The sequence below is a fragment of the Tachypleus tridentatus genome, chromosome 8 (assembly GCF_004210375.1).
Source record: "Tachypleus tridentatus isolate NWPU-2018 chromosome 8, ASM421037v1, whole genome shotgun sequence".
Taxonomy (NCBI): domain Eukaryota; kingdom Metazoa; phylum Arthropoda; class Merostomata; order Xiphosura; family Limulidae; genus Tachypleus; species Tachypleus tridentatus.
In genome coordinates, this window is record NC_134832.1 from 65,372,680 (window position 1) to 65,516,858 (window position 144,179).

Genomic DNA, 144,179 nt, shown 5'->3' on the forward strand with positions numbered 1-144,179 from the left:
TTTAACATATAATGATTTCAATAAAGTCAATATAATAATCAGGCATACCTAAGCAAAGAAAATTCAATTATATTTATATTTTTTTATAATCTGTTCAAAACTACAGATGGGCTGTTTGTACTCTTCTCATAACGGATATCGAAACCCGGTTTCGAGCGTTGTAAGTCACAGGTATACCGTAGTGCCATTTGTCAATCAATAATGTTTACCTAACAGTCAATTATGCTTGAGTAAATAAAAATACAGTTGATACATTATTTTCAGTTTATATATAACATTCACACAGAAAAATTTATATAGATCTGTTGTTCGTTTACATATGTAAGTAATGCTTTTAACCTATAATGATTTTAATATTTCTAATACTACATTTTAACCGTGCATCTTTGATAGTAAAAAATAGTATCGCTACAATTGCAGCTTATTTTAATCACAAAAAGTATAGAAACGGTGCTCTAGCTTCGCCACACCGATGAATAAATGTGTGAAAGAACTTATTCTACAAGAAGTCACAGTTATATTGTAATGTGTTATATTTAATGAACAAAGAATGTCTAAAGTTAATGTTATGTGTTCAAGGTAAGATAGATTAATTGTTACATATAAATATTTTCTGTACTGCCTGTCATAATTTTTTTTTATATATTAAATACTTACACTGCTCCTATGTTAAATTCTGAGAGTACCACTATGGGTTATCCAACTAATTTCAAGTCTAATTTTTGCCTCGATTGCAGGCAAACTTTGTCCACCTTCAATGATTATTTCTAATGTTGATAAATTCCGCTCTTCCTTAAAAACACTGGGATGATCAAACGAACAAAACAAGTCTGGTCAGGATTGTAATCAAACGTAATAGGATCTGACTTTAAATGTGCGTTTGATATCATATTTACGATCTTGTGTGAGCTCAATAACCTAAGATTTTTGTCAGAGCAGGAAATTAGAAACTTTTCTTGTGATATCTGATCACAACTGTACTCAGCGTGACTTTTGTTTGTGGTTTGAATGTGACTTTCAAGGACATGCTTTGCAGGTGTTGTTTAGTGCTCATTTAGCTTTATATGACCATTAACGTTTTGTCACACGTACACGCAATAATTTTACTTAGCTACCTTTCAAAACATAGCTTTAATATGCTTTCTTTTCAGTTTGTCAAATATGTTATTCTCCCAACATTTAAGGAAACATCACATTTTTAATGTTGTATTAATAATAAATCAGGAGAAAAATTCATTAATAATAACCCAATACATTTTTGTAGAATATTAATTTGGTCGGGTGGTTAAGGCACTCAAATCATAATCTGAGGGTCGTGGGTTCGATTCCTCGTCATGCCAAACATGCTCGCCCTTTCAGCCGTAAGGGCGTTATAATGGAACGGTCAGTCCCACTATTCGTTGGTAAAAGAGTAGCCCAAGACTCGGCGGTGAGTGATGATGACTAACTGCCTTCCCTCTAGTCTTACACTGCTAAATTAGGGACGGCTAGCTCAGATAGCCCTCGTGTAGCTTTGCGCGAAATTCAAAACCAGAATATTAATTAATAGCATAAGGAGTAGCTTTCCTGGGATAACCAAATGTGGCTTTATTCTAAAACAAACAAACAAACAAATTATGTGTTTGAAGACCAAATAAATCTACACTCCTGCACTTGGATCTCCTTTTTTTTTTTTGTATTTTCTTAAAATTCTTATTATATCTATTAATATGGCAGCCCAAAATTGTGTGTTAACTCAGTATTCCAAATATCTTAATTCATAATTTATCTGATGTTATCAACCGCTCTATATTTGAATGAAACTAGCAGGGTACCATGCACTGCTCAGATGAAAATGACTTTAACTATCCTGAATTGTTCTGATTAAATCTACCATATTAACCGTGATATTTTGCGAAAAAAAAAAAAGCCAAAACGATTTAATTTTCAATCTAAATATTTTGATTAAAACCAATAACAATGTGCGAAAAAATAAAAATTTGCTAAAGCTATTTTAATCAAAGCAAAACCGAATACACTGCTGGCCAAAATCTTAAGACCAATAAACATAAAGAAAAACATGCATTTTGCGTTGTTTGACTAAACCACTTATTTGAGTAGAGTTTCGAAAGATTAAAATAAGAAAAAGGAAAATAAAAATAAAAAACTTTTTTTAGGCATTTAATAGGGAAAATGTGAACACTATGAAATTAGCCTAAATACTAGCTGGTCAACAACGCAAAGAGCATATTTGTTCTTTATATTCATTGGCCTTAAGATTTTGGCCAGCAGTGTTTGCTCCTGTCTCTTGCATGTGTTTGGCACGAGATTTGAAGTTCACAAAAAAAAAATCACTGCTTTTTGAAAACCTTGATTTCTGCTGTGTGGTCAAGTATCGTTTGAAGCTTTGTTTTACTTTATTAATGTTCCATGTAATGAATAATTGATTTGTTCTGTTATTATTGCAACATAACATAAATGAAAATTTGCCTGTAACAGGCTTTTTTATAAAGCTTCGTGTATCCAGTTTTTGCGAGTACAAACAAGCAAAGAGAAAGATCGTTTAAAGCAAGCCTGTTTAGTTGAGAGGACATATGTGCATGTTCGAAAGAACCCACCAGCCACTCTCAGTTAAAGGAAGTTGGAGAGTCGGCACGTGTGCATAAAAAGAGAGAGAGTGAAAGAGCATAAATGAAGGCTCCAAGATGTTTAATTGTTTTAACATATAATGATTAGTAGAAGTCCTCACACTGAGAAAAAAAGTAAAAAATAGCCCCCTTTATCACACATTACCTAACAAATTAGGTCTTTTAAATCTGCGACCAATTGTTTGTCAAAAATTGCTGTATTGGTCACTTTGACTTCAACTTGTGAACCCAGCTTTGTGTTTCTAGCTTTAAAGATGTGGCGGTACATAAGGAACAGACGTACAGAGACATAGAGAGCGGCATTCGAGCTCATATATAATATATATAGATTTAAAATGTGCGCCTTCTGTTATTAACTTCTGAATGTTTAAGGTTAGTGACACAACTTTAACACCTGAATGACACATCGTGAGTTACATTGTTTATCGAATTATCACGTAATGTTTTTAAATAAAGATATCTTAAAATGAGTGCGATCGAAAAACAAAATCGTATAATGATGGCATCCACCTGTAATTCTGGGATGAACAACGAAAGACTATAAACACATTTCCTTGTCATGGTCATTAATGTTAATACATTTATAAATTCTGACGCTGAGCATTAGAATTATTCGTTTAGTGATACACTTAAACGATGGGTGAAGGAGAACCACGAGTGCTAGCTGTTTTTCAAACTATCGTCTGTAACTGACTAACACGTTTCTGCACATAATACTGTCTTTCAAATAAAGCAAACCATTCATTATTTCATTTAGTTTAGAACCCGACCTATAATTACATCCTCTCCTTCCTCGAGGCTTTACATCGAGTTATACAACGGAACAAGAAGAGGTATAGACAACGGGCATCCGAGATTCGTGAGCAAGAGCCGAGGGCTAGAGTAGTTGTTTATTGGCGAGGAACGTGTTAGACTCACCGGGCGGTCTTTATGATAGCTGGGAAGCTCTGTCTCGCTTCACCAGCCTGGAGCTGTGTCAGAGATTTTTGTCCTGTCTGCTAAAACACGGTTGTAATCGTTCTAACGTTATGTTCAGCAAAGAAGTATCGTAGTCGGCAAATGTAATCAGTTTTAGTTGCTTAGGCCCATCCATGTTGCTAAAAGAAAATAGATTGTATCTACTTGTGGCTTCTAAAGATGCTGTTCGTGTATGAATGAGGAAAACGATCGATGCCAAACGCAAGACATGAAATCCGTCATTTTCAACTTGCTTTGACATATTCGTGGCGTTATGTGAAGGTCTGATTCAGTCCTTAGAAAATGACAAAGTATCACCAAGGTTTATCAAATGTTTGTAAAATAAACCATTTATTATTAAGTACTTAAGCAGTAAGAACAAGTATACTGAGAAACCACACCTCACAGATAGAAGCCAGGATTGAGATATGCTGACCTCTACAACTGTGAAACAGAGGCCGTGGATCACGGGTTTGCAGCTACTTTGCAGAATAACACAACCACATGTGGACCAGGTATGTGGATGTACTCTTATCAGATTCTGTTTTCTGACTATGTTTAGTTAGTTAGTGTATGTCATGTCTGATATTTATTAGCGTAATTAACCTCAAAGGATCAGAAAATAAACTTTTACTGTTTTTTTTTTTTCCTTTGTCTGAATGATTCAATTTTATTATGGTCTGATACTCTAACAAGCTGGAGAATACTTTTTGTCATGTTAGACATGTTCACAGTTAAAAGGTAAAATTAAGCAATGTAGATAATTCTTTGTGAACAAAGAAATTATATGAATTATTTTTCTACGTCTTTTCTTCAAAACCTTCAATCAATGTTGTGGCTTCGGATATTTTTTAAATGCACTTTTGATTTCCGTAGCTTGTTTATGAAACAAACAGAAAAATGCTCTTGTTAAATACTTCAAAATCTACAATGATTTGTTTCTTTTTAAATACTCAATACCAAATGTAACTTCAAGTTTCATCTTTTTGCTTCCATAAAACTAACAGTTCAACCATCGGTGAATTTTAAAAATATTTATTGGTAAATCAACCATCAATGATTTCAAACTTGAGCATTTCATTTCATAATGTATTGATCATTAGTAACTTCTAAAACGTTTCATAATAAATCATTCATAAATGACTTCTAAAACATTTCATAAAATCAACCATCAGTGACTTCTAAAATATTTCATAAATATCAACCATCAGTGACTTCTAAAATATTTCATAATAAACTTTTACTTTTCATCATTTTTGTTTAATTGCTCTTATTAATGTTTTTATTCCTGTTTGCACATAACTATTAGTTTCTAGAATATTTGCACAAATCTTCACAAGAGTTCGTTTATAGACGCAACAATTAAATAATCAAAGTATAATATGCAGGCACCTGCCAACAGTGGCTTCAGCGGTCTTGTTTTGTACTGTACCATATCAGATGTTTTCATCAGTTTGCGACAAATTGCCCCTCTCTACAGTTCGTAAACCAGGGTGATGCGTCCACAAATGATAACCGCTAAGTTTTTGTAACTTTGCAGTCTTATTTCTTAATTGTTTTGGAAATTACGTCTCCTTATTATATGTCAGTAATGTATCTATAAATATTGCTCTTTGTATAGAAATACTTAAATTTATGGGCATAATATATTAACTAAACTATGAATTGACGAGTCTTATTTAGACATAGCAGAGAAGTCTAATGGAAAGTCTATTACATATTTATTTTATATCTGTTTGTTTGAGTTTGATATATATTTAGAAATGCATGTAACTTGTATTGTTAAATGTGTATTGCGAAAGTCCTGCCTATTTTTAAATTTGTAGAAGCTTCGTTAGCATAAGAATCAACAATGTACTAAGTGTACATGTAATACTAATGTTTACCAGTATTGTTGCCAAGCGAACTTTCGAGAATCGCCTTAAAGCTTGTAAATCGCCACAACAAGAGATAGTTTACTATTGTTAGGTTGCTACAGTCAGTATACGAGGGCTGTTCAAAAAATACGCGGACTGACGTCATAAAACAAAATGTACTTTATTTAGAAGTTACAGGTCTGGGACCCCTTCAAAGTTCTCTCCTCCCCAACGCACACACTTATCCCAACGGTGTTTCCACTTGTTGAAACAGTCCTGGTACGCTTCTTTTATAATGTCCTCCAGCTCCTTCGTCGCATTTGCCTTAATCTCTGGAATTGTCTCAAATCTTCTTCCTTTCAAGGGTCTTTTGAGTTTGGGGAACAAGAAAAAATCGCAAGGAGCAAGGTCAGGTGAGTAGGGTGGGGTGGGGAAGAACAGTGATCGAGTGTTTGGCCAAAAACTCACGAGTTCTGAGGCACAAATTTCGCAGCAACGCGGTGCATCTTCAATTTTTCGGTCAAAATCTCGTAACAAGATCCAACTGATATCCCACACTCTTCAGCAAGCTCCCTGACAGTCAGACGTCGATTTGCCCGCACCAGGGTGTTGATTTCGTCGACGTGTGGGTCGTCAGTTAACGTGGAAGGACGTCCAGGACGCTCATCATCTTCAATGGACTGTCGACCATCCTTAAAACGTTCATGCCACCTGAAACATGCCGTACGCTTCATAGCAACATCACCGTAAGCCGTGTTAAGCATAGCAAAAGTTTCAGTTGCAGTTTTCCAAGTTTAACACAAAATTTCACAGCAAGTCGTTGCTCCTTCAGGTCATTCATTCTGAAATCCGCCAAACGAAGAAATCGCACTTCACTTAAAACCGCGTAGCTAATACACAAATGAAGATATCTGCAATCGGGAAATGGCGTCGTAATCAGCTGATCTGTGCGAACCTAGCGACACCAAGTGGATTCCCCTGGAACCAACTGGAGCCGCGCAATTCCAACAGTCCGCGTATTTTTTTAACAGACCTCGTACTATAAACCGCAGAAGTTATAATTGTGACAAACACTTATTAATTAATCGGAAAACTACAGATATTTGACCAGAAACGTTTATAGACTTCGAACATTTCGAACCTCTAACTTCAACGGATTACCATTGACGTTAATACTTCTACACAAACATTGTATAACTTCAGCTGTGAAAAACTTACGTAAGACCAGACAAGAACAGAGCTATCTAACATTCCCGCCAAGTGCATTGTACCTGTTAATCAACCTAAAATTAATTCGCTCTCTGTGAACCGTCGACCAGATAAAAGGCTCAGTTTTGTTTATAAATTTGTAAAATAATTGAATATAAACCATTATTTATAATAACCATTATTATACACTGTATTGTTGTGTGTATATTAAGATATATTTGTGTTAAGAAAGAAAATTGTGTGTGTGTCAATCTTGCTGGCTAGTGTCATAAAAAAAAATTCATCATAATCATCGAGGCCTAAAACCCATTTTTGTAAAAAACCTGGTCAGGTTTTATTTAATTGTAGAAGTTTGAAACAAGAAAATGAAGCAACACTCAATGCATTCGTGTCTTTCTCACTTGTATGATTATTGATTGTATTAAGCTTAAAAGATAACATAATAAATCGGGGAATGTGTATTGCCAAATACCGGCCTACTCTTTTAATTTGTAGAAGATTCTCGAATGTAGGAATCAACAATGTACTAGGTGTGTATGTAATTATAGTAATTTCCAGTACTTTTGGCAAGTGAACTTTCGAGAACGTTGCCTTAAATATGATAAATCAACACTTGTATAGGCAGTTCACTGTTGTTATAGGCCTGGCATGGCCGAGCGCGTAAGGCGTGCGACTCGTAATCCGAGGGTCGCGGGTTCGCGCCCGCGTCGCGCTAAACATGCTCGCCCTCTCAGCCGTGGGGGTGTATAATGTGACGGTCAATCCCACTATTCGTTAGTAAAAGAGTAGCCCAAGAGTTGGCGGTGGGTGGTGATGACTAGCTGCCTTCCCTCTAGTCTTACATTGCTAAATTAGGGACGGCTAGTGCAGATCGCCCTCGAGTAGCTTTGTGCGAAATTCCAAAACAAACAAACAAACTGTTGTTATTTTAATATACAAATAGCAATACAATGTACGATAACGGTTGTAACTAATAGTTATTACAAATAATGATTTGCATGCAAGAGTTCTACAAACTTACAAACATAACCGAGTCTTTTGTTTGGTCTGAAATTGAATATTTTATCGACGGTTCATGGAGAGCGAATCAATTCTATATTCACAGGTACACTGCCCTTGGCGGGAATGCTAACTAGTTCTATTATTGTTTGGTCTCATGTAAGTTTTCCCAGCTGAACTTATACAATGTCTTCGTAAAAATACTAACGTCTGATGGTAATCCGTTGAAGCTGAATGGTCCGTAATGTTCGGAAGGTATAAACGTCCTGGTTCAATATCTGTAGTTTACCGAGTATCACAATTATAGCTTCCGAGGTTTATAGTAGTAAACTGTGTGTATCCATCTTGTTGGTAAGTATAATAAATTTGACACATATCGACATTCAGTTGACTTCTAAATTAAAATTAAAATTTCCAGCTATTTTAAATCTCAATACGTAACATAATAAATCGGATACTGGTCCGAGATAAATTATAACACGTAACAGAAGGTGTTGAAATTTGGATTATAGAACCACTATAATCATACATACACACGCATAATACATATTTTATGTGTACAGATATATAAAGAAATTTAAAGTATGTACATGTATATAGAAATAAGTAAACAGTACTAATGGTATGAATTACATCAAAAATGTATAAACGATACAATCAGTTTTCAACATTGATGAAAGTTAGTATAAAAACCAAAACGAAGATATCTATTATGAGATTAAAAGAGAAACAAACAAGTGTCCATTATCATTTCCTTTCATTATCCCTCAACTCATAATGGAAGATGGCCGTAGTCACACCACCCAAAGACGTTAGGGATATTCCACTTACCAAACATGATACAAATGTCAAACTAGTTAGACATTAAAAAAGACCAAGCCAGGGGTTAGGACCAGTTCCTCGACAGACATCCAGAGATTGAAATCCGATTACATTATATTTCTTTATTGGTATAGCGTGTTTCATGATGGAACAACATGACAACAAGTCACTGCATTGTTTTAAATTAGTGAGTGAAACTAGATACAAACAGGTGCATGAGTCATGTAAACGTTTATTAGTTAAGAGAGCAAGCCTCTCATTAGATAAACATGAGTGTACGTGTATTATTGGTTTGTTTTTAATTTCATGCAAAACCACAAGAGGGCTATCTGCGCTAGCCGTTTCTAATTTAACAGTGTAAGACTAGAGGGAAGACAGCTAGTCATCACTACCCACCGCCAACTCTTGGGTTACTCTTTTACCAGCGAATAGTGGGATTGGCCGTAACATTGTAACACTTCTACGGATGAAAGGGCGAGCATATTTGGTGTGATGAGGATTCGAACTCACAACCCTCAGATTACGAGTTAAACGCCTTTACCACCTGGCCTTGCCAGGCCTTTGCGCGAGTAATTGACTCCAGATATTTTTCATGGTTTGCATGTATATGAATGAATATACATACAGCTGCATTAAATATACGTACTCTATCTGGAATTACAGATACAGTATTGGAGTAATGTTACTTGTAATGAACGTCGTGAAGAGTTCCGTGACACAGATTTGACGTCAGAAGAGTTTCGTGATTTCAAAAATGTTAAGAACCATTGAACCATGACATCTGAACTCCTACTGCCTACATTAGCTTGTGGGATGAAGTTATTAATGGATCATTTCCCCTATAGTACACTCAATTTAAAGTTAACAGTACCATGTTCGAGGTAAACATTTTGTCATTTCACAGTTTCAATTTCGTTTTGAAAACTTCATTAAAATATACACAATATTTTGCCTCACTCGTTGGACCTGGCATGGCCTAGCGCGTTAAGGTGTGTGCTTCGTAATCTGCGGGTCGCGGGTTCGCGCCCGAGTCGTGCCAAACATGCTAGCCGTGGGGGTGTTATAATGTTACGGTCAATCCCACTTTTCGTTGGTAAAAGAGTAGCCCAAGAGTTGGCGGTGGGTGGTGATGACTAGCTGCCTTCCCTCTAGTCTTACACTGCTAAATTAGGGACGGCTAGCACAGATAGCCCTCGAGTAGCTTTGTGCGAAATTCCAAAACAAACAAACAAAAGCCTCACTCGTTATTTATATTATCAAATTCATTGAAATACAAAGTAATTTATACATGTAGCTAATCTAAAAGACTCACCCGTACAGATGTAATGTGTAGATTATCGAAACCGTTTATTTTTATCAAAGGTTCTGGTACTCAAAGAATTACCTTAACGTATAAATCTTACAGAAGTGTGATAAATTTCTTGAAATATAAATTATTACAGAACCATAACACTTAAAGTGTTCGCTGTCAACTGATAGGATGTACATATTCATACTAGAAAATGCACATTTGCACTAGAAGGTGAATATAATCCTAGAAAATGCATATTTATAAGCTACAATAGTACTAAGCTACGAAGTGTGTGTGTGTGTGCGTGCGTTTTGTGCCTTTACTTTTTCACTCAGAGTTTCATCTTTTGCTTCCACATTGTGTATAACAACTTCAGGTACATGTTAATATTATTAAAAGAAACATTAATAAAAAAAATTGTGTCCTTTTTTTTCATTACTACTGGGACAAAGTTCCAGTGTACTTATTAAAGCCTGAATATCAGAAAATTCATGTTTTCACAGTGTTTAGCTGGTTTGCATAGACAAACCTACATACGCCTAACCGTTGTAATTTATACAGGTCAGTTTTTGAAGGATAGCAGCTGAACTTTATGCATTCCAACTGATAGAGATCTTAAACTATGTTTGAGTTTTCTGTGTAGTAGCGGTCCTGATCTCTTTTGATGTGGGTTCGGGGCTTTTACGTTTTGTGGGGCCTTTTTAGGCATATTTAATTTCTAAGTTTACTAATTTATCACCCACTTGCCCAAATTTAAACACTGTTTCGATTTGAAATTAAAATTTTTTTACATTATATACAAACATGCTCTTTCAACATGCGTATATCGTTAAAACTGCTATGTATTCATTTGGAATATACCTTCATAGGTGATTTACAGAGTTTCCAAACACCAAATGTATACAGTGCTCCACATCTTTAACATTACAGTATAACAAGCCGTGTAATCCACACAGACTTGGAAAATGTAGTAACACGACAAACATAGTGCAAATAGACAGACAACAATATCCTGAAAGCTCAGAGAAGTCTCCCACAACATAAGAGAAAAGAAAGAAAAATACACGTCGCGTGACTTGACTACAAATCAATTATGATCAGCTAATAGCTGCTTTAATAAAAGATGTTGATAAAACAGACGTACTCTGACCTGCTAATTCATAATATTACACATATTTATATGTTGTGTAGTATATTATAACCTATATTTTCAGCCCCTCCTTCTAAATGTGGAACCCCGGGTCGCAGCCCCTAAAACACCTTTGTTAATCGGGTTCTGTGTATACTGCTTTGTGTCGTCATCACACAAGTATATAAGTTTAGTCCAGAAAAGTATACGGCAGGAAGTGACGCCGTAATGTATGGGATGGCTTTACAGAGAAAAACTAAACATAAAATTTGACATTTTCAGTTTAATTTTAACGCTAACACATACCAACATAACTCTCATAATTCTTTCACTCAGGCACACCTAGGTGACTCATCATTACGCTTGGTGACTTATAACGCTAAAAATCGAATTTCGATACCTGCTAAGAGCGAAGTACTGATAGCCTATTGCGTAAATTCACCCTTTATAGCAAAAAAAAAAAGAATTTATCTTTTTTTTTTCTCGAACTTTACGAAATGGTTATTTTAAAGCTATTTATTACCCAAGTTTAAGTCGTATCTTGATTGTATGTTCTCTATACTTTACATATGATATGATAACACTACGATAATAGATTTATCAACTTTGTTTACTGAATAACTTGTATCTTTGTTTATTGGTTTGTTTGTATTATCCTTAATTTGCGTTATCTCAGAATATTCAGCAGATTGCCAATGGCATAAACCTTCTAATTTAACTAAATTTTTCATATTTAACTGTTACTGCGGTTTAAGATATGTTTACATAAGTCTTTGTGTACAATACATTATACACTATAGTATAGTTCAATATGCACAAGAAATATATAGCTTCTCTGTAACATTGTTTTTGTTCGATAACATTAGAAGTGATACATGAGATTTGTTAGCTAAAAAGCACATGACGATAAAATAAAAAAATTAATAATATAGGCTTAGAAAGTTCTAAACATTTTGACTTCGGATTTTCTAGTAAATACTAGGACTAGATTAAATATACAAGAGGCAGTGAAGCAAAGGAAACTAGTTTTTGCTTGAATAAGTGCAGTTATTTCTAATCAGCAGAATGAATTAGTCAGTGCTTTTTTCAATTACTTGATTGATCACCCGTGAAATTGTACAAGTAAGTTTATTTTTACGTTAGGAAAATTCGGCCTACATTTTACCGCAGTGTTTAAGTTTATTGAAACATTAAAGAAGGAAATAAACTCTTTTGTCATCACTATGTAGACTGAATGTTAAATTATTTTCATTTAAAGGATAATTTAAAGGATCCGTAAACAAAGAACAGCATTACAACAGCACGTCAGGAAAAGACTGAAAGCAAAACAAATGAAACTGGTTTGTTTGTTTTTTTCATAAACTTTATGTCTTATATTATTTATTATAGTTTTGCTACATTCAGTTATGGACACCACGCAAACGTTCCTAGATGATATTCGATTTCATGTATGTTGGAATATAAAAATGTGTAGTATTTAAAGCGTGTTATATGCTTTGTAAGCATTTGGTCATGTTGGGTATGTAACGGATTTACTATTACATATTTATTTCAATATCGATGTTTCTTTAAGCTAGACATATATTTAGAAATTTATGTAACTTGTATTGTTAAATGTATATTGTGAAATTCCCACTTGGTTTCTAAATTTGTAAAAGATTCTCGACCGTAAAAATCAACAATATATGTTTTACGGAAGCACAAGCGTATTGCCAGTATTTTTGCCTTAATTGGCAGTTTTAGAAAATCTCCTTTCAAGCTTACAAAAAGTAACCAACCAAACATGGAGAGACAGTTGCATATTGTTGGTTTGTTACAGTTAGTATACCATAAGTCTCAGAAGCTATAACTGTGATAAACTCTCTCATTCAGGAAACTGCAAATATTTGACCAGGAATAGTTATAGTATTCGAACATTATAAACCATTTAACTTCAAAGAACTAACTTCAGATGTTACAAGGACATTGGATATCTTCGTTTGTGAAAAGTCAGGTTGTAAACGTCGTGAGACCAGTCAAGAATAGAGCTTGTCCCGTTGAGTGTACTGTACTGATATCAACTAGAAACAACTTCGCTCATCGTGAACAGTCAATAAAATATTCAGTTCCAGACCAGATAGAAGACTAAATATTATATGTAAGGTTGTAAAAGTTTTGTACATAAATCATTATTTGTAATAACTGTTTCTAACAACTGTTATTATTGTTTGTATATTAAAATATATTTGTGTTAAGAAAGAAAACTGTGTGTATCAATCTTGTTGGCAAATATAAATTTAATACATATCGACATTTAATAAACTTCGAAATCCAAATTACAATGTAACTCCGTTTCACGCTGTTTGAAATCGCAATACGTAACATACAAATCGGTGGCTTCTCCAAGATAAATTACAATTCGTAACAAACTACTTTTTTCCTGTAAACGATTTAACCTTATACGTTTATTTTGACAGATGGTGTATTTCTATGCATATTGGCAACAGTTTCAGCAAATTAAGATATTTAGGAATTTAAACGTTGTACAAGTGACGACCTCAAAACTTATTTGGGTGAAAAGAAAGCTGAAACACTACAGGAATCAGCTTCTCTTTCCCACAATTACACTTTACCTCATAAAATCACTTTTCATAAAAAGAAACTCTTGCTATCTCAACCTGTACTTGTTGAGGGTTTTTAAAGAAAATTCAGCTCTTCTAGTTCGAAATCATATTGCAAATGGGATACAACTTCGTCAGGGCCTGTCTGCCATTTTTGTAAAACACCTGGTTATGTTATGTCCAATTATTGACGTTTGAAAACAAGGAAAGAAAAGAAAGCAACACCCAATACGTTCGTGTCCACAGATGGACGTAGTTTCACCAGATCGCCTAAGATTTAGCTACTGATAAAAAGGCTGATCAGGAATTTAGACCTGTCTGTTGGTACTGTGTCTTTGATAAATTACACTTCTAATCCCAAACCCACAAGACTTTTACGTAATACTGGGATGGGTCAATCCTTGTTGTTAAAAGGTGTATTGCCTTTAAGTTTGAGCTATGTCATTGGTAAGACTGTTATTGATCAGGGTATTGAGGATGGCTTTGTTAATGTTCCTCTTCATAACATTTATTTAATATCAGATCTGGTTTCGGAATCATTTATGGTTGGAGCAAGACGTACTCTGCCAAATTAGGGGTGTATCATTATTGTTGGGAAACAATTTGGCTAGGAAAAAGTTGTTACCGAACATAAAATGGGTAGCGAGCCAGTCAGTCACTGTTTCATCTAAGGATGATGTTGTTGAGGAGAATTCGGACGTGTTTCCTTTATGTGATATGACTCGAGCTCTGGTTAAAAACTAAGCCAAAAACAAATGATAAAAACATGTTCAGAGGATGATATTATGGACTTGTCTCACGTACTATTGTTTTATTGACAAGTCTTTGATGAATGGCAATGATGGACGTGATGGATCTGCTTCAACTGGTGAAGTTCCGTTTGCTAGAAAAGGATCTACAAATTTCGTCACTATTTAAATATGTACCCCCAAAGAATGAACTGGAGAAACTTCCAAATTGTTACTTTTGCAAATATGGTGTGCTCATGAGAAAAATGGAGACCACCAAATATACCAGCTTCAGAGGACGGGGTTGTAGTTTGTAAAATTATTGTTCCAAAAGAATATCATTCTAAAATATTGAAGGTTACCTATGAACTTCCCATGGGAGGTCATTAGGAGTCAACTCTACGTGTGACAAAATTATGAAACATTTCTTTTGGCCCAACATCAGGCAAAATGTTTCTCACTTTTGTAAAACTTGTCAGTTATATCAAATGACTAGAAAACCTAATAAGCAATTTTCTTTTACTACTTTAAAACGTATCTCAGCTCTCGAAGAGCGCCTCAGTCTTGTGATTATTGATTTTAGTATAGTTTTCTTTTTTGCCTGTGAAATGTACTCTTGACTGTGTATTACACAAGTTTCGCCTGTTCTTGAAATTTGTAAAGACCCTTAAAAGTAAGAATCAACAATATTTCTTTTACAAAAACACTAGCGTGCCCAAACATTGTTGAAACTTTTAGAAACTGGCGTGAGTTGTATAAAAGCTGTTATCATTGGACAGCTACAGTCAGTGTGCTATAGGCCTCGGAACTACGACTGTGATCAACGCCTATTGGATCGTCGATAAAATATTCTGTTCTAGACCGGATATAAGAATCAGCGTTGTCTATTTTGTAAAAACTCTTGTATATAAACCATAATTTGTAGTAACTATTCGTAATAACTGTTATTATAAATTATATTGTTTTTGTGCGTGTTTGTTATGTTAGTTATGTTTAAAAAAATTGTGTGTATCAATCTTGTTGGCAAATACCATATATTTGATACATATTAAAATTTAATTATCTTCTCAGCTCAAATTTCAGGCTATTTGAAATAGTAACGTTAATTTACGTAACATAATAAATCGGAGACTCATATGGGATAAAAGGGCCCGGGATGGCCAGGTGGTTAAGGCACTCTACTCGTGATCCGAGGGTCGCGGGTTCAAATCCCCGTCATACCAAACATGCTCGCTCTTTCAGCCGTGGGGGCGTTATAATGTGACGGTCAATCCCACTATTCGTTGGCAAAAGAGTAGTCCAAGAGTTGGCGGTGGGTGGTGATGACTAGTTGCCTTCCCTCTTGTCTTACACTTAGGAACGGCTAGCGCAAATAGTCCTCGCGTCGCTTTGCGCGAAATTCAAAACAAACCAAACGAAACCGGGATAAAATATGATAAATAACATTCCAATTAAACACCAGATGATTGTTGTTTTCTAGAACTTTTTAAAGAATTACTTGCTCGCTTATTTGGTTCTCCTTTGAATAAACTGCTCTGAAATACATGTATTTATTTGTTTAAACGTACCTCACAGTGACAGCGTTTGGTGTTCCAATGGACTGTTTTCATTGGGTTGAAAGATTTGCTTACATTTTAGTTTCGTAACTACGCCTCGGACAATTGCAGCGACAATCACAAGTAATTCCATCGAGTGCAAAAGAGCTCTTGACTGTTAGATTTACGTACAGCATCGTCACCCAATCAACACAGGATTGATATCTTGTATGCTTTCATGGAGCCCAAGGCTTAATTATTATAATAATTATGCATTGTATTTTTCTTATAAAGGTATCTGGCAAATACCTTCATGCAGATGTACTAACTTCGAACAGTTCTTAATCTGATTGGGCGTATCTTAGTTTATTTCTTACTAATATATACACATGTGTGTGAATATATTTTACCTGGATAATAAAACATGGTTTTTGATATGTATCAGATGCAGCTTCATCTACTCGTGATCGTGACCCGTATCTCAATCTGCCTCCCCTCAGCCACAATTAATCAAACTCGACAGACAGGTAAAGAGCGTGTATAGGCGCAACTCCACAGACTGACGGTTACTCGACGTTCACATATATATATATATAAGTATAAGGAAGAAAAGGTTGCGTGATATGGTATCCAGTACTTTGGAAATGTGGTTCCTTTTTCTATTTTTTTTGTACAAACTATATGGAACTTGGGTGTACGCTAGGATAACTAGCAGTTATATTATATTGAACTTCTGGTATGTAGTAACTATCAAGAAACAGAAAAGAGCTTCAATAGACGTCAACATTGCAACAGTAGAAATTCTGTACGTTTAAGCAATATATAGAGCAATCATGTGTCACATCACCGTCTTCTAATTAATTTCAAACGATGGGCGAATCATTAAATCTGAGATCAGCACGGATGTCCAAACTGAATGTGTGATAAAATCTTCAAACGTCTCTTTACACTGAGATTCCCAGCTCGACTGTCTTTTTCCAGGGCTTTACACAAAACCTTAACCGTAATAACGAAAACAAGAATAAATGGAGTCGCTTTATACAACATAGAAACTCGACCACAGTAATGAAAAAAGAGATGGAGTCGTTTTACGTAACACAGAAACTCGACCATGGTATTCAAAAGAAAGAAATGGAATTACTTTAAACAACACAGAAACTCGATCATACTAATGAAAAGAAGTAAAAGAAGTCGTTTCATACAATACGGAAGCACGACCATAGTAATGAAAAGGTCTCCCGCTGGTACAGCGGTAAGTCTACGGATTTACAACGCTAAAATCAAGGGTTCAGTTCCCCTCGGCGTACTCAGCAGATAGCCTGATGTAGCTTTGCCATAAGAAAACACACATACATAGTAATGAAAAGAAGTAAATGAAATCGTTTTACACAACACAGAAACTCGACCATGAAAACAAAGACACGGAGTCACTTTATGTAACACAGAAACTCAACCATGAAAACAAAGACACGGAGTCGCTTTATATAACACAGAAACTCGACCATGAAAACAAAGACACGGAGTCGCTTTATGTAACACAGAAACTCGACCATGGTATTGAAAAGAAGGAGATAAAATCACTTTATACAACACATAAACTCCACCATAATAATGAAAAGGAGGTGAAGAAGCTTTGCTTAACCTAGATACTGGACATTGGTAATGAAGTCTACAACATAGCTCTTCGTACATGTGTATCTTTAAATACAGACATATATTTAGAATGTTTCTAACATCGTTTAACCTACCAGGTCGAGGAAATACGCTCCACTAAGTAGCCATAACAAGAAAGTAACTTAAGATGTGTTGAACATGAGATTCGAGAAAACCCGTTTTATATACGTTATTCCAAAGTACATACTCATTCTTATATAGAGACTGTAGCGGAAGCTTGGTTTGGTTTGAATTTCGTACAAAGCTACACAAGGGGTATCTGCGCTAACCGTCCCTAATTTTGCATTGTAAGGCTAGAGGGAATGCAGCTAGTCATCACCACCCACCGCCAACACTTGGGCTACTCTTTTACTAACGAATAATAGGAGTGACTGTCACATTATAACGGCTGAAAGGGTGAGCATGTTTGGTGTGACGGGGATTCGAGCCCACGACCCTTGGATTACGAGTCGAGTGCCTTAACCACCTGGCCATGCCGAGCCAGTTGTGGAAGTACAAACTCACTACCAGCTAGCTACTTTACAGAGACTAACGTTTATTGTTAAACGATCATATGAAATATTCGAGTGTGATTTCATTTTTTGAATTGTCGAATTATCTAAATCACAAAAAATATTACTTTCTAGCTCGTTCGCTAATATGAAAAGGTTAAAAACCTATTTACTGCTGAGAACTTATTAAGTTTTACAATAATTTACTCATTAGAGATTATGAAAACTAAAACATGAACTCTTTTTTGATCTTTAGCCATACTGTGAACTTACTGAACCATTTCAACAAGTTGTTATAAAACGCATTATTAAACCTACATAAATAGGCTTATATTGTTTCTATCTATGAATAGATTTTATTGATTTATTAAATGTAAGCCTTTCTTATATATGTACTGCAGAGCTACAAAAGCCTGGATTTTCTAGTCATTTAGTTGAATTGAAAAATTATGTTTCTTTGTCGTTTTCATGAACTTTAATAACAGTAACAGTCACTTCACAATCTACCACCACTTCGTTTCAATATTAACTCCATTTTCTTTGTTCAATAATAGAATAACACATGAAAACAACAGCTTTTCAATAATATGAAACCGTATTTTGAGGTGAAAGGTAAGAAAGACATCACTTGTAAATATAACAAGGTGCTTACTTAAAAACGTACAATTCAATGACTTTTAACCAACATAATTCGTCAACTATACCACTTCTTAAAATCAACGATCCCAGTATTATTATCAAACACAACTACTGAAAAATGTGAAAACAAATCTTTCAGAAACGCTACTTCTGATATTGCTACCGTACACATTAAAGGCAAGGGCATCTATAGGCACTTGCACACGGGTCCCATTTCCCGAATATCTGGTTGATGTCTTGAAAAACCAGAAGAGGAAGCTTGATCAATATCATATTGAATCGTCTAAAATTCTTACGCTTATGGGGCCCAAGAATCTTTTAATCACCAAGCACCATGTCTGATCGAAGGTTTCTTGACGTCATCACTATTAAATAAAACTCATCAAGCTTTCAATAAACTGTTCACATACTGTATAAAATTCCAGAATGAGTATAGAAAGCACATTGTTTAAACTAATACAACTGATATCTTTATAACTGAGAATTTAATGCTTTAAATACCATTTAATGATTGAAGTTATGATATTTACTCAAAGCATTATATAACGTTCAAAATGATGTTTCGTTATAAACACTTAGAATAAAAAAGCCAGATTTTTTTATTTTCACTTTCATTATCGTGCTTCGAAATTTAATGTTTACAAAACTGTCGTCCATAAAAATATTTGTTTTGATTTCCATCACTAGATAGCAGCACACTAGTTCAACGAATTTGGCATTGTATCCGTTTTTAAATTTATCCCACTTTATGAATATCATTTAGAAATGTTCAACTGAATTTTAGATATTATTTTTTCCAAACCAAATCAGTCAACTAATTCTTTATGTGTTAAAAACTGGTCATTTTTATATTTTAAGTTTTGAAATTTTTGTATTCTCTTCCCGTTATATTCTCTTGGTTCACGGTAAAAAAAACCGTCTACATAACTTATGAATAATGTACAGTTTTCCTCTTTTCATATTGTTAAGTGTTCCCTTTAGTGACGTTGTTCTGTCTTCTTTGTTGTTGTTTTTTGGGGTTTATGTGATTTAAGAGCAAATATGGACATGAGGTGCAGATAAAGCTGTTTGTGTGTCTAAACCAAGAGGTATACTTTTGGTTGAGAAATAACGAAAGACTGTCGACGTCCTGTTCTATAGAAACTGCAGCTGCAAACGTTTTACATGGGTTGGAGGCGCGAAATGCGACGCCCTCCTGCAAAGCGGTTCAAGGTTAGATTGTTATTACAGAGGCGCGTCAAGGTGTGATAGTTTATTAGTTCTCACCGTTGGTTGTGGCGTCGTCTTGGCTTCAAAAGGTGCTCTTCTCTACTCAAGCTTGGTTTCTTGTGGTTCTGCCTCTTGAAATCTGGTTAAACCTCCTTAGTTCGTTAGGCTACATCTTGTACTTAGATGGCGCCTCTTTTTTTCACTTTTTGGTCCCTCACATTCGTAAAGAGCCCGCAGTAAGTTAATCTCCGAACCTCTTTCCTGTCTGTAAGGGCTTAGAACTAGTTGCGCCTTTCTTATTTTATCTTCGTCGAGTACGATGATATGTATGAGTATATAATTTTGAACAAAATTATTTTTTAAACTGTAGTTAGTTTTTCTTATCATCTAACGTTCGTGAAGGCAAATAGCATTAATTGTTTGTGTCGATGGATAGACAAAAACTATAATAAATAAATACAACATCTACACCTTAACTCGCCCTTTCTAGTTTAATTCCTTTTCAAAACGTAATGCAAAGCGAAGTTCTTCAGTTCTCAATCTTGACAAACGTTTCTACTCCCCAGACGTTACCCCTATTCTAAATATTTGTATTCATTTTACCATTAAAATGAATGTTATTTTCAAAATATACAAAAAGGTATTTTTCAAACATGGCGTATATGTGTTTTCTAATAATTTTATCAATAGATACAGCTCTATGGTGACTTTCAGATTTATTCATTATTTTGTGGATTTTGCTAAAATGTTACAGAATATACCTCAAATCGTCACATCTATTAGTTTCAGAATCAGCATAAATATTGCATACTTTTCATTATTTTTATAAATTTTAAGAATGTTTCTGTGCTGTGAGAAATATGTCGTTTACGTTTTTAAACGGCAAAAAGTGGTATTTATCTACTACTCTAATTTAATTATCAGTTGACAGTAACGAATTTAAATACTTATCTTTTAATTTTTTCTTTGTTTATAAGACAGAGAAAAAGCAATATTTTGAAATGAAAAGTTTACTTACTGTGTCTGCAGGAAAAGACGGTATTTCCGGTCTATTTGCTGTGATTTTCACAATAGCACCTACTAGTTTTAACAATAGGTAACAGTGCAGTCGAAAAGGAAATAACACTAGGATTTGAAGCTAAAAACGGGATGAATGGATAACAAAGAAAACAATACTCTTCGTTTTTAGCTGTCTCTAAACTTTATTATACATCAATCCTTCTATATATGCCTTCCACAAAGCATATTTGTAGTAGTTTTTATTTATTGTTTTCGCTGAAATTTCAAATCTCAACTACTTTAAAACACTATCTTATTTATATAACAGTTTCATGCTATTATTCGCAAAATACAGTACATCTCCTTAGATCGATACCTTTAATGTGGAATAAAATGACTTTTTGCCAGTTTTGATAAGTGATAACTTCACAAAACATTTTAATAAAACTTGCCGCGTTTAGTTTAATATGTATAAATTAAATTTTGCAATATCTTACTCAGTCATAATACATAAAAACTTGTTTTTGATTGTTGTTAAGCACAAAACCATACAAATAGCTGGCTATCTGTGCTTTACCCATTATGGGTATCGAAATCTGGTTTTTAGTGTTATAAGTCCTCAGACATATCACATCGTCACTGGTGGGAGTCTTTAATTAATACAGTTGTACTAAACTGCATGAAGACATAATGTTACGTTTACTACGGGCCCGGCATGGCCAGGTGATTAAAGCACTCGATTCGTAATCTAAGGGTCGCGGGTTCGAATCCCCGTCACACCAAACATGCTTGCCATTTCAGCTGTGGGGGCGTTATAATATCTGGTCAATCCCACTATTCGTTGGTAAAAGAATAGCCCAATAGTTGGCGATGGGTGGTGATGATTAGCTGCCTTCCCTCTTGTCTTACACTGCTAAATTATGGACGGCTATCGCAGATAGCCCTCGTGTAGCTTTGCGCGAATTTCACAAAAACAACCGTTCACTGTACACGGATACGAGTTTGGGAAACGATACATAAAACCAAATAGTATCCTATGAAACCATGTAAATAAAAGTAAGAAAAATAATAAATTAATTGTTTTTGTTCATCATTTACTTATCATTCACCGTTAAGTTGTTCTAAAACTCTTACTAGTAATATTCTTGTTTAGATTTAAGGGAACAATTTATAATTTATTACATTTTATTATGAAATTAAATAATAAGTCTCTTGAGGATTTGAATAACACTGTCCTTCAACATTTAAAACCTTACTAAAACTGAGTTTAAAACAAGTCAAATACATATACAAATGTTTGTTAGACAGTTATTCACCATAGTTGTATCCAGAGCTAAATAAATAATCGTCTCTTTGCAGCAAAGTCCACAGAGACTGGTTCAGTTACTTTAGAACACATTATTATTCTCTGCTCTGTTATTACAATACAATTAGTGATAAGTTCATTTATGTTATACTGTTGTTTACCACATTTGTATCCAGAGCTTTATTTTTTTTCTTTTCGTGAAAATTCCATACAGGTTTGTTCAGTTACTTTAGAACACAACTGACAGAAAATTATTCTTATATATTCAATTGTTAAAATAGTGTGTAATAATTTCACTGTAGCGTACAAAACACACAAACACCCAGATTATATCTATCTAAATATATATTTCTCACTATCTTAACTTGAGCTACATTTTTGAAGTGTATTTATAAATGGCCCAACTGTAATAACTGACACAATAATACAAACATTAAATCACAACAATGGAACTACACAATGTATAATTTGTACACTGATACACAAACAAACCTGTGATAAAGTATCGCTTCTAAACAAAACTGAACACTCGCATTAAACAGTTGTATATAAAGCTAATAGACTGCATATGCTAAGGAGAGACTCACATTACCTTCAAATATACAAGTAATAATTCGTGGTGTACTGCACATGAAGTTAAGAACACTGTTGCTGTGTAACATGTTAATGGAATGGGTGAATAAAGTGTACTGTTTCTTGTTCAGAAAGCAAACACATTAACTTAAACATTTATCTCTTTGAGAGGTAACAAAATTCCATAATATCTTTATAATTATGAAGACCCAGGTGTTAAATTTTCTGTTGGAATGATCATAGACGAGATAAGAAAAATGGAAGTAACCATTAGTTACTGAAGTAGTCATACCACAAGTGTTGCTTCTGTCACATCATGTCCATGATTGAATGCACAGTTATCAGCACAAATGAAGTTGTTAGTTGATGATTGTGCAAGAAATCTAAATTCAAGCCAGTGACTAAAGCTCGGTGAGTTGTTGGTTGCTAATGTATTCTAGAGACAAGATAGCTAATTCGGTTGAACTAGTGTATCTCATCACATAGTAATGCATATCATGAAGACTTTCCTTGAATATTAGATACAGCCACCACTGAAATATTGTGGATTTTAAAAGATAGAACTGTATGGCTTTTACAAAGTGTAATTTTCTCTAGTAGTTCATGTCTAGAAAAAGAAGAGCACTCCAAGTTCTATGCTGATTTTACATTAATGCATTGATTCCTTTTTGCTCTAACAAAGAGTAGAATGTCTGAATATATTGGAAGACACCCATTCATTAAGCACTTTAACCTGGCTTCCAAATGCTGACATGTGAAACTGGATGAAAGAGAGCAGACCTAAAACTGTTTTTGTAGTCTAGTTAGTGCATATTAGTTCGTCATAATACCATTAGATCTGTGTAACATGCCCACTACGTTCGAAAGGCTGATGGAGCTTACACTGAGAAAACTGTAATAAGAAGGCGTCTGGCCTATTTTGATGGTGTATTGTGTTTGGCTACTCATTCTAGTCTGCTGTTAAGAATCAGAATATGGTACTTCAGTGAATGCTAAAGACAGGCCTGAAGCTGAAAGCAGGAAAATATGCATTTGTATGTATGCAGATGGAACTCCTATCATGGATAAGGGTAGACTGGGCTCAACCTAGTCCCAAATGAGAGATATAAAGCTTCATTGGCCTTGCATCGTATTACGAATTTTAGTGGCCAACTTTTCCATTATTATGCATTGCTTTCAATAAACCTGATTTACTTTCCAGATGAACTGGATTCTGTGATCAAGCATTCCATTTGTGAAAATGTACTTTAAAAAAATCTGGTGCTAACATATCCCTTACAAAATTATCAATTTTTACTGATGCCAATGATAGTGGCATTGGATCATTATTGTTACAACTGGAAGAGAATGTAACACATAATCATGTACGCTAGTCGTAAGCTGAAGGCTCCTGGACACAGATTTTGCACAACAAAGAAATTATTGCAGCTCTAATAGTTGTTACATATTACTGGTAGAAATATCACCAGTTGCATCTACAAAACATCACTGAAGTGGCCCATGAATGTCAAAAATACACACTAAATTACAACACTGCATGAGTACAAGTTTTTGTACATCATTAACAAAGCACGTAAGATGTAAATTGTGATAGGTTATCCCTTAACCGGTGAAATTCTGTTCATTTATTGAATATCCTGACTATGAATACTGTATGGATGTCAGAGTCATTACAGAACGCACAATGTCAGAAGGTGATTTTAATAGTCATGTATTCCATGAATTATGCTTCACACTATCCAGGAAAAAAACTGAAACAAGTACTTTTCCACACATATTCGTATCTACCAGATTCATATTCTGTAGCTACTCGGCAGAAACTCTGCTACTACTGAACTAGTGAGTGTGAGTGACTCTCACAAGATGACATAAAGACATTTCAACACTGAAATTATCCTTTACAACTTAGAAAGTAAGGATTGCAATGTGTTCTCAGCCACATTAATTTTGCAATCATCAAACATCCTGTAATAATTATGTGGCAATTACACAATGTAGTTCCTCAGTTTCACCATGAAACGCTATTTCATATATGGGAAAGGAAGGAATACCATTTACTTTAGGCCACTGATCTTACAGTCAAGTGACTCTCCTAACTGATGGTCTGGCAGTCATTCTTAGCTTTATCAATCAAGAATTCCTTGTCAGCATCTTAACCAATCATTGAAGCCATCACGTGCCTTTACAGGTTCTTTCTCTGATTCCTCTAAGATAATCAGGTGAGCACTTTTTCGTTCTCATTAGCTAAGTTGATACAAAACAAAATAACATTCTTATTTATTTTTGACTCATCAATCAACTTCTGATTCATGGTCTAGCCGGTGCACCATAGGTTCATCAGTGACATATTCCCTTAACTTGTAATTATATGTTCAACGTGTTTATGCACACAACACATGATCACTGCTGTTTAAAGTTTGGTAAGTCAACCTACTAAAGAATGAGATAAGGACCTGTCCAACTGGAAGCAAGCTATTTTCATTCCACTGGCACGTATCAAAACGACGCCCAATCTTCACACTCAATTTGTTTTCTTAATTGTTTTATCAAAACACCTCTTCTCCCTTCTGAAAGCTTTTCCTAACTGATTACAGAAAGCCATGTCTCAAGTCCTAAATCAATGGGTGTCTTCTAATGTGCTCATTAAGATATTTTGTTGGAGCAGAAAGGCATTAATATATACCATCATTCACCCATTTAAAATCAACAGAAACTTTGTTGTGGCTTTCTTTTTCCTTATAAGCACTACTGAAGATGACCACGCTCTTTCTGAAAACTATATGATTTCTGTCTTTAAAAATCCAAATTGTTTAATGTATCCAATATATAGAAGAATTAAGTTAATTTAATCTAGAATGTTATATTTACCTGTATTGGTCTGAATTTTGCTGATGTATGTTGTAGTAGATATTATTGACACAAATCCTGGCTAAAGGGATTTTTAGCTGAAAATTGTGGTTTGGCTCAAGCTGAATACATAGCTACCACTTATGTATTTCTTGAAACCAAGAAAACAAATTTGGTTTATTGACTCGTATTACAGTTTTGGAAACATATAAAGCTGCTGAAGTTAGCTCGTTTTGGTTACCATTATAATGGCATGCAAATTTTGTACAGTTCATCAAATGCTACAAGCATATATGACAATACGTAAATCTGAGATATACGTATATAAATATGCGTGTGGGGGGGTATTATGCTGCACTCATACGTAGACGTTAAAATATGAGTGTTTTACGATATCAGTTAATAGTTACTCAACACAGCACTCAACCAAAATACGTATAAAAATAAAGGATTTTTATATGGATGTTAAGGCATCGAGATATGAAGCAAAATGTTATTACTTACCTATGAAGTATTACTGAAATATGTGGTGAACCTACTATTTTTCATAAATGATGTTGTGAGAATGTTTTGAATTGTTTACAGTGAGATATTTGGTAGGTTGTAGATCTTGTGACCACAAGTTTTCATTCTAGCTATATAAGATAAGGTGTTTAATTCTTTTAGTTATCTTGTCCACTCAACTTGTTCATTAGATTTTCCTCTTACTTGACTTCTGTGCTTTTCTTTACTCCCAATTATAGAAAATAAAAGTCTAATTTAAGTAAACTGGATGTTCATCCTGCAGCAGCCAAATCTCTGTTATTCTATCTGGCATATGTCACAAATGTGTTGGCCTTTGGGGACTACGTAATACCCTTTCACTGAGACTTCCCATCAGGATCCATACTGCTTATAGAAGTGTCATGTGTAGCTAGACAGTCTGCAACAACAAACGCATCTTTGGAGTTCAACCTTTCAAGCCATGAAACTGTTATAGCTGACACTTACCTCAAAGATGATACCACCACCTGTGAAGGTTGAGCTGAAAGAATCAAAGCACAGTTTCAGGAGGTTCTTTAAATATTCAATTAGAGAATATACAGTATCCAAATATAAGCAACATCTACCATGTACATCTCTGGGGAAACTATTACATAATGCATCCAAGATCACCCTTCCAGAGATGAGATAAAATAAGAAAATTTTCAAGTTTCCAGTTTGTATGGAGCAGAATCTGTTATAGCATTTCTACCAGTATCGCAAAAATTCAGCACCAGTGTCAATGGTATTATAATCAATAGAGTATTGACATTGTAAACAAATGATTTTTCCGTTGGACAACTACACTTACATCCATCCTCACCTATTATATTTTTTGCAAGTCATCACTGTAAAGGTTACTGCTTAGGTCAAGTAGCAAGATGGACTGCAGATTGAATCTTATGCAACCAGAATTACTACAAACCAGATGAGGAGAATCACCATCCAGGGAAAGTGATAAACTACAGATAGCCACGGCTGAATTAACCTACACCCAGAAAGCCCTATTTAAATCAAATAAGATGACTTGGAAAAACCATCACTGCCCTCAAAAATACACTAACAGGTCTCTAATGAGCAAAATGAGTGTGTATTCTGTCCATTTTCTTTTATTTTTCATTAAACACTTTGTAGTTATCAATTTCAAAACTCAACTTTCCACCAGATAATGTTCAAAATTATTGTCACTTTTTCATCACCTTGCAAGTTTATACATGAGCATTAACAGTAATAGAAGTGTTTCCTTTCTTTTTAAAAGAAATCACAAATTAACATCCTTTCCTCTTCGTCTTGTCATTTTGTGCATGAGTGTTTCATGTAAAAGAATAGTTAATTATCCTTTCTGTCAATGACTTGTGTATTATCTCCAGATGTTTTGTATTTAAAATACTTTACTCTTCTTCAGTAACTTAGTCATTATGATATGGTTTGGTGGTTAGAATGATTGACTCACAATCTGTGTGTTGCAGTTATATATTTCCTTACTAAACATTCTCGCTCCTTCAGCCATATGAGCATTATAATGTAACAATAAATTCCACTCTTCATTGAGAAAAAGTAGTCGAAGTGTTGGCAGTGGATGTTGTTGACTAGCTGTCTTCCTTCTAGCATATCATTTTTAAATTAGGGATGAATAATGCAGATAGTCCTCGAGTATCTTTAAATAAAATTGCAAAAGCAAACTTATCAAGTTTTTTTTTTCTTTCTCACTGTGCACATAACTCATGATTGTATCCTTATATAATCCTAACTTGATGTTTATAATGTACTTCAGTCTCAATTGTGACATAAATCTAACCATTTATTTTAAATAGCCTTTTAATGTCTATCATCAAATGAGATTTTTAAAGGATATTTGACTTGCATTTGAATATAGAATTTCATCTTTGTTAAAGTACTGTGTTAGATTTTGTGTCAATGAGCAATGCTTGGATTATGACAGATGTTAAAAGTTAAAGTTAGAGATAACTATGAAAACCTTAAGGTGGGAAACGGAGAAAATATGTGACGTTTAAATAATATTTCGTGTTTAATCTCTCCTTTAGTTTAGTGAGGCGAATATTTTCCAAATCTTCTGTAAATATACAGATAGCTGTTAAAACATCAGAAGTAATGTATCCAAAACACAAGCTGAAGAATCGGCACATTAAAAACGTATACAATAAAACAGTTGGTCAAGAAATGTGGCTATGTCCCTTTGACTCTACTACCTATTGTTCTCGGTCATTTCCTCATGATATCACTTGTGATTTTTCTAATGAGAAATTGCTGCATATTAAAAACATTACGTAAAAGAGGGCAAAGATCCTTTTCACTGGCCCAAAAGGTGATATATTGAGGAAATATACACTTTTGTTTAGCTACTGGAATCATCAGTAGTCACGTGAGCAATGGAAATCCATTGAGAGAGATTGAAATATACAAAACTACATATTTTGTAACATTATATATAATATTGCTCTGAAGTTTGAAACAAGTAATGTTTTTCACTTATAAGTTATCAGTGTACAAGTGAAGACGATATCCAGCAGACGTGCTGTCTATAATTCAATGTATGCATTTGTTTGTCATTATTTGTGTTAATAAAGAATACTTTTAGGTTGTTTATTGACCTCTTTCTTCAAACCAGTAAGTGTGTGAAATTCAGATTCATCTCTACAATGCAATAACTGGCATTCCTTAAGTTATTGACATACTACTCATAACTCTTAAGATATTCAACACACATGAGAATACATACCACAATGGTAAGAAGGCTACTTTATTTGTGTTTGTAAATATAATAAAAGCTGTTTGCTCCCTTACTCGCGTTATTTAGTTATTTAGTGTGAGTTCACTATTTGTACTCAAGTGACACATATCCTGGTTACAATAAATTCTGATGTTAATAATTTTAGTAAAAATGATGGTTGAAAATTTAAAATTTTCATCAAAATAGTGCAGTAGCACTCGAAGCGTAATTGATGGAGTTAAAATTTATTTATTGTTGTTGTTGTTTTCACCAAAATGTGAATTTAAATGAAAAAACTATCATATTTACACGCCTTGTTTCGCCGAATTCACAGCTTTTCAGTGATACTTGAAAGAGCAAAGCAAATAAGTAAGGCCGAGCTAATATTTGTCATCAGTTTTTATCTTTGTATAATTTCAATTTTATCCTGTAAATTTTGATAGTAAAATTTTTATACCCTACTTTTAAACACGTTGTTATGATTAACATGGATCAGCCTACTAATATGAGTTTAGAAAATGTGGGGCTAAGTGGTGATTGGAGGAATTTATAAATATCAAAAGAAACAAATTTGACATTTTCTCGTACAAGAGATTATATAATATAATTCTAATTCTAATACGAGAGACTTTTGAACCATATGTTATAGATGTACTAGATGAAAACAAAAGTTTATTGCTGGTACAACAATATATGTGACAGTATTGTTGTAGCGTGTTCTATCGTTTGGCAAATCTTTTGGAATGTCTGATAAAACTAATGCCAAGTACATTCCACGTACCAATAAACGGTTTATTTTTCTATAAAGTTTTTGTAGATTACGTTCACATTGCCTCAAATCTTATGTCTAACTTCACATGTACCATTTCTGTAGAAGTCCTTCCATAATGATACTGCACCTAACTGACAGAAATAAACTGATTTCTACAATTGCACAGGTAATTGATTGAGTAACTTAATGCATGTGATAACTTTCAGTGAATAACTTCTCTGAACCGAACTGAACTTTTGCATTAAACATAACATAGAATTCACACTGAGTTCACCAACTGACTACTCGTTTTTATAAATAATGTACTCTCGTCTCTAAATATTATAATTAAAAAGGGAGTTGGTTATTGTTAGCAGCTCCTCCAGCAAATAACTAAATCATAACATTAAAATTTAGCTTAAAACAATGTTTATACATGTATAATAAATATTAAGACGAAAGTTACGTAAATTCATGAATAATAAAAGGTTATATTAAGACATGAAAAGCTGCTTACCTTATATTTAATTGTAAAAATTGCAAAGACACCCACAAAAACCGCAAAACCGAACATTTGTCTGTACCCCCGTATTCACCTAATGAATCTTCATATCCTACGAAGTAGTTACGTGAATATACAACAGATTCTAAACAATACTGTTATATTTTATAAAGATATAGATGTTTTCTGAGTGTCAAAAGTGAACTAGATAACATACATCATATCAAGTCGCTAAAAATCAAATGTTAATATCTTTTGGTGATTATTTTTTTCTTTTAAATTGATATCTTGGTTGAGTGCAATGAAATAGTCAAGTGATTAACAGTAGGAAGTAATGACTTAATATAGCTTATGGTTTCGTATCGTAATATTTGATTTTGTCTATCGTGTTCAAAACTCGTATCTGTGTACAATGAACACAGCATTGTGTCTTCAAGCAGTTTGGTACAACTGTATCAATTAAATGCTGCCATGTATGTCTACGGACTTGTACTCCTAGAAATCGGGTTTGGATACTAGTGGTAGGACGAGTGAAGACAGACCTTTGTGTCGCTTTGCGCTTAACAAGCAAAATATATAATTGTGGGGGAGAGTGGACTGTAGTCTTCCAAATTACGGTTGTATTTTTAACAAATAAAATTGGTTTCAAAATAACTTGACTTTAATAATATATCAGTTTCATTCGTATAGTTTAAATTTATTTTATCACAAGATAATAAGTTTCATTCCTCGTGAGCTGTGATTTAATCAAATTTTAAATTAGGAAACATAGCACTTTCATTTTTGACCTTTCACATCTGAAAATCTGGAGAACTTTAATATAGAAAGTACATTCTACAATGGTGGGATTGTGAGCCTGAGCTCTAAGTAAGACCTGTCTAACCTGAGGCCAGTGTCGAGTTTTAAGCTTCCGACATCCCTGATCGGCTTGTGGGTGTGGACTCGATGGAGTGCGCAGCCGCAGTATTGAGGCCAGAAAAGTGCGTAACTTTATCTAAACCAAAAGACTAAGTTGTATTGCAGTACGTGGAAAAGAAAGTTCGAGATAAATCGTATGTCTCAACTTATTTATATACGCTTTGGCAACTAGTGATTTATGTTGTTTGATAATATTAATAAGATGCTTTTGAGTATTTGGTATGATGCCACATAATCATAGTGAGTTGTCTGATTTCTCCATGGTAATAGCGAGAACAATCAGAAGAGTGCTGGCACAAGAGACGCAGCTCTCGGCTGCCGTAAACCCGCTCCATGGGTTGTGATGGGGCCGCGGCCTCACAGTGGCTGCCCTTTCCATGGTATCGTTTCACTCACGGCTCTCTTTTTTCTACTTTTGGCAAGCACCATTCATAGTGCAGGTTAGTAATTATTTATGTTTATAATATAATTTTAACGAAATACTCCAGATTTGTTTTTGTACGCCATAAAGACATTTGTTACAATTTATTATTTTTTAACCAATTCTTGCACGTTTCGTGCTATAGGGGTTTCTAATGAGAACGTATCCCTCCCTATCTCGCACCTTGTTTGTTACACGCTGCTACCATCGAAGCCTGTGGCAGAATATTTTAAACAAAAGATTTAACTATTCATTGGTTGCATAAGTTATAAATTTATTACATGATAAAGAAATATTAAGACGTATGTATTTAAAACTTCCAGCATTCACTTTTTGTTTCTCGGCAATTTAATTTCATATGTAGTAACTTAATATTTTTTATTAATTTAATTTGTAGCATTTTTAACAATAAAATTTGAATATAAATGTAATTTCAGATTCGCATACAAGAAAAAAAATAAAACATTATAATCATCAGTTGATTTCTAACTAGTAATAGGCTTCTGTTGTTGACGTGTCGTTTTTTGTTTTTTTTATATACAAATATTATTTTAGCAATAGGATAGTGAAATATAGCCCAATATTACTGCAATGTAGCCCTACTACTGCTAATAAAACTAATTGAAATTTTCTCTGTCAGCATTGTATTGTATTTTGGTACTGTTTTGTATACTGATGTAGTGAAAGTTGTGCAGTAAATATCCTAACATTATATCAAAAGCATTAACAATACCTTCCTATCCTCATTTTATAGCCGCGGTACAGTAGCTTGTAGAATGGATCAGAATGTTTGTTCAAAGTACAGATTTTTAGTTCATAACTCCGTTTTCTCTTGACCGACTTGAGAGGTCAAACCCTATCGACTGATATATTTGACCACGACTATGATCTCGTTGATTAATTTATTCTAATCCTGTCTAAAACTAATAGGCTCGTAGAGATATTGACGAGTAATAAAACCGAATCGGTGGTACACATGCCCTATGCTTGGTATTCCTGGCGCAGAAAAGTAGTAGCTAATAAAGTTTCGTAGATTACTTTTACTCTAATCCTGCTAAAACGCGGCTATTGAAGATTCCCACTTGTTTTCTACTTAACAAAATATGTATTAATTAGAATGTTCAAGAAATTAAAAGATATTAGTGTTAAGGTGCGTTTTAATAGGTAATTTCGTCCTTGTAAATTTACCTGTCTTGTGCTACTTCTAGTATTTATACTATAAATAGAAGACTCCTCTAATGTAGAAGGAAGCGACCCATTTTGTAATTAAGCATATACAATTGCTCATTTATCAGCTGCAGTAGGTTTTAAAGTTATGCAGAGATTTTTTTTCCTTTTTTTAACCTTGTAATCCGTACACTTATCCAACCAAATTTTTAGTGGAAGCATTCCTTGTATAATCTAGTGCCGTAGGGATGTTTGATGGTGCCCCGTGCGATATATAAATATCTTCCCGACCTGACTCATTAGTTCACATTGTTAGTCAATTGGTGGTGTTCGAGTTGGCACCCTGTACCAACGTACCGCTTGCACTACCCACGATACAGCTCTGATATAATTGCATGCTTCTAATATACGCTGAATGGTAAAATGTCGGTGAATAATTTAGGCCTGATAATTAAGCCTTATTTAGTCGTGTTTTTGAAATTCATTAACCTACAATTACTGTATAGTTAGTTGTAGTAATTTAAAGGCTATGAGAATGTTTTGTATTACAGATAATGAAATGATAACAGTTACATCAATTATTATAAATATTTGATAGTATGATGATATTTAATAATTTTAATACAAAACCCATTGTGACCTCCTTGGAAAGATAGATGGAAAGACAACTAGCCAAGAAACTGTGGATGGGAGTCTTTTTACCTTTAGTAATGGCCTCGTAATTAGTATCATGTGATACTGTATTAAGTTATCATTTGGAACGTGAATACATACCGAAATTCTCACATGAATTACTAACACTTGGTTTGCATAAACAGTGATTAAGAGTAGGAAACCCTCAGTATAAAGACCCATTATTAGAAATAGATTTCAATGAAAATTCAGTGCAAGTTGAATAACTTAAGTCCCATCATCATTAGATTCCAGTACAGTTTGTACTGCAAGCTACTGTTGTTCTCTTAAATGCAGCAGTGGAATAGGTGGGGCTTGTTGCTTATCTTGTGCATCCTTAAAATAATCTTATAACAGTGTTTATACTCTATCTGATCATTTTGTATGTATCAAATTACCATTTCACAAAGCTTTAAATTTTTATCAGTAGTACTTTATAGGTAGTAAACTACTTCCCAACCAACATAATGATGGGATTAGTATTCTAGAATACAGTATTATTCACATAGTTGGGAAAATGTATCATTTAATAATTTGTTACTGTAATATTGCTTTTTGCATTATATTTCTAATAGGAATAATAATATTACATATCATTTCTCCAGAAAAGACAATTTTATCTGATTACCATCCTTCTGTTGTTTACATAAATTAGTGCTATTTTCATTTTTAATACCAAGTAAATTTCAGTTTCTAAATTCAAAGCAAAGAAAATATCTGAACAATTGTTGAGACCAGTTCCAGAAAGCTCACCAAATAACAATCTGAGATTTATTAACCAGAATATTTATTTATTTTGTTTTTAGCTGCCAAATTGTATAAGTGTCTACTTTGTAGTAAGATTGACATATATTTAATAAATTATTTTTAAGGGATATACTTATAGTAAGGAACAGTCACAGTAATAAAATAGTGTAAAGAATAATCAAATATGCTATTTTACATGTAACTGTGTTTTTTTTGTTTCAAATGGATGACTAAAATATTTCATTTTATAGCTTTGAACTAATGATATTAAATAATTTGTTTCAGATGGTTCCCACTGCAAGGTAGAACTATGTTCAGCACAGTATCAAAGAGCTACACATTCTCACATAGAGTTTATTCGACCAGGTCCAAGCTATCATTACTGTACAGTGTTACGTAGTTATGCTGACTGTATCAGAGCAACTGCACGAAGTTGTCGTGGGAATCTCAACTACCATAGCATTTCATCTCTTGTAATGCAGTGGTTCAATGAATACAACTGCACAAATGTCATTCTAAATGGCATGGCCACAGAGCAGCCACCTTTGACACTAAGACCACATTCATCTGTTCCAAAAGCATGTTCTTTTCGAGGAAGTCATCCAGGGCCAGTACATTTTGCCCACTGTGGACTGTTTGGGGATCCACACCTTAGGACTTTTTATGATGCATTTCAAACCTGTCAGGTTCAAGGAGCTTGGCCTCTTATTGACAATCCATATCTAGCAGTTCAAGTTACAAATGAGCCAGTACAGGATGGATCTAAAGCTACTGCCATTGGCAAGGTAAGTATCTGTGTGCTTTTCTAGAAGAATAGATATACATAAAAAAACACTGATGTATGGCTGTGTCACATGTAAATACTGAAATAAAAACACCAAGAGTACAATTTGTTTTTTAAAGTGATTAAGTCAGAAAAAAATGTCATGATTTGGCTTATGTCATACACATCACAAATCATCACTCTCAACCTGATGAAGACCTTTCTTAGGATAATACAAATATTTAGAAAACATTGAACAGAAAATAGAACCCACTTCTAAAAAGTGTAGGGTAGTCGTGGTAAATTACCAATATATTCCACTAGCTAGCACTAAGCATTCATGTATTATTGACTTGCCATTAAGTTATTTATTTTGCTTTACATTTTTACTATAAACCACTCATAATTTGTTGTTTTATTTTTATATATATAAATATAAAACTTGCATCTGGCTGGTGTAACATAGCATACAAAGGTTGGAATCAGTGGTCCAAACATAAAACTGTATAGTTTTGTTTTTATATATTTAATGTATTTTTGAGATCATTTTTTATTTGGATAATATGTATATTTAATCAAATCTAGTGTTCTTCAGTAGATATAGAAATACCTCCCTCTTAACGTCCATACCTGGTTTAGGAAATAAACTGTGTTGCATTACACAGAGAGGTTTAGAATAGGGTGTTTTGTGTGGTAGTGGCTTGACTTGCACTTAACATTACATCATAACTTGGCACCTTTTCTCAAAGACAAGGGTGTGTGCTACTTTAAAGTTTAGGTGCACCTGCTAGAGTTCCAGACCTACTTCCTACATATTAATAGCAACTGTTGTGAAAGAAAGGAAAAGAACATATCTCCTATTTGGCAATGTGCCTGAAATGGTTTTTCCCACTTCTGTTTTATTTATTTTGTGTAATGGAAGTGAAGGGAAACTAAAACCATGGGAGTAACCTGCTAAGTTATAAATCCACAACTTTTGTAGGCTGTTTTTCATGATAATTCTACATGTACATTATTTAATCAATGCATAATATTAAGATATTTTTAATGTAATAATTTTCTATGAATGGGTACATTTACTAGTGTGTGTGTATGAAAGAGAGAGAGAGAGATTGTGTGTGTGTGTGTTATATATCCATACACTTTATTGTAAAATAACTTTCTGACAAGAGTATCTCAAAAATGTGAAGCTTCATAATAAAAAGGAGGGGGAATAAATTACAATGTGTGATGGGTAGAATGTTATTAAAAATCTATCTACAGAAATGGAATCTACAAAGTGGTAAAAAAATAAACCATCCATCAGATTTAACTTTTGCTGCAAACCTTGCACATGGAGGGAAAAGAAAAATTGTAAGTTAGTAGCACATATAGGTGCTTAAGCATACAATGCCTTGTATTTAAATCTATCATTTATTGTATGTAGACAATTGTGGAAAGGTAATTGCTCTTATTAAACAAAAACACATACTACAACACTGTTACTACAGTAATTAGTAAAATGTTTCCTATAAGGATCTATTAATTAAATAGTATTTGGTGAAACGTGTCTTGCAATGGTCAGATAGTTGTTTGAACATTGTTTAGACAATGTATTCTATTATGGTCTGATATTTATATTAACAGCATAATAAAAATTTGTTTAGGCTAAAATTTATTATTGTTGTATTAGTTATTTTTCAAGTACAGTCATTTGAAGTCATAATTATGCCACCAATAACAGAATTTTTTTTTCTAAACCTCTTAACCATCTTGCAGAATTTGTATTGCATGTCATGTAGCTCGGAGAAACTGTATTCTTTCTGATTTTGTGTAGGCTAAACTATTAAATGTAAACATTTTCATGCATTCATCCATTTTATATTTAGAATGCAACAAATGATAATTTTAAGATTCTTCCTCCCTCCCCATTTTTTCTGCATAAAGTTATGCTGTCATTTTACAATAGTTCATTCCTTATCATGTTTTGGGTCAGCAATGTTTAATCATAAAACATTAAGCTCTGAAAATCTCCGATATACATTTAATCATCTGTGGAGTGAAAACTACCTTGAGTTTTCTTGGTATTATTCATATGGAACGTACAAAACATGTTGGTATTTAACACTCAAATAATTTTTACTGTAGTATAAACCCTCCAGTAAAAGAGTGAAATAGGAATTAACTAGCATTTGTTACTGAGCAATCTTAATTTTATAATATATTTATTATTACTTACTATTAACTATAAATGCATGTTAATTTTTACTTTGAAAATGTAACCTTAATATATTTTTTTGTACATTATCCTCATATTTTAAATTGTTTTTACAATATTCCTCCTTTTTTTAATGTCCATTTCTACATTTTTCAGTAAATTAACATGATAGAACTTGTAGGAGGCAGGGAATCTATCATTGAATCTTTATGAATAATAGATATTTTGTAAACGTTTTCTTTGAAATTGTTATCCTGTTTATTATAAAACTAATTTTATACATCAAAATGTTAAATTGGCTTTAGTTTATTATTAAAAGTACTTTTATGGTACAATGTTTCATTCTGATATAATATTACAGATTTAAAGTTTATAGATTTATTATCTTGTTTCAAATTATCTTTACATTTGAAAAACAGATTTTAAAAGTATTAAAATAAGCAGCCGTTTTAGAAAGCTTTAACTCAGACTTACACTGATATAATTGTATAAGGGAACATTATGAAATAATGTTTAGTTTGTCTTTTTACAGAAGTAGTAGTTTTTTTTTCCTATTGTACCTCAAAGTCTTTGAATGTCTTCATTGTACGTTGTTGAAATCTGAATATCCAGAAAAACGAGTAATCACACACACAATTATGTGAAGACAGTAAAAAGGAAAATTAAATGTTGGCATGTGTAAACTATTGGAAGTGAGTCCTTTGTTCAAAATTGAACTTCTTTCAACTACATAGACACACACACACACACACACACACACACACGTTAGTGTTTCAAAGTGATAGGAAAAGATCGAAGCTTTCAGCACTGATTTTGATTGAGAACTGCGCGATTATTAATGTTATACAACAGCTAGCATTGAAAATTAACCATCAATAAAAGTAGTATGGTATCATTAACACGAATATCTTATGTAACAGTATCATGCGTTTCAAATGTTGTAATCGCGATGGTTGCACTAATGAATAAACTATGCTCTGTAGTTTGTTTTTTTAATTGTACATTTCGAGAATGCTGTATTATTAGATCAGTGCTCAATGGTTCTCTGTAGTATCTAATCAAGTTATAATTCAGGAATACTGTAGCTAACTTCCTAGGTTAGGTGCAGTTATAGCTAATTTTGTTGTTATGAAATAATTGTTTAATTCACCTATAACTTATTTCTCTTTCAGTCTCAAGATGTTTCTTAACCGTATTTTCTATAGTACTAGCATAAAGTCCGTCTAAAATAGAGGAACAAGTATCCCATAATATATCGTAACCTCATATTTCACAACTAAATTAAATAGATTTTTGCGAATTTAAACTTTATAAGCAAAGATGGGTGTATTCGACGAGTCATCAAAATTGAGATAATTCATGAAAGGAATTCGTGGCGTATTCACAGAATAATTACTGCTTAAGCTAACAGCTAATGTATACAGAAAAGTTAGCACGTTTTGGTAACACTACCTTTCAAGAACGGCTTTTATCCAACGTCGATCAGCGAAAAAGTATACTATTTTCCTTAGACTATGTAGTGAAAGTATAACATGAAATGTATAAAAACAAAATTAAATTAACTGTTGATTTCATTTATTTGTTTTATTTAAAACGTTGGTTATACCACAGAAAATAGCTTAATTCGGAAAGTATTTAACTAAAGTTGAATCTGTATTTTTGCTTTCGTAATATATTTTATGCATTTGACTCTAGACTAAGTGATCTCGCACTTCGTCTTTATTTTACCAATACTCTTTATACTTACAAGGTTTCACACACACACAGCCCCCTTGCACCTCCTTCGCTAAAATCATAATTAACAGTCGGTAATAGAACTGATTTATCTGAATAAATGCATTTTGACTTTTATAAATCTTCCTATTTCGAGAAATGAAGCGTGACGTGACACACTGGCTTTTATACGGGTTAAAAAATAAGATGTAAAATTATTCGCATTTGGTTTTAATATGATTGATTGTCAGATTATATTCGAAATATTAGTGGAACGCTTAGACATGTCTAGAAAATGTAATTATAATGATAAATAATATACATATACAAAATATTGTTCCTTATGAAATAACATAATTAGCTTAGCTTTATAACAGAAGTGTTTGTTTATTTGTCGTAAAAAGGTAAATGCAACGTTTAAATTATTATTGATATCGCTGTAAAGTGTTCTAGCATTGGTCGAGTTCCTTTCGATAATAAATGATGCAAATCTCATCCCACGTAACCGATATATTTTTGTTCTTTAACGTTTTATGCAGGCTATATTCGCTCATGTACTTTCACAACGTTTCAACAGAAATTTCGAAATTAATTTTTGTGTCTATTTACTTGCTAATCGATTGTTAAATAAACAAATTTTCCAACTCTGTCACTGACGAACATACTCCAACTCTTCAAAAATCTTTAAATAACGTTGAATTGAGTAATTTTCTCTCAATCTCGGCGTTTAATATTGTCTGTATTTTACGAACATTCTACATTTCATGACTATTTAAACTTCTTTGTAGCTTCTAGACTTCAAATAATTATTATATGATATAAAAGGCTACCTCTAGTGAACAAATCTTTAAAAAATGTTGCTTGCAACAAGTTAATTACAACTACTGAACTTCTGCACGACAGTTAAATTGGTATGTGCATAGTATAAAATGAATGGAAGCCTGAAACAATTATCGTAGTATACTTTCCTTCCAAAACTTATAAAGATTTGACGTTTTACACAAAGGGTAGATATTATGCACGTATGTAACTAGAATTAGTAACTTTCGACAATTTTTTAAATATGCAAATTTTCACTAAGGCACTGTTTTCTTCCACAAAAACTATGGCATGTGCTTCTGGTCTATTTTACCAAAAATTATATTTGTTTGTGATATTTGCCTTGCATAAGTTCGAATCGAGTGTATATGACCAAATAACTTTTTTTTTGCACATTTCGAATTTTTACAATTGTTTGGATGCTAGTCAGGTAAAATTCTTATTTAAATGAAGATAAAGTCTGCGTTTTAACTTTTCTAATGATGACATTTAAATATTTGTAATTAGTTGATTTCCTGTGTATATATTATTAATGAACTAATTTACTATTGGATGAGTCATGATTTAAGATTTTTTTCCCTGTTTATTAATATCGGATTATATTTGACCTCCACAAGGGATTTTATATATAACGACCAACGAAAATATTCGTTTGTTTCTTCATGGTAAAACACGTTTAATATGTTACATGAAGAATTTTCAATTGGCTGTACAGTGAAAACGGCGTCACTGTCTAGCTAGTACAGTAGACCAATATATTTATATATATACGAATTTTAAGGAGTAAAATAGTCTTAGTAAAAAGAAACCTCTCTATACTTCTCCCCCAGTGCCTCGGTGTCAATTGTTATGGCTTATAACACAAACGTTTACATTTAGTCCCTTGGGTGGGCACAGTGCAATTTCTCTCTTAGCAACAAGTATGTTTTTGGTCGAGCATAATTTATTGGTTAGCATCTTTTAGTTATTTTTTTCGAAGGTTTATGGTTCGTAGCCTTTTTCCGCAAAAATGCACTGTGCACTTTTGGGCCATGGATATGGCCCATTCGCTGTTGAACAAACATTGACTGGTTATGAGGACGGTCTCACTCCCGAGTGTAACAAATGATCTGTTGCCTGAAATCGTCAGTCAATAATTGTTTTAATCCACCAATCCACCCTTCTGTGTTTAGTTTTACTAATTTCTGATTAATTTGTGTTGTCACACAGACAGAATACCTACATTCCCCGGCGTACTTGTAAACATCTTCACTGAAGATTTTGATCTCATGTGAAGAATTAATAATAAATCGGTAATCTTTACAAATTTTGTAATTTTCAAAATATAACAACCCATCATAACGTCATCATACGAATAAATGTATAAATTACAAATCTGTATGACTTTAGCATGAAATTTGACTAGAATGCTTGCGTTGTTTGTAAATTAGGCCTAAATAGTGTTTTCAAAAAAATTGTCGACTGCGAAATTCTGTTTCCTAAAGGACTATGCATCTCTTTATCTGTGAGTAACTGAAATATTGTGCCATAAGCAAGGCAGGATTAAGGGTTTTATTGGTCATAGGTTTTTCAACTTAAAGACCCTTTCGAAACAGTACCTCTACGTACAATACATTTATAGCCACAGCTTGAGGCCCTCTAATTACTGTGTGGCCCTGGGCTTCAGCCCGGTTAGTCCATGTCTTAACCCGAGGTTGGTCTTGTATCCACATTAATTTTACTGATTTTTAGCAAATTGTAAGCAGGCCTAAATTAATCGGCGTGTTTTCACAGTGATTCTAAAACTGTTTTTCCACTACGTTGAACGATGTTATGCATACATGACAACGCCCTGAACAAACAACCAGGCAACATTGATTCGATTTGTTGCCCTACTTTCAACGCAAAAGTGGAAATGTTTCGAAATATTTAATGCACTCTCGGCTAATCATGAAAGAGGATTCGTTTCTCACTGTTGAGCAGTGGGTGTTGTTCACTAGCTACTAACGTAAAAAAATTCTATGACCACTTCATTAATGACTTCATGTATAGGCAGTGTTATGTTCAAGTTTTCAATAACTAAACTAGTTTACTGATTACACTTTTTTATTTACACTGAAGAAGGACGTTGAAATGCATGCATAGGGTGAAACATTGAGATCATGAAAGGAAGTTTAACATGGCAGTTGTGTAAAACATTTTGATGGGCTAATAAAAGAATGCCGTGTGATTTATAGCTGAGGATTAACTTATCGTTTTTCATTCGGTCCGTCGTGACCAGAGGGTTAGGGCGCTCGACTCGCAATCTGATGGTTGCGGGTTCGAATTCCCTTGCCCTATCATCTGTAGAAGCGTTATAATAGTACGGTCAATCTCGCTATTTGTTGGTAAAATAGTAGCCCAATAGTTGGTGATGGGTAGTGATGACTAGCTGCCTTCCCTTTAGTCTCATACTGCCAAATCATGGACAGCTAGTGCAGATTGTCCTCGTATAGCTTTCCACGATATTCAAAACCAAACCTTTTGTTTGTTTATTCTGAATGAGTATTTGGATTTTATTTTTCATTGTCATAACTTGTTGTGACAAGTGTTTCTGGAAGTATGCTTTGGATGCCTAAGTGATTATGAAGTCAAAGAAACAGTAGCAAAACTAGTATTTACAAACTTGGAGTTTGAGAAACGGTTTCTTATCTTCACTGCACAAGTCATGACTTTTCTCCCATTCCTCTTTTCTGAAAAGCGTTTGAAGTAACCATTGTAAAGAAGTTAAAATTATTCTGTAGAAGAAATTATGTTTTCATGAGTAACTGTAACGGTATTGATAAACATAATTTGTTATATCGGGTACTTCAAGCTTCTTACATTAATTGAGTCGTTCATTTAGTTACAAATATCAGTGGTAGTCCCAGTATTGTGTAATTTAAAGAAACAACTCCGGAATAAATGCATTTTGTCTCATTTGTTGAGATGTTATAATGATTAAATGAATTTATTGCATTATTGAAAGAAATGGTTTATTTTAATATTTGTGTTTAGAGCATTGCTCAGGTAGCTAATTGTGAACTTTTGAACGTAATTTCCAACAATAGTAAAAAAGACAAAAAATGTTAGGCTTTTGCATTGAATGAAACATTGTTTCCTTCTAGATATTTCGTGAGTTTTGTTTTCTCGTTATCTTGTATAAATATAAAATCTATATTTTCCCTTTTATTTTTAATACTGAAACGTTTTAGCTATGTTGAACCTAGCTATAATTTCAGATAGAACTTGGCTGCTATATGCAATACTAGGTGTGATGGCAAACATTCCTATCACAAGAGCGATTTATTTGCAAAGTTGACAGTAAGCTAGTAAAGTGTGGCGTCACTTTTGCACTTGAAATGGACCAACACATGTTATTCGTAAGTAATATATTGTTTAAGGAACTTATTGTTTTAACCTGACATGTTAATGGATTCACATTGAATGGAACGCTTTAGAAGCAACGATATACAAAAGACCGAATGAAATCGGTGTTTCGTTCGAGGACGGACTGCCCAATCATAGTTTTGTGACATACGCTATTTTTCTTTGTTACTTTAGCAGTCTAACCCTAGTTTAAATGTTATCGTATTCCTTCTGAAAATCCTTATTAGCTTAATATCATTGAATTGTTAAGAATCACAGTAATTAATGTATCATTGTAACATGTAATGTGTTATGCGATAATGTATCAACACTACATAGTATCCCATACTAGAAGCATAATGTTGAAGTAGTGGAATTAATAACTGTCGCACATTGCGAAAGTACTACACGTGTTAAAGCTATAGCAATACATAATTGCCATTCGTTAGCTGAGTATATTTCTGTGTTAATGTCCTAAGACCTGAGGATATCCACAGAACAGAAGAAGGTTGTCCCGTTTTCACCCAACATGATATACAGGGAGAGAGATATAGATAGAAAGACTCGTTAGTTCATATAAGCGCTTTGTTGTCAGGATGGAGTCCTGTCTGGCCCAAACAGCCTGCCAACAGCCGTGGAAGATAAATGACTTTGTTTTCTCAAGTCCGTGCGGCCCATTTCATTAAATCTGTGGGGCCTAAGCTGTGAAAAACCTGACCTTAAATATAGATATATTCCCCCTCTCCCGTTTTGTGGGAAGCTTCGTTAAGAGAGGTCGCATAGAGAGAAACACTCAAGTACGTGTGTATTTTATTTTAAACTATATGAACAGTAAACCATGCTAGACAAACAAATGTTTCGTGTAAGCATTAATATTTTATTTGAGAAACTTTCTAAGAGTTGTACGAAAGTTGTGTGAAAGTGTAACCGGAGAATTATCGACGATGTTTGTTTTAAGTTGTTGTTTCAAATTATTTATGCACAGAATTACAGAATTGAGGAAAAAATGAGACATTTTATATATTAAGTTTTATTTATGCTGCCATGGTATCTCTACTAAAGGCATCGACAATTAGAAATCCGCGAAACCTTGGTGGTAATAAATGATATTCTTGCGAAACGTAGTTATATTTATTTTCCTCATTTCCGTAGTAATGGAGTTTTACCAAGTAACGACAGTTTCAAATATTGTATATATATTTACCAAATTGTGGGTCTACGACTTTGGCTACAAAACCTCTAATAACATACATATGGAAACAAATGAATACAATTATTGATTTTACTGTTGAAATTTCTAATTTTCTTTTGTAGCGAAAGTGAGTGATTTCATTCCCCCACTTTCCTTCCTACTTTCAGCTATTTTGATTGGAGCATTTCATTTTACAAATAGGTTGCGTTATAGACTACTCGTAAGTAAACTTGATCTTATACTCCAGTGTGAACTTTCTTACCAGTGACGCATTGTTTAGACGTTTCTTTAGTTGTTATTTTTTATGTATTGTCAAATGATGAACAGTACTGTTAGAAGCGGAGTTAGGAATGCCTACATACAATATGACATTATAAAAGTGGTGTTTGGAAATGCTAAAAAATTTAAGAAAATAATAAATGTGTGTTATGTAAAGATAAATTAGAGCACTCTTCCGATTACCATCGGAACCTAAGTATATAATGTCGTTGGTTTTATACACAACTCGCAGAACTTTATCTAAAGTTTGTGTTTGATCAATATCGTATCGTTGAAATAACATTGACAAACAATGTGCATAACACCTTGTAATATTTGAAAGGAATAAAACATTTTAAAGAAGTGAGTTAAAACGAAATTCTTTTTCAGGCTTGACTAATGGTCACCATCCACACGTCGTAACTTGGCGACAACGTTTCGAAGTGTGAAAATATTTTATACGTTCCTTATGAAATCCAGTACTATCAGTCCGAAACATCCACTCCAAAATATTGCAAATGTAGAATATAACATACTCACCATTTACAGTATTCTAAGTAAAACAAACAAACAAAATTATAATTCTTAATGTATATGTATTTTCCTCATTTGAAGGCTTTCAGTACTAGGTAATGTAGAAGAAAATAAATTATTACATTTATGTTATTGACACGAAATAAAAAGGTTCTATTAATAATCCAAAATGGCTGGCCTTCATTTTCCTGACATGGGATAATGCATTTCCACGTGCGATGCGACATCCTCCTTAACATATTAGGGGTGACCTTCGCAAAATTACCAATAATATCTTGTTTCAAAGCGTTAGGTGTTTGATGTCGTTCTTTTGCAACAATCTCTGATAAAGCCACATTAAAACGTAAAAAACTAAATTAACATGAGCTTTAATTAAGGGGCGTCCCAGACTTTTCCCCAACCTTTGGTATAGTTCATACGTAAACAAAGCAACCACGAAAACCAAATATCGTTAATTTGACCAACGGGTTGCTTTGCAATTTCGTCGGAAAGAAAACTGTTATGGATAATCGGTATTTTGAACATAAAATGGTATCTGAGAAACTTAAAACGCATACAAAAAGTTTTACAAGAGTTGATTTCATATATTTAACATTAATTTTTTGCTGTTAATATCATTATAAAAGCAGTTTTGCTAAAACTTTTAACGAAATTAGATGTTCTAAACTTCAATAGCAGTTTTGAAAGAAAAAATTTGTATCGCATTATGCGAAACGGACAAATTGTAATGTACAAAATTATCTTTCTGATTTCATAATATTACGTAATACTGTACACCTGTTTCCGAAATTGATCCTACTTGTGGTGACGATGTGTCTAGCTGCACGTATTAAGCTCGCTTATAAGAACAAAACTAGTCTCGCGCTTCTTCACAAGGTCACAAAACGTACAGTTGTTTAGACCAGGTTTATTGGTGGTCGCTTGGCAACGCTGCCGAGTCATGTTGATAATTCTTCAAGACTTTTGCACAACACAGTATATTGAAAGGTCATGTGTTAGCATAATTTTATTGGTGTTTCATAGAAAGCATCTGAAAGCGTGCCATTTTTCGTTACAACGAATATATAAAGCTTCTTATGACTGTATTCTAACTTTTTGTAATATACAAAAAGTAGTCTTCAAATAAATTCAAACCTCTTTTAAATCGTGGTGTCTTTCGTCGTAAATAGAGTATTGTTTGATATACAATAATGTTCAGTCATTTCTTATTTAGTGATTTAATATTTAGTGATTATTTAGTTTTCATAAAAAACGTGTTAAAAATTAATTATTTTGAAAGCGATAGTAATGAAAAGTTTCGTTACGTAATTCTACCAATAGTAAGTTTTTAATGTAGTGTAGTTGTATTACACTATTGTAATGTTGTTGACATTATCTTACTGGAAACTTCCAAGTTTTCTGGTGTGAAATATTGTTATTAGAGGGCTAGATTTTTCTGTCGCTTGTTATATATATGTAAGTTAGAGAAGGTAAAAGTGACGTTGTAATACAGCTCCCGACTGTTTAGAGTTTTAGCTTATTTTTCCTACCTCCATTGATTGTGTAACTTGTATAAATTACAGTACTTAGTTTATTTCGTATTATATTGCATATCATCAACGAAACGAATCGTAGTTCTGCAATATTTCCAATGCCAGTAGCACTTTTCAAGCCAATTTGTAACTTATTATTTTGGTACGTGCACACTATCGCAATATTAATTTATATTTCGTCATTGTTGTTTGATTTCGGCTTTTAGATTTGCTTAAATTGCCATAACTGATTAGGATAAGTTGATATTCGAATGATAACTTTTATTAACTTTAATCGAGCGATTTGAAGGAATTTTTCACGAATCTTAACCTCGTAGGGTACCGACTTGTTTCTTTCAATTTATTACTGTAACGTTGTTCTTTCGTTAAGCGGGATATTTTAAATTATTGTATTTCTTTATTGTTTCTGTTAGCTTTAAAAAAAGATTTACAAACGGAAATTCCTCGCTAATGGTACACACTCAATTAAAAATACAGTTACTTGTAAAATGGCGCAGCTAATCGATCGAGTAACTGATTTCGCACAATAAACTGACGCTGATCCAAATACGTCACCGAAACAATTACACTGCTGACTCTCCTGTTAATGTATCCAGTGGTGTTTGTCTCGCTTCTAGACGTACATCAGTTATTAGATTTTCGTGATTTCAGCTAGCACATATTTAACCTTAATTATGATACGCCGTCTAACAAACATTTAAATTAAAACATTCAAAATATAGCCAACAATGCAATAAAATCTGTCATGAATTGTAACACCTGATCTTTCAAAATTATTTATGAAAAAAATTTTCCCACAGTTTTTTTAACTTGAATTATGTCAGAAATTCGAAAATGTTAAAGCTGTGACAGTGTGAGCGTATATTATTTAAAATGTAATACTAATACCAACAGATCGAAAAGCATTATGAACAATATGATGACTTTTTTTCAGGTAACTGTGATCGTGCGAGACCATAAGCCGTGCACTCGTGAGAAAACTTTTGAAGCTCAATCCAATGTTCTACCCGGTGTATTTATAGATGGATCTAAAGGGAAGCCCGATGCTGGATCCGTATTCATCTGGGAAGTCGATCCTGGTAGTCACATAGAAATTCACATCGGCCATATCTCCACTCGGATTGTAATTCGTCGAATTGGAAGATACCTCACGTTCGCTATAAAAATTCCAAAAGAAGTTGCAACCCTTGGTGTTAATGTAGACACTTTACAACTATGTCTTAAGGGTTGCCCACGTCGGGAGCGTATTGACTATTTGCAGTTTCTGGCTAACCCTAACTATTGGGTTAGAAAAGTGACCCATAATTCTCGCCCCGCCGTTCCATTGCAGCAAGCAGTTGAGCTGTGTAGACAACGTAAAGTTGCTAATTTTTATTTCGATGCGTGTGTTTTTGATATTTTGACTACAGGGGATAGTAGCTTTAGTAAGGCAGCAGAAAGAGCCTTAGAAGATGCACCAGTTTTCGGCAGTGGTGAGAACAGAACCTATTTGTCCTCTGATAAGAATCTTTCAGTGCAGGGAACACCAGAAAATAGCGCCCCAGGGCGGCCGTTCAACTTATTGTTAACAAGAACATGGTTTTTGGTTTTAACTATAAAGTTTTATGTTTAAGTGACTTCGTTAAGTGATGAGATAGAACCCAGTTGTATATTGTAAATGTAGGTAAGTATAAATATGTCCTAGAAAATGAATCTCAGGAACGTGTAGCTACAGTTTCATTACTTCGCCTGTACAGGTAGCATAGTTTAATAAAGGAGAATTTTAGAATATATGTACGTATATGTATCCACATATATTCTAATACACAAACAACAGATATTTCCATCTAAAAAAAATTGTGCAATTTTTAAACATAGCATACAGCGGGAAGGTAAAGGGAAGTCAGAAGCATCAGATGTCTGTGCTTGCTGCGGTAATGCTGAGAATGAGTCTTGTATCGTCTAATATATGGTGCATATCCCACTCAATTGACGGCGAGTGTTTTAATGTCTGCCTAATATGAATTTTGATTAGTTTTGGAAGATAAGGTTTTGGTATTAGTTTAGTAACGTGAAATTTGTATTTGTTGCCAAAAGGCTGCTCTGATATTTTAAAAATTACGCCTCACATTATAACACTGCGTTGTATTCTGGTGTCACAACCGCTTTTTTTTGTAAAAGATCGATTTACAACATAATTTAAAGCAAAATTATTCGTATTTTTAAAACATCGTAAATAATGACACTTTTTTTATTTGTTTACGAAATGTAAAGGGGTTAGATAATATATAACATGTGAAATGTTAATAATATTACTATTGTGGTTATTACGTTCTGCCAGGTTAGTGTACACTATAGGATTCGACAGATAATGTTATGTTATTTCATTATAAACCGTAAGCTTTTATTTCTTTCTAATCACAAAAGTAGCTTAGTTTTAAAACGTAAATAAATTAATTTTATTTAATTTGTTTAATTTTTACAAATTTCAGAACTAAGTATTGTTTTTGGTCCCGTTTGTAGTAATTCCTGATATTTTTGTAAATTTATGTACGACCCCTTAATGTGGTCCCTTCCTCATCTCATGTCAAGGTTTTTCAAAATAAGAGAACACCTCTCCCTCTTATTTCTGAGCTTCTCTATGCATTTCCGCTGTCCCGCTACTGAACGGTGAAGTCTGCTAAATTCTCTCATACCCTGGTTTTTGTTGTTTTTCTTTGTGAAGTTAAGGTTAATAGCTTCTTTCTTTGATGTTCATCCCGTCAGTCCAGCTCCTTTCCTTCGTTCAATATTTTTTCATCAAATTGGTTATTAATTCTGTATATTGTGATGTACTATTTATATATGTACAACAAAATTTTAAAATTGTTTCACGGTATCCAGATGGTGTTGGTCTTGTGCTATGAACAGGTGTGTTATGAATGGGTATATGTCGTCTGTAACCAAACCTGCCATGATTGAAACAGCTTGATGTTATTATATTCCTAAAAACGTTTATCCACTGGTAGACTACCTTTGTAACATTAGTGGGACGTTAAAACCCCCCTTTCCGTTCCCCTTTGAAACATTAGATGGGAGCCCTCACAGCTGGGACCCGTTTGTAAGGAGGGCGGCAATGCCTGAAGGAGACGCCGCATGGCGGCGCATGAATCATGGCTGACATGGGTCATGCCCTAACAAAAATGCCAGCATATAATCTATATGCGACTAACTCTGCTCAGAGTACAGTGTAGTGAACTTGCCTGCCTTCCCGCTAGCGCTGGAAGAGTTCATTCATATAGTAGGGGCGTTGTAAACTTCATGAAATGGGATAATTTTTTACATAATTTTTCTTTTTTACGCCAAGTAAGACTTTAAAAAAAAAAGGTAACGTTATAATAAATTTGAAAACGCTGTGACTCCTTAAAATACCATGAAAATAAATGCCAACATTCGAAGAATACAGTTTTACATGAAACGTTTGAAACGTCACTTCACCTTAAAACAACGCATTTCATTAAAGAGACTTCCAAAGAATGCTCAGTTTGTTCTCTGTGTATTTAAATTGTTAGATATTGCTATATCCGAAGATGATTTAAGTTAATAGGTTCTTGCTTTTGTGCGTGTAGTGAATCGACCAAAAAAAACTAAAGCTATCTTATGTCAGTGTAAATTTAGTGTTCAGTAACTTTCTTATCTCAACTTGTGACCCGACAACAGGGAAACAGGACTACCTCACGCGTAGTCAATCTAGGCTGATATTGTGCCATTAGAACCGCAGAAGTCAACTTTAGGTACCTGCAACAGTTGAGTAACTTGTATATTTGTTGTTCGTGTCTGAGCTTTCAGTTACTAATAGATTTTCAGAAATTTCGGCTACCAGTGCTGAAAGTTAAACATGTATATAATTGTTGTCTTAATAATACCAATTATTTAGAATTTGTATGCTGAAATACTTGTATATATTCATGTGTGCCATTAACAGATACAAAAAGAATCTTGTATAACTGTTTGGCTATCTTAAATTATATAGGTGACAGTAAAATAAATTGTGCCTGTTTATGATGTACGATTATAGATTAAGAATATATAAATAAATAAATGTATACTCGTTCCATTCAGATTTTCTTGTAACAGCTTTTTTATATTTCGTTAAATGATTGACAAAGTTGCTTACGTTACACATACAAAAATCGTAAAATGTTGTTTTTTCATTAATATCTTACGAGGTCACAATAATTGAAATTTATACAACTTGTTGACTTTTGTAATTGTAAGTTACGCAATAATGTGAATATCTTTGGGTAGTATTATGTTATGTTCGAAGCTTATTCAAGTTAAAAATATTAAATTTATTATATTAAAAAAATAAAACTAATGCAGTGTTTCAGCAAACAATAATTGTTAAGAGAAGTACAGTTGTGATTATCTCAGTCTTGAAATTATCCAGAGATGGCGTCACTTTCGCATAATACCAAATATGTAAAGTATGAGTGTTTATTTTTTTTTATTTCGTCTAAAGCTACTCGAGGGCTAACTGCGCTAAAGTATGAGTAAGGCAATAAAATGTCGCACTGATTTCAAGAGACACTGATATTATTGGTAAACAAAGGAATTATAGCAACTACAAGTGAAATGCATTTCAGAATACTTAGTTTTAGATTGTTTTGTTTATTATGAGTAGCACATTAATCATAATGACAGAAATTGTACAGAAAAATTAAAATTGGGATCAGCTTGGATTCCAAATTGATTCTGTTTACCTACCATTTGTTTTTAACAAGTTACTAGGTTTATTGACATTGAGAACGCGTGTTTACTAATCAGTTAATTAAAACGGGGACTTGTATCATAGAGACCTCATAGCTTACTTGCTTGAAGTATCTGCCAAGTCCAAGGCTCTCTGTATTGGAGAATATAATGTTTGAAAGCTGTTCTTAACAAACGAGCACACTTTTATAATAATAATAATAAAAGCAGTTTATTCGCTGTTTCAATGATATGAATTTCAGGTCTGAACTTATAAATTAGCGAATTACTTTTTATTCAAAGGTTCTATTCATCACTGGCCCCTTGATAAGATCCTAAACCAATATGAATTAATAACGTCACATTTTCCTGGGCGTATTCAAATGTACTTGACTTAGCAGTGGATCTTAGGATAGCACGGTATTTTAATCGTGTTGATAATTTTCTTTTAGGAGAAACCATATAACCTGTCCTTGCCGTCAGCTTGAACATGGTCTTTGCTGTGTTTACGCCATAGATTGAAGTGTGTAAAGAATCAATGTTTCAAAAGTGTCAACTGTGTGAAAACTTGCTACTATACAAAGGAGTTGAGATGACTACATGGAAAGCCTTTTATAAGTATATTACCCGCGAATTATGAAGTTCTCATCAACAAATGTATAGAGATTGCTGTGCAGATCCACATAGATCGTATGGGTCTTTTGACAGAGTATGTTTTTGTGGTAACAATGTTCTAGATAGTCACACTGAGTCATATAGGAGGAAAGAAATAAAAAAAACTTACTGCAGTGACAGATTTGTTGTCATTAAAATCAACAAAGTTAAACATTTTTAGTAGTTTTATTTTTAAAAAATCGTTGAACTTTAGATGCTGCGAGTTCGTACAAATGTAGTAGCTTACAGACTAAAAACGCTAGAAACCGGACAGAGCGCAGATGTGTTTTTTTGCTTAACTACAAACAAATAAATATATAAAAATGTGGTATTTTATTTTCAGAAGCTATATAGATAGATTACCAGAAGTTTCAGATTATTTCATGTAGTGGTTCGTTTTTGCATTGCAATAAAACGAAAACGATATTAATCTTATTGCGGTATAATGCCCCACAAATTATCAGTAAAAAGAACATGCTTATCCAGTTTATATGGTGTACACCACAAGACTTCAAAACTGTATTTAACTTGAATTTATTTATGCCTCACTGAAAAAAAATACCAGAACCCCGCGAGGGTTATGTCAACATTTATTAAATAATTATAATTTTATCTTGAAGCGTATTAAGAATTATAATCTGAATTTTTAAAAAAATGTACTGTCTGTCTGAAGTCAAGTACAAAGATGCAGAATAAGGTATCCGTGATCTGCCCACCACGGGTATCGAAACCCGGTTTCTATGGATCGCTGTAAGATAACCCTGACATCATGTTTACTTAACACATTATTATTAGATAATGTTGTTAAAATTACAGTTTGAAGTAACAATTTATTTACTCATTTAACTGGTAGGAAATTACATTTATCTAAACACAAGCAAAATCATGTTTAATTTTACGTGATGCACATTAGTGAAAATGTGATAGTCCGTTGCTGAAATGGACAAAGAGCATATTGAATACTTGATTTGCATTCATACCACTGTATTCTTTAGATATAACTAGGTCTTAAGCATGTTTGGCATGTATTTTTAGACCACTGTACAACTGGGAAAATCTGTAAGCTCTTCCCCCCCCTCCCCTCGCCACCTGTGAGCTGTACTTGTATTACAAATTTATTTTGTTCCAACCCTATGTATGTGTATGGAGAGAGGGCGGGGAGAGTTAAGAATAGGTCGTAAACACGAGATATTTAAGTGGCTTGTTTAACAACCCATCTAATAAATAGCCCATATCATTTTATGAACGAAACACATTGTGGAGAAAAATTACTCTCAGCAGATAAAAACTGCTTTTTTTTTCTTCGTATTGTCACACATGGTCGCTCGCACATTTACGGGAGGTGTTCGAGTGGTGTGTGGAACTCTTAATAACGGTGATTTTATCTCATAATGGCATGGGACGCATGTCTTCAAGTTACAGTTCTCATTTTGAAAGTAAACTAAACTGTATAGAGCTACACTATGTTTTTCTGGTGGATAGAAAAGATAATAAAGGTTCTTTTGCCCTAGAGATAAATGATAAAAATGACCTGCATTCTTCTGTTATCTGGACTTGGTTACTATCAAAATTAATGTCGTTGTTCAATTGGCTTTTGCTTCGTTACTCTTTCAACAGGTTGAGGCGTTAACGTTGCACTTTGTTCCACCACCAGTAAGTTGAGAGAAATCCACGTGCACACGTATTCTCAAGCAGCTTGACAGTTACGAATAATTATAAGACGATAATTTTCTCTTAAATCTTAAACATTATTTATTTATTTTTTTACACAAACATTTGCTAAACTCCAGCTTCTCTGGTGTTGTAATAACTCGAATTTTTTAATTGTGCAACTGGTAAATTATTCAGATGAAATTAAACAGGTGCAGCTCAACTAGCTTCCCCACGTAAAGCCTAAAAATAATTTGCTTTGCTCTAAAACATGGAGAAAATTGTATGTTTGTGCATGAGAATTTTAGTGAAAATATGAGATATTGGAGTTAAACAAAAGTATTTTACAGCCTCTGAGAGATACGGTGGTATTCCAGTGTGTGGGGGAGGGCCAGTACCAAAGAGATGAAAATTCTTATTACAAGTTTCATTCAGTTAAGATAAAATATTTTACCATGAAAAATTTTGAGATCTTATTAATTTCTAAAGTGTAGTATTTCTATACCATCTATAATAATAATAAATATTGTAAAAATAAGATTTAAACTGTATGAAAGCATTAAACAAAAACATTACACTTATGTTCTAAGTGAAGCTTTGGCAACAGGAGAGAAGGTAAACAAAGCTACAGCAGCGCCATCAAGTTACGAGAATTTTACTTTGGAAATATTGAAATTTCCTCTTACAAGAGCTTTCCAAATACGAAAATATCGGAAAACAAAGCTTTTACTGTACTACTAAATTACTTATCCAGCTAGTTAAACCGATTTTTATTTACCATCCTCAACTTCGCTGTCTCCCAATTTTATTTCTAATTTCTTGTTTCGCCATTTGAATCCACCAAAAGAAACTACAAAGCTGTAAATGTTTGTTGAGTTTAATACAGCAACTTTTGAACGACAGTTAATGTTTTAAATGTTATGAACTAAAACGCACAAATGTCAATTTTTATTCTAGAAAAATACCAAGTTTTATGAGGAAAGGGAAAACGCGTGTTACAACACAATTTTTTCACTATTATAAGTATGATTATAAAGTAAAATTATCGTTTCCATGTTAGAACAGAATTGTTTACATTTATATTAATATGTGTTGTAGTAATGAACATTTTAAAAAATAAGGGTTACTTAAAAGAAAGACAAGTTGAATAAAACAGTTGTTTTGTACACCACTAGGTAACGTTGTGGTTATGGTGGCTACTTCGAATGTGACATCTCTTCAAAATGACACAGTTCAAGATTCCCATGTAAATCGACATTAACACACTAAATGACGCAAAGATACATTACTTCACTCGCTATCTCAATTTGAATGTTGAGTCCTGGTAATAAACTACATATCTGTGTTTGAGCTTAAATAAACTACATATCTGTGTTTGAGCTTCCGTGATATTGTCAACAATTTTAATCGGAACATAAATAAAATACTTGGTATTATAATTTGTTGTAAATAATATTGTGTAAAGTTGTTACAAATATCAGAAATAGTAATAGGTCTATTCCAAAGATGGCTGTTGAGATCAGCGAAACCAGTCTAATACTTACTTAATATATACCAATTACTGTATTATAATATTTACCAATTAAGCAGTACTTTGTTTTCATTTTCAGTGATCCCGAAGTTCTTTAGAACCTCCTTAATGCATTGGTTTCCGAGTAGAATTGACAAGAGGTACATGAAAAATGTCGTTGAAGCAACGACACATGACTGTTTGTAACCATGGTCTAATATAGGTTAGCAGAATCGGAATTAGGTGCTAATATAACAGATTCAGAGGTTCATGTTTCAAAATGTTTCCGGTATGCCAAGCTCGAATGGGCAAACATCCTTGACTTTACTTCCAAGTGGACTATTTCAGGAAAATATCTTTTGTATATATCTTCTGTATGTTCTTAAGAGCCAATACAAGGAGCGAGGAAGAATTTTCTGTTATTTTTGTCGTAGCACGTGAGCTTCTGACTAAACTCGACACATCTATTGTAGTCTCAAAGGTAGTTCAGAGGCAGATTCTTTGAAATAATACTCCTATATTCGACGCCTGAAAAAATACTTCAGATGTGAAATATTTATTCAAATACTAGACTTATCCATTAGCGACTTGAAAACGCGATTTTTCTGACAAACTCAGACCTCTATTCAGTTTAAAGCATTAATAACTTTGAACGCGATAAATGTCAGCGAAGAAACACTCAAGCTGGCTGTGAAAGAAATCTCAAGTGGTTCACTTCTTGGGTTGTCCCTGACTTTCCCTTTTGCTTTCGAGAACGGATTCTAGCTGAAGCCAAAGTTTGGATAACACGATAGCTGTGAATAAAAAAAGATGAGAAAAAGGAAAGCACAATTCCTTCTTCACTTGATTATGTTCTTGAGAAATGTGGCCAAGACACATTTTCAAACGTTCTTGCACTCGTATCATTAATGTTCAGCATGGTCTTTGTTGAGCGAAGCTTTTTCATTTTGAGCGATTTAAAACTCGGCTTCAAACACAAACGGGTCAAAACAAACTCAATGAGAGACTTTAAATGTTTTTGGGGTGCTTCGGTTCTTGACGAGAGTCAGTTCCGGTTTTCCTTAAACAAATCTCCTCTCCCCAACTTATGACATAAGAGCTCCATCAGACGTTGGTGTTGCATTATTTTAAAGAAACATTGGCATGACGTTTATATAGTACAAAATTGAATAAAAAATGTGTTTCGAAGCTCCAGTTTCTGCACCTACTTGACGTCAGCAATTCTCGATTAGAGAATTATTTTTCGCTTACTGTTATTAATTGTAATGATGTGTCAGTTTTATGGGCCGAATTCTTTACAGCAAGTGTTTGTGACTTGTTTGCGATAAATTCGAACAGTAAAAAGACAACACACAATCCACTTGTTTTAAAATAATATATTCAAAATGCGTTGAATGTATGTACAAAAATTCTTTACATTATATGATATCAGAGTAGCATCTAAAAACTCTACATAATTTTCTTTTCCTGTCAAAAGGTCACACAGGATAGTTCAATTACTTTAAGACCCAATTGCAAAGACGAAATACTTTTCTCTGTGCTGTTAACAATCTGCGTTAAATCCATTTACGTTGCCCTGTGGATTACCACAGCTGCATTCAGAACTTTAAATAATTATTTCCTTTTTTGTCAAAGTCTATACAGGCAGGTTCAATTACTTTAGATCATTGTTTGACAAGACAAATTATTCTCCTTTATCTTTGCTAAACTGTGAAATTCGCTTCAGATTTTGCTCGTTACGGTTAAACTAACAATCACGCAGTCTTAACTTCACTTTCACTAATTCGCGTTCCGCATCCGCACGTGCGTATAAAAGGAGTCAGAATAATTTTAAAATTTCTAGCTCTCTAGTAGCAACAATATTACATATAACTAGAAAACTTTGAAAGATTCGAATAAATTGGCGTCAACGATACCACTAAAGCCTCGTACAATAATCAAACTGCATGTTAGAATGAACAACTCGTACTGAGTTATGTAACGAAACTTCTCGTTTTTAAAACATTTGTTTTAAAAAGTAAATAACCATTAAATATTAAATCATTTAATAAACTAAATAATAACTCTTTAAACTAAATAGTCTTGTATTTCCAACATGATGCACGATTCATTATGAATATTAAAAAATAAATAAATGGTTTATGCGTTAATCTAGTGGAAAGAGTTTACTTCGCTTTGAATTTCGCACAAAGTCACATGAGAGCTATCTGGCGGACTTATACTGCTAGAAACCGTGTTTCGAAATTTGTGGTGGGTAGAACTGAATATCCCTTTGTGTAGCTTTATGCTTAATAATAAACAACAGCTATCTGCGCTGTCCTTCTCTAATTTATCAGTGAAAGACTAGAGGGAAAGTAGCTACTCATCTTCACCCACCACCAACTCTACTCTTTTACCAACGAATAGTGGGATTGACCGTCACATTATGCTGCTCTCACGACTGAAAAGGCGAGCATGTTTGATGAGATGTTTAGTTGAAATGGATAACTATTGGATGAGAAAGCTAGTTACTATTTTCCAATAAAGAGGCTTAAAAATAAAGTTAAAAATCAAGGTAGATATTTCTCAGTTCTCCCAATTTTTAAATAATTCATATTTTTCTCCATCACCTGCACGTTGGCCACGTAGTCGTAGGTGTAAACACAGAACAAACTGAACAGAGATAAAACACAAGATAGTTTATTAGATACCTTCTAGGAGTCTGTCAGAGATTGGTACACTATTTTGTAAAAGCTGTTAGTTAATGAGCTTACATGTGTTCAATTGAACATAAATACAAGTGTCATTAAGTTTAATGTAGACTAGCTATTATTTGCTGTTTTTCATCCCGTAAATATAAAACATCAACAGCAATAAATGTAAAATAAAGTTTACGTTGTAGTTCCATTTATTGAAAAAAGTTTAGAAAAACTAAATTATAATATATAGTTGAGATACTTCGATAGATCAGTTGTTACCTAAAATTTGCGAAATTGAATATCTAGCTACTAATTATTATTGTAAGACTATAGTGAGTGACATATTTAAGTATAATAAAGTGTTACAGAACATAACCATTGAGGAGTTACACAACATTTTATCTTCTAAATGCAATTACAATTAATTTCCTTGTCATTGACAGTGAGGATACCAACTTATTAAAAGATTTGTTCAAAACTTTATTAGTATGAACCTAAGAAGCGTATGTTTAATTGGGTTTAATGATTGCTGGATTGATTTTTAGCTTAGCTGTAAGAATACGTAATTGCGTTTATTCTTCCATCGGCCATATTGCTTCTGATAATCTTGGTATTGTGGCCAACGAAGAGATACGGCTGCTAATAAGTAAAATCACTAAATTTCAGGTATGTCCAAAACTTGATTGGAAACACAACAAACAAGTAATTAGCAAATAATTTGGTAAAATATTGTTTGAGTGAAGCGGAAAAGAATAGTTAAAAGTAAACTTATCTATAAAATTGGTAAATAAAATTAGACATAATCAATGAATGCATAGCATGCGTAAAGAAATTCGCTATTAACAACAATAACATGTTATGGATAGGAAAAGCGTTATTGAAAATTTACATTATTTACATAGTAAATATGTCAACAGTACCGCAGATAAAGTGGATGACGAGTCTATTACGATTTCTTTATGTAAAGAACTAACGATACAAATACACTAACACCGATGTAGAACGTGTACATAAATACGTCACAGTTCTGTCAGACTTATGTGTGTATTATTAATCTGGTTTAGTTTCTTTTGTCATTATGCACAAAACTTCATAAAGAGCCATCTATGCTCTGCCCACCACGACTATCGAAACCCGGTTTCTAATAGTATAAGTCCGCAGTATAAGGTGTTTCTTTATACTGGTTTAACTTTGGTTTTATTTGTTGTATAATAGGGCTTCTTTGATTTTGAGTTTGTTTACACCTATACTATCTATATTAATTAATAACCTAATATCTAGCTGCAACGCCCTCTACAATCGCGTAACCGTTTGTACTCTCGTCCCTAAGACATGTGCCTGGAAACGGTCAGTTGTAAACTCTCTCTTTGTTAACCTGAAGATGACTTAAAAAAGGTCAAAACATTGTTCTTTGTCTTATTAGTAAAAGTGTTAATACCCATTCCAGCCGTCCTGACATCTGGATTCAGATAACAACATTAGTAATCAAGTTTAAAGTTTCCAGTAAGACGGGCGCTTTCAGTTTTGCAGTTATCAGCTTTCTATTTCGAAATATGAATATTCCAAACAAAATATATTACAATATTTTCCACTCACAGCTAATTACAAAAACAATAGAAATTATTCAATACTACGAGACTGTGGAGTCATCTTACAATCAGTGGTGCACAAAGTCCGGCCCGCGACGAGTCACCAAGTGGCCCGCGATGTCCAACGGGAAAGTCAAACATAGAGAGTTCGCGCTTGCGCGAAGATTAAGCGCTATAGAAGAATATGCATTAGATTAGATACTGGATGGTTCCATATTTGTGTCGAGCAATAAAGAAAATTTAATAAGCAAATTTTGTTAATGCATAGGTATTTAATCATTGGCGCAATGACGTAATATTTCCGTAATTACGAAATCTCACGCGTTCCAATTGTTCTTCGAGGTTATTACTTACGAGCCCTATTTTTGATATTATTTCGTTACAAAAATGGCAGCTAATCGTAAAAGACAAGTTGACGACGAAAACCGGCAGTTTCATGATGATTGGACTGCGCAATACTGTTTTGTTCAACAACAGAAGAACGTGATTTGTCTGCTGTGTCATTCGACAGTAGCAGTGGCGAAGGTATCCAATATAAAGCGTCATTATGAGTCGAAGCATAAAGATTTCCACAACGTTATCGATGATGAACGAACAGCTCGAATTGAATCTCTGCGGCGGTCACTGAATCACCAGCAGAACGTTTTCTCAAAGCAGTCAGCAGATTTAGGTGAAGCATGTGAGGTCAGTTACGATATTTCGTTGATGATAGCAAAATCTGGCCGATCGTTCAATGATGGTGATTTTGTGAAGCAATGTATGATTACTGCATCGGAAAAGTTGTGTCCGGAAGCAGTTCGCAAGCTACAGACGGTAGCTTTGAATCGTATGACAGTTCAACGAAGAATTTCACACCTCTAAGCAGACGTGACAAGGCAGCTTACAAATAAAGCAGCCAACTTTGTCTACTTCTCTTTGGCAGCAGACGAGTTGATTGACATCAGTTCAACAGCACAGCTACTAGTTTTTGTTCGTGGTGTGTCGTCATCGTTTGATATCACAGAGGAACTAATCGGTATGGGTTCCATGAAGGGTCAGACAACTGGGTCTGCTCTATTTGAGGAGACAGTACGACTGTGTAGTAGTGTTTCATTGGATTTCACGAAACTTGTAAGTGTGACAACTTATGGAGCACCAACCATGACCGGAGAAAGTAGCGGGCTGGTAGCACTGTTGATGAAGCGTCGAGGAGAGCAGAACAGACAGTTGGTGAAGTTGCACTGTATTATTCACCAACAGAACCTGTGCAGTAAAGAACTTGGTTTTCAGGCACTGATGGCATTAGTGACGAAAACCATTAATTTCATCATATCACGAGGGCTCAATCACAGTCAGTTTCGAAGTCTTCTTGAAGAAATTGATTCAGACTATGGTGACCTTGTGTATCACTGTAATATCCGCTAGCTGAGTCGAGGGAAGATGCTCAGAAGATTCTGGGAGTTGATTGATGAGGTGATAGAATTCCTCAGAAGCAAGAACAAAGACACAGAAGTGATTTCCATAACTGATCCAGCATGGCAAGCTGATTTGACCTTTCTGGTCGACATGACACAACACTTGAATGATCTGAATTTGAAGTTGCAAGGCAAAAAACAGCTTGTATGTCAGCTTGCAAATCACGTCTCAGCTTTCAGGACAAAGTTACAGTTGTTCCGGCAGCAAGTAGCATCAGAAAACTTCGTGCACTTTCCCACTTTTCAGTCACAGATACAGAAGAATAACGACATTGACACACAAGTTTATGTTGGGAAGCTAGATACCTTGATTCAATCCTTTAACTCACGGTTTCATGACTTTGACCAATGCAGATTGTTGATGAAACTTTTTGCTGATCCATTCAGTGTGTCAGTGGATGACTTGTCAGCAGAATATCAGCTCGAACTTACTGATCTCCAGGCATGTGATGAACTGCGTGCTCTTTACCGAGAAAACAGTTTGCTTGACTTCTACAAATCGTTGCTTGATACATTTGCTAATCTGAAAGAGAACGCACTTGTCCACACCAGCATGTTTGGCAGCACATATTGCTAAGAACAAGCTTTCTCGCATATGAAACTGAACAAAAACAGCACTCGCAATCAGCTGACTGATAATCATCTGGAAGCAGTTTTGCGTCTTTCAACGTCAAACATCAAGCTGGACATTTCTAAGCTCGTAGGTGACATGCAGCACCATCCATCGCATTGACTTTGTGACAGTTGACGTATCATAACATTTCTTAGAATAATGTGCAAACTCTTTGATGTAATAGTTATTTGTGTGTTCTTAAATGTGATGTCCATTTTGTGTGAAACAACTGTGGGACGATTTTAATCTTCACTTTTTTGTGGCCCCCAACGGTTACGAGAAGTCTGTTTGTGGCCCCTGACTCAAAAAGTTTGTGCACCACTGTTTTAGATAAACGACATTTAACATTGCGCATTTTAAACGCAAAATTCATTCAATCCAGTATGAATTTCAACAGTACTTTTACGACAGCTTATGGGTTTAGAAGTTTTACAGGATATCACAATATTTTCAAAGCCTTCATATGTACATTTTACATCTTTTTGGTGTTGTTTATGGCAATAGCGAACTATTTAGCGTAACGATTTTATTTGTAAATTATATATACAGTTAATCCTAGCTATAATAGTTCCATATATAGTATAGCATTACGTCATTACTTTCGTTAAGTAGGTTTTTGATAATTACTTTCTTTGTCATAATTTAACGAGCGTTATAACTTTCAAACTTTTATTATTATTATTGAACTTTCTAGTGGTTTATCGTGTTTCCTTTTCGGCTTTTACAGAAGATTTAACGTTATTTATTACTTTCTATAGTTAGCTCTAATTGCTCGTTTAGTGTCAGAGATTGGTTAAATTTCTGATAGTATGTTTAGCATGTTGTTTTCTTTGTATTACTTTTCACAATGTTTTAATTTCATAGACGATTCCTGTATTCTTTTAATTTTTTGTTTATTACTTTGTGAATGGAAATTTTTATTATACTATAAGCAAATTAATTCTACTAACTCGACAGCATTTAAACGATAACATATGTCTTCTTAAGTTCGTCCTGCCCCCAGCTAGTACAGCGGTATGTTTCCGGATTTATAACGCTAAAATCAGGGATTCGATTCCCCTCGGTGGGCTGAGCAGATAGCCCTTTGTGGCTTTGCTATACGAAAAACACACGCACAAGTTCATCCTCTAAAGTTACACTGCAGAGTGACTCTTAATGATGTTTCATTGGTCAAAATGTGTGTTGGAGAGAAATGGAGACAAATTATGCACTTTATATTGGTGTTACGTTTTACAAAATAAATATATTCTCGACAACAGTGTTCTTGGAAACAGCTATTGTTTCTGCTATGTAAGGTATACTGTATGTATTTATTATTACATTAGTTAACAGTATTGGTTAGATTGTTTGATATATTTATTTATTATTATATCTTTATTAAAGAGTTATTTGGCCTCGCTAACTCAATATACGTATTTAGAACTAACTTAAGTATCCTAGGCTCGTCGAATATCGAAAGATATTACAATTATGGCAGAAAATATTGTTAGCAGTGAGGATACCCAACTAATGAAACAATGCATTCTAATAATCATAAATAGTAACGTAAATAGTGTACTTAATTAATTATAGTGGTTGCTAGCTTCGCTTTAAGTAGGGACTTCTCTGATCAAAATTTAATATTAATTATTAATGAAGAAGGAAGATTCGATGAAGCAGACATTTTATTGCGAAAAAAAAATTCTTAAAATTTGCATGTTATCCTGTTATTACACTCTTCATATGTTGCATTTTACTTGTCATTTCTCATTTTCTCGGATAATTATTAAATGCACCTGAAATTCTTTTCAGCCCATAATGTGACATCAGACAAGCTACAACACTGACAGTTCTAAGTTGTTTCTTGTGTTTATTTTTGTGTATTTCGACAGGCAGAAAGGCCTTTCGGCTACCACATGGTAGAAGGTGAGTAATAGAACTATTTTCCTTAGACTGTCAAATCTGTAACTGTCAGTATAATTTCTTTTTGAAAGAACAAATATTCAGGCAACTGGAAACTGTAACATTTCATTAAATGACAATACTAGGCGCCCAAAAGAATCTATTTCTGTTGTGTTTTTATGTCAAATATTTGAAAAAAATACAAAATCACTATATTTTCTAAAAAACTGACAAGAAAACTGGAAGCACTGAAGTTAGGTGACTTTCTTTGCATTGGAACTTTTTATTTCAGCGACTTTCAAGTTAATCTAAGAATAAGTGCCTTCACTGAAGCTCGTAGACTTATAGATTGTAGGGTTAATATAACAGTATGCAGTAGAGAATTTGGAAAAAGACGCTAAAATTTTGATTTTGTAGAAAATAAATATAATTGACCCTATGTAAGTTTAATATTGACCCCTTAAGTGACTAATTTTGCCCTCAAACGCTCTCCATAATTGAAATATGAACTTCCTTACTGCCTCAGCCTAACCTAATTATTGTTATGAGTTACGAAGTAATAATACAATCGAATAAGCTGAACAGAATCTGTGAAGTAGACGTGGCCAACTTTTCCATCTTTCATGCTTTAGTTATTTCTTTATTTCTGATCTCATTAAAAATAAATACGATTTGAGCTTCGGATTTGAATGAGAAAATACTTCGCTAATTACTCATTACCGTCAAACATCCATTAATCATTCCATCCCGGCACGGCCAGGTGGATAAGGTAATCGACTCGTAATTTGAGGGTCTCGGGTTCGAATCACCATTACACCAAACATGCTGCCTTTTCAGCCGTGGAGGCATTACAATATTACGGTCAATCGCACTATTCATTGGTAAAAGAGTAGCTCAATAGTTAGCGGTGAGTGGTCTTACACTGATAAATTAGGGACGGCTAGCGCAGATTGCCCTCGTGTAGCTTTGTGCGAACATCAAACCAAATGATTAAACGATTTATGTTGAAAAAAGTCATAAGAACTAACTGCTTTGAGACAATTTAAAAAAATAATAAATGCATTTAAATAACATGTTATAAAACCTTAGATTTTGTTTTTTAGTATAAAGCTCCACAATAGGCAGTGGCGGTGCCAAGGGTGGGCTTGGGGTGGCTTGAGCCCCCCCAAAATGAGCCAAGCTCCCCTCAGCCCCCCATCTATCTACATATATTCATAAAATATGGAAAACTAAATCGTCGTTGTTGCTTAACAATTAACATCAAGGAGACATAGATCTAGAACTCAACGTCTTCATTAAGACGGAAGTATGTGTCATGGTCCCATAGCAACGTACTGAATGCACTGAAACTCATGCGCTGTATTGCCGCTCTCTGTGTAATGCCATTCTATCTTGAGCTTTGACGAAGATTAGAAACCACGTTGATTTCAAGTTACAACAGATCATCAGGGATTTTACTTGATAAACCAAAGGTTTCACAGGTATTTACCCATTACTTTCATTTATCTTTTATTGAAAAGTAAAACATAGCATGCATGTATAAGTGTATTGTGTATAGGTCAAAACTATGAAGCATTTAGCCGGTGTTGTGTCCTCTGTGAGACCATTTTGCATTGTGTATCAGCCATCCAAAATTTGCTGCCAATCACCAGAACAGGCGCATTGTTTTGAAGTAATATTGGCTATAAACACAACATGATGAAAGATAGTTAGCCTGATAGTGACCTTACTTTTCCTCAGAGTGTATTACCTTCACATGGGATAATTCGTTTCTGCTATGTAAACTATGTCTTTATGTTATATTTCTTTTGATTTATAGCTTTACTCTTAATGGTATATTAAATGTTCAATCTAATCCAATCTTGATTTTCTTTATTATTATGTATTACCTTGGGTGGAATTTAGGTGAGCTTCCTCTTTTACATATACGCATATTTTCATAAACAGATTATTTCTAATTTGTAATAATGAATTATTAATCAGAGTATGAGTTTCCAATGAAAACTGAATTGAAAATGCAGTTCAAAATAGCACACCTTTCTGAACTGTACCTTGGTATTTACATTATTATAATTTGCCATCTCTACTTCATATTGATGACATTTTGGGAAGACCCTCCACAGTTTACCTCAGCCCCCTCCTCCCCACAACGAAAATGTCCTGGCGCCGCCACTGACAATAGACTATCTACGCTGAGGCCACCATGAGAATCTAAAACCTGGATTCTAGCGTTTATGTCCAAATATTTATCGCTAACCCACCGAGGACTTTATTTAATACACAGAAATTATAATTATCAGCTCAAATTCGCCACTACCATGAATAAATAGAGTATGTGAACAAATGTTATTACATTTCTTTGTGTGTATTTTAATTAAAGCAATTATTAAAATAATCTTGACATAAAAAAATAAAATTTCATTTTATCAGGTATTAATCGAAATTAAAATATTGTTTGTTTGAATTTTATTATTATTACAAAGATTTTTATTGGTACTTTAAATAATAATAACAAGCAAGCTGTTCAGCGTGAAGTTATGATACTGTTTTATTGGAAGAATGGCTTAAGCTTTGTACTATATACAAATCGCTAAGTAGTTAGCTTTCACTCTGTCACTCACACGCGCAGAAGTTTCATTTAAAAAAAAAAAGGCATAACAAAATATATTGTGTATAAAATAATATTTTACGAAATATTTAACATTTTTTTGATATACTGTTGATAAATCTCAACATTAATGTCGAATATCTAACATTTCATTAACATTCACTACATTTATAACATATAGTTATGTTTGAAATTGTTCTGTTTTTCTCACTCTGATTAGAAGCATGTTTTGTCTTTATTATCGTTCTCTAGAATCGCTCTCAAATACTTTTATATTTATTTTAAATTATTAAAATGAAGAAGTATTTCTGTGCCGTAAAACAAACCAGCCAGAAGGAAATAAAAATTTAAGTCGTTTCGGTTTAGTATTAAAGTGCTGCCATCTTGTGTTTCACATAAATTTTGAAAGGCTTATTCTTATAAACAACAATCGTCACATGTTTTCGTCATCAAGGTACTTTGGTTTATCTTTTCTTTTTATTACTAATATTTTGGTTGCGTCCCACAATTTACAAAAAAATTGGACTCACAAATGTTACAGCTGATTTATATACTCGCCCTATGTTTCCTCTCTGTCTCTCTCGCACGCATACATGTATTGTAAACATATATTTATAAATCAAAATATTAATTATGATATTTTATCCCCTTTCCCAATAATTATTACAGAATAATGGAAAGTGGAACTATAAATCCTTGACAGTTTGGAGTCATATAGATGTACAAATATAACTTATTTTATTTCATTATCTTTTATGTCAAAATATTCTGGTTAGTTGCTTTTCCACAACTGGCTTCAGACAGCGAAAAGCAGTAGGAGTTGAAGCGTTGTGGGTCAAAGCACTCCACTCCTAACCCCTAATTTTATTTTCCTTAGCCGCTATCTGGTTTGATCACAGTTGATAGATGGAATATCTCCAACGCTTTTGGGTGTAATAACCAGAAATAATTTCCTTTACGAGTTAATAAATAATGACAAGGACTGGCAATGAACTTTTTTTCTTCTTTTTTTAAGTTAGATTATTGTAACTAATACTACGGTCTTGTTTTTATACTAACGTTCATTATTGTTATATAGTGTTGACTTGTTCGCCAATATACAACTGATGCAATTCATAGCATTAGAATCACTTACACACACACACACAGATATATATACAGGAAGGGATTATTACATTGTCGGAAAATTATAAAAACAACCTTTCACATTATCAAGTTATTACATATCAACTGAATCAATCTTAATATATTATAACATTACAAAATAAGCTATCATTATAACAGTTACGATAGTACATTTATCTATTAATATGAGTGAATAAAATGATATTAAATATCTACACACATATATAAATACCTACAGTGTTGTAGTAGTTTGATGTTGCGTGGAATGGTGATATCGTCTTACATCGTATCATAGAACTAAAAAACAAAATCGAGAAGAAACGTTTAATGTATCTTTCAAGTGAACTTTTTTCTTTAGTTTCGTGATTTATTAGTAAAGCTGGCAACAGATTCGCTAAAGTTCGAACAGGAATAGCAATTTTTACATCATTTCTGTAAATATTTACGAGAACGCAAGCTAATTTATTCATGGTTTATACGCTGCTAATGGGACTTAATCAGTTTTCATTATTTTATATCTTTAAGCCTTGAAGGTCTGTGTAGCTCACTAACTTGATGATTCATGTAAATAATTCCTTTAAAAAGTTGCAAAACCCATTCGCTTGTAACCCAGATTACCTGCGTAAGTTAGATGATGATTATGTGGATAAATATTACTAATGTCATTGGTTTTAGAGTCTTCATTTTTATTTTTCTATTCTGTATTATTTAATTTTAAGAAATGTATTCTCCTAACTTTCATTACTTACTGTTTATTTTTAACTAAGAATCTTCGTAAGTAAGACATTGCTTGCACAAGTAACGATCTTTAAATTATACTGCATTACGTACTTTTAATGTTGAGTAACACGAAATAACATTTACTTATGGATTTTTGAATATATATTGTATAAAACAGCTGCACCTGTTTATTTAACAGTAAAGTATTATATTTACTAAAACGGATGTCTACCATTACTGTGTTAGTTATGCCTACTTGGTTTATAAAGTCGGCTCTCGAATTTGTTTCTTCTCTACTCCTCCCACAATTCATGAAGATAAATTGACTAATCACTGAACAGGATCCACGTTGCCTTGAACAGTTAATTGCGTGACGTGTATTGTATTCACAGATGAATATGATTTATTAGTAGCATCTGATTTGGTCTGAACTTATTCAGACAGCTTCAAGTTACGAAAAATTAACAAAGTAAACGAATCTTTATTTCAGTTCATTTAAAATAACATTTTATGTTTCAAGTACAAATTTCATATAAATTGCAAAACTTATTTGTTTGTTTTAAATTTCGCGAAAAACTACACGAGAACTATTTGCGATAGCCGTCCCAATTTTAGCAGTGTAAGACGAGAGGGAAGGAAGCTAGTGATCATCAACCACCGACAACACTTGGACTACTCTTTTACCAACGAATAGTGGGATTAACGGTAACATTATAACGTCCCCACGGCTGAAAGAGCGAGCATGTAAGGTGTAACGGGGATTCGAACCCGCGATCCTCAGATTACGAGTCGAGCGTCCCAATCACCTGGTCACGCCAGGCCTACAAAACGTATATTGGAAGACATTGCCTCTATAAGCAAACTTAAAACATACATTGACATTGTAGCACAACAACCTAATTAAACATTTTTATATATCTAAGTGGGAATTAAAGATTATATTTTGTAAATCAAAATATAGCCAGGAGTTAGAATTTTTCCCTTTGTAAAAATAAATTAATTGTAACTTAAGAGTTGATTGGCAGCTTGTTGTTTGGAATTAAACACAAAGCTACACGATAGGCTATCTGTGCTGTGCCCACCTCGGGTATCGAGCCCTGTTTATAGTAGTTTGAGTCATACCGCTGTGTCACTGAAGGGTAACTTGCAGAGTGAGCCATACAGACAATTTTTGAAAATTACTTTAATGAAAACATGAAATAAATACCCAGACTGTAACTTAAACCTGTAAGAGCTTTATAATTATGTATAACTACTAACGGATTAATGCAACAACTAACTTGAGAATGAGAGGTTAGTTTGTCACCTCTGCACTAACAATTAATTATTCATAGATTATCAAAACAGAAAAATATGTACAAATCTCAACACACATAAAATTAAAATGTATTAAAACTATATAATAACACTTATTATGATAATACAGCTGATTAATTTTAAATTATTTGTGTTTTATGCTGCTTTTTTAATCAGAGAGAGAGTAAGGTTTGTGGGTGACGAAATCAACAAATAGAATTCAAATAATGATCAAACTTCTTTTGTTTTTTTGTTTGCATCATTGTATCCAATAAATAGGAAAGGATATTGTGGTTTTGCGAGGCACGGTATGGTCAGATGGTTAGGGCACCCGACTCCTAATTCGAGAGTTGCGGGTTTGAATCCCCGTTACACCAAATATACTTCTCCTATCAGCCGTGGGGGCGTTGCAGTGTTATGGTCAATCCCACTATTCGTTGCTAAAAGAATAGCCCAAGAGTCGGCGGTGGGTGGTGATGACTAACTGCCTTCCCTCTAGTCTTACACTGCTAAATTAGGGACGGCTAGCACAGATAGTCCTCGTGTAGCTTTGCGCAAAATCAAAACAAAAACAGCCAAAGCCAACATAACTGATTCTTAAAGGTTACCTTCGTTCGTTCGCATGAATGTACACACACGCTGTTTATTTTTAATTGTTGTGTTTAATGACAATTTGGATGATTTCATTCAAGTGCGTAAACGTGAAATGTAAGAATGAAAACAGCAACCATGTCTTCATACGATAACAAATGAATTAAAGTTTATTTGTTCTTCTAAATATATGAGTTATGTTTTTGCAGCGCTTTTATTAGGATTCCAACAATAAAACAATGATAATTAGTTACCTATTAAAACTGTTTATCAACTTATTGTGTTCATGAAAGTTGTTGTTTATTGTTTACATAAAATATCGCATTCCAAATGTAAAAAATAACATCATATATATATATATGTACCGCAATATCGTAAATAAGGACGTAAAAGTTTATGGATTTTTTAGCTTTAATGAATATAAATAACAAAATAGCGCAAGAAGTGTACTGAATATAAAACACGTATAAATAAGACTAACACATAATGTAACTAATACATTTTCAACGTTTTCCCTTTACAATAGCCCCCCGCCAGTACAGCGGTAAGTTTACGGATTTAAAATTCTAAAATCAGGGATTCGATTCTCCTCGGTGGGCTCAGCAGATAGCCCGATGCGGCTTTGCTATAAGAAACACACAAACACACAATTTGCAGTAATAACACTGGCGTCTTTTACTGTAAAAACAAAACTTATAAGAATGAAAATAATGTTAGTGTGGTGAAGACCCGTTTTTAAGACTTTTTATCATAGTTTGATATTATTCATACAATAATAGCATTGTTCTTCAAGATTACAATGGAACAGTTATTAAATGAAATAGAAGTATGTTTGTTAACTTCCGACAGATGGCGACACATTATTATTTTTTTTGTTGATAGATTAAATCGATCACTAAACAGATCAGGTTTCAAATTTCACACAATTTGAACACAAATTTGCAATATTTTATTGAAATTTTTAAGTATACTACAAGAAGTTGCACTTTAAAGAATACTAGTTGAAGTTTTTGAAACATATGTTGTTTTTATTCACTTTGTGTATATATTATTTGAGTTTTGATTAACGATAACAATGATCAGCTATTAAACTTTTAGAAGCATGCAGATGCATGAGGTTTTGTTCCCCCGTTTGTTTGGATACAAACAGAAATTTTAGCACAGGAAGAGAATTTGGTACCTAACTCCGTTATAAAAATGTTTGTGGTAGTGTAATTTGATTGTCAGTACTACATGTATTGGACACATCACCCTCAAAATTAAAAATACATCTTGTTGGAAACAATTTCAAGACACCACCACTTTGCACACTTTCAGATTTATCTGGTTTTTTATATATTGTTAAGTTATCTAAAAAATCATTAGGCATGAATATTTTATATGTTTTGTTCCTTGTTTACGACAGCAGCGCCTCCAATGACAGAACGCCAAGTCTGCAGGCTTATAATGCTAAAAATCATATTTCAGAACTTGTGGTAGACACAGCACAGATAATAGACTTTACAGTTTGTACATAATAACAAATAAACAAGCGTTGAACAGTGTAGATCATCACAAGATTAAGGCAGGTTTGTATTTGATATAACATAGTAGACGTTTTACATCACTTAATTCTAGTTCACTTAAGCTTTTTCTTTAACAGTTTTCAAGCATATAAATATATCTAGGCTTACCATAGAACTTTACAAGTAGCTAAGTTTCTTTCGTACGGCCTTGCATGACCAGGTAGTTAAGGCACTCGATTCGTAATCTGAGGGTCGCCAGTTCGAATCACAGTCACACCAAACATGTTCGCCCTTTCAGCCGTGGAAGCGTTATAATGTAACGGTCAATCCCACTATTCTTTGGTAAAAGAGTAACCCAAAAGTTGGCAGTGGGTGGTAACTAATAGCTATTTTACCTCTAGTCTTACACTGACAAATTAAGGATGGCTGGCGCAGATAACCCTCGTGTATCTTTGCGCAAATTTCAAAACAAATCAAATATTTCGCACTAATTACCTATTGGGGTCAAGCACACTGAGGCCGTGAGTTGATTGTGAAAATGACTCTTAAATTTTAATATTCGATTAAAGTAGCTCAAGAGCTAAAGAGGTTTCGCTTTCATGGAATATGAAATTATAAAGAAAAAAATGTGTTCATTCTTATTAAATTAGTTGAAACAGTATCTTAAATATCACTTGTGGCAGGACCTGGCATAATTTAATGGTTAGTGTGTTTGACTCATGGGGTTGAAAATCCTGCTTTTAAACATGCTCCCACCCTTTCATTTGTGAGGACGTCATAAAGTAATGGCCCTTGCCACTATTCGTTGCTAAAAGAGTATACCAAGAGTTGGCAATGGGTGGTGTTAGCTATCGGTCTCACCTATAGTCGAAAACTTCAAAATTAGGGACAGCTGGCGCAAGTCGCCTTCGAGTAGCTGACCCATGTGATACTGTAGTGTCCTTGAACAATACACTTTACCGTACTTGTTCTAATTGTTTAATGTGTACCAACTAGTAGCTGAGGTTAATTTACGATGGACTGGTTTTAAGTGCATCTAGAATGGGTTAACATTCATTTGTGTCACCTGAAACTGGAATTCGAAAGCACCGGTCTCATGCACATTGCAAAGGACTTAATATGAGATATTATATCACAAAAACTACCAATCTTTGGATATTGTTATCTTAAATGTTGCAAGTTCTACATATATGCACTAAGACAAGTAGTTACTAAGATATTAAATATTGTGCTATCTTGTTTTGGTAGCTTTCAAACTGATTTTAAAGGGCATGATGCAATAACTATTAGAATGCTGTATTGAACGTTTGGTTGATGTAATGTATATTAATCTAGTTTCATCCAAGTTTGGAATTCTAACAATCCATGTGTTAACTTGTAAAATATCTAAATAAATATGAGTTCGAACTTTCGTGTTTTTTTAATATATATGGATTAGTTTATATATGTATGGATTACGTGTAATACAAACTTTCGAGGATCCTTTATTTTAAGACTCCTTTTCTTTGAAAACAATAATATTCCACCCCTCTAACAAGTTTTTAAAGTTTATCAGTTCACGTAAGTCTACACCAAACCTTTTCTGAAACCACGCTTGTATTGGTGTTTTGACACTGTACGAAATTGAAGTTGAGAACCGTCTCCGAACAGTGAGTAACTTCCGAGCTAATTAGGAGAATTCAGAGCCATATGTTATTGTTTTCCAACAGTATATATACATATATGAGCTGTTTGAAAGAAGAGTCGTTTTTCTGGCACTAGATATAGTCTTATGACATTTCTTAACACTCAGTTCTTTTTGTGCTGTTGTGGAAATCTCAAAACTTAACACGATAGAGAACGATATTTATGTATAAAAGCAAATGCGCGTTCTTCACAGTTAATGCTAGTTACGTTTGATATCTGTAACTTAACCATTCTGTGAATGATTTAATATATTTTCTGCTTGTGTCGAGCGTTTCACACGTTATAAAGACTTAGCTTTCTTTTACCGTGTTTGTCGTGTTTGCTTTATCCAATTATCGACTTACGTGTGTTTTTACGTGGGTTTCCTACAGTTTTATGTGTTTTGTCGGTTTATCATACTTTTCAAACGGTATATTTATCAGCCCTCTGAGAGAAAAGCAGCTGTTAAGGTCTTCACTAAACAATTAGAAGCAAAAAAGTTTATAATTATACATGTCTTGAAACATTAAATATTGTCTTATTACATGTCTTAACACTATATTCCTTCTGTGGTGTCTCTGAATTCGCAAGACTTATGCATCATTAACGCTTTATTAATGACACCTACAGTAAGAAAAAAATAAATTGTTTTAAATTTGAGGTTTTGTCGAAGCATAAATTTCTCGTATTTCTATACGTAGCTTCCAACATTATTATTTTATTGTTCTTTCTTTTTGATACAAAAAGTTTAATTTTTTTACACAGTTTTAGAAAATAAGTTAAAATATTTCGTTTCTCAGTTTCTTAGAATCCATTTGACAGTTGAGATTGAAACCGAACAGGAAGAAGGTTGTGGAGATATAACTTAGTTTGTTTGTTTGTTTTTGAATTTCGCACAAAGCTACTCAAGGGCTATCTGTGCTAGCCGTCCCTAATTTTGCAGTGTAAGACAAGAGGGAAGGCAGCTAGTCATCACCACCCACCGACAACTCTTGGGCTACTCTTTTACCAACGAATAGTGGGATTGACCGAATCTTATAACGCCCCCACGGCTGAAAGGGCGAGCATGTTTGGCGCGACGGGGATGCGAACCCGCCACCCTCAGATTACGAGTCGCACGCCTTAACACGCTTGGCCATGCCGAACCTCACCACCCGATGAAACAACAGTAAATCTTCAGATTTACACAGCTAAAATCAGGGGTTTGATTTCCTTCAATAGACAGCATATCTAACCCGAAGTGTCTTTGTCGTAACAAAACACACATGCACATACACATGGTTTTTACTGGTATAACGCCCCTAGGCTTAAGACATTTTACATTACATGACGATGAGTTAACGGTTACACATAAATCAGTAATTTTAGGTTCCTTGGTGGTACAGCGTTAGCTTTTTGGACTTACAACGCTAAAATTCGGGATTGGATTCCATGCGGAGGGGATAACAAATAGCCTAATGTAGATTTGATTTAAACCAAGTAGCATTTTTAGTAGTTTCTCTTTTATTACGCAAGATATGTCTAGAAGAAAGCACTGTAGATTTAAACAGATATAAAATAACCAGGTTCCAATGGAGACGACCTGCAGCTTGATACGTAATCTTACGTCTCAAAGTTACACACTTCACACTTCTAAATCTTAATTGATCATAATCTGTGTCTGCCATATTCTCAGCTTCCGAAAGTCAAGAAACTATTATAATATTTAAAATTATTTTATGTATATTTTATTATGGCAAATCAAATGATAATTTAAAGAAATAACAAACAGCTCGTCTCCATTTTCGTTGTCTTCCTCTTTAACTTTGCCAATAAAACTATAACAGCGAATTTTTTTTAATATCACAACTTTTAGGACAGACATTATGACCATGCTCCCACAGATCATACAATTACTAGTAATTCCACAAGCATTACAGAATACAACTACACAATTAACATAACTACATGAACAAATAGATAATGAAAAAAAAACGGACATGATCCTAAGAAGGAATGTAGGCAACAGTAAATAACAGAACGTCCACATCAGCTTACCAAAACCAAAGACATAATTTGCAATAAACAAGAACAGTTCATGAGGGAGGAAGAAGTTTAGTCAGTACCTGACCCTCCCAGGTCTTCAAGACCTAAATCCTGATGCAGACTGAAGCGAACTATGAAAAACGTGAGTAAGACACATGAGGGTTAAAGAGTTTTTTTTTCGTTTTTATATGTACGTAAAGTTGTGTTATAAAATTCAATTTAAAGTCCACTGGTTTGACTGACGTTCGAATACGAATAAATATAGTAATGAAACAAAACAACTTAATTTAATATCTGAACCATGTTCGTATAGCTTTACAAAATCTCAACAAAGACGCTCCCGTGATCGATATGTGCTCTATATTTGGTGAAGTATATCATATGCTTATAATGTTATATTACAAAAGTCTGTCATACAGAATTTCAAGTGTTACCAAACTAATTTAAGCCGATTAATTTTTGGTTTGTAACTTCATTACACTGGAAGCGTGATATTAGAAAAAGACTTTTGTCGTTGAAATTGAACAAGAGTTCCCCCCCACTTATTATTCAAATAATTTATATACGATTGATAAAATAGATTTTTTTTAAAGCAGAGTCTGTTTAGCATAAGCACAGACACAAAAGGATAAACGAAACCAAGTGTGTAATCACTCATAAAGATATTACAGTAAAAACAATGACGTATCTTTCTCACCTGAGATTCTCGTGAGGAAATCCATCTTCAAGTGATCAAAAGAAATTTATTAATAAAATGTATTATTTTTCTATTTTAACTAATATGTTACCAGTTACTTCTAAGTGTTCAGTAACCTATTTGTTTCAATTATTAACTAAAAAGAAACAAACATAAGCTCTCTGTTGACATAGATTACATCACACAGGTGAGGAAAGGAAACAGTTATGGAACAAAGTAAACATGCAGGATTCGATTAATTGATCACTTTATGAATATGTTTTACTTTATGCACTAAATTTAACGATTGTGACTTATACATGAAATTATACAATCAACTCGGTCAGTAGTTTCACTGTAGAATGGTCCAATAATGAAAGTAGAGTATATTTCAAGATATAAAATAATACTTGTAATTCACTATTATTTTAGTTTCTCAAGATTCCGACTCTGTACTGAAGCTACTATCAACTTTCCTTGTATACCTGAAAACTCTCATAATCTGCTTCGCTCGCCAAGTCATTCCTGTATAGTCATGTTTAAGGCTTAACATACGAAATGGTTTTCTGTAGACATTAACTATAGTCTGCAGTACTTTTGTTTTTGCTTCATATGCATTTATAAGTCTGTATCATTATACACTATGATAAATTCAGGTGGATTTCATCAGAAATATTGTTTTACTTCACAACATTTCTGCAATTTTCGGTACGGTAGTGGAAGAAACCTGTTTACTAACAGAAGCAGGTGGAAATCAGCAGGTTAGGTATAACGTAAACAACACTGAGTCATGTAATTTTCTAGAAAGTTGTTCAACAAACATGCATTTGTTTGGTTAATGTTGATCAAAACCATATAATGGACAATGTGTGCACTTCCCGCCACGGTCACTGAACCCCAATGTTATAAGCCTTCAAACTTTAAAAAAAAAGTCAAAACAAATTACTAAAATTATATCTAGATGTTAATTACTAAAATTATCATATTATTTTAATAATTAACATTATACCACTTTAATTATAAACCTAAAACACATTGTAAGATATATTTTGAATATCATAATTTAGTTGTTTGTTAGAGGGAGCTGCTAACGTTGATGATAATGCAATATCGAGAGAGTTCGTGATGATGTAATAATCCAAAGTTTCGTGTAAGATGTGGAAAATGAGTATGATTATAAACAAGAGAATTAGTGAAGTATTAAGTTATTAAGTTGAATTGTGAACGATAAGTTAATGTATAATTAGTGAATGCTTCAGACAAATGTTTTAGTAGTAGAAATTATAGAGTCTATCCAGTTAATTTATCACGAGAAAACAACTTTGACTTATTTTCATATTTCTTCATTTTTGTCATTACAGTCTTTCTGTACTTCATTATGCATTTCTCCAAACTAATTGTTGTAATCCACCTGTACTTTAATAATTTCATGACCATGTCTTCAATCATATTTATATTTGCTTTTTCTTTCAGTATTACGGCTCTTTCTTCCAACTGAAATTCCGGTTTCTTCCTTCTTTATTTTTTTTTACTTCTTCATCTTCTGTCCAAAGTTTCATCATCTCCAAGAGTTTCGATATCGCTTCTTTCTTCGGTTATCATCTCGAAATTTGAAGTTTAAACAAAGATCTATTTTATTATCTCAGAAATAATTCGTTTGGATTATTTGGTAAAAACGGTGCCAAGTCTAGTCCACATAACAGTAACCAATTAGTTTATTTCTTCTATAATGTTTATAAAAGCTAACGCTCACGGCGACACACGTTGTAAGCTGAAGTTCACAAACAATGATGCAACAGAATTTCCGAGACAGGCTCAGCATGGCCATGTGATTAGGGCGCTCGACTCGTAATCTGAGGGTCGCGGGTTCGAATTTCTGTCACACCAAACATGCTCGCCCTTTTGGCCGTGGAGGCGTTAAAATGTTACAGAAAATCCCACTATTCGTTGGTAAGAGAGTAGCCCAAGAGTTGGCGGTGGGTGGTGATGACTAGTTGCCTGCCCTCTAGTCTTACACTTCTAACTTAGGGACAGCTAGCACAAATAGCCCACATGTAGCTTTGTGAGAAATTTAAAAACACACAAACAAATTCTGAGACTAATGGTACCTACATCTAATCTACAAATAACTTACCGATCTTCCTTGTTGATGACACGTTAACTGAACATACGGTATAACTCTCACCACTTACAATGATCTCACTGATTGCTCGTTAACTTCTCTTTCACAGTCAGTTCATTAACTCACTGCTTTACTCATTCCTGTAGTAGTTTTATACACAATATACGAAACTTCTGGACTATTACATCTTCATAAACTTTCCATATATTGCATAATCATTATAATTAGCGACCCCCTCTAACAAGCAACTAAATTATAATATGAAAAGGTCTCTTACAAAACATCTTTTCTTTTATGTGCTTCTAATAATCATAAAATCATTGACCATTTCATCATTTAACCCGAAACTTTAAGATTTAATTAAACACTGTCGAAATAGGAAAGATTTGTATGATTTGCTTACATCTGTTTAAACAAAATATATTATGAACAGATGTGGTTATTTTTTATTCTATGCGTTTCTGATTCTATTCAAGTTTATGCGTCTATAATTTTTTTCTTATGCCAAGCATGCAGCACCAATGGTCTTTGAACTTTATGCAACATACGTTGTGACCTACATCATGCTGTATTAACCTACTGAAAACGAGGTTATCACATTTAGCGGGAAAAAGAGACATATAATCTTTTTTTTTTTTTATCTTGTTTGCTCAGTAAAAAGCCAGTAAAATCTTCAGAGCATTTGGAAATGTGTCGGACCAGAGCATCTGTTCGTTCTCGTTTATTTTAACATAGGTTATATCTTCTTGTATTTGTGGCACCTTTATTTAATTTATAACTTTCTTACTCACCTTCCCAATTTCAAAACAAGTTTTACATCTGGCTAATCGACGATCTTAGTTTATAATATATAATGTGTGGAAGAAAACAAAAAAGAAACATTATTTCCAAAAAATTCTGCAAGCAGACATTTGAAAGAATCCAACTAAGATTTTTCTAAAGCTAAAGCTTTCCGTCTAGTATTATATTTTGTTAAAATTTTAACTAAGTAAAATGTATTAATCGCGAGTAACGTATAACGGCTGATGATAGTTTTTGGTTTAACCATGTGTATTGTAACAATCTCAGGCTATGAATTTAAATAAAAGTGCGGCGTGGTTTTTGTATATACACGTTTTTATTTCACCTTAAATTTGTTTATTTATTTTTATGCATAAAGCTACACAATGGGTTATCTGTTCTCTCCTTACAGTAGATATCGAACTTCGATTTTGAGATTTATATATCCCTCAAATTTGTACTGAAGGCAGTGTCTGTTAGCTAAATAAGCTTTCATTCACTTAGCTATCCATCCCTCTGAGCAGAAGCTTATCAGTGCTTCTCAAGCAGGATGCCGGGGGGCTCCCTGTAGGAGTGCAACGAGATTTTAGCAAAGTTGGGGGAAGGGGGGAGGAAATATAAACATAATGTTTACTCAAAGAAAAATTAAGGTTGCCAAATTTCGTTTCATCTGGGACCTATTGGGGAAGAGGGTATCTCTACGACCACACCTTTTGTTACATCGCTGTTAACTAGACTATAAATCGTTAGGTGTGATGTGGGAATTATAGACAATTGGTAAAGGTCAGTGATGTCGAGAAACCCACTTGTTGAGAAATTTATATGCAAAAACGGCTCGTTTGGGTTGAGAAAATATTTTACATAGAAGAGCGAACAACGTTTCGACCTTCTTCGGTCATCGTCAGGTTCACGAAGGTCGAAACGTTGTTCGCTCTTCTATGTAAAATATTTTCTCAACCCAAACGAGCCGTTTTTGCATATAAATTGGTAAAGGTGTATTGAGCAAATAAAGTTTGAGAAATACTGATATATATACATACATATGTTAACGATGTGTCACGCAGACAGTTTTATTGATGTTAATTACTGCATCAGTTAGCAGAGTTTTAAAAAATCATATAATATATTCAAATATGTTATTCGATCAGAGAAACATTAACTGTTCGATTCGAACTAATATTTAACTAAGTATGATAATATCGATGCATCCAAATGATTAGAAAACCTAAGCAAAACAACATAAAAGCACTTAAGGAATAGCAAAATTACTAAACCACCCACCCACCGCCAACTCTTGAGCTACTCTTTTTACCAACGAAACGGCTGAAAAAACAAGCATATTTGCTAACGGTTTTCGATCCCCACAATTGTGAGTCGGATACTCTAAGCATCAGTCTGTACCATGTTTGAAAATTAGCTTAGAAGTAAGCTACTGCTTTCTGTTCACTACGGTACATCGAAATCGAATTAAATATATTGGATTAAGAAAAAATTATACTACTCCAAATCCAGAACTGTAGTTTTCAGATATATGATCATACCTCAACTTTGATCAGTTCTGTGATGTCGATAATAAGCAATATTATTCAAAGTTCTCTAAGATATGAATGGTTAAGGCACTCGACTTGTAATCTGAGGGTCGTGGGTTCGTATCCTTGTCACACCAAACATGCTCGCCCTTTCAGCCGTTATAATTCTACAGTCAATCCCACTATTCGTTGGTAAAAGAGTAGCCCGAGAGTTAGCGTCAAGTGGTGTTGACTAGTTGCCTTCCCTCTAGTCTTACACTGTTAAATTAGGGACAACTAGCGCAGATAGCTCTCGTATAGCTTTGTGCGGAATTCAAAAATCACAAAAAAACAAACCTAAGATATGAAAAACAGTTTGGTATAAAATGTTTTTATACACTCAATTTTCTTTTCTTTCCTTTCAATGTAAAATAATAGAAAGTTATTTGTAGAAAATAAGCACCAAATATATCTAACATTTATAGGTATAGAATATTTATTGTCAAAATTTCTTCTAAGCGTTTATTCAAGCTTTTAAAGGTTAGTGCTTCAGGTTTTTTAACGTAACATTATATGCTCACAATACTTGAAAGTTGTCTTTCCGGTGATAATAAACAATCGAAAAAGGTGCGAGTTTAACACCAAATAAATAATTGAGAGTAATCCTTATGTAAAGCGAAGTCAAGACTTGTGACCTTGAAGTAATTACGTAACCCGAAACAAACCCACTAAGTAAGTAGGGAACTCTGTAAATATCTCCAGGGTATGAATAAACGAAAAGTATTGGCGGTTTGCTACACGATGTTGGAAGGAAATTGCACAGTAAGTTATGTAACGTCAATGAGGATGTAAAGGTATATTCAGTCCTTTAGCTATAATAAAAAGAATAGTGCCGTTCGTGTTAATGTGATTACGGCTGAATATTTTGAACTATTTGCATTCGCTTTTCAAAATGGTAATAAACACTTTGAAAAAAAGACTGCTTTACAAGGATATTCTAGATTTATTGTAATAACACATGAAATTTACATTCTTTATTATTATTATGGTCTTATCGGCGTTTGAAGGTTAGTTTTTGCAATGAGACATTATGTAGACTTTTGGACTACTGGATTCTATCAAAAATATAATTTTAGTTACAAATGTTTGTTTTATTTTATATATGTGCTTTATATCAACTATCATATGAAAACTGATCCAGTGTTTTTGTTTTTCTATGTGATAAATTCACTTCTACACCATAACAAACCAATGAAAACCAGTCTTGTTGTTTTCTTTACACAATCGACTATCTGATTGTCCGCCGGAATGAATCGAACCCTGAATTTTAGAGTTTTATCTCTCTTATTTTCTTTACACTCCTAGTTATCGTGTAAATTTTAAATTTACTATTAATATAAGCCTAACATGGAAGTTTGAAGTACTAACCACTATAACGTAGTACAAAGAAAACATTTTAATGAAATTTCAAGAAACAGTTAGTGAAAAGTGTGATTGTATTGTTACTCAGAAAACTTACTTAGTAAACAATAGCCAACATCTTTTTCCAAAGTTCCAACACACTTCCCAAACTTTAATTTCTTGAATATATTTTTTCTAATTACATTTTCTTCTTATTTACACTTCCAATATGTTAAACTAATTGCGATATCATTTGTCCAGTAATATCTACTTTGTTACTTCGAAACTTGGAAATAACTCTCTGTGCAAAAATTCTGAAACAAACTTTAAAAATAAAATTTACGACAAATATACTAAAATTTAGAAGGTTAAGTATGTTTTTATATAATTTACTAATCATTAGTCAAGTTAATCGTTTACGAAAAACGTTTACAATGTTTTTTCCTATAGGATGATAAAACAAGTTTTATAAAATGTCCCGTGATAACGTCATACGTCTGCAAGCTTTTAGAAGAAGGTAGAAAAAGGAACGTGACTGTTCCAAGAAAGCGTTATTGACGTGTCTAACCTTGCTGGTTTCCTGCGTATTACGTAAAGGGGACGTTTATGCCATTAGTAAATAGTTAGTTGAGTGTTCAGGACAAAAGTAAAACTACTCATCACTTTGAATTGCATTTAAAACAACAATGTGTAGTTGCTTTAGAATGGTAGCAACAGCTGAAAGAATTATATGATTTTGTCATCAACACATTTTTTTTTCTCCCAGTCGCGTTTTAAATTATTATGAAATATAATCACACGAATCAAACTTTTAAATAAAATGTGTTGAAATAACTAACAACATATAACCACGGATAAACTCCATATTTTACTGGTTGGATCAAGTACACGTATCTCCAAGCCCCCTACCCCCTCTTAATGCTCTTTATGGACCACTACAAATCCCATGTAATTTTGCTCCACGAAGACTTCATTAGATCCAGCACAAAAGATTTTACAAATAAAATATTGTGTGCTTCTTTCAGATTTTATTTTTTATTATTATTATTATTATTTACTAATACCAGAACATCTCATTTTCAATATGTATATCTTAACATTATTATTCAAAATTAATAAACCGTGTTATATTGATGTTACAGTTTTAAAAAATAAGCTATGTTCATAACCAGTTCTTAATAAGTTACTACTGCTCTTAATATTATAGTTATATTCTATCAATTCACCTATTTGTAGTTTTGACTGTAACCTAGTCCCTGCAATGGCGACAGCAAGTAGTCCAGTGTGGTTTGAGTATAAAATAAACAAACAGTAAATTAGAACCACAAGTTGAGACAACAATAAATAGCTTTTTTTTTTTTTCATTTTTATATCTCCCAAATCACCCTTTTCATTTATGACAAAGAGAAATATTAAGTTTTCCAAACGGTAAAATATTTTGAAACCTGTAAAATCACTAATAGCTAGAGCAGAAAAACAAAAATCACCAACAATTGGTAACGCACTCACTTTATAAATGAAAACCAATATATGTAAATATATAATATTACCGTCAACTGAGACATGACCGTGTCTTTGTCCCAATATTTAAATATATAGAACATTTTGAATTTCTAGATTGATATAGTAACAAAATTATCCCACTTAAGCTAAACAGATATGAGTGTGTACTTACGCAACACGATCCCCTTATAAAGACTTATTTAGAATTGTATATGTTTATAAACTTCCAGAGGAAAACCAGAACTAATCCTTTCTAAAGCTCCTAATAAATGCAACACTTTCTCATAATAGTAGGCAAACTCAAAGAAATTTAGAACACATTTCTCTAACTAAATGAACAACGTACTTCTTAACTTCAATCATTCTTCACTGAATTTAAATTATTTCTCGTTTATGCTGAAATATTTACTTAGAAATGAAAATTCTCTAAACAATCGGTTTATACCTGCATTTTACATGTACCAGACTAACTAGAGAATGTTCAGCTGCAATTTGCCCTTTACCCATGACGCAATGTGTTGAGTCATAGCTGTTTTCCTTCTGACTATGCGTCTTTCTACAAACGTTATCAAGTACCAATGAATTGAATTTTGCAATCTATAAGCATTTTTGTATAGTCTTACGTGTCTTGCCCACATTACTTGCTTTTAAAATAAAACTTGTAAGACTAATACGTCACCAACCCTTCTACTTCGTGTATGCAAATAAAATGATTAAGACAGTGACCTCGTTTTCATGCACGTGATCTTTAGGTATACGTAGCAAGCATATGGCGTCCATCCAATCACAAATAAGGTGACATCATTTCTAGGCGGGACTACTTGTAGTTAGATTTACTATAAATAAAGGTTTACAAACCAATATTTTCTAACAGTTCTGTTATTAATAAAGTTAGAGGAGGACGATTAATATCGTTGTTATAATCATGGTCGATTTGTCCGTTTCTGGTGATCTTGAACTACCTATCGATACGGAACAAGGGATGATGAGAGATCAGGGAGAGAGTATTAGTTCGTCTGACAGCGACGAATATGTTGATGCTGAGTGCGACGAAAACAACTTGATCGTAATGGATAGCAGTACGAAATCTCAGAGTAAAGCAATTCAGGATCTTGATGAACTTGGAAGTGACAATGGAGTGGATAACTTTAAACCTGCAGGCAACTTTCAACCTCCCACTCAGGAATTGGTAAATCACATTATTAAAGTGGTAGAATATTGTTTCTCCGACGAAAACCTTTTAAAGGATAGCTTTCTTCTAAAGCATATCAAACGAAATAAACAAGGTTACGTTAGTTTGAAGCTAGTTGCCTCGTTTCGAAAAGTAAAGCGTCTATCTAAGAATTATGACGTTATAGCGTACAGCTTGAGACAATCGGAAAAATTGGATCTAAACACTGAAGGCACAAAAGTTAAGCGGAAAAGTCACCTACTGATGAATGATGATAGATCTGCCAGGAGTATAGTAGCGTATAACTTGCCGTTTAGTCAGCCTTCGACAGAACATGTCAAAGAACTTTTCTCCAAGTGTGGGGACGTTTCTTTGGTGAGGATTCTAGAGCCTACTAGCTCTATTCCATCGGATATAAAGTGTCACCTTCCTAGAGTAGAATCTTCTACATGTGCTGTTGTTGAATTTGTGAGAATCGAAGCTGCGAAGAGAGCGACTGTTGAACTGGACAGCACAAATGTCCACTGGCGATCTATGCGTGTTGTTCCTCTTATAACTAAAAAGTCTAGAAACATTCCTGACGACGCAAATAAGAAATGTGACCGTAATGATAAAAGAAAGAAAGAAAAACGCAATAGAATAGAACAATTGAGAACTATCGAAAGTTCTGTTGGTAGTGGCTCGGAAACTGATTCCTCTACTGGACCAAGGCAGAGATCGGACACTGGCTCTAGCTCTAGCTCTGGATACTTGTCGTCATCGCCGAAGTCCATTGAATGGATTGGTCATCATGTCGGTAAAGAATCTCAGAAGCAAGCTCTTGGTCTTTCGTTCCATCGAAATAACGGCAATCGTCCAAAGGTTGAATATAAATATGTACCTTCAACTACTAACTCTTGGATACAGCGAAGACGAGAAAATGGTGTATCTTTTCAAGTCCACAACTCTAAGTTAATACCGGAAGGAGTGATTCGACTTCCTCTTGGTCCCAATGGCACTAAAGGGTTTAACTGGAGTGCACTTAAGTCTCCTGCAAACATTCCTGTTACTGTGTGTTAAATATATCGGTAATTTCTTTTGCTGCAAATGTGTATTTTCTAGTCTTGTTAAAAATGTTTTCTGTAAAATATATATTTTGTACAAAGTTTTCTCATTGATCTCTACGATATGCTTGTTGATGGATATACTTATTTGAATAAACTTTTAAATTATTTACTTTAGTGACTTTCCTCGGTCATTTTAATATAAGCGAATCTAAAAGCAGTCGTGAAAAATATTTTCATTACAGCACATACAATGAATAAGTTCGTACATTTAAATGTGTTTTTGTATTTATCTTTTCTACATAACCCGCAAGAAGTACAAAGTAACCTGTGAAACGTTTTTAACTTAATGAAGTGTTTTTAGAGTTAACCCTCAAATTAACCCTATATATAACAACGGTTTCCTTTGGTTTTCTACACGACTACGTAGTTCCTTATGAACCTTCATTCACTGCCACAATTTAAACGTGTTAAGTTTTAAAATTTCTTTTCTGCCACTAATAAGGAATTCTCGAGGTATTAAATTCTTAAGATATTTACGAATAATTGTAATTCATCTATAGTCGCAGCCAATTTCGTGTAGTTATAGTAAATATTCAGCAGTAAATGGAGAGTTTCTGGTGTTGTCAACCGGTTGGGTTAAAATGCTTCGTTCCTCCCTACTTAACGTTAGTTGTTTTTTTATTTAAGTATCGATGAAAAGAGGTGTGTGTGAGTGGCGACACCTGTGACAAGTTTCTACATCGTCTAAACTTTACGTCAACAAGTTTAGTGAAAGCTACATCTTTCAATGAAATGTTTTAGCTCTCTAGCGCCTGTCAAACAAAACTATATTCAATTTTCCTTTTTGTCACTTGGTTGTTTAATGCTTATATGTTCCACGCTTTCCTCATTTAAACTAGGATTTTATCTCCACATTTTCAAAAGTGTAGTCTGTAATGAGGTGCGTACTTGCAATCCAAAAGATATTTTCATCACTGATTTTGGTGTGTGTGTGTATATGTATATATATATAATATAAATTCTAGGAGATTCAAATATTTGGAACCAAACGGTGAGAGCTTAGACGCCCATCTTAAAAAACAACAACAACAAACCACTAACTGAAAGGGGTAAAAACATTGCCAAAAATTCAACCATGAAATAGAAATCAACAGTCGTATATCAGCCTTTAAGAAACATGAAGTTTTGAAATCATGAGCCAGGAATACTTCTTTCTAAGCAAAGAACTAAATTTATAACTACAGTGACTCAGATTTAAAATAAAAATAGCTGAGAGGTATTTTTGTCTCTGCTAATGTTGACAAGGAGAGCAGAATTCACGTAACGCTCCTGATACAATCAAACAAGAGTAAAACCAACCTACGACACAAGATAGACTTGGGAATTTAAAAACCTGCAAATAGAGATTGCAAAAAATGATATTAAGCAAAAGAGATTAAAGATACTGTAGACATTTATTTACTGAAACTACAACCCTGTATTCGATATTAGCCAGAGAATCAAAATCCATCTAATTTTTTTCGATTGTTACTAAACGCGAAGGGTGGGTCCATCTCAGTGTTAATCTGAAGAATGTTAAGGCCACCCTGGCGGAACAAAGCATCTCGCTTTCAATAGCAGGTACGGTTGTATCAAAATAGATAAATACTCCTATAAATATTATAAAAGTTATTGATATTGTCCACAAGTGCATATAAAAAAACGAAATAATGTATAAGAAGCTCAAATCATAACACAACTCTCCAACCTTTACAAGTTTCACCCACATTAAATAGGAAACTATATATTTCTGTGGTTAACATAAAATCCTCAATCACCATAGAGAAAACGAAAACACATGCTAAGAACTATAACACAGAAGTATTCACTAGGCTAAAACTCAAAATATACACAGAGTGTTATTGCTTTCAATTACGTGCCTGCTGATCTTATGACCACTTTAGCCGTCGAGTTAGCAGTATGGTTCTGGGCCTACGATGCTAAAATCCAGGGTTTATTCCCAGCGGGGGAAAGAGTACTGATGGATCATTGTGTAGTTTCACGCTAAAAATAGCATAAACATCTCCAAATAGGATTTAATTATGACATATTATCTATTGTATTTTCAATGATGAAGAACGTGTACCAAAACAAATTTCTAACTTTTCTCGATATTCAATACTGTAACAGTCATTCATGTCAATGTGCAAGGTAGACTTACTTCCAAAAAATACAAAATACAACTCATAGCAGACAATACAAAAGTTATTTTCTTGTATCTATTTATATATATGTACAAAGTGAAAACATTAAAACCTATAGATTAATTAAAGTTTCGCAGGTACAGTATCATAGGTTTGTTTGTTTTCAATTTTGAGGCAATGCTACACGAGGGCTATCTGCGCTAGCCGTCCCTACTTTAGCAGTGTTAAGACTAGAAGGAAGGCAGTTAGTCATCACCACCCACCGCCAACTCTTGGGTTACTCTTTTACCAACGAATAGTGGGATTAACTGTACATTATAACGCCCCCACGGCTGAAAGGGCGAGCATGTTTGGTGTGACGTGGGATTCGGTAAGCCTGAAAGCTTATAATGTTAAAACCATTTTTCGGTACCAGTGGTGGGCACAGCTCAGATGACCTTTTGTGTAGCTTTGCGCTTAAAAAACAAACAAACAAGAACTATCTCTTTCCAGAAATGAATGCAGCCCAACATGTATGGAATTAGAACCAGCAACAGAAGTGTTCGCCAACATTTGCAAAAGTGGTCTGCATAGAGAAATCCGGACTAAAAAAGCCTTATATTTCACTTAAGACTATGGCTCAGCTTTTATATTTTACAAAAGATAAAAAATGAAGGTAAGAACTATATAATGCGCTTGAGACTGACGAAACAAATACTTTTTTTTTCTTTGGAAAATAAAATAACCTTTATGAGGAAGCGTGACAGCATGATATTGTTTTAACGTTATTATTTTATTGGCGGGTTCTTTTAAATTATGTAGTGGAAATAATTCAACTTTCAGTTTTCATAAATAAAACAAATTAGTTTATTTCCACTTTTTCATAAACTGAAACACTTGTACACTGTAGTAGCTTGTTGTAGGCCTACGATACAAATAGCACTCAGACCTCTCTAACCATACTAGAAGTGACGTAAGTATGTCTTTACAGCCCCCATAATTGCGTGGGGAAAGAGAGCCAAAAGAGAGCTCGAATCTACAAATATTGGGATTAAATATATACCAATAACTGTTTACTCGAGGTAGCGTTTGTTTTATGTTATTTTATTATTTGTTATTTTAATTCACATATGAAAGTAGTTTATCACTTTCATTATCAAATTGGGTGGAACTGTTATAGCTGTAGGACCAGTGTCAATCAGCATACTACAAGATATTATATGTCACTTCTGTAACCTATTTAGGCTCTATCTCTTTGACTTCATACCAATTGTTGTTTCTTACCTGCTTGGTTGTAATAGTCAGGTTTCCCACATCTATAACAGTTAGATTTTTCTGGTATTCTTTAAGAGGAACCGTTATTCCATACAGGCTAGTTCCTGGCAATACGTCCCTGAAAGTTACATTTGAAATATCTACTATTTTGTGCTTTATTTCCTTTTGTTCTGTTTAACTAGCTATTTAATTCAACTTTCCGTTCTTATACACTATAAAAGGGAGAACTGGTGTGTCAATACTACAGGATCTAATATTTTCGCAATGTTTAAATGGTGAAATTAGTAATTTATCTACAACTTTGGTAGATTTTAGTTCAATCATCAACTACGGACTTCCTTTAAATATACAAATCTACTTTGCTTCAGCCTGATCTTCACACCCTTGTTTGCCATGACATCATTAAATCAGTCACATGTCAAAAAATATATCACTTTACAAGAACCATATGGGTAAGTTAATTCAGTAAGTCTCTCCAAGTTTTTTTGTAAGTTCAGCTAATATCTTTTCTCTCTGCTGGACCCTGTTCCAGAACATTTCTCTGGATATTTCTTTTTGGTGAAACAAAACCTAATGGATATGGAGGTTACCAATGCTTGATAATTATTACAGTTTTTAGGCAAGAGGTAACTCAATATTGTAAAAGCAGGTCCTTTTAAATGGATGGTTCACTATTCACTGTTACACCCATTCAATTAACTTGAACAAAGTAACTCAACAAACACAGATCCAAATAATTCACGAAAATACACTAACTAGTTCAACTCTGTATCTTCAAACAATGCTCATATCTTCACAACTATCTTGTCTTTATAATTTATCTCTAAATGAGCGAAAAAACTGACGTTAACGTAGAACTTTCTAGGCCTATCTTAACGTCTTCACCTTCTCTAGCTAACATACAAATTACAACATTAAATATAACGTATGACGACACATTGTAGCTCAGAAACAGATAAAATTTGAAGTCAAAAATTGTTGTTTTTTTCTTTTCATTGTCTTGGATTTATTTTTGTTGTTGTTGTTATAGGCTCTTCATACAATGAAAAGCCAAACATTAAACACAACACTGACAAAAATATTAACGTAGCTTTATAATATTAAAAAGAAAAGGGTCCATTCTAGTTTTATTCACAAGTAAGATAAAACACTGAGTTATATTTTAGTTTAGTAGCACCTGCGACACTCTTTAATTGCACTATTGTGAAATTTATAGAAACTTCCGTGGTATAATTTGACACGCTGCCAATAAAGTGAAGATTGATAGATCTGCCAGAAATGAAACCGACTCGATTTTATTGTTCTTGCCGAAGACTACTTTCCAGAAAGCACAGATAGCTTACCGTGTAGTTTTGTGCATAATTTCGTACAAACAAACAATAAAGTTATGTACACAACTTTTCAATATAAATTGGATAGACCTTAGTTTTAGACCGTTTCTCGAAATATCACAACTCTTATATATTTTTTTGAATTTTGGCACATTCTTCTAGTATTTTGTAAGTGTTAATATACGTACAAAGGATTACTTATTTGTTTCGGTACACTGAACTTTATCAAAAATAATATACTTTGCATTATATTAATTAAAATTCTCGCTGACAACATCTCATCCATTGTTTCGAATGACGTTGCATAAAACGAGTGACAAGTTTTATATCTTGGATACACCAGGAGACAATTATTATATATTATTGAATGAGATTTCTACATTTATTTTTTGGTGTAGATAGTCCCAGTATTTTGTGGCATAAAGCACCAACCAACCAATATTTATTTTGACACTGAGTTTTGACTAAACTAACATTCACTCATTTTATAAAAAAATGTCATTTTAAATATATATTATTTATTATCAAATAGTGACTTTGCATTTTTTGAATCGACATTATGATGAATAATAAAATTTAGATATAACAAATTATATTACGCAATAAGTGAACTGTTTTCAATAATAAGAAATTATAATAAATAAAGTCATGTGATATACAAGTTAGTTCGCAATACCTGTTACGAAATCACCTTAGGACATAAGAGCAAACTCTGCAGTCACGTGCTTTCGTTTTTGTACATGATATTTCATAAAATGGCGTAGAGTAAGTTTGGGAAATACAACAGCTGCGTTCTTATTAATAAAAAGCAATTACCTACGCGGAATCGAAATATGTTGAATCACGATCAAGTGACAAAATCAAGTAAATTTTGACATTCACCATATCAACTTACTATTATTTTTCATTTTATCTCAGTTTCAATAACATTTAGGACACCACTTACTATGATTACAGTTTTATGTTATTTTAGAATAAGTTAAGGCCAGGTGTTGATATACTTGTTTCATGACATTTTTTACTTAATATAAAATGTCACATTACTGGATACACAAGCATATATATATATATACAGGTGTTGATTTCGTCGTATTTTCTAGAATCAAACTGGTCTTAAGTCACACAACTGTTACAAAGAAATTTCGAGGACAGATACATTTGTACTAATATCGTTCATTTATCGCGCAGTAAAGCGATTTTCATTTTGGCATAAGTCGAGAAGTTAATGACCCTTCACTAATTTATAATTACATTTAGAAGTAAAATAACGAATCAAATTAAACATATATGTCTTTATTATATATATATATGTTATACATTACTAAATTACCAAATATCATTCATTACTAATGTTATCTTAATTTCTGTCCTTATGGTATGTATGTACTATTAGCGAGGGATCTCGACAAACATGGGTGAAAATACTATGTTTACTTTTCTTCTACGACTACATGACTTGAGGATAAAAAACAATAAAATTCCAAGCCATCACATAAAATATGATTTATTAAGAAAAGAAAACATATAAGCCTCTTTCGTTCATATTAGCAGACACATCCCATTAAATACAATGAAATTAATGTGTCAGTCTTTACTGGCATACTTTCAAAAGTAAATATGTGTGTCGCTTTTAATTTGCATTAAGACATAATGGAGTTAACGATTATTTAATAATGAATTTTTTTGTACTGATAATTGATACAATACTGCTTTGGTGGTGGAAAATTGCGAAATATCCCTTCATTGAAAGAGAATTCTCTTGTTATCGTTCAATATTTTGGTAATCCAAAGAAGTATTTTAAGTCACTTTTCTCTCCTATAAATTTTTAATGGCTAGATGTAGTAGAATTGAAAGATGATCACTAGCAATTGGAAAAAGAATATGAATCTATATAAGAGAAACAAAATGTGTCAATACCACAACAACATAAGGAGTGGTAGTGGTTTACTGACAAGTGTAGAACGGATAAAACAAAATAAATCCAGTAATATTATTGTTCAGTGTGAAATGAAAATGATGTCATTCAGAAGTTCTAGTATAATGATTACTTTCATCCATAACAGTATAGTTTTGGAAAGTACAATACGAGTGTGGGTAGAATTCGTGAGACAAAGAATCTCTATATGAAAGACAGACAGTAACGAAGTTCATACCCTAGATACAATGTAGACAGTAAGTACGATGTGTTCAGGATAGTAGCCAAGCTGATGTCTTTGTAGCTAAACAGAAAGAGTAGTCAAGCTATCTGCTGTAACTTCACCCTTGCCAATGTAAGATGTAACCAGAAAACCTTGGAGTTACAGAAGGCTAAATGAATGTCTTATCAAGAGAAAAGCAATAAACGGAATTGGCAAACAGAACTGATTCCAAGAATGGTTGATTCATATGCAGTAAACAAAGGATGAAAATAAACTTTAAAAATCTGTCTCAAATTAATCTGATCATCCAAGTTCCCATAAAGGTCTGGAATGAAAATGAGTATTCAGTTTATATTACGAAACCTGCATAAGAATTTTAGAAACTGACTTAAATTGACTGTATGATTAATACTTTCTCAGACAAATGATTGTTGATATAGATAGATATTTTACATAGAAATGACTATAACACTTAGAATGTCTTATATGGTAGGAGGCTTAGTGATTGAACTAAATTTATCATATGACTGAGCAAGATGATGGCCCCTACAGTGTGGACAAACAGGTTTATTAGAGCATTTAGCAGCAGGATAGATTTTGTTTTTTTTTGTCTTTGAATTTCTCGCAAAGCTACTCGAGGGCTATATGCGCTAGCCGTCCCTAATTTAGCAGTTTAAGACTAGAGGGAAGGCAATTAGTCATTACCACCCACAGCCAACTCTTGGGCTACTCTTTTACCAATGAATAGTGGGATTGACTGTAATATTATAACGCCCCCACGGCTGAATGGGCGAGCATGTTTGGTGCGACCGGGATTCGAACCCGCGACCCTCAGATTACGAGTCGAACGTCTTAACACACTTGGCCATGCCGAGCCCATAGACGAAACATTTTCCCCAATGAAGTGATTGTGGAGGTAGTGGCCTAGAAACCTGAACATGATGATTCCGTTTACAAATATATGCATAAAGAAGAAGATTAACTACTTCACTACTTTCGATGAAAATCCAGATGACAAATTTTGGATCTCATGATATTTGTATTTGAATGATCAGTTCAATAGTTGTGCGACACACCAACAGTTTGGAAGGGACTTCTTTTTTTTTCAGTAATCGAGGTGTCCATACCATGAACTATGCAGGAAAATAGTAGAGTATTATGAGATGGAGGCTGTTGATGCAGGTGGTCCAAGTTTCTGAATAATAGTGTCAGCCTCCAAAGTATTAATACCCATTTTAGTGCAAATTGTAATGTAGTATTGGGGTCAGTGGGTTTAACAATTATTCCATTTTGTGTGTGAATATGATCTTTTATATATTAACATAAAGGCATCATTTAGATATTTTTAAAAATAAAGGACGAGCTGTATAAAACTTAAAATCCATACTGCAGAAGAGGGAAAACAAAAAACTAGGTAATGAGTCAGTGTCCATTTGGAGGGGGACTGAAGAAGTTGAAGGATCAACACATAGCTGTAAAGATGTAAAAGTAACAGAGGGATTTGACTTCGTATCAAGAAGGGTGGTGATTAGAGGACAAGATGTAACAGCAACACAAAATTGTGTAGAAAGTTCGTTAGATGAAAACACAGAAATGTTATCCTTTGCAGCAGATAAGAAGGTCTCTGATGGGAAGGTGAATGTAGTTGAAACAAACTTTGTGTGCTCAATAGGGAGTATGAAATATACTTTCCCACAACATGAAACCGATGACGATGCATCATTTCAGTAGAAACTGGCCTATTGAAGGAATTCCAGGTACACAAATACGATAACAATAAAATATTTTCAAACTACAGAACTAACAAAATATAACTCGCAAGAGAACTGAACGTAATCCAAACACCGATACTGCTGCCAAACACATTCTTTTGAAAAAGCCACACCATTCGACAGATCATTGTAAAGTCGTACTTTCAACAGATGGTGTTAAAGTTCTTGAGTACAAGCTTAATAACATAAGTGAAAAGAGGGTTGTAATATACAATACCACATATTTTACCCAACTACAATATATATCTCATATCTACAAGATTTCGAAATTCTAGTAACTTCTTATATAGAACATACTAAATCCAGTGAGGTAATGTACCAAATCCAACCCTAGATCCTACTTTTTGTAGCAGCTCCATAATATGGAATGAATTTAATCTTTCAAAGGATACGCAATTATAATGTGTGTACATCAATTAAATGTGCCTATGTGGAACTGCTCTACGATTGTTAGCATACTTCTGTAAAGAATAAATTAGTCATCAATTTCACCTTCATAATTAATAATATGAAATAATCCAGAATATATGCTTGTTCATGTATATTCATTTAGTGTCTTTTTAAATTTCCATGCAAGTATTATCATTTATCAATGTCTCACATTCGTAAATGTGTGCTAATTTTTTTACACACATAAAGACTACAGCACTATACACCCCTTTATTCTTACGCCTCGGCTAAAACTGTAGGGAATTCTTGGTTTGGTTTGATTTGTTTGGAATTTCGCGCAAAGCTACACGAGAGCTACTTGCGCTAACCATTCATAATTTAGCAGTATAAGACTAGAGAGAAGGCAGCTAGTTGTCATCACCCACCGCCAACTCTTAGGTTATTATTTTACTAACGAATAGCGGAATTGGCCGTCACATTATAACGCCCCTACAGCTGTAAGGGTGAGAATGTTTTGTTTGGTGTGACGGGAATTCGAACCCGCGACTGGTGGAGAAATTATTGGAAATTAGTCTTTTTAAAAGGCAGTACCTCTGACTTTGCTTACGACTGTACATAGATCGTTGGTTGAAATACGTAACCTGTGGACTGGTGAGCTACCCGTCTTTGTTTTACTCGAGTATTTCAGCCAAGTATTTTCAAAATTCGTCTTTTTTTGTTGTTGTTCCTGTAGCTGTCTTTTGTTTTATAACCTTCAATCCCAGCAGATGGACGAAACAGAAGATTTCGCTCTTTTTTGGGTAGCATAACATAAAGAACTTTGTGTTTCAAACTAAATTTGTGTTTTCTCTTCCCTTTACTGTCGATATTCAAGTTATCATATTCTTAACACTTTCTTGTGGGCCACGGCATGGCTGGGTGGTTAGGGGCTTGACTCATAATCTGAGAATCACGGGTTCGAATTTCCCTCACACTGAATATACTTGCCCTTTCAGCCAGGAGAGCTTTATAATATGAGGGTCAATCCCACTATTCGTTGGTAAAAGAGTAGCTCAAGAGTTGGCGGTGATAACTAGCTGCCTTCCTTCTAGTTTTACACCGCTGAATTAGAGATGGCTAGCGCAAATAGCCCTAATGTAGCTTTGCGCGAAATTCTAAAACAAACAAACACTTACTTATCTGCATTTCCAGGTAATTTTTGTCTTTTCTGGTGAACATAAGCGTAGCTTAGTCAAATACTGCGTACACACGCTCATATTTATTGTCATAGAACATATACCTTCCCCACTACACATTAACATGGTTCAGTGTGTGGTAATTTCAGACGAAACTGAATTCCCTTAAGGAAACAAGGTATGTCCGTTGAATAACAGGAGACTAAACAAAATATTAATTACACAATACTTCTAATTTTCTCTGAAAGTGATTTCCTTAGAATGAAATATACTCGAAACAATATAAAATACAATGAGCTATTTTTATTATTTAACATAAACACAATGTATTATCGCTTAGGCTACTGAATAACACTTTTATTGGACAGCAGAACTATCTTAGATAAGATCCTAAGCTAAACTTTCTCAGTCAAGATTATTTAGCAGTCTGTTTAAACCGTATACAATAAAACCTAATGCGGAATCCCACGGGACCGAGTAAAATTCCCGACTTAAGCAGGTTTCCCAGCTTAGGCATAGTGAATATGCATTTCCTTAATTATATATAATTTTTGAGCGGAGCGTTATGCTTGCTTGACTCAAGAGAAGTAAGAGGTTTGTGAATAAAGTTATTATACTGTTTATGCAATATGTATTAAAATAAGAACAAAAATAGACATTCAAAATATACGTAAGTACATAAAATCTTAATCAAATTTATTTGAAGAAAGTGTCCAATTTCAATTGTTTGGTTTTTTTTTCATGGGCTTTCTCATGCGGTTAAAAGAAAACGCCAATTCTACGGCATTTTCATGAAGTTCATTTCCCCCTTCATTTTTGCATACAATTTGATAGCGTTAATATAACTTAACACTTGCGATGAAGTAGGGATTTCTATCTCCTCACTATCTTTTCTATTTTGTTTATTTTCTGAATCTCTCACACTGTTATCATCTTGTGATTCTATTATAGATTTTAAATCAATTTCATTAGTTTCTGTCAAAACATTCTTGTCAACGTTCACAGAACTTTCCATGTTCACAAAATCATCTGCACTAATCTTCTCAATCAGAGTCTGGATTTCACTTGAATCGTCATAGCAAACAATTTCTCCACAGTCGCCGCCATTATCGAGAATAAATCCACAGTTTCGAAAGCACTTTATTGAGCATTTGATTGAATGACTTAAAATGCATTTGCATGTCACACGTCAATTTTCAGGGTCATTTCAGATGCTCTCTTACAGTAGTCCATGTTTGCAATAATATGCTGAAGCACCAGTTTTGTGTATTTCAACTTTATACCTAGTTACTGTAGAACTGATGTTGTACATGGAGGTAGAAAGACTAAACGAACATTTGAAAGTTGAACGTTTGGGTGACAAGTTGCATTATCTAGGAAAAGTAGAATATTCCTATTTTCTTGTTCCATTCTTTTGCTTAATTTGCTCAAAAATTTCTCGAATATATCATTGTCATCCACGCTGTATTATTCGCTTTCCATTCCACAGGGAGTTGATTCGTCTTTAAAATTTTGAAACAGCGCGGATTTTCACTTTTACCTATTACCCATGGTTTCTATAGTTTTCCATCAGCAAATGCGACCAAAAGTACAGTCAATTGTTCTTTCGAATAGTGACCTCCGGAATAATGACAGCAGAAAAAAGAACAGAATATATTTAACCAATACTTACTGTAACAAAATATCCGAGAATTTATAAATATTTAAAGAAATTATTAATTAAACAAGAATTTATTAATATTTAAATAAATTATCAATTAAATAAGAAATTATTATTTCACCAAAACCTATTTTCCGCCTTACTTAGGTTCTAACCCTATTTGCTGACAGATGAGGTAGGTGAAGATAGTTTTCTGTCCGCGTTACGCAGGCTCCGTCATATAGAGGGCCTTTGATAAGAGAAATTTCAAGATAATGCTGCAAAATTTTGATATTTCCGGCTTGTACAGGTTGATCTGTGATTTCATTTAAAGTTATAATTATCCACTTCCGAGGGCAACGTGCAACTTTACAGCTATATCGTTGCAAGACCAGACCAGATGTAACCTCAAAAGAATAATAAAGAACAGAGATAACTTAATAGTACACACTTAGAATAACTGACTAATTATAATAACACAGTATTAAAATAACAAATTATAAAAATCATGGTAAGCTTACATGCCACAACTGTCAGAAAATCTTTGTGAAGTAAAGTACATGTCTGCTTTTCATTTAATAAATTACAACCAAAGTTGGAAGCATTTTCCGTAAATAACAATATATGTAGGTAATTTCTAAGCAATAGTAAATTCAAAGCTGTTGTAACAGGTAAATGTTTACATGTCTAATTAACAAGCTTTGAATGTGTTACATACATTAAAAATAAAAGCATGCCTCATTTACATTATCAAGTGTATTCACAATTGTTACTGGCAAGCTTGACATCTTGATTGGTCCTATTGTGGGGCCTAAGGGTATTTGATGATATTTATCATAAGCTAGACTACAACCAGTCATGTCATACACATCTATTTCATTTAAATTTTCTCTTCTTTAATTCTTTATTGAATATTCTAGCTATCACTTTTGCTTTTCTTTACCATTACACATCTTTTTCATGTTCACTGTTTTTTCTTATAGTAAAGCCACATTGGGCTGTCTGCTGAGCCCACCGAGGAGAATCGAACCGCTGATTTTAGCGTTGTAAATCCGTAGACATACCGCTGTACCGAAGGGGAGCTCATATTCACTCTCTTGCTGCTTAATATTAAGAGTTGCAAGTAATTTTTCTCGTACTTTAAAGTTGGTGCCAATTTAATGTTCTGCAATTTTTCTTATGAATATTGATCTCTGCGTTTCCAGTGTTCCTCTAACCATACATAGGAATTTCAATAGTTTTCAGCGTCACCACTACAGAAACTATTTTAAACATCAATGTCTGTATTAAATCCTCATCTCTTTACGTACAGTCTTTATTTAAGGTCAATGTATTACGTATTACGATTTATCTTGGATGATCTTTCAATTTATTAGGTTACATATTACAGTTTGAAATAGCCTGAAACTAAGTTAAACTATATTTGAATTTAGAAGTTAATTAAATGTCGAAATGTATCTGTTTTATGATATTTGACAAGACTGATACACACAGTTTTCTTTCTTAATATATTTTAATATAAAAAACATAATACAGTTTATAAAGTGTTATAGTAAATAATGATTTATGTACAAAAGTTTTACGAACAATATCGAGTCTTCTATCTAACTGGAACTTCTTTGATATCCTATCAAGGGTTCACGATGAGTGAATTAATTTCGAATTGATATAGTTACATTTCACTTAACAGAGACCTAGCTAGATCTTCGCTGATCATACGCGAGTTTTTCACAGTTAAAATTATATAATGTCTTTGTAAAAACACTAATGTCCAATGGTAAACGTTGAAGTTACTCAGTTTGTAATGTTCGAAATCTATAAATGGTTCTGGTCAAATATATGAAGTTCTCTATTGACTAGCGTTTATCACAGTTACAGCTACCGAGATTTATAGTATACTAATTCTATCAAACCAACAATATTCTAAAAAACTCTTGGCGCGTCGATTTTTAAACTTTAGTCGAGGTTCGACAAATTTTAGTTAAAAACAATGATGGCAATCACTAGTGTTTACATACATACGTTGTTGATTCTCGCATTCGAGAAAGGCCCAGCATGGCCTAGCGCGTAAGGCGTGCGACTCGTAATCCGAGGGTCTAAACATGCTCGCCCTCCCAGCCGTGGGGGTGTATAATGTTACGGTCAATCCCACTATTCGTTGGTAAAAGAGTAGCCTAAGAGTTGGCGGTGGGTGGTGATGACTAGCTGTCTTTCCTCTAGTCTTACACTGCTAAATTAGGGACGGCTAGCACAGATAGCCCTCTAGTAGCTTTTTGCGAAATTCCCAAAACAAGCATTCGAGAATTTTCTTCAAATTTAGGGAGTAGGCGAAAATTTGTAATACACATTTAATAATATGTTATATACATATGCAAATATATATTTAACTGAAACAAACATTGATATTGAAATAAATATATAATGGTGAATCCGTCACAAATATAAGTAAACTTTTCTGAAATTACTGTTCATCTTCAATACATCTCTCTCTTCCATTTTACCACTACTGGCTTTCTCTATTTCATCATCAACCTCAAAATTCATTGTACTCATAAAGACTAAGACATCCCTATCCTATTTAACATAGCTACATATTCATCATTCACAAACATTTACATAACCTTATAATCACCAATTTCCTCCTTGCAATTTTATTTTCAATTTCATCGTACAGAATTTTTTGTCATTAAGGTTGCTACCTCCATGTCTTGAGCACTGGAATTATTTTTTAAAAGTAATTTTTTTTTGTCTCTTGAAACTTTATAAATCTGAGCATCCTCGCCTTTATTCTTCACATTCAAACAGAAAGCATCCCTTTAGTTACTATTTCATAGAACTGAAAGCCTCCCCCCTTTTCTTTTAAATTGACATCTTCAAAGTGGGTTTAAATGGTAGAATTTCGCAAGACATTTGACATATGAAAAATTCCATGTCTGCTACATTTGGAGCTTGAAGAAATTTCCATGTCACTAAATCACATTTTATTAAGATAGGTTAATATTATTGATGTACTTTTTAACCCAAGCCATAGCTTATAAAAGTTTATTTTTGTTCCATATTATCAGGTTTTCTCTTGTCTTTTTATAATGTGTTTTAATTTTTTCACTTCTAATATATGCACTTTTAATTTCAAACTACAGTATGAAAATACCAAATTAATGAAATCCTTGAAGCCTAATTTTATTAATGGTGCAAGGCAAATCAGACATGCAGTCATTTAGAATATAAAAACTTAAATACCTACACAAGCTATAGGTATCCACGAAATAAACATCAAAACTATTGCAAGCGTTATTTTGATTAGTACACAGCTCTGAAGAATCAATTTTGGAACTACATAATTGAAGTATTTTCACAGCATATTTGTTGTGAAATCCAAGTAATAAAAAGTATAAATGCAGTACACTTAGTTACTTATACAATTTGATGAGGACTAAGTAGAAAAAAAAAGTCCTGTCTGAATAATATTTATAATAGCTTAAGAAAACAAAGTGGCTTTTTGCACATAAGGTTTGGTATACATATTAACCTCCGTTGTTATGAAGATAAATTACCCATTAAGTACTCAAAATGCATAATTATTGGTATGCAACTACAAAATCAGTTCCAGTTAATTATGGATACTGACTCATCAACAGATATAATTATTGCAAAGTGTGTACTTTATTTTTTCTGTTACCCTAATACATTGTGTGAAAGTATAAATTCTGCAATCATAAGTTTTGTTTATATTTGAATACTATATGTGTATTTAATACACGCTGATAACACATTTTTTTCACATTTCAATAGGGTGGACTGCATTGAAAGAAAAGTGTTATCTAAATTACCACTTCCAGGAGAGGCAGACAAAATAACAAGTGTTCCTTCTGCTTCTGCATCCACCTGTATTATTATAATTGAAATGATAAGTATGCTATACAAAATTAACATTTATTTAATATAGTTCTTAAGAAATTAAAGGCTTTACAAGATATTTAAAGCAGAAAATATAATTAGAACAATCTGCATTATATAAGTCCCAAATTCTCCATTTAAAACCATGGGCACAATGCTGAAAAAGGTGTTGTTCATTTGATATATTATCAGTGGTGTATTTAGGTAGGGGCAAGAAGAGACTTAGCCACAGAGCTCATGGACTTAATGGGGACTATAGATAATTTTACTCTGTGTAAAATTACATGGGATGTAAGGCCTACAAAAATTATTGCCCCTGGAACCACACAACCTTAAATCTGCCACTGGGTATTATGTGATACGATTTGAAATTATCCCTTGCAGTTTTAAGAATTTTGGGTGCTAGTTTTAATTAAATAGGTACTATAAAATGGAGGGTCATTTAAAAAGTTGTTTAATAACTTGTAGAGACCTGCACCTATAGCTTTAACATATACAATTCATAGAATACTTTTCTCTCCTTGAATTTACTTAATAATGAAAAAAATGTAGGTGGACTTTTGAACTTTGTCTTCTTTGTAATGGACTTGGAAATGATTCTATAATAGCTTTTTTGTAGACTGCTCTCAAATATTTTTTTCTTATTTTTCTTCTTTATCAACTCTGAAATTTATTACATGATCCACCTTTCTACCTATTTTCACCCATTTCACAGAGATTGGGAAATTGAGTAACTGAGGCTAGAAGGAAATGTAAGCAATATAAAACTGGTACTTATATTTAATGCCAGAAACGTATATGTAGGACTTTTAAACAAATTGTGTAAATAAAGTTAAAGCAGCTATTGAAATTAATTCAAGTATGTTGTCTTAAATACTTTGGGCATATCATAGTTTAAATCATACAAGTAATAAAGGTTTTCCTTCTTATTAAGTTTAAAATACATCAAAAAGTTATTTAACATAAGTATTTAATTTTATTTCTATCTTTGCTGTTGCTAAATGAGTTTCCATAATCGCCAGTGAAACAGAAATCCTGCTTGAAAAAGATGGCACAAAATTGTATTCTGAATTAAAAGACAACATGAGTAAAATCTGTCCTGTTAGTTTTATGTAATCTATGTAATCAGAGAATAGAAAGCCAGAAAAACTTAATAAAACTATTCATAAAAAACTACATTTCACATTTTTTACATATTCATTTATTACATGTAATTCCTTTTGATATTCCTTACACAAAGCAGAGTATTTACTCACTATATGGCAGAATCTGGTAAACCACAGAGGAAAAAATATAAAAACATGGGTAAATGGAATAAAAAGTAAAACAAAAGTGACTCAGCAACTATGCTCAAACATTATAAAAATAATTTGAGATGATATTCAAATGATGTTTAAGCATATGCTATTTATATTATAGATTCTTTGTAGTTGTATAAAGTTCCAATATCCAAATTTATACCAGTTTTATCAGTCAAGTGTTTTGAGATGAGTGTTAAGTTCATTGTGATATGTTCAGAGAGGAGGGTGGGGGGTAGGTGCGGTATTTGAATGCATAAAAAAAAATAAAGTTTGACAGAACCACTATTTTTAAATTATAATTTAATTAATTCATTAATAGTTCTTAGTAGGCTATAATTGTTAAAAACTGCATCAGAATAGGATGTTTAACATGCATGTAGTAACAGTGATGTTACCATGTGCATACTTTTCTACCTTGTATATTTTCCCATCATCCCCATTCTTATATTGTTGAATTTTGTCTAAATATCATGATGCCTTACTTTACTTGTCCTAACAACTTAGTAAAAAGTTAACTTAAAACAGTAATGGATAACGTAAACTATATCTGTAGGTTGGGTATTGGAAGGATTTTCACAACATGACGGGTATCAAAAAGTATCTCACACACACACAGGTTAAAAATCACTGTCATACATTTGTTTGTAGAAATGTTTGTAATAATGACATTGGTAGAGTACTTTGGTCAAATAAAGTTCACAATCTGCATTATTTACATTTCCTCAGTTTACACTTGAAAATAAATACAAATACTGTAAATCATAACAATTAAAACTTCAAAACGTTTACATTTATTGGAACAAGGTCTTTTTAATGCTGTAAATCTGCAGAGTAACCCTCTTCATTGATAGCTAAAAAAATGCTTACAGTTCTTAAAACAAAGTTTTCTTAATCTTCTAATTCTACAGAATAATATATTATATGTGGATATTTTTCTTGACCAACACTATGTGATCAGCATGTTGTGGTTTTACAGAATTTCTTTGTGTTCTTCCCATATCTCCAGCAGTGGGAAACATACTTTAAGCAGACACACTAGTCACTGGAATGCACAAGTAATGCTTTACTAACTTAGCTAACAGTGAATATCACATCTCATGAGCCTTCCATCAGTTAAATAATTTTCAGTTAGAGGTAAAGATGCTGCTTATTTATATTTTATGCACCTTATCCTTGCTTTTTCAGAAGACGATTAGCATCTCAGATCCTTGAACACTAAATGTATCTCCAAACAAATCTGCAAGTGCATAAGAACTCTTGGATTTTCTTTTCATTGGTAGCAGAGTAGATTTCTTCATCAAAATCACCATTATCAGATTGTGGATTTACTGCAAGTCTACCATAGGTTCTTCAAACCTGGCAAAGTGAGTTTCTCAAGGCTGGCTGAGCTTAGGCTCAACAGCATACATTCATGAGTTAATATTTTTAAAAATTACTTAAATACAGAACAGTTTCATAAATATTAATGTATTAACATTTTTCAAAATGATGCTTTGGGGCAACTGTTTTTTATTCAGCAAATAGCTAATATACTTAAATACAATAAAGTAGCATTTTGTTATGGGTTAAATGTTTATAAAAACTTGTATATACACACATACATACAGAGGTGAATACCCAGATAAATACAACTATAGATACAATACATACATAGGTTTAACTATATAGTATTTTCTTTAAAAGATGTGAAAACATTAACTTTACCAAATAAATCATATAAACAATATTTACTAATACTATGTAGAAAATTTTACCAATTTGTATTTTTTTTTTAGATATTTATGTAATACAAATAATTTATGTTTTACTATACAACACTATTTGTGTAATCTTTGAGCAACATATTAGCCTACCTGTTTATGAAACTCCCATAATCCTGCAACTTCAGTAGTCACATGAAAGGCAAAGCTCTGACGCAAGGATCAGGGGTTTAAACAAGATTCAGTGTCTCTCCCACATTCATATAACTCTTCTCTAGGTCTTACACTATTATGTCCTTAACATCCTTATCAACTTGAGACACTATCACTGCTTTATGCATTCTGTAAGAGTTGGGCATACACCAGTAACATAACTGGCAATGTGAGAACTTTTTCTCTGTGCATAACAGTTGTGTCAATTAGTTTTAACATATTGACAAGGTCTTCTATACAGGCTGTATTTGTTTCACTTAGAGTGCTGATATCTTCCTCACTATTTTAAAATTTACTTTCACAGTAATATGCCAATGTTTCAGTCATTCGTAGCTAATATGAGCAATATGTAATATTAACACCAAAATGGCTTTCCAGCAAAGCTAGTCTGCAGAACATGCAAGACCATTTCCCAATCTGCAGATATTTAGTAACTTCTATTCTCTCTAAGCTGCATAGCTGCACAACATATAGTTACATGTCATGTACTTAATTATTCCAGTTGTGCATATCCTCTGTAATGGTGAGGTGCCTCAACACATTGACAACTTTAATGATCCTGGTAGGCAATAGGCCTAAAGCCCAAATAACCAACTTGTAGCACTGGAAAGTAGCCTAATGATCCAATAGGGTTGATGGTCTAGAAATATCCCCAATTTTAAAAAACAAACAAACAACTAACCAAAAAAAAGTACCATACATCCAAACATTGCTTTGATACTAGTGCACACAAGAAAATTCATTTCACACATGAATTGAAAAAAAATTAGAGGGAATATTAGTTGTGACAGGTAATCGTTAGATGTGATTAAAATCAATATGGCTTTTCTGCAAAGTTGTTGTTTGCTAAACATGTAAGACCATTTCCCTATCTGCAGATACATCACGACAGACAATTGTGAAATATGATTGTTTGTGAGGTCTAGCTATCACGAGTGAGAACTATCCTTCCTGCTGCAAAAACTGTTGCACAACCTCTTCTTTAATCTGCTAGAATAATTCAGAAACAGATATTCCAGTAATATAACAATGAGTAGAAAGAGTTTATCTTGGATCCAAAGTATTTATCTTTTTTTTTAATATTTTATTTTTTCACAAAATTACACAAACATGTCTTTGCAAATGAAACGCATTACAGAGATAATTTTAAATGAGATGTCATACTTTCCTCTAGATACCAATCTCAAATTTCTGTCTGTGGTGAAAATGTGCCATCAATCTGATAGTATCATTTAAAATGAAAACTTAAGTTGGATGTATTTGCTGAATATTTGATTCAAGTGTTAAAACATCTTAGAAACAGTGTGATTCTTATTACGGATGTGAGGCAATGCAAATAAACCTAAAATGAATCCATTTTAAAGCAGCTGATGCAGATCAAATTTCACTATCTTCTCTACAACTGGGTGCAATCAATATCAATAAAAACTCTCAGGAGCTAAATTCAATATTTAATTAAACAGTTTCATTAGCAATTCATATCAATAATCTTGAACCAAAACACTTTATAATTCAAATGTTAATTTTAATTTCTTAATTTCAAAATGCAATATTTAAATAAATAAATTTATCTCTATTGCATGAGATTTCTTTGTTACAAATTTCTAGTTTTTGATTTTCTCACCATCCATTTATGATATCCTTTGTTTAATGTAAATTGCACATTTCCTCACAAGTTACCTATCACATCCTGTCTCTCAAAATGTTAATAGTTCTCTGATGTTTGTTCTGTTTATTGTTAATAAAGAAAACAAGATTTTAATTTGTTTACTTCAGTATAAGGCTAATTCATTCTGATGACAGTGTGTCAATTATCTGGCTTACAGATATATTGTTGATATTGTCTAGTTTATATCAAATATATCAAATAATGAATTATTTTATGGCACTACTAGTTTAGTTAAAAATGCAGATAAATTATAATAGTTACAGGACATTGTTTTAATTGTAATCTTATTATTTTGTATTCTAAGTTACATATTTATAATTACCAAAAATATTTATGTACCAATACCATCATTACAACAACAACAAAAAAATTAAGGTTGAGTTTTTTGGGGGGTCAACAGAAGAAAAACAAGGGGTGATTACAAGGTTGGCAGTTTTGACCAAGTCCACACATGGAATTATGAGGTGACTTAACATCTTCTCAATCTTCAATGCCTAGATAAAAACCACCTTGTTACACACAGTATTAGGCAGGTGAAGCTATTAGGATACTGCTAAATAATATTCTGTACAAATGATACTTGAAACCACCAGTACTTATTGAAATTCTATAATAAGAAAATAGACAAAGTAATGCATAATAATGATTATGCTAGCAATCAGATTTTACTGATATGATGTATGAAGCATTGTATAGCAAAAAAATAAATAAATCATGATCCACCATGTGTATTGATGTATTAGCACCATCCTAACTTTTAAACACTCTCAAGATCCCCTTTACCAGTCATAAGCCATTGTAAACTATATATCTGAACATAAAATTGCTTATGTATGACAATTTTAAGATACAAGAAGCTCTCAAGTTGACTTTTAGGGGACTACGTGACTCATGGATTGGCTGCCCACCAATGATTTATAAGTATGATTTGCCATGATGCAACAATCTGATGCTATTTAAATCAAAACTTGCAAATGTAGAATGATTCATTAAAGCTAGATTTTAAAGATATGTGCTAAGAGTTTTATTCATTCTTGATAGTATACTGTCATGTGAAACAATAAAAATCAACAGAAAACTTCAGTTAAACCAGTTTAACATTATTAATATTTACAGTTCAAAACATGTGCACAAGTAGATTAACTCAATCTACAAAAAAACAATTTTGCACAAGCACAATAAATAAACTAAATTTCAGTCTAAGACACTCCTAGTATATACTTCAAAAAACAAAAAACCTACACATTGAAAGTAAACTGCAAAATGGACTGAAAAACAAAAGATATACAAAAGTGCCAAATTTTGAATTTGAATGTTATTTAAGTTGTAGAAAATCACAGAGGAAACTTTTATAAGAAAAACTAAAATGCTATTGCCAAATAAATCCTACATAACTATAACAATACAGTCTGGTATAGTTTACTGGTACAAATGTTAGAGCCAGGACACTGTAAGGCCAAGCCATTTTGTAAAGGTCATTTTATTATAATGTCTTTTACTGAATGTAAAACTTAAATTAGCAGTAGATTTGTCTAAAATGTTGAGGATAGAGGGGGATCAGACACCAGTGCAGTACCAGTAAGAAATTCACATTACTTTCACCCCTATCTAAATAATGAGTAAAAAAAAAAAACCCATCTTTATCATCAGAATTAGAAAAAAGGTAAGTTTAGAGCAGAACATTTTTTTTGGGGGGTGGTGGTGTCAAATCCACCACTACTGCTGTTCTAGTCAGTTTCTACTGAATGTAATATGTCTGTTATTTTTCTCCCAGTTACAAAATACTAATTAGCTCATTAAAATATTTTTCCAATGACTCAAAAACTGTCATTATGTTTGAGTTCAAATATCCCACTTTAGAATATTTTGTAAATTGGATGCCAAAATAAACTGGGAGTCACTTATCAGAATGGGATCCAATGTGCACTATTTTCCATATTCCACCTTCTCAGTTACCAATTCTTTTTATTTCTATGTATTTTACACTAATAAATTAACTAAAAAATCAGCAATGTCGAGAAAACCCACTTTTCTCAATCCGAACAAGCTGTTTTTACATATATATTTAACTAAAAAAATATTTGTAATGAAAAGCATCACAAAATGGAATTCTAGCCAATGATTCTGGGATTTCACATATTTTATGAGCATGTTAATATCTATTCCTAATCTGCTTATGGTAAATAAACTGAATCACCACAAACAGAAAACTTTAAATATTCTTAATATTTGCTGCATAATAATTTAGGACTGACTTGCAGCTGATGCTAGATATGAGAAATAGGGCAGTAACCCAAAATACCACCTTTTAAATGTAGTTGTTAATAGTGATCTTTTTCTATTGCATTAAATTTTGAATTATTTTAAAGTGAATCAACCTCCTCCTTTTTATCAACACAGTAAAATTTAATTAAATTTGCATCTAATAATGAATTTTGAGATTTTACTTACAAAATTATAAAAATAAACATTTATAAACTCAATGCTTATGTAAAGATTATTACAGAAAAATTAAAAATAGAAATACATTTTGAATATTATGTAATGGTCAACCTTTACATTTACAAAGACAACTGATATTTAAGTTTGCATTGTTATATGAACCACATATGGTGGCACATGCTCAAACCATGCATAATACGATAACTTTAATTTTACAAGCAAGCTATAAATTTACCTGTATTTAGAGTATTATAACAAATTTCATCCTATTAACCCTATGTGCATCTGTGGAGGTGGGATCAAAGTGCACCTGTCATGACCTTCCACAAAATGTCATTCAACAATGTATTACACATTTGATTCCAGTTATTGACTATTCTTTTAACCAATGCTGATTTATTAGTAGTTTGTGTAGAAATTAAGTACCACATACAATATAGAAATACTAAAAAAACCCAAAAAAATAGATATACATTTTGAAAGTTCTAGGAGTTATGCAACTGCAATATGCAAACTGTATGATGGACAAAAGTATTTTCATTCTTCACATGGTCTTTTTACACTCCAAATTCTCAGACTGACAGTCAGCTCAAGATACGTCTTGAACACAAATATATTGTAACACATCTGATGTTTCATGTATATTTTACTAAAAGCATACATTTCATATAGATACACACATTAAATTTAGAATTATACCCAACATTCCTGTTCCAATACAAGGTCATTCCAATGACAGCCCCCCTGTACCTTCTGTAAAACATTCCTTTAATACTTACTTAAATATTTTGCATCAAGTAGAAAAAGAAATACATTCATAGTAATGAATCACTTAAAAAATAAATTTTAATTTTTGATCCACATAAAAAGACTTACTCCCAGAATGCTCAACTTCATGTCCTATTTTCACAAATTTTAAATAATTGTTACATTAAAAATTTTATATATTTGGGTAAACTAATACCTGATAAGATGAAGTGCTAAATTAACAACACACTATTTTCTGGCTAAGACTTAATGTTTTTGTTAGAAAAATCAATAAATAAATATTGTTTTCTAGCTTATTAATCCTCAAGACTAGAAATCGTTTCAGTATAAAATTTGATAACATTATTTGGTGTTTTACATGCGTGTAGTTATATATGTAAAAGAAAAATATAATGATAATGTTACTTATACACTGCATTTCTTTCACTGCTTTAATTCTCAGATTCTGAACAAGGCTTAATAGCTGCATTTATATTATTATTAGAAATTGCTATATCTATAGTTAAAGATTATTTTGTTCAACAAATCAGTTGAGCCAGGAATATTTAATTAGAATTTAACTGCTACAAAATAAAATAATATACAAGTACTACAACAACATAGATAACATATGATACCAAAGTAGGTTTATGACATGATGGGGAGGAAAAAAAACACTAAAAATTTAAAACATCTATTAGGCCTCAACAAAGATTACTTGTTGAAAAATGTATCTAAATCTTAGAAAATTTTGAATTTTGGGTTATTTTACTAATAAACAGAATTGATTTAATTACAATTTATGACAGGAAAGTATCATACTTCTAAAATTATGAAGCCATTTTTTCATATGTAGCCTTAAACCTCAAATATGCACTCAAGAGTATATGTCAAATTCTTAAAAATGGCCTTACTGCTTTGATCAGTTGTCTTTCATGAAGCATGACAAGGATGCAAAGCACTTCCAAATGCAAAATAACGGAGCTTTGCATAACACAAGATATCGTATTTTCTTCTTTCAACATTTTTTGTTTGAAGTGTCTGATTTAATACTGTTGTTAAATTAACTACTTTCCTTTCAGTAATACTAACCTATAAAAAGAAAAGTATATCTGTTTTGACTTTTAGGATGTCTTTCTTCTTCCATGTCATGTAAATTTTCATACTAATAGTCATTATAAACTAAAATATGCTGGTACCAAACCAGTACATAGTATCTCACTTTGGATTTTACACCATGTAGCTCAATCAATGATTTCTCCTTCTTCCAGCTCTTCTTCTTTGATTTCTGTGGGTGGTTCTTCCTTCCCTGCTGATTGCAAATCACTCTTGATTCCAGTTTTAATTTCTATGTCAAAATAATCCTCATTTGGCCTCTTCACAGCTAGCTCCTCCACAAATGGAAGAGGTTTTAATTCTTTTGAGCTATTCTCAATTTCCATTTTCTCTAAAAGAAACAAAGAAAGTGTGACTTGCAATAACTTTTGAAACAGTATTTTCTATTTTCAATCTTTCAATATCAATTCATATATGGTACCAAATTAAAAGTATAAGCAAACCCTAATTATATTTGACATAAGACATTACTATTAGGCCTATTTTATTTTAGTATTACATTATTTTATCAGTCCCTTAGGGATTTTTCAAAGAAGATGAGTGTATTGTATAAAAGAGCATCAATATCCATTAATGACAATGGATTTCACTCAACGGATGATTGGGATAAAACAAAAACAGCACTGGTTGAACCACTAGTCATTAAGCCATGTGAATGCCTTTTCTGAGATGGCAAAACATTATAAAAATGAATATTCTTGTCATAAGACCATTTCTGTATTTCTTGTATCTGAGCTAGCCTAAGGAAGCTCTGTAATGAACAAAATGTGTTGCCAGCAACAGACAGATGAATACAACATGATTGAAATATTATACATTCTTCTATTTCTTGAAAAAAGTATGTTACCAAATAAAGAACATAGTGTTAAAAGTTAACATTTTCTTAATTCTGAGATGTATTTTCAAATAGTTCTTACCTCCTCTTACATTACAGCTATTACTTAGCATTTTCTTCCTTTGCCCATCTAAGCATTAGCATAAATTTTTCTTGCTTGCTTCAGTCTTTTATTTCCCACTTAACTGCCTTTGGCAATATCTGCCACTTGATGATCTTCACCCATATCCATGCATCCTCTGTCCTGGTACTGTATATAAGAACATTATTCAGATAATATTATTTTTCCAAAACTAACCCAATCTGCAGTCTCTAACACCAGTTCTTAGTGGGTAGGAAGAGAAGGAGAGTGTAAGAGGTATTAATGGAAATACATTTTGGATTTAAGAAGATATTAACCTCCAAAACATATCTACTTCCTCTCATGCTACAACTAGAATTACACAGCAATAAGGTGGAGAGACTGGGAAGAGCATCAACCATATATAATGCAACTGCATAGATCATGGGTGTGCCAAAAGAAGCTTATCACCCTAGAAAAGGAGCTGAAGTACATCCAAAACAAGTATGCTCTTCACCCAGAACCTAATTCCTGCCAGTTGGGTGGAGAGGCTGGGAAGAGCATCAGCCATAGAAAATGCATCTGTGTAGATCATAGGTGTGCCAAAAGAAGCTTATCATCCTAGAAAAGGAACTGAACTATATCCAAAACACCCAGAACCAAATTCCTGCCAGTTGAGTAAAATATGATGTGATCTGTGATATTTATGAGTAGATCCTAACATAAGCTATACAATGATACATTCCAAGCCACCAGCATCTCAAAGAGAAGGTAAACAACAAAGTGGACAAACCCTCTCTTTAACCAGAAGTCTAAAAGGCAATGTCTCAAACTTGAAATGATGGAATCCTTATGCCATACTGAGCCTGAGGAAACATAACTCACCCAATGTAGAATTATAAACACTCATCTTCACTCACCAAACATGTGGGCAATGTAAATTCCAATTGCCTCAGGAATTATTGGGAAGGTGTGGAACAAACAGTGCTCAACTAAGAACTCACAAAGAACCACTTTGCTTTTGGGAATATGATGACCCTCTTCCATGAACAATTTATTAAACTGATATTAATTAAAAAGGAGGGCTACACTCAACCCAACCAGATACCAGAATGTCAAACTTGAAATATTAGGAGTAGGCTCCTATATAGGTTGGTACCTCTCCTACCAACATTTGAGAAAAATCATCCAGGGACCCAAGTAAGAGGGCCCCTAATCTTGGCCTCTTCTCAAAGAATAAAGTCACACTTTGGAGGAACAGCCTCTGTCCACCACCCTAGTGAATGAAAACCCAGCATGGTAAGGACTCCCTAGCACTAATAGTAAAATGGGAGAAGAAGAAGAATCACATTGGGATGTCCTGAAGAACAATGCTCTGAAAACAGTGGAATAGGTAACCAAGTTTCCTAAATTTTTAAAAGCAAACTGATCTCAAGTTATTAAATCCAATGATTGGCAAGAATATGCAATATCCTCTTTCACTTTACTCCAGATAGTACACAAGTGGCAGTCCAGTCATTTCTACAAAGCTTGTTGCAACCTAGATTAAGTAAACTGTATTAGTGGTTTCTAATGCAAAACTGGTTTGATAAAACCATAGCTGTCTGGGCAACACTCACCACAGAGTAGGATCCTGTAAAAAAAAAGAGGTAAAGGACCCTGGAAAATAAAGAAGAGACTACATTAATAATGAAGATACATCTTATAATCTGTGGTCAAAGTAGCTATTGGCAGCAGCTGAAAACCCTCAGAGAAAGATACTGCCAAAACATGCAAATAATGTGAGACAAAGGTATTGAAGAAAATCACATACAAGCCCAAGCAATGTTCTTCAGCAGGCAATTCAACTGGCCTGCTACAGACATTGAAATGTGACAAATCAGAAGAGACTTGTTGAAGATTTCTCACCTTCAAAGAGAATCCAGAATAAACAATATGCATCAAATTTCTATCCTTACCTCAAAGTAACCAGGTAGAAGTCCCTGGAGACTGAAGGATCTCAATGAATCAGAAGTCATTGTCTAACACCTCTAAAGGCATCAATGCAGGAAACATAACACTTCAAGACCCTCACTGGAGATAACACAACAATAAAGATGTGATCAGTCACAGAAGCAAAAAAATAGTGGTCAAATGAATTGCTAAAAAGCAGTTATTCCTCTACCTGGCTACTAGTGTCTTAGGGAAGAACTTGTCTGAGCACAGGAGGACATATGTAGAATGATAAAACATCCTGTGCATAATCAGCAACAAAAATTAAACCTTAAAGAAAAGATGATATACAATACATGAGGATAAGATCTTAAATGAATGTTCAAAAAGAGTATGTAATACCACTGTAATCTAACAGTTAGGTAACTGAAATAGTTGTTTCGAATAAAGGACCCAAAGATTACAGGGGGCGCAATTTTTGTCTCGAGTATCTGAAGGTAGTCGATAAGGACACCTTATATAAATAAGGTGATTGTGGAAGATGCAAATCCCTTGCCAAAGAGCCAGTATAAAAAACAAGTTATGGTTGGCACATCTAGTCAAAATGGGTTCAATTTTTACATCATTGCTGATATGCCATTTCTGTTGATAAATGTCCATTGTGGTACTATGCAAAGACTGAGACCCCAATAACCTCAGAAGTTAAACAATGACAGTTTGCAAAGGACATAATAACATCCATACATGAAGCTTGAGCTTCAGAATGGCTAGATATATGACACTGTATCATGGCTGCTTCAACAGAGAAGGCTAAAGCAGTGGAAGAGTTGGACACTCTTGAAGGCACTGCAGAAGTGGAAATCAGAGTTCAGCTGCAATCTGATGCTATCAACAGAACTTTACAATGGGTTGTAATAAATCATAGTTAGTACCTTAGGTAACATACAAATTGGTGGGAAGACCTACAGGTGTAATACAGAACTATGAACCCCTGTACAAACTGAGGAAAGTCAAAATTCCAACAACAGCAGGGAGGAATGCAGAGGCTAACAATGTAACAAATATGCATGCTAACAGTGGTACCAAGTCATCATCAAATTAATGTGATGATCCCAAGAGTTTTCCAACAAAAGTTTGAGTGATAATAAATATCTTAGCACATTATATAAGGGGAAATGAATCCTTCAAAATTTTGATCTATTCAGGTTGACTGCAGACTGTTCTAGAACCCCAGGAGCAGGTGTATTCTTTGAGTCTAAATGCACTTCCGCTGAACAGTGATAAGCTAAATCACACAGTTCGACAAACTGTGGCAGACAAAAAGGCATAGCTATCCTTTCACATAACTAAGCATGAACAAAATCAGTAGTTGGAGGGAGAATTAAATATTCATTTTCAGACTTTTCAGCCATCAAGATAGGTGCAGACTCAAAGGCAACCAGAGAAAAGACTCAAAACATTACACATGTTGGCCAAACTGAAGAAAAGAATCCAGAGGTGGCTAATCCCAAAGTGGCCCTCTGAGAAACCAACAGAATAAACAAAGGTGCAAGAAAAAGCAAATCTAAATTCTTTCCAGAATTTCCTGTATTTCCCTCAAATGCAGCATCAGTCTTCCCTAGAAAAACATCATCTCTTATCTCACAACAAATAAGGTCACTGACAGTTTCAATTGAGAGTGACCCCAATTAATGAGTGATGCTAGATATGAGAGAATAGGAGAGATTTGATTTGCCTTTGTGGACAAAACAACAATCTGGGAATTAATGCCATATATTGCTTTGCCCAGCAAAAAAGTAATTTCATTTTTCTTAAAATGAAAATCAACTAGGTGACACAAAAAATGCTCAAAGTATCTCCAATGCTCATATTACAGTGAAACCTGTTAATGAATGCTTTGTTGAGAAAAAGTGATAACATCTGAGTGAGAAGCTTACATACAGTACCAAGATAGAGGGCACACTGTTGTAGGGGGAGAGTGTCACATGATAGATATTGTCTAGGGCAATTAAGTGATGAATAAAAGACTGGAGCAAGTGAGAAAATTTTGCTCAATACACAGTGTGCCAATTTGTATAGATAGGTAATTTTTTTTTGTATAATATAAACACAACTTTGCCTTTATGTTGGAATTCTTTCAGAAAAAATGCAAGATTTTGGTATTATAGTTACTGAAACATACTTCCTAGCTTGTATTGGTAGTTTGATACCTTTTTAAAACACATTATATTTACTCATTATGAATAATATTTTGGAAATTTTCATAAAAAGAGGTCTGTAACACTTACCAATTGTTGCATCACTTTTAACTCAAAAAGAAAACCATTTCTTATATTAAGCAAAATATATAACATAGAATTTTACCCTTTTAAATGTAAAAACAAAATGGGAATGTATTTTTCCTTTCTTTACTTTTACCTCTGCATAATTTTACTAATATTATAAAAATAATCATGATAATGACAAATGTGAATACATTCATTTTAAGTTCATCACTTGGTGAACATATAAGATACATATAAAATTAGAAAAATGCTACCATTTTAATTTAATTTGACACAATTATAAACATACAGCTACTTAGTTTTTGTAAAATAGCACATTTAATATAAATCCTAAGTTACTGATATCAATATTACCATGTGCAGTTTTAAGTTTTTCTGCTCTCCTCCTTCTTTGTGCTCTTTTTATTTCCCTTTTCTTTAATTCTTTTTTTCTTCTGTCATCTATGAATATTTCATCTTTTTGTTTCTTGGTAATATATTTGTCATTTTTCAGTAACTGTAAAAACACACCACCAGGTGTGCGGCGTCTCTGTCCATTCTGTTATAAAAAGCATAATATTTTTAGTATTATATATAACACAAAATTTCAAATTTATTTCAATTTAATTTACTTTTAAATACTGAAAGAATTTAGAATAAAAACTGGAACAAAGTAAAGTATGCTAACAGTACCAAATTTATCTGAAAACTAAGTGTTGTAGGGGTTAGTGTCCATTTTTAAACATGTGTATTTGTTTAGCAATTTATTGTTTACTTCATATGAAAGATGATCATGCATATCTTTGCAATAATTACAGCATTTGATTCATTACTTTAATAATGTTTTTCAAAATCAAAACAACCGACAAAAGTACAACCAAAAATATAAACAGAAAAATAATTAAGTAAACAATCTTACTTATGTATGTGATTTTAATTTGAAATGACTCAATGATAACAGTTCCACACTTACCCAAACTCACAATTTACGTATCAATTTTTAATTGTAACAAAAAACTTAAAATATCGTTTTTATGCAGCAAATTTTAAAATCCTAACAAAAATTTATAGGTCGAAACGACCATCTGATATTAACTAAACACTGCAAAAGGAAAAAACGGAAATGAAAGAAAAACCTTTTACAAAATTACAATTGAAATGTTGATACAATGAGGGCACACAATCAATAAATTAAAGAAATTAACACACTAAAAGCCTTCTGTCCTCTGACTGGTTAACATTATATGTCTTATGATTTTCATTACAACAAATTCTCAAGATAATATAATTTCTAGTATTAAAGCTGAAGAGGCCATACTGGTTGGAAAAACAATCTACCATAACCTAACAACGTGTATACAATAAGATAAAAGAATATGCCAAGCACAGAGCTATACAATGAACTATCTGTGCTATGAACACAGCAGGTATATCAAACCCTAAAATTTAGTAAAATAAGATTTCAGATATACTAATGAGCAATCAGAAAATAAACCTGCAAGGGTAAACTTAAGTTAACTAAACTATGAATTAATAACAAGAAATTAAAAGCTACTCCAAACTGTAACTTGAAGTAGTGTGGAATATGAAAAAAATATTAAAAATATCAATCTTTTAACTGATGAAAAATTAAAAAAAGAATAATTACCTAATTATAATAATTATTTTTCTATTAAAATTCCATTGAGCTACAATGATGGTAATTACTTTCTTTGAATAAATACATTTCACCCTGGTGCTGTACATTAAATTTTACTTAAAATGCGATTAATGTCTTATACTTGTTTTTTAATTGTAAGATAAGGTTTTGTTGCAAAACTAAATAATTTGGATATAGCTTTTTACTTACAGTTGTTCTACTAAGAGCTATGAAGTTTTATTTTAAAGAGATTTGCTTGAATGAACTGCACCCTAATATTCTCATTATTCTTACCCAATAAATAGCAAAAAAGGTAACAGAGGTTATGAATGCACCAATCTGAGAAATTAACTATTTCTGTCATATGATACTAGTAATGCTATAGTAGTGTTTCATCACAGCATATTTCTCTACATGTAAATGTTTAATTTTTTGTAGTTGATTTTCAATATTCTAACAATTTTCTAAATATTTTGAGAGTAAATCAATAACTACAAATGGCTCATAGTCATACGACAACAATAATGGCAACTTAAATTATCAGAAATGGTAAATAAATCCTCATTCTAATGATGTAATCACTTTTTGAAGACAAACTGACTTTTAGCAGGGAACTAGGTTGGGAGAGTGTCAGCAGAGGTAAGTATAATTGTAAACACACTTTCAGTTTAGGAAACTGTTGACTTCCGAAACATACTTCTTATCCCACTGACACTACAACTAGAGTCCCACACTGACATACAGAAAGAATCTACATAGACAGAAGTGTACCAAGGGAAAAATGGTACAAGGGTGGGAGAACTACACTACATCCAGAGCAGGTTTGCTCTTCATCTGGAACTTCGTTCCTTCATTAGAAATGAAATAGCATATGAGTAATCTTCAGTATAGGTCAGTTCTAACCAAACATCCAAGGTTCTACAAATCGGAGTTGGAATTAAGTACCTATATCCTATGTTGATGACTAGGGCTATTGGACCACAATGATATAAACCTTTGATTGGTTCCCAACCTGTAGCCACAGAATGATGCATTTTACACCATTAGAAACATAATGAGAAAGTAAGCAATGCCTAAGTGTACAAACTTTCTCCTCCACCTGAAGAACCCAAAAAGGCAACATCCTAAGCTTGGAATGATAGGATCATGTATGCCATACTTAACCAAAGGAACAGAACTCATCAGATTTGGAATTACGAACATTCATCCTCACTTCCAAACCAAGTGGAGAAAGAGTATTCTGCTCGCCCCTGGAATGAATTATGGAGAGAATGTGGAACATGTGCTCAACCACGAACCTAGCATGGGACCACTTCATGTTTGGAGCTATGAGGACGTAGCAGACTACCTTCCATGACCAATATACTAAACCATAACTGATAAAAGAGAAGAATTATGCACTCCCCCAATGGATAGCATTGTGTCAAATCTGAACTGCAATTCTGAGAAGGCTCCTGCAAAGGATGGTGACACTCATATTGACATTTGGGAAAAACATCCAGGAATTTTAGTAGGACTCCTAACTTTCCTCTCTTCTCCAAACATGAAGGAAAAGCCTTTGTCTACCCACTCCCGTGATTGAAGCCTAGGAGTAATAAGGATTCTCAAACTCTACCAATAGAGTCTGGGAGAGGGGTAAATTGCATTGGGGAGTCCTGAAAAACAGTGTTCTGGAAACTGTGCAATGGGTAAATCAAATTTCCTACATTTTTAAAAACATATTGAACCCAACATATTCAACCTAAAGATCAACACAGATGAACAAGATTCCCCTTAGCTTTACTCATGATTGTCCACAGAAAAGTAATACTATCTGGTAGTTGATCTCATGGAATACCCCATTTCTATAGTCTGTCACAGCCTATATTAATTATAGTGAAAGTGGTTGATAGTGCAAAATTGAGAAGATAAAGCATACCTACCTGAGCAACACTCACCAAAAAGTGTGAACCAATGAAAAACAGAAACCCTGGAAATAAAAGAGTATGATTGAGGAAAACATTCACCCCTGGTCTAAAATGACAACAGGGAGTAGTAGAAAACCACCAGATAATGTAAGTAATGAGATAGGAAAGTATTAGAAATAGTCCACATACCAGCCTACACAATGTCTTTCAGAAGACAATTCAACTCAGTAGCTAATGACAAAAATATGATGAATCTGGTGAGACATGACACACAAAATGTCTCTCTTCTGTAACAATAATCCATTATAGGCCATGTAAAATAACTTGTGAAGCTACCTTGTGAGGGTAATGGGAGTAAGTAAAAAAATGAACAGTCAGTTCCTAACACCTTGAAAAGAGTTAGTACAAGACACATAGAACTCGAAGTCCCTGACAGGACGTAACAAATTATCAGGATTGTAGCTGTCATAAAGGTGAAAAATGGCTGGCAAATGGATTGCAAACAACTTTTAACAATAACATTCACAAGCCAACAACAACAAAATACAATTTTATAGAAAGGTGAAACAAGGAACACAAAGCTAAAGGCTCAAAAGGAGGATGAGAAAACTAATGTAAAACAAATGTGAAATCCCAATTCAGTAATTGAAAGCACTGTTTGAGGCAAAGTCCATGAAATAATTTTAGTAGACCTGACAGAACTGGGGATTAAAAAACATAAGTCAGAACCTTGGGCAATAATCAAACTGGGGGAAAGGCACAGAGATGTAAACCTGCCTGGTCTTGACTGAATGCATCTTCTGCTAAAACTTTAAAATGAGGTATCAAAAGCCAAAACAACTGCAGTTGAGAATTCCAGTAAGTCACAGAGGCAACAATTAATGGAGACCTGAGATGAGAGCAAATGTACTGGTAAACCTTGTGATCTAGTATCAATTCCAGAGAAACTTGGTTCGGCCAAGACAAGTGATCTGCAGTTAAAGCCATCACTGCTAGAACAAGACATGCTAAAAAACTGATGGGAAAGGAATGAGCCCAATATAGAAGATCCAAGGTACAAAAACAAAGATCTAGGGAATTGTGTGCCTCCTTGAGACAAAATCTGAGATACCACTGTAAAACTGTTGTTGCATATCATGAACAATTTTCTCTTCAAGAGAAACAGACCTTATACCATTGCCTGATGTATTGTAAAAAGTTCAAGACAGTTGACATGGAGGGTAGACTCATCTTTTGTCCATGTATCCTGGAACTCCTGACTTTGAAGACATACTTTTCACCCCTGAAGAGATGTGTCTGTCAACAAATGTATCTCAAGACAAGGTGGTGGAATTGGTACCCCAGAAGTAGTGTTGCTTTGATCCAACCAAAAATTTGTAATTGTGTTGCTTTGTCTTGTGTAATAAGACAGGATGATTCAAAGAATAGGAAAGCATGATCCATTTGTTATGCAGTGATCAATGAAGGGGCCTCATATGTGCTTGTCCCAAAGAAATAAGATCAATGGATGCCCACATCCCCAAGAGAGAGAGATAATCATTTGTGCAGTAGGAGAAGGAGACAAAAGTAAAAGCCTGACAGCTCTTTCTATAGCTTGAAGCCTGATAGGGGTTGGCTGAGAGCTACTTGAGTGAGTATTGAAAAAACACACCCTAATGGATGAAATATTGTGTTGACAACAAAACAAGTTTCTCCAATCTGATAAGGAAGCCAACTTTTATGTCTTCTGAAAGGACAATCTGAGAGTGTTGTTCTACTAATGGCAGGACGAAGTCAGAAGGAGCCAGTTGTCTATATAACAATGTGTGCACAGATTCAAGAAATGCAGGAGATGAGAAAAAGCTTGAACAATTCTGCAGAAGACAATGTGTTGATGAAAGGACAAAAGGTAGAGCCTAGAACTGAAGCAACTAATCCTTGTGCACAAAGCTGAGAAACCTACAGGAAGATTCTGCTATGGGAAGATGGATATAAGCATCTCTAATATCAAACTTAGTCATCTACTGTCATCATAGGTTGAGAAAAGATTCCATTGTAAAGTGAGGAGGACCTAAATATTGGTTGAATTGAGACAAATCATTTATTGGATGCCAATCTCCTGTCTTCAGGAATAATGGGAATAAAATCATGGAAGAATGGGATTGACCCTCTCTACTGACTTTTTAGCTAACAACTCTTGTGGTTTGAGCAAGAAGTTCCATTTGCCATGGATCAGGTAAAGGTGAAAAGACAACAGGTTGAGCAGACAATGGTGGAAGTTATGTAAACTGAATTGCAAAATCTGATACCAGAACAAGGAGTACCCACGGATCCCCAACGAAAGAACTTCAGATGTTCAGGAAGTGACAATCATGCTCCCACTGCCCTTCCACCCCCAGGATAGTCACTGATGCTGTTGTTGTTGGTCCACTAAAACCAAATATCTTCTAGAATACAGACAGATCCCATTATATAAACCAACTGAGGAGACCTGAAGGAGAGGGTTGGGAAACACTGCAGGCTAATAATCCTAAATTAAAACCAAAAAGGTAAGAAGCCAATGACTATAAAGAAGAATGTAAATGGGCTGTATCTCATGTTTCTGGAATCCACCAAATAACATGTAACATAGAAAAGGAGCTTCCTGTAACTCCCTGAGGGCAGAAGATGGTAAAAGAATCCTTTCTAACAAAGTGTCTCTACTCAATAAATCTTAACAAAACAGCCAGGAAACTAAAGAAAGAACAGAAGAAGACAAGCTGACTGAGGTAGATGTCAGTAAAATCCCCAGCTCATACTTAAATTGCTGAGGGGAACACTGACAGGCATCAGAAAAAGTTGGATTGAAGATAAAAACCTCAGAAGTTATCACAGCTTCTAATACAGATCCCCACAGGTCCAGAAATTGGTCCATCCATAGAGAATCTAAATAGTCCTCCTCCTAATGGTGATAAGGCAAAGTATGCTGAATGAGAAATATGAGGGCCAAAGCATAGCTATCCCATCTTGTAACTGAGTGGCAAATCTCCCAGCATGAACACCAATATCAAGAGAATGAGGATGGCAAATGACTACTTGGCTTTCCTTTCTACTAACAAGGAAGTAGTATCAATAGAATAGATCCTCAAAACTTCACAAACTCTAATAACCAATTTACAAAAAAGAGGCTACAAGTGGCTGCTAAAAATGATCCTCTGTTAAAGATGGCCTAGTAAAAGGAGGAGCCAGAAAAAATGAGTCTAAATTCTCATCAATCATTTCTTGGTCATTTGCAAAAGATGTCTCAGAACCTCCAGGAGAGATACCCTTGATCTGCAAGTCTCCATCTTGCAACAGTTTTCACAGACAGCTTTAACTAAAAGTGACCCTAACTCTAAATATTGACAAACACCAGATAATACAGGTGGAACAGAAGAGGTCTGGTTAACTTGGGGATTCATACCCATTTGTAAGTTTTTTTTTTTGTTATTAAGTAATTCTTATATAGAAATGGAAAGATAACTGTAGAAACACAACAACCCTGTTCAAATATGAAACACAAACAGTAAGTAATCACAACATTCCTGTTGATAGAAACCCATGCCAAAAGCTTTATTGAGAAAAAGTGATCACATTACCAAGATGAAGTGCTTATGGACAGTACCTTATATAAAGGGCACATTTTAAGCTGGTGGAGAAATTTGAAAATTAGAATTTGCCTCAGACATTCAAGTAGGGCATAAAAGACTGGATCAAGCATTCTCAATGCTTTAATGGACAAAGAGTGGAAACCACAAAGATTGAGAAATAGCTATAATGTCAGAGATTGGTATATTTTGGAAATAAAAATTCTCATTTCTTTAGAATGCATCTTTCATGGTATATGGCTCTAATGGTTAAGGCCTTGAATTTGAATACTTTTTCTTAAAAAAATTAAAATATCTGGATACATAATGAAGTATGCAGATAAATGTTTATCTACATGTATAGCTTCAACAGTTATTTGTCTTGCAATAGATTGCAAAACACAAGTAATTTGGAAAGAAATACACTTAAGAAAAGGAGAGCACCAAATACAGGGGTTAGACTTGAATTCTGAAATAGGGGAGTCCACCACATACGAAATCTTATTATTTAAGTCTGCAATATTATTCTTATTCTCTAATATTTCAAGAATTTCCAAAACATATCTCACTCAAAACATTAAACAAGAATTTCTTAACAGCATTTTCCAACATTATAAAACTACTTTTGATGTTCTATTTAAATCTTGTTTGAGAATACACAAATGCAATGATAACTAAAAACCAAGTACAATAATTCAACATCACAGTTTTGAAATATAAAAGCTAACAAATCAATGCAACCAACAATCAGTGATGTCTGTTTTTGCATATATAATGCAACCAACAGCCCTATTAAAAGGATAAAAATCACACACACTAGAATGCAGAACTTTTTTCCCTCTACATTTTTCTTAATTAATCAATTATAAATTTAAAATTAAAGGCATGTAAAGAACAGCATTTTAAATTTATTTTTTCTTGGACATTATTGAGTCCATTGGTAGGTAGGTAGGTAGGTGTTTCATGATTATTGGCACAAAGCTACTAGGCTATCTGTACCAAACAAGATGTAGTACACGATAATGGTATGTCGAAATGAAGGTAAAAATATGTTAAATCAAGACCTGCTAGGAAGACAAGCATTAAGTTCAAACATGCTGTCAGTCACCTGAAGTTGGCCTTACCAGTCCTGGGTTCAGGTCAAAATAAAATTAAAATGTGCAAAAGAAATCATGCTAAAACAGTGTATAGTCCAATAAAAATCTTAAATTAAATTAAAAAGATCAAAAAGATCTTAAAAATGTAAAAACATGAGTGAGGCAGCCAGTAACACCTATGACAATGGCTGATGTCAAGGGTAAACTTACCTTAAAAATATGTTTAAAATAATGTCATTCTTGGCTGTAACAATGGCATGCTAATAAAATATGTACGATTGTGACCTGAGTGCCATACATACCATACACACACTGGTGCATCAGCACCAGATAAAAGGAAGCAGTGAGTTAAAAAACTGTGACCAATACGTAGCCTAGCTGAAACAACTTCCTCTCTTCCATCTTTACAGAAACAAGATAGCCAAAGAGCTAAAGAAGGCTTGATTTGAAAAAGCTTACTATTTCGTTGCTCATTCCAGGTCGACTGCCAACTGGTGTATAGTTGGGTTTTGATAACTTGACCACAGTCCATGTATGAAGCAGGGATGGTGGTGATACAGCCAGAACAGATGAACTTTGCCATCTGAACTGTGCCATTGTGAGCTAGCTCATTCCCAAGAATACAAACATGATCTGGTATCCAAAAAAACTGGACAGAGACAGATGGGCCAGTTTGTTTTGGATATTGATAAGAACAGGGTGGTAACTAATATGGAATGATGTCAGGGCCAATAGACAGCTAAGTGAATCAGTATAGATCGTACAATTCGTATATTGCATAGTTTCAATATGATTCAGAGCAAGAGAAATGGCATACAATTTGGCAGTGGACACAGAAACTGTAGAGGGGATTCTCTGTGCTACAACCAAACTGTAACAAACCACAGCAGAACCTACAGAGTCACCTGATTTTGAACCATCCATATACATTGGAATGGATGGATTGTTTGAAAGATGTTCAGCAAATAAAGAGCAATATTTCCAATTAGGTGTACCAGCCTTCCTTAGATGACTCAAAGATAGATCACAGTAGGGGATAGTAATTAGCCATGGTGGAAGAAGCCGAACTGTTGATACTGCTACGCTATTCAAAGGTATATCCAATTTTTCTGATTGTGCCCGAATATGAAGGCTAAAAGGAACAATGGCATATTTTCTAGTATACAAAATTGTGGCCCACAGAGGATGGAAAACACAACCCCAAGTAGAATGCTGTGGTAAAGAGCAAAGTTTGGAAGCAAACATAAGAGACAGTTCCAAACAGCAAATATATAGAGGGGGTTCAATCCATATGAGTGAAGGTCTCGCAAGATGACATATCTCCATGTATCATAAGCTTTCTCTAAATAAAAAAACATTGAAACAAGATGTTGTTGCTTCAAAAAGGCTTCTCTAAATGATGTTTCAAGGTGAATTAAGTGGTCTACCATGGAACATTGTCTTCGAAACCCATACTGAGTGAGTGAGAGAAGGTTGTTTGATTCAAGGAACCAAACAAGACGAGCATCAATCATCCTCTCTTAGGTCTTACTAAGACAACTCGTCAAAGCAATGGGATGGCAATTTGAAGGAATCTTTGGATCCTTCCCAGATTTAAGAATAGAGAGTACAATAGCTTGACACCAAGCATCAGGAAAAACATTCTCCTGCCATATCTGGTTAAAGACAGCCAGGAGAATAGTAAGAGAGGCAAGAGAAAGGTGACATAGCATCTCATAATGTATATTATCAGGTCCAACTGATGTATTGCCAGACCGATGAAGCGCAAGTTTGAGTTCCACAAGTGTAACAGGTCAATTGTAGTCATAGGGATGATCAGTCGAAAAGGAAAGAGGCAGATGTTCAACTCGTGTTTTAATAGCTGAGAAGGAAGGGGATGAGTATGAAGAGCTAGATACATGAGAGAAACATTAACCAAAAGTATTGGTAATGCTCTGAACATGAGCAACTTCATGGCTATTGAATATTAAGATAGAGAAGGGGGTAGAAGAACTATTGATATAATTTACTCCTTGAAATACACAGCAATGATGAAAATCAAAACTTAATGTTGAAAATTTGCATATTTTCTGGTTTCAGTGACTTTTTTGTCATCTAATACCTGATATTTTGGTGGTGTTCTGCTATATGTACCAGCCCCTTGCTTTTCTCATTTCTGTATAATGTCCTAATAAGGACCACTCAAGGCAATTACAACACAAGTTCAATTCAGCAAGTACACTGCTGACATCAATTGGGAAAATTAGACTAGATAAAAAGCAGCCTCAAATTACAGGTAACAACCAAACAATAATCATCAAATTAATTACTTGTGAATTTCTTTTGTGAATTTGCTTTATTTCATGAACAAGAGGTTTTCAATTATTTCAAACTGATAAATATGTACATATATATAAATGATATAATAGCAAATAGCATGTGCAAAATATTTATTTCTAATTTACTTGTTACATTTTTTTTCATGTAAAAAACATATGTATAAAAAGCTTATGCAAAGTACTGATCATTGCATCATGGTCCATCTAATTATAAAGTTCAGAAGTTGGTTTGAAGAAGTATAAACTAGACCAATATAGATTTTAATTTTGTGCCAAGAACCAAGGGCAGGAAACATCCCAAACTTTTGCTAAATATTTGGCCACAGCATAGTAGCTCATATAACAGCTCTGTGTTTTAGGTTTTTTCCGAGTACAAACTTTTAGCTTCTAGCTCCATCACCTACTGATCAATTTTGACATTTAATTACATTTCTGATCCTACTGAATGATGTATTTGACCACACACAAGATCTTATTGATTAATTTACTCTACTCCTATCTAAAACTAAAATAATTTCAATTTCACAGTTGGCTGGTAGAGATCCTGATAACTAATACAATTGAATAAAGTAGATGCACACCTCATACTTTGTATTGCTGGTGCACAAAAATATAGCTAATTAAAATGGGGGAAAAATAAAATAAAATTTACTCTAATCCTGCCAAAAAGTATTTCAAGTGACATAGCTATTGAAGATTCTCACTATAAAGTGTAAATCTCTAGAATATTCCAGATTTAAAGTCCATGTACACACTCATACAAGAACCATCTTCAATCAAGTACAAATCTCATACACTTTCCTACGTTAAGCCTCACAAGTATGGATGTTCAGAAATAAAAATCATGTAGCTTTCAAATATGTATTTTATAAAAAAAAAATGTCAATCACTAGACTACAATGCCTCAAAACCTATTATTATTTGTTAGGCTTTCAATGTAAGCTATAAACAGGTTAAAAACATTCTATTACTGCTAAGATCATCAAATTTGATCAAAACAAATCAAACCTATCTCTTCAACTATCAGCTTATAACACCAAATGTGAATGTACAATTGAAAGACAGAATAAAATTAGTTTCTTATTTATTTTTGTTGCTGTGAACTTTTCAAAACACATGGAGAAGATAATTTCTTTTTTCATCACTGACATAATAAAGTAAGCAAGCACAGTTTACATTTATATTTGCACACTTCTATCTTTTCATTATAAAATGGTTTAATTCATAGTGGTGCCATACTTTTAAGTTTTCAGTTAAGAATGGTTTGGCAGTATTGAGATTTGAAGTTACAAGGTGAAAATATATTTCAATAAACTTTGAAAACAAGTTGTTGTAAATTATTTTTAATTCTATACTTAAAAATTTTTACTGATATGTTAAGGATTTTTACAAGTGCAACTATTTTTCTCTCCATAAATATGTTAATGTTTATATTGAATAAGTGTTGAACAACAACTTTCATTTTGTGTTGTAACTGGTGACTATGAACAGTAGTAATTGTTTCCTAGCAGAAGGGCTGAATGTGTAAATACAAATATGCTATTGTAGGTTTTCATTTCTACATACATCATTATCAAAACTTCATAATTTAAGCACAGAATAATAATTATCACTTACTAAAACCAACATGCCTCCCAATTCTTCAATCTTTTCTGTCTTTCTATATAGTTCTTCAGCCTTTTCTACTCCTAGGATTTTAACCACTTGAACTAATGAAATAAATCAGATAAATTACAGTTTGTTTCTTTGAGAAACTAATAAATATTGAAACTTATCAAGCAGTATTTATATGATTAAAAAATACAAATTTTGTTTAAATGTAAAAACTAGTTCTTTCATAATCCAATAAAACATAGTAAAGGAGTCAATTTCAAATATTAATTCAGTAGTTTCCTTTAAGTTGTACATGTGTAAGTATAAATTTATTGTTTGAAATTAGTTCTTCAAAAATCAATAATCACCAACAAGAATTGTATGAAGTTATGAGGAAGAAAGGGTGAAGTGATTCAGGATACAGTTCTCTGTACCAAACAATCAAGAAGCAAACCAAAATGGATGTAATTTTATATTTTTTTGAATTTATGCTACATGTTGAAATAAACAAACTGATTTTTGATTCTGAATTTTCCTAACATCAGTTTTGAGGCCACAAGAAAAGATTTACCTTTAGTAAAATGGTGTTATTGGTTAAAAGATTACATAAGACAGATATCAGAATATATTAAAAAATGAACTTGCTTTGAATTCAAGAACTTGAGTTCTAAAAAGAAGAAAAGGTAACAAGATAAAATCTAAAAGGCTTACAAAAGAAAAAAATTAGAGATAGATACCATAAATCTCAGGATTTTAAATTCACAGACAGAACAGATAATTTACTCAACAAGAAATTTAAAACTTTTACTAAAATGAAAAACTTTGAAAGTAAAAAGTGTTTATGAGAAATAACTCACTGATAATCTTAAAATAAATAACAGGTCTCTTTTTTTTTTTTTTATGATAAATGTAAGCAAAAAGTTAGAATTGGGATTCAGATCTCAAAGGATGATGATGGTTAGGTTACCATAGATGATATTTGAGATGTCCAAGCCTTTTGTGTGTTTTTGTATTTTTGGTTCTTCTATTTTTACACAATATTAAAAAAACAAATCAAACCAATGGCCCACAGAATGAAGTTATATTTCCTTTAGACATATGGTCAATATTTTTGTACATACAGCCTAAACCACTTTTGCTCTACTTTTAGCAACAGCATATTGTTTGGATGTCAACCAAAACAAAAAGAATCTCAATGGATGTGAAAGACTGTTTCGTGTAGATAACATTATTAATTTAATTATTTTGTGTTTGTAATTTACTAATAACAAGGCTATTGAACATTGTGTTTGCAATCCATTGATGCTTAAGCTATGGAGATTTCTAGAAGGCCCAAGTCACGGGCATGTAAATAACTGCAAACCAGACAAGTGGAGAGTAAAAGTGAAGCTACATGAAAAAGAAGTTCAGTCAAATAAAAGTTAGAAAATGTAAAATTAACTGCCATGAGAATAGTTGATATGTTAAGAGTGAAATTAACAATATGAAGAAATAAGGAAAATAATTTGTCTTGTCAACTGAACCACCTGTGTGAACTTTGACAAAAGACAGATGATTATTGGAGGTTCAGAATACAACTGCAATAACTCACATAACAGTATACTATTGCAAAAAAAAGTCTGACTAGTTAAATGAATTATAAGGCAACTGAACTGGCTTAAAGAAATGTTTGACAATAAAAAAAAATAACTGTATAGTGCTCATGATACAACTTTAATGTTCACAGTATAAAACTTTTTTTTTTATATGTTTAACATATTTCAAATACATCATTTTAAAAACTAGTGGAGTGGGTGCTGTTTATTTATTGTCAAATTTATCTCCAACAAGTCATAGACACCAACTATGGAAGAATCCTTAGTTCAACAAATCTATATATATATATATACATTATTCTATATATACTATTAAAAAGACATTTCTGACATTTGGCAAACCTCAGCCAAGATTATGGTGGCAAATGGGAATAGGAGAAAACATAAATGACAGAGGAAATAAGTAACCCTATATACCCACAACTGTAGTAATACCACATAGTGTGGAGATTACAACTATACTATACGACCATGTCAAATTTTGATAAATGAACAGAAAGAAGGGAGGATGTTGGGTTAGAAGACAATGAACTATAAGAGTTTATTACACAAGAAGTAGAGATAAGAGTTACAATAGATGAAAGAGAAGATAACGAAAAGAGGAAGAAACACTAAATGTAGAAAAGAAAAAGACAATGAGAGAAAGACTAGCAATAGAGAAATTAAGAGCAAAAACTGAGATTGCAAAGCTTACCTAACTGAAGGAAAAATGACAAATTTCATGAACAGAAAGATTACATGGACACTTTCCTGGAGAAGTATGAGAGATTCACTTAGACAGGACTCAAACAAAAGTAACTGGGCAGTCTGTCTCAGCTCACTTCTCACAGAAAAAGGCTTACAAGTATATGTAGGCATAGCATAAGAAAATGCCATAAACTATAACAAATTAAAAGTGGCTTTACTGAAACAATATGAACATATTGAAAAAGGTTTTTGCTAGAATTTCAAAGAATTTAAACCTAACACTCGAGATACTGTATTTCAGTTTGTGGCACGTCTATAGAGATACTTCTCAATATGGACCAAGACTGCTAAATGTGAGAATAGTTCTGAGAGACTGGTAGACCAATTGGTACTTGAACAGTTCGTGATCATGCATTCAACTGTCATGTCATTGCTCCTAAAGAAAAGAGCATCAAAAGATGATCAAACTGGCAGAACAGTATATGGAAGCCCATGAAGAGAAGATAACTTACAAGTCCAAAAATATCCTGTTAAGCTTGTAATTAGTAATAGCTGAACCAAAAGCAATAGTCTACCAAAGGTGAAAGGAGGAGAATAGACAGAATGGAGAAGAGATGCTATGTCTGTTATAAAATGAGACATATTGCAAAGTAGTAAAAGTCCATTAGCAATAAGCAATAGCAGAAATTTCATCATAAAGCAGCTGTAGTTTGTTTACAACAATATTGTTAGTATTTTGCTGAGTAGGCTTTCCAAGAGAAATCTTAAGTTGACAGAGAGACCAAATTTACTTCAGATTTAATGCAGAAAGTGAGCAGACTTACCAGTACTAAACAGCTCTTTACCATTCTGTGCAATCCTTGATGAAATACACTTTGTGAGAGAATGAATGGAGTTTTAATGTAAAGTTTAGAAAAGTGATCAGAAATTTGTTGAATTCTGACATATTTCTGTATTTAATCTCTTCAAAACAAAAAAAAACACTTTAAACCAAAAATGAATTATTACCAATTAAATCATGTTTTGTTTCATTCAGTTTCCTAGCAATGTCCATGCCAATCCTTTGATTTGTTTTATCAGCAGTTGATGTACTTATACCTTTGGATATTGATGGACCTAAACGTTCTTTAACATTGTTTTTTTCTTTTGCTTGTTCCTTCTCAATGTCATGTTCTAAATTATCAGTAAACATATCTATTTCTTCTGGATCAGGACAAAGATTCAGCTCTCTCCTTGTGAAATCATAAGTCTCACACACTCTATCCCATCCATTCAGGTTTTTATGTTTAATATCACAATGGTCTAAGTTTTCTGTTAAAATTTGTTCCTGCAAAATACCAGACCAGATGGTATTCGGTTTTCTTTTTCGAGATAACCTGTCTTCAGTAAGGGCACAAAACTCTTTTTCTAAAGGATGAGTAGCTACATGTGAAGGAACTGCTTCCATAATAAGTTCATTACCAGATTTGGACTTCCTGGAGAGAGCCCTTCTCTTCCACGATAAATTATCGTCATCCTCATCAGATTCACTAGAACTGGAAGAAAGCTTACTTTTTGGTTCCCTGTAGCTGATATCTTTATGTTGTTCACAATTTGCTGATACATCCATGATAGCTGACTTCAAGAATGTGGTTCAAACTTCTCATACAGAAATCTAGACTAAGAAAATTATTTTGAGTTTTATTTATTCTGTGGTAATTTTTAAACAAATGTTATAATTTTTTATAGTGTACCTTTTTTATTTTACTTTCAACTATATTTACTCTAATCACAAATGGTATAATGCTGTAATATAAAATATTATTTGCTTTGAATTGTTGAAATTTTATGAGAGCAATGTTAAATTAAAAAATTACATTTTTCAATGCTTTGCATGTTCTTGTAAAAAAACACTAGAAAACATAACAAATATTCAGTTATCAATTAAAAATGAACATAAAATAAATGACATTTACAAATTGCTATTATCATTAAATATGATGTAATTAATTGCATATATGAAAAATATGGAATATTTCATTGCAAAATAATGAATTAACAAAATATATTTCACAAAAAATACTCAAATTATTCTGACTAGATAAATAATTAAATAGCTTAAAATTTAAGATTTTTATTCACTGAATATAAAAACAAAGATAGACAATTATTGTAACTCATAATTTCACTTGATATTAAAACAAACTACTTCACATAATATCAGTTCATCCCTTAAGTAATGTCTGATTTTAGTTTCAGAAAAAGAGAAAAGATCTTGAATGCTTTTAACATTATTTAATCAATAATGTAGGTTCCATTATTATTAATTACTCCCTGCCAACAATTCACAAGCTCCTGAATGCCACTTCTATAAAATTCTTGGGGTTTGGAGGAAAAGAATGTAGAGAGGGTATTTTTGACACCTTCATGTGTTCCAAGCTCTTTTCTATCAAAATAGTTCTGCAAACTTCAGAATAGATAATAATCAGATGGGGCAAGGTCTAATGAATAAGAAAAATGAGGAAATTTTTCCCAGTCAAGCTCTTCAATCTTTGCAGATGTAATCCTTGCTGTATGGGTCTATGCATTATCCTGGTGTAATACAACACCTTTACGACTGATCAAAGCAGGCCTATTTTCTTTCAGTGCAACATTCAAGCACTCTAACTGTTGACAATAGAAGTCTGAGTAATCATTACATTGAGTGGCAACAGCTCAACATGGATCACACCAACAATATCCCACCAAATGCTCAACAAGACTTTCCTAGGGTGGAGGTCCATTTTGGGCTGTACTTTAGCCAATTTACCTGCACTGAGCCATTGTCTGCAGCACTTAACATTTTTATAAAATATTCATTTTTCATCCCCAGTCACTAACCTGTCCCAGAAAGGTGAGTTATGTTCACTAGAGTGCAGAGAAGTGTAAATGTCCACTCTTGCTCTAAGGTTGGTTTTGTCAAATCATGGGGTACCCACTTTCCAAGTTTTGACACCTTTCCAAGGTGTTATAGATGACAGTGAACTGTTGAAGGGGTTAAATTAAGCTTCTCTGCTAAATCTTCAACTGTTACAGCACATCTTCATCAAGTGCAGAGCAGCAGCAACTATCATTAAACTCAACTGCATGACCTGAACTTCTGAAACCACCTTCAATATTTTCTTTCATTGAGAGACTTGAACACTTTGAATGTTTCATGTAGTTCCTGCTGCACTATTGCCTTTTTTTAAAATCATAAAGCATTATATGCCTAATGTGCTCCTCAGACATATCCATCTTCATAAGGGTTTATTTGATTAATGATCTGAAAAAGTGGAGTTGGGTTAGTTTCTTTTACTTGTCTGAACATTTTTATACAAGTCCTACTACATATTTTAGTCATTAAAGCCTTCTACAAAGACAGAAATGATGATGCACTTTCTGTATTAAATTTTTGGACATTAGTTATGGAATGACCTGATACTTGTAACTGCTTAAGCAAATCAAATCATATGCGTAAAGACTATACTGATAAGCTAGAGATAAAACACAACTTCCTGTCTGAACAAGGTAAAAAAAAATATTTACAATACTCAATGCAACTCCAAGGCTCAAAAATACACAGTACATTTCACATTTAAGGTTAACTTAGTTTAGAGATATGCTGATCTATGAAAATGTGAAAATATCAAGAATCAAAGAAGTAAAATAGGAAAGAGATGAGTTAGAGTTTTTTTGTTTGTTTGGGAATTTCGCACAAAGCTACTCGAGGGCTATCTGTGCTAGCCCGTCCCTAATTTAGCAGTGTAAGACTAGAGGGAAGGCAGCTAGTCATCACCACCCACCGCCAACTCTTGGGCTACTCTTTTACCAATGAATAGTGGGATTGACCGTCACATTATAACGCCCCCACGGCTGGGAGGGCGAGCATGTTTTGGCGCGACTCGGGCGCGAACCCGCGACCCTCAGATTACGAAGCGCACGTTTTAACACGCTAGGCCATGCCAGACCCATGAGTTAGAGAGTAAAGGTTTTTTTCACAAAAGTGAAAAGGAGAGTCAGTGATGTCAAGAAAACCCACTTGTAGAGAAATATATATGCAAAAACGGCTTGTTTCGGTTGAGAAAGTATTTTACATAGAAGAGCGAACAACCGAAGAAGGTTGAAACGTTGTTCGCTCTTCTATGTAAAATACTTTCTCAACCCAAACGAGCCATTTTTGCATATACGAAAAGCAGAGTGCTTTTCTTAGATGGATGGCAATATTAAAAGGGTTTGGACTATAGAGAAAGGTTCATTTTGCAATAGTTAGAAGAAAAACTTATTTCAGCAAATGTTTCACCCTTCCAGCTTCATCAATAGTAATAATACAAAAATTGTACGGTACTTATACAATTCTTGTACTACTAGTCCTCATGAAACTATCCCCTCGGTGGACTCAGCAGATAGCCCGATGTGGCTTTGTTATAAGACATACACTCACATTAAACCACAACAGTAAAATATTGGTGAAATATAATTTTATTATCATATGAAGAGTAACTAATTTTTTTTCTCTAATTTTATTGACAAAATGTCTAAACTCCTCCAATATACAACACAAATTCTGAAAAATAAAGATTTAGTCAGCACAGAAGTACCAGACTCTAATAGATGTGAACTGTTGACTACCTACACAGTTAGCGCAATATTTATTATGCATACCAAACTGTTTGTAGTAAAGTACACAGAAAGACTACAACTAGGTTTTCTTGTCAAGTGGTAAATAACATTACAGAGAATTTTTACAGGGTACTTGCTAGTACCAAGAATCATTATTTTAGTGTAAAAAGGAGCAAAAAATATCAAATTATAAATCAAAAGAACTGCTAACAAGGTATTAAGAACTCATTCAGGAGTTTAATAATAGAAATACATGTATGGCTCTTTTGATATTGTTACTTCAAACAAGTTATGGAAATTAATTGTGTAACAGAATCTAAGGTTTAAAGGCTGAGAGCAGCAAGCAACTTTTCATGATGACAAGAAACCCACTTGAAGTAAAAATGTATCTCAAGACAGCTGGTATGGGTATTAAAACCTTTACTAAAAAACAAACAAAAAAAAACAACATTTCAACTCTCTCAGATCATCTTCCGGTTAATTGAAGATGACCTAAGAAGGTTGAAAAGTTGTACAGTAATTGTATAGTAATTTTTAACAAATGCAATTAAAAAAACTATTCAGCAAAATATGTTTAACAAAATAAACAATACTGAATATTATCTTGCCATAATATTTTTATTAAAGTTATTGGTTATTTTTGTAGCCCCTAATGAATAAGCAATATATTAAAGCTACACTATCATTTTGACATACAAGGTTAACAATCTACAGGCATCAATGTGACTAGTCATATATCAAGCAATGGCTGGGCCACACCCTCACACTGTAGGAGGAGACTGCAAAAATGTGTGAAATGTTGCAAGAGATATTGTAAAAAGTTTAAATACACATCTATCACAAAAGCTTCTTTTATTAGCCATGTTTCAAGCGTACAAGTAATGGACAAGAGTTGAGTTGAACTGCCTTAAATTAATAAAAAAAAAACAAGAAATCATAATGGCAGTATCTTAATAAATTAGATAATTTAAATAATAAAAAATAACAAGTGCAAACATTTGTCTTTTATAGTCAACTATTTTCATGAATCATTACATTAACTTACTAGTAGTCATAATTTTGGTTAATTATTTTTATCTGACTAACCAATACAATTAACACTCATACATAATTGATTATAGCTAGTAAATGAGTTACTCACCTAGCTCTAACAATTATCAGTTTTACTGTAACTTTTGCTAGGTACTGGCATATAAAGCCTGTGCCCCAAATCCCCAGATCGCATCTTAAAAAATCAGAGTAGAGAAACCACGATCAATATCATACTCAAATGTGAACCTTCTGATGCCTTTTAAGAACCTACAATTCCTCTGATAATAATATGGACTAAGAAATGGTTAATAAATTATTTAAATTTGCTAATGATATTACGATTTTGTCCTTCCAGTTGTAGTATAAGGATGCTACTAATGCTTTGCTTTACAAAATGATTTAGATGATTTGGCAAACTGGACAAATAAGCAACATTTTTAATTATAATGACTACAATGCAGTGCATGAAAGTAATAATTAAAGTAAAAATATAATTTTGATAGGAACGACCTTAACAGTGTTACAAAGGAAAATGATGTTGTTTTGGTTGATCAGCCTCTTACAACATTAACAAAATGTAATAATTAAAGCAAAAATATAATTTTGATAGGAATAAATAACCTTAACAGAATTACAAAAAAAATGTTTTTTTGGTTGATCAGCCTCTTACAGCATTAACAAAATGTACTGTTGTTAGTGGTAAAATAGATCTAAGGCTGTATTTAATAAATTATGTATATATATATACATATAGATTATAATTGTAAGTGTTCAGTCTCAGGCGCCTTACTTTAAGGCTTAAACCTGAGGGTTTAGAGAAGCACAATTATTAATACTAATCGCCAAGATGAAAGTTTCAGTAAAAACAAAGTTGTCATGTAAGCAGATTAAGATCTTTGAAATTGTTTTTCTTGAAAAGAAAGTAGTTGATTAGTTAAAGGGATTTGTTTGAGGTGTTTAATAGTGTTAAGGGAAACGACAGAATTGATATACCGTAATTTTTTCTCGTTGGGAGTTACCTTCAGCTGAGATAATTTTTATTTTTTATGATTCTGAGAATTGTTTGCCTTGGCTTTAGAAGAATTACCTTAATCGATTAATGTGTGATGCGTGCAGAAAATTTACGCGAGTTTAATTTCTAAGGAATACTTGGTAAATATTCAAACTATGAGGATTAGCTTTTAGTTCATTTATTTATTAAAGTTTAAATAAAGTGAAAAGCCTAACACTTAATTTTCTAAAGCAAGTTACAAGATTCTACAGTTGACCGTTATACAAACTACAGTATTACTGTCAATGTAAAGTTAATAATTTTTCGTAAAATTCGCAAAAAACCTTCTGATTTACTTGCAATATTACCGTGTTAGCAACTATCCGAGATTTTTATTTATTAGATTGCATCACCTACCTTTTTTATAAAATATTAAGTTCACAACATACCGAGTTAACTCAAACCCTCGCGGTGAATTCAAAGCGGGAACTCCGAAGAAACCAAAGAGTTTGCTGAAGGGTAATAATAATAAAAGATGGCAGGTTATAATTTAGTATAGTTGGCATATTATAAAAATAACAGAAATTAAAATTCATTAAGTGGAAAAAATATAGATGTCATAATTAAAACTATATCGAAATATATAGGATGAAGTTGATTAAACATACACAATACAAAACAAAAGCTGTGATGTACTTTCGTAATGAGATTTTTCATTGCTTTAGCCCAACATGGCCAGGTGATTAAAGCAATCGACTCATAATCTGAGGGTCGCGGTTTCGAATCTCCCTCACACCAAATATGCTCGTTCTTTCAGCCGAGGGGGCGTTATAATGTTATGATCAATCCCACTATTTGTTGGTAAAAGAGTGAGTGGTGATGACCAGCTGCCTTCTCTCTGTTATATATGCAAAAAAAAAGAGGCTGGTATGGGTAAAGAAAGAAGGTTCTTTTTCTTTGTGAACTTGACGATGACCGAAGAAGGTCGTAACGTTGTTCGCTCCTCTACATAGTGCTTTCTTTACCTTTAACAGCCGTTTTTCACATATATAATTTTCTCTACAAGTGGGTTTTCTCGTCATCACGGATTATTGCCTTCCCTCTAGTCTTACACTGCAAAATTAGGGACGGCTAGCGCAGATAGCCTTCGTGTAGCTTTACGCGAACTCTAAACAAACAAACAAACAAACATAATATCATTACCGCCATTAATTAAGAAAATGTGGGTATATTTCTAACATCTTCCGAGTTATCTACTAGATCTACATGGTGTATAAATGCAATTCGATACCACATTTCTTAATATACTGGCATAAATGGGGTTGTTGTTTGATTTTCTTACGATTACTCTAGTATAATTACCTACTTAACATTGTAAACATTAATTGCATAGGCACCCGAAAAAAGAATAAAAATGCAAACTAACCTTAAACAAAAGGAATTCTGTCTTACACTAAATGCGCCAAATTATCTTATACTTCGGTTTAGTTTAGTTTGGAAATTCACGCAAAGCTACAAAAGGACTATGGTTAACTATCCCTAACTTTTAACTGATAGGTTAGGGAGATTTCAACCAGTCAACAGCACCCTCGACCCAAACTCTTAGTTTACTCTCGTTTAAATAAAACACACCCACGACCCTATAATATGGAATGTGTTTCGCGGCAACAGTGACGAACCATTAATCCCAGGATTCACAATTCAAGCACGTTAAGCATTAAGCCACAGCCAGTCCCAAAAAATACTGGGTCTTTTCATTTGATTAGCCCGCTTCTAATTTACCTTTGATTAAAACAGAAAAATTAATAACATGCAGAAATATCCTGTCTAAACTAAAAGTGAGAAGTCTATACAGAAATTAGACTAAATCATTAGAAGAAAAAAGGAAGAGAAGAAAATAAAACATGTACACAAAGAAACATTTAACCCTGTACAGCAGTAAGTCTACGGATATACAACGCTAAAATGAGGGTTCGATTTGGCTTTGCTATGAGAAAACACACAAACACACACTGATTAATGGCTTCTTCTCCCACTAAAAAAAACAGCAGCCTAATGATAGATTCATAGAAAAGTAATGCTTTTTAACACCAAAACAAAGGTCAAAATGTGTTGCAAAATTAAACTCATTACAATCTCTATAAAAGGATAATTCTATTCTTCAAATTCAAATACGCAGAAAAAATAGTTTTAAACAAAAGTGAATATTTTAGAACAAAATCATTTTTCGCGGAAGATAAGAAGAAAAACTTTTAAAACCAATTTTAAACTAATACAATATGTAAAAAAAATTATAAGAGTGTGAACACTTTTTTATTCGTGTGTGAGCAAGTAGTAGCACATTAAGTTTACATTATATATATATATTTAAAATTTCCCTTCATATGAAAATCTTTAAGTTATTAACTTGCTCTATTTTTCTTTGTTATCGAGGGAGATTGTGCAACCTCTGAAAACTGCAAAACCAATCCTACAACAGATAAGGTGAGCTTTCCCATTTTAGTTGCATTAGCTAACAACACATCCTCATCCATAGGCTCAGGCACTGTGTAAGATAGGTCAGTCCTATATGTCCTGCAGGAGCTCATTGATTACATAACTAAAAAACGGAAAGAATCCAACAAAGTGAATGAATATGCCAGGAAGAATCCTTAAAAAACAGAGAGATTTACCGAGGCTAAAACTTGATTAATGCAAAAATTCCGGGTTTAAATGCAAAGGTTGACCAATGTTTAATTGATCAAAGGTCCAACTAAGTGTGCAAACTAGGCTACGAGGGGACTTAACACTTGATTACAACCACAAACTACCTACTGATGAAATGACATGTGTATAGGCTTAACACGTACTCACGTCTGTCCTCACTAATAGAAATGTGTATAAGAAACTAATGGACTTCCCAATCTAACAGTTTCCCTGAGTTCCCATTTTACCAACTACTAATGATTGTACTAACCACTTTTTCAATGCGAGACAAATGGAATATGCACAAAAATAGTCTGGCTCAACCTTATTCCCAGCCTACCGTCTGATTATTCTCCAGACAACACCTAGTTTCAGTGGGAGGGAAAGGGGGTCGAGATTCATCGGATCCTATACTATTTAAATGACTTGAGTCTGGCATGATACTCTCACCTTTTGCCGATAACCCTTGCCAGTGCTATTAATGCCTTACTTTAAAGACTTTTTCTATTCTATTTACAAATCGTCTAACAGTTATAGCACGAATTGTAAAGTCTCACGATGGTTGGTACCTTCTGCCTTCTTCTATTATACTTACAGCCAACATTACGTTTCTAAACTGTATCCTAACAAAACAGTTCTAGTCAAGCATTCAATAGAATAGTGTGCTACTTAAAATATCTTATTCTGCTTTACTAAAAACATTCTCCTAGCAACCAAATAAAACACTGGATGCACTGTGGCTATGACATCTAAGCCATCATTTGTGAATTTCGTGTATTCCTTAGTACTTCACTATTCACCGATATCTCAACTTGAGATCAAGTTAGGTAGGTTGGTCATTTTTTAATTTGATATCTTAACGATGGTTTCGTGCCTTGTCGGGAAGATAAACAAATGAAAGTGAATGGAAATTATATTTTAAATTAAAACTCTATCATTGTTAATTTTTAGCGTGTATATATGTGATGTCTTTTTGAGTACTTTGGCTATTCTTACATATAAAGTCTACCAACTCTATGACATAGCATGGCTTCATAGATTTCTTTTTAATAGATTTAATGAAGACTGAAGTAGCCTGCATTTTTAGTGAACATACAAGAATTGTCAGTGTTTTATGGAAAGATGAGCTATCTTTTAGTAAATGCTCACATACGAGAATATGTTACTCATTGAAAGTAGGTTTTTCATGCAAAACTCATGTTAAAATGGAATACAAGTGTTATACTTTTAAAGTGTTAGCCTAATTATACAATCTTAGCTTGTTCATTTGTTGCAAAATTATTCACAATTTTTGGTTAGAAGTGGGTATAGACTGCCTTGCACTGACATCTTTCAGTTGTTATATTGTCTGATGACGGTTGAGCTTTTTGATCTTACCTAACCGCTTTTTTCCTCTTTATATCACTTTATGTTCATAGCCACAATTCACTGTCATAGTTAAAATTCCATTCACTTTTTACAGTTGCTTTTAATCTCGAATGACCAATGTTTCGAGGCAGTCTCTCAGTGGAACTATGAAATCTAATAGATGTTCAACACTATTGAACCGTTGGCTGTGCTTTCCTTTCTCTATATATAATATGCTGAGGGCAAACTTGCTTATTCTAGTGACTTTTAGTGTTACAGGGACCACGTGACACATCATGTTAGGAACCTAATGTACATCTTAAAATCTTCACAGATCCACGTTTGAAAGACCACATATGTCCCAATAAAATGGTCAGCTAGTATATATTTATTTATAACACATATTTTACTTTTCTAAGTTCCTATTTCTATTGTAAGTATATGGACACTTTTTATAGATATATGCTTTTCATTTAAAGTAATAAATGTTTTATTTATTTCTTCTATAACGTAGGCTACAAACTGTGTTTACTTCCATATAAGTTGTAGACCCAAGTTTACAAGCCATGTAGGCCCGGTATGGCCAGGTAGCTAGAGCGCTAAACTCGTAATTTGAGGGTCGCAGGTTCAAATACCCGTCACACTAAACAAACTCGCCCTTTCAACTGTGGGAGTGTTATAATGTGACAGTCAATCTCACTATTCGTTGGTAAAAGAGTAGTTAGCGGTGGGTGGTGATGACTAGCTGCCTTCCCTCTAGTCTTACACTGCAATATTTGGAGCAGCTAGCGCAGATAACTCTCATGTAGCTTTGCGCGAAATTAAAAACAAACTAACTAACTAATAAAGCAACGATTATTTGCATTCAGATGTTCCCCAACTTCCACCTTCTTAACTATTTCTATATCAGAAGTGCACAATGAATCTAAAATAGCGTTATTTCTAGTATTTGTTTGTTTTTGAATTTCGCGCAAAGCTACATGAGGGCTATCTGCGCTAACCATACCTAATTTAGCAGTGTGAAACTAGAGTGAAGGCAATTAGTTACCACCACCCACCGCCAACTCTTGGGTTACTCTTTTATTAACGAATAGTGCGAATGACTGTCACATTATAATGCCCCTTCGGCTGAAAGGGCGAACATGTTTGGTGCGACGGGGATTCGAACCTGCGACCCTCAGATTACGAGTCGAACGCCTTAATACACCTGGCCGTGCCGGGCCAATATTTCTAATAGGTTTTTTGACCAGTTGGTGAAGAAAACCATCTCGAAGAGTTTCCAAAAATTTTCTCCCTCATGGTTTGACTCTTAACATTTCCTAATCTACATATCTGAAATTAAGTTTACCCGTAATTATGAGCTCATTTAATATTTAAAATATTACTCTCGCTGTAAAGTTTCTCGTTAATTTCATCCGTATCATTTGATTATTGGTCTGTAACAAATTCCCACTAAAAGCCTTTTCCTATTATATCTGCTGACAGCAATCCACATGGATTCAATCTTAATGGTGTTATCTTTCATATCCTCAACTTCCACACAATGGTACTCTCATTTCACATATAAAGCCGCTCTCTCCCACTCTCTTTGGTATTCTCTCCCTGTTAAATAGCATATAGCCCTGTATTTCAAAGAAGTTTGTCGTTAAAATAATCTACATTTAACAATATTTTAGTCGTTTCCATTGTATCAAATTCCACCATTCCTACCAGCATTCCAAAGTCATTATTTTATTTCTTGTACTTCTAGCATTGGAATACTAACGATTAAGCCTACTTTAGAACTACTTATATACTCATTTCCAATGCTAAACTTTTCTCTATATTTTATTTTTTGTGCGTTTAGTTTATCCTGGCCTTTACTACTGTCTAATCCTATTTTAAAACTTCTCAGTTAATATTCCTTGCAAACAAGACATTCCTTAATCTGCTTAAATGTAAACCATTCATTCCAAAAAAACAAACTCCCTTTTACCACCAAACTGATACTAAAAGTCCAACTGGCCAATTTGCTCATCCTTATATAGTATCTTAAACTTAGTATTCAGCCATAGTGATCTGTTTATACTGTCATCCCCATAATTATCTGTGTATCTCTGACACAGTTAAGTTATGGCTTTTTTCTTTAAATACCTTTCAATCCCTTGTACTTCCTGAAACTAACTGCCATTTAGTGTTCCATGCCTGCAGAATCTTAAGCTCCTTCTGAAACCCTACTGCTATTTCACACAATTTACACTTATTTTTATATATTGCCTCTAATTAGAATAGCCTCGAACTTCTTATGTAACCTACAAATTCTACATACAAGCTGCACATTTTCACTACTACTTCTAGCTTTCTTAAAATTAAAAGCACGACCAAGTTCCCAATTAAAATCCACTCATTGCACCCACCATACTTAATTCGCAGCGATCGCTTAACTCCAACACCAGTCTTAGCAATCCTATTTGTACCCTGGAAATAAATACTCAATGCCAGATTATGTACCACTAGCCTGTTTCTGACACTGTTAAACATAACTTTTTACTTTTAGAATCAAATATTTTGTCACAACTTTATGTTCAAACTAAAGTAATAAGTTTATGTTTAATTTTATAGAAGTGAGAAATAACTAGTCTGCTTTATTTGATGTTTACGTAATACTAATATTAATAATAAAATATATTTCGCATGATTTATAACCTATCGGTAATTTATTAACGAATCTATACTAAAGTAAATTAAATAATCCTTAAAACACAAACAATTAATTAGTCTTTAGCTGATGTTTGTTTAACAAAATAATGTATTTCTCTTCACTATTTCATTTCTGTAGTGCACACTTGAGTATGGAAGATATAAAAATACTAGAAATAAACGTTATTGATGTTGAAGTAAAGCACAAATAAATGGATTTTAGTGTTTAAGTCCTCTGATATGCCGCTGTGCCACTTGGGAGAGTGGGGGAGGTGCAGAAGTAAACGAGCACAAAGCTTTGTACTATCATATCGGTTTGTGTTTTTCGTGAACGCTCCAGAAGAAACTGTAAAGCGAAACTTTGAGTGTCTGATTAAACAAAAACAACTGATGTTGTAAGGTCGTTTGTATCTAGTACTAATATTTTAACTTGCTTTACGATTTACCGGTGAGATGAATTACAGCTAAGCTTAGAAAGTACTGTTACGTGTCCTAAGCCTAATCTATCGTTTTATTTATGATTGTTATTTATTGTTTACAATTCTACAACTGTAGACTGCATGGGAGAGAATTCGCGTGAGATTCGAGTTTTAGAATCAACAGTACTTTAAAATAAAAGGTAATAGTGTATATTTGTTTTCACACTTATTTCGTAAGTGTACTATGATTTGTATTCAACGTTTACAACCTGCGAGTTTGTGATATTTTGCACAAGACTAGTTGTAGTACAGATTACACCACTAATCCCTAGTATAAAACTTTAACCTTACAATTTTAATTTACCAATTTTACTATATCTAGGAATTATTTTGTTATTTAACCCTAATAACTAAAAAATATAATATCATACAATATTAAAAAATGTATAAAAGTATAAGTGTATGTGTATTTTCTTATAGCAAAGCCACATCGGGCTGAGTCCACTATAAGAGCTTAACTTTCCAAATTTCATCGTCTCTCTCTCGTAGCGGTAGTCAAAGCGTATTGAACCTTGGACAATTCAAAATATTTCACTACGAAACTAAGGGTAACTGTCTACTTACATTTTATGCTTTTTCTCTTATTTTATTTTACTGTTTCCGGTTATATGCTGTTAGAATATAATACAGAAGCAACTCGCTAATCATGAATTATAAAATTTTAAATCTGATGTCCGTGTAAGGAACATACTGTATACATAACCTAGTCATCAGATTCTAAAATTTTATATCTAGCATCTTTTTATCGATCGCATGCTATAAACAAAAACTACTCCACAATAAATATGCACAAATAGCAGAAGGTTACTGAATCTTAAGATATGACTTTCTCTAATTTCAGCATTATAGTGTTTGTTTTTAGAATTTAGCACAAAACTACACAATGGGCTATTTGTGCTCTGCCCACTACGAGTATCGAAACCCAGTTGCAACCCCTACGAGTACTGTTATGTATTATAATTTATCTGAAACGAGTTTCCGATTTATTATAACCGGCAATTTTAATTTTAATTTAGAAATTAATTAAATGTTAATATGTATCAATTTTATGATATTTGCCAACCAGGTTGATGCATACAATTTTCTTTCTTG

At 33.3% G+C, this 144,179-nt stretch overlaps 3 protein-coding genes and 1 long non-coding RNA gene across 13 annotated transcripts; 2 read left to right on the forward strand and 2 right to left on the reverse strand.

Annotated features, from left to right (window-relative positions):
- Window positions 1-3,944: 3,944 nt before the first annotated feature.
- On the forward strand, window positions 3,945-50,375 carry LOC143222546 (repulsive guidance molecule A-like). Of its 2 annotated transcripts, none has more exons than XM_076449175.1 (4): window positions 3,945-4,099; window positions 31,186-31,355; window positions 34,208-34,707; window positions 47,231-50,375. In XM_076449175.1, exons 1-4 carry the CDS (start codon window positions 4,089-4,091, stop codon window positions 47,906-47,908), a joined length of 1,359 nt encoding a protein of 452 aa, XP_076305290.1. In that variant the 5' UTR covers window positions 3,945-4,088; the 3' UTR covers window positions 47,909-50,375. The 2 variants fall into 2 exon arrangements, with proteins under 2 accessions (XP_076305290.1, XP_076305291.1); XM_076449176.1 differs by lacking the exon at window positions 3,945-4,099 and adding an exon at window positions 30,973-31,049.
- LOC143222550 (uncharacterized) lies at window positions 34,591-78,580 on the reverse strand. The gene is made up of 3 exons (XR_013012306.1): window positions 77,378-78,580; window positions 67,002-67,062; window positions 34,591-34,727 (listed from the first exon to the last, which is right to left on the reverse strand). It is a non-coding gene; the product is annotated as an uncharacterized LOC143222550 (long non-coding RNA).
- A 4,832-nt stretch (window positions 78,581-83,412) lies between these two features.
- Window positions 83,413-84,943, forward strand: LOC143222547 (la-related protein 6-like). Its single transcript, XM_076449177.1, has one exon. It carries the CDS (start codon window positions 83,483-83,485, stop codon window positions 84,785-84,787), a length of 1,305 nt encoding a protein of 434 aa, XP_076305292.1. The 5' UTR covers window positions 83,413-83,482; the 3' UTR covers window positions 84,788-84,943.
- Window positions 84,944-104,817: 19,874 nt separating this feature from the next.
- Phax (phosphorylated adaptor for RNA export) lies at window positions 104,818-136,451 on the reverse strand. Of its 9 annotated transcripts, none has more exons than XM_076449186.1 (6): window positions 136,315-136,431; window positions 130,263-130,913; window positions 126,997-127,088; window positions 115,210-115,393; window positions 109,849-110,073; window positions 104,818-105,931 (listed from the first exon to the last, which is right to left on the reverse strand). In XM_076449186.1, the coding sequence occupies exons 2-5, from the start codon at window positions 130,861-130,863 to the stop codon at window positions 109,871-109,873; spliced, it is 1,080 nt and encodes a 359-aa protein (XP_076305301.1). In that variant the 5' UTR covers window positions 130,864-130,913; window positions 136,315-136,431; the 3' UTR covers window positions 104,818-105,931; window positions 109,849-109,870. The 9 variants fall into 9 exon arrangements, with proteins under 9 accessions (XP_076305301.1, XP_076305296.1, XP_076305295.1 ...); XM_076449181.1 differs by adding an exon at window positions 132,114-132,537 and having other exon boundaries at window positions 104,818-110,073; window positions 130,263-130,908; window positions 136,315-136,424; XM_076449180.1 differs by adding an exon at window positions 132,114-132,537 and having other exon boundaries at window positions 104,818-110,073; window positions 136,315-136,424.
- Between the last annotated feature and the right edge of the window lie 7,728 nt (window positions 136,452-144,179).

Excerpts from the sequence above, each read along its gene's own strand:
- LOC143222546 (XM_076449175.1), top strand. Across the intron at positions 31,356-34,207 it reads AAGCACCATTCATAGTGCAG|ATGGTTCCCACTGCAAGGTA; the intron begins GTTAGTAATTAT and ends AATTTGTTTCAG. Across the intron at positions 34,708-47,230 it reads AAGCTACTGCCATTGGCAAG|GTAACTGTGATCGTGCGAGA; the intron begins GTAAGTATCTGT and ends ACTTTTTTTCAG.
- Phax (XM_076449184.1), bottom strand. The coding sequence starts at position 130,863 with ATGGATGTATCAGCAAATTGTGAACAACATAAAGATATCAGCTACAGG. Across the intron at positions 127,089-130,262 it reads AACAAAACATGATTTAATTG|TTCAAGTGGTTAAAATCCTA; the intron begins GTAATAATTCAT and ends TTATTTCATTAG. Across the intron at positions 115,394-126,996 it reads TGGGAGGCATGTTGGTTTTA|AATGGACAGAGACGCCGCAC; the intron begins GTAAGTGATAAT and ends TTTTTATAACAG.
- LOC143222547 (XM_076449177.1), top strand. The coding sequence starts at position 83,483 with ATGGTCGATTTGTCCGTTTCTGGTGATCTTGAACTACCTATCGATACG.